The sequence below is a fragment of the Cavia porcellus genome, unplaced genomic scaffold, assembly GCF_034190915.1.
Source record: "Cavia porcellus strain 051 isolate PalLab524CR breed Dunkin Hartley unplaced genomic scaffold, mCavPor4.1 scaffold_2, whole genome shotgun sequence".
Lineage (NCBI taxonomy): Eukaryota > Metazoa > Chordata > Mammalia > Rodentia > Caviidae > Cavia > Cavia porcellus.
The window spans coordinates 62,914,642-63,032,798 of record NW_026947485.1 but is presented as its reverse complement, the minus strand read 5'-3'; the positions used below and the strand labels follow the sequence as shown (position 1 = coordinate 63,032,798).

The window sequence follows — 118,157 nt, the reverse complement described above, 5'->3', positions numbered from 1 at the left end:
AACAAGAGCCTTTTTCAAATGAGTTGAAACTATAAAACAAATTAGAAATAATTTACTACATTTTATTCTTATTTACAACCTAGTTTTAAAAATACCATTCTGGAAAACAAAAATAAGATAGATTAACATTTTGAAAGGAAATTTATGATTTCTTAGAAGTTTTGTATCACCTGTAGATAAAAATCTTCATGCTTAAAGATAATTATTTTTATTTCAATTATTTATATGCACTTATACATCGCTGATAACTGGTAATATTTAGTACATGTTTCAAGGAGCTTTCTAATAGTGAAAATTGTTGAAAAATCTATTTTCACATAAATACAAGTTCTTTAAAAAAATTTCACAACTATCAAAAATAGATTGTATCAGTCATTGCTTACTAGAGAAGCAGATTTAATGCAAGGTATACGGATATGTAAGAATGTACAAGATTGGCTTACAGTGGCTGCCCACAGAGGTGTGGAAGAGTGCAGAAGGACCCTCTGCGCACTGAGATGCAGGCGAAGGCCTGGCGCTCAGTGCAGTGTCCCATGTGAGTCCCTGTCAGGACGCTGGAAGTCAGATGAGGGCCAAGATGAAAGCGAAGACCGGAGCTCCCCTGATGAAACAGAAGCAGACCTTTTCTTTGTTTCCCTTTTACATCATTCTGGCCACAGCCCTCCCTAGTGTGGGCCCTCCATAGCCAGAACCATGCTGAGCCAATCTAGTTGAGCATTTCTTGCTCAAATTGACACAATCAATCTCCCATCACATGGATTATTTAACTATTTTAATCTCTTGACAAAAAAAAAATCTTAACTGATGGTCAAAAGCTCTTTACATTATCAGTCTCTTCTTAATGAATTCCACTTCACCACATACTATGTTATTCTTTCCTCTGATTCCTTTGTTCTTTTCTTTCTTAACTGCCTAAATCTAACGTTTTTATTGCTATTTTTATTAGTACATGTCAGCAGTGCATAATGATTGCATTCATTATGGGGAGTTAGCACAGGGACAGAACACATCTTTATTTTTTATTTTCATCACTTATTCTTCTCCCTCCTGCTCCTTTCAATTCTTGGTCCCCTTCACATTTGCAAAATTGATTTTCATTGTTTTCTTCAGTTTTTCCCATCTCTTCATCTCCATCTCTTGTTCACCCATCCATCTGATCAAAGCTCTCTGCTTCCTTTTTATCTTTCTTTATCTTCTTTTTAGCTTTTTGTATAAGAGAAACCATTCAATATTTAAGCTTGTGTGTCTTATTTCACTTAATATTATGATGTAAAGGTACATCCATTTACCTATATATGCCTCAAGCTTGTCTTTATGGTAGAATAATGCTCCATTGTGTGTAAATATGTTTTCTTCAATCATTAGTTGAACATATAGGCCAGTTCCAAGATTTAGTTATTATAAATCATGGTTCTCTGAATATGAATGTGCTCTAAACATGAATGCTCCATTGGTCAGTGTGCCAGTCCCAGCAGTTTTGGTTATAATACCTTTGCAGTATGTCTTCGCATCAGGTGCTCTGTTGCCTATACATTTTTACTTTTTGCTCAAGATTATCTTGGCTTTTTAGAATCATGTTGCTGTCATAAAAATCTTAGGATTATTTTTGTAGTCCTATGAAGAAAGTCATAGGTGTTTTTACAGGAATTGTAGTGAGTCTGTAGATCACTGTTTAAATTTTGAAATTCTAATAATATTCTTCCTCTAGAACATGTGGAGGGTATCTTTCCATTCATGTGTTCATCCTCTTCAATTTCTGTCATCAAAGTATTTACATTTTTCTTGTAGTTAGAGATTGTTCATTTCCTCTTTTAAATTTATTCTTAGGAGTTTGTTATTTTATCTTCCTGTTGGCATTGCGTTTGAGACTTCTTTCTCAGCAAGTTAATTATTGGTGTATGAAAAATGCTACTGGGGCTGGGGATTTAGCTCAGTGGCATAAACGCCTGCCTGCAAGTACAAGGTCATGAGTTCAATCCCCAGTACCACAAAAAAAGAAGAAAAAGAAAAGAAAGAAAGAAAGAAAGATGCTACTGATTTTTACATCTTGATTGTCTATCCTGCAACTTTTCTGAATTTGTTCATCGGTTCTTTTGGTGGAGTCCTTAAATTCTTCTAAATACAGGAGTGTCTGATGTGGAAACAGATGATTTGCTTTCCTTCTTTTCACTCACACGTATTTTATTACTTTCTGTTGTTTAACTCCTTTAGTTAATATTTCTGGAGTCATACTGAAATCAGAGCGGTGAGAGTAGCTATTTTTTGCCCGGTACCAGTTCTTAAAGAAAATATTTTCAGCTTTTTCCATTTACAATATTGGTTTGTGGTTTTTCATAAATATGCTTCAACCAATAACGTTGAGTTAACGTTCCTTGAATACCTAATTTGTTCCAAGTTTTTGCCATGAAAGGAACTTTAACATTATCAGGGGTTTTTTTGCAACTGTTGGGGTGATATGCTTTTATCCACCATTCTGTTAATGTTATAAATTGATTTGTGTATAATAAACCATCTTTCATCCTTGGGATAAACCCCACTTGATCATAGTAAATGATCTTTTTGTTGTTATTGGATTTGTTTAGCTATTTGTTGAGCATTTTTGTGTCTATGTTTACCCAAGATCCTGGTGTATAATTTTCCTTTTTTGTTTTGTATCACAGTAATGCTGATCTTGTAGAATAAGTTTGGAAGAGGTCTCTCCCTTTCAGCTTTTGAAACTATTTAAGAAGAACTGGCATTCTTTAAATGTTTGGCAAAATTTCACAGTGAAGCCATCCAGTCCGGGGCTTGTTGTTGTTGTTGTTGGGAGACTTTTTGATACTGATTTAGTTTGAGTTCATTCAACTTTGTTCATTCTTGTGTGTTATTATCTGTTGAGGTTTTTTATTTCTTAGTTGTTCAGCTGTGGTGCTCTTGTGTCACGAAATTTACCCGTTTCTTCCAGGTTTTCCAATTCATGAGCATATCGTTGTTCATAAAAGATCCTAGTGATTCTTTGTAGAACTGTGGTATCAGTTTTAATACCTCCTTTTTCACCTTTGATTTTATTTATTTAGGTCTTTTTTTTTTTCTTATTCCAGCTAAAGTTTTATCAATCCTTGGTTGTTTCCAAAACACAAATCTTAATTTCATTTTCCATATATGTCTATTACATATGTGCCTCTGTTGCCTCTGTTTCTGTTCTGACCTTTGCTGTTTCCTTTCTCTACTTACTTGGAGGTTGGATTATTCATGACTTCACCATTTGGCTATCTAAGTACTTGTTTTCTTTATGAAAGCGCTTACTGCTATGAACACCCTTCTTACTATTGCCTTGCTGTATTCCAAAGATGTTGGCATGTTGTGTTTCTATCCTCATTTGTTGTAAGAAATTTTCTAATTTTCCTTCATAGTTTCCTGATGATCCACTGATTACTGTAGAAAGCATGTCTACCTTGTTGCCTGACTTTTATTGTCCTCCTTGTGATACATAATAGCTATATTTGTTTGGGAAGTTGTGTATATTTGTATATGTATATTCTTATATTTACACATATATATGTACATTCTTTATCAGTTTTGATTCTTTTACCTCTTTCTTCTCCCTCTCTCTTCTCCCTCTCTCCCTCTCCAAGCATGTGTCTTCCTATTTTCTATCATCTCTCCTTTATTTTACTCTAAATTCATTGATAATTTAGATGTCTCATATAAGAGAAATCATGTGATGTTTAACTTTCTATGTCCATGTTATTTCACTTAACATTATGTTCTCTAGCTCCATTCATTTTCCTGCAAATGGCATGATCTCTTTCTTCTTTATGGTTGAATAACATTGTTATGTATATTACCACATTTTATTTACCTATTTGTCTATTGATGGAGATTTATTTCCAGAATTAGCTATGAGTTGAGCTGCTCTAAGTATACGTATACAAATATCCCTATGATATAATGTCCTTCATTCTTTTAGGAATATTCCTGAGAGAGATATAGCTGAGTCAAGTGAAACTTCTGTTTCTGGTTTTTTAAGGAATCTGCACATTGATTTCCACAGTAGCTGTGGTAGAATACATTCACATCAGTAACATAGAACTGTCCCTTAGTTACCAGATCCCTGTGAACATTTGCTGGTTTTTGTCTTCTTGATAATAGTTATCAGATTGGGCTAAGATGGAATCTCAGGAATGTTTTGATTTACATTTCCCACATGGCTAAATTGACCATTTGTATTTCTTCTCTTGAGAAATATCCATTCAGTTCATTTGTCTATTTTTTGATTTGTTCATTTGTTTTTTAGTGGTGAATTTTTTGAGTTTTTTAATTTAGACATTAGACTTTTACTATTAGTGTGCTAATTTGATATTTGTTTCTTTTGCAAAAATACTTATTGCTATGAATGAACTTCTGTTTTAGTACTGCCTTTGCTGTGTTCCATAGGTTTTTGCGTGTTGTATGTCTACCCTAAATTGCTGTAAAAAGTTTAGCTGGCAAAAATTTTATTGCATTCGGTGTATTACCTATGTGTATTTGTTGATTGTTTGCTGTGCTGTACAGAAGCTTTTTTAATTTGATGTAATCCATCTGTTGATTCTCGACCTTATTTCTTGTGCTACAAGAAACTGTTCAGGAAGTCCTTGCTTATGCTTATGGCTGCAAGGGTTTCCTCTATGCCATCCCTTGTTTTCTTGAGTGAAGCACAATTGTCTTTGGCCATATATGAAACATATAATTAATATGTATAAGTAACAAGGCCTCGTTTTTAATATATTTTATTATAACAATGTGTGTCTTTACTGGTGAGGTGACTTTCTAATAGATAGTTTATCACTGGGTCTTATTTTTCTAATCCACACACTCAGACTGTATATTTTAGCTGAAGAACATTTACATTCAAGGTTCTTTTGTAATTTTCTTCTTGTTGTTTTAAATGTCCTTTGTTATTTTTTCTTATTCATCTTTGTAGTTGGTGGTTTACTATATGTTAAGAGTTTGATTTTCCTTTGTGTGTCTCTTTTAATGGATTTATATTTTTGTGTGTTCATGATGGTAGCTATCTTTCTTTGACTTCTAAATGTAGGTTTGTGTTAAATATCTTATAAAGTTTTTTTCTGGTGGTAATAAGGTCACTCAGTTTTGCTTGTTTTGGAAAATATTTCTCTTTATCTCTATGATATTCTGCACTGAGAGTCACTTCTGCATAAGTCTACTTCAGATTTCTGAAAATGAACCACTGTCTTTCCCATAATTGGGAAAGTTTCCAGATATTATATTGTTGAAGGTTTTTTATGCCTTTTCTTATTATCTTTGGGAACTCCCAAAATCCAAACGTTTGGTGTTTTAATGGTATCTTTGTAATTTTCAGAGGTTACTTTTCTCTGGTTGCTGGGACAAAATGCTCTACCCTCAAAATCAGGGAAGTTTGCAGTTTACAGAGGTCTCAATTCATGCTCAGCGTGCTCCAAGGCTGGGTGGTGTGGATAAGAGGCAACAGTCCGTGGCTGCCAGAAGCGCTAAAACCGAAAAGGGCCAAAGGGGAAAAGCGTGCCTTCTTCCTTCCCTTACACTGTAAGCCGACTGCACCCCCTCCCATAGGAGCAGCACTTGCACTGCCAATCCCAGTGCTAGAGGATGAACCAATCACAAATACTAGACTCAGCTGCCGTAGAAAGACCCACTTCCCATGACTCCCTGAGGCTTTGGAGGGATATTTAAACCACAACAGGTTGTCTCCATTCTTATTTTTTCTTTTATTTATGTTTTTTTTTGTTTGTTTGGGGTTTTTTTTTTTTTTCTGACTAGAAATTCCCAGAGACCTCTGTTTTCAAATTCTGATATTCTTTGTTCTACTTTAATTAGTTTACTGTGGAGGCTTTCAACTGTACTTTTTTATTTGACTTACTGAGTCCTTCACTTCCAAGATCTGGTTGGTTCTTTTTCTATTTATTGTACTAAATTTCTTATTTGTATTATGGTTTTCTAAATTTCATTGAACTGTCTGTATTCTCTTGTGTCTCACTGAGAATCCTTATAATCATTCTTTTCAATTTCTAGTCAAGCAATTTCGTTAGTACCCTCTCTTTGGGGTCTGTTGCTAAAGATGTATTGTGTTCCTTGGAAGGAGTCATGTTATCCTGATATTTCGTACTTCTTGTGTCCCCATGTCAATTCTGTGCACTGGATGGATTTGTTGCCTCTATTACTTTTAAGGAATGGCTTGTGGAGTGAAAGGCTTTTTCCTGAGCTGTATTTTGAGTGGTGTTTGGCAGGCCACTTTTGGTTCCAGGTGGACATTGTAATGTAATCTCCCTGTAGTTTTTGGTGCTGTTGTTGATGATGGTGTGACAGGGATGCGGAGTGCATGTTCTCTGTACTGGTGTTGATGTGTACAGGTCAGCAGCAGCTTAGGGCAGGGAATAAAGGCAGTGACCCGCCAGCTGGCATTGGCACATAAGCCAGTGGAAGGGGTGTGGTGGATCTTTTTTTTCAATAATCTTTGTGTAATTATGATAATCCCCAGTAGGTACTTGATACTCTACTTATTTTTTATTTTTATTTTTTGGAATTAAGCCAGTATTTGCTTTGTTTTATTATAGGATCAAAGAAAGAATATACCTTCCTTTGTGAGACTATAGGATCTGATTAGAGTAGCAGTGGTTGGTTTGTTTACTGGGTAAGGGTAATTTACATGCAATTAGTGAGCCATTATGGATACAGAGGACAACTATAAAGTAGCACTAAGACATATGACGTTTTTTTTTTGCCTCCTTCCATCTCATCCCTACCTCAGGGCACTTTGTTTTGGAGACAAAAAGTTACGGAAAACATTTTGTTGAAGTTTAAAAGGTCCTGCACTTCCAAAACATATCCATATACAAAATAAGTCACTGGGAACCTACCATAGTGATGCACACCTGTAAGCACTTGAGAGGCCAGACAGGAGAATCACCACAAGTTTGAGGCTAGCCTGGACTACACAGTGAGCACAAGGCCAGCCTGGACTCCTTAAAGAGACCCTGTATCAGACAAACAAACAAATGAAGCACAAATGTTTTCTCAGAAATTATAAAATTTAAAGTGGAATTATAAAGAGTTAATATTTAGGCAAAAATATTAAGGACAAATATTAAAGAAAGCAAGGGAGTGGTGGGATTTACACAATTGGATATTTAGATGCATTATTAAGTTACAGTTATATCAGCATGGAATGGATACAAGAATATATAGGTTGGGGGCTGGGGATTTAGCTCAGTGGCATAAGCACCTACCTTGCAAGCAGGCGGTCATGAGTTCGATCCCTGGTACCGATAAAAATGAAAAAGACAAAAAAAAATAGAATTAAAAAAAGAATATATAGGTTAACCAAACAGAAAGCATGGAAACATTTAAAAAGATTAGAATAAAGTAACAGTTTCATTTTACATTATTGAGGAAAAATAAAAATATTCTTTAAATAGTACTAGGATAATTATTTAACTAGGGAATGGGAAAGCCTAAATTCCCATTCTTATTGTCTGTACCAAAAAAAAATGTAAAATGATGAATGGGTTTGGAGAAATGCAAAATAAATAGTAGGAAATGTTAAGTACATAATTCATCTCTACATAAGAAATAAACCATGAAGTATAAATCTAAAGGTAAAGCATGGATTGCTACATTCTATTACATGGAAATTACAGAATTACGTACAATGTGCCAAAAAATTCAAAAAATACAACCTGGGAAGTTTTAAAATATGAGTACTTGGCAGAATATGTACTAAGTATACAAGAGGTTCTTATAGTCTAAAAATACCAAGGTGCTTTCTAAATTTCAATTGGCTCATAATTCTATGCAGGCAGTCACTTCCTTTAGATACCTGACTGACCGTACATTACACAGATAATTTGTTTTTGAAGAACAGCAGGAAACCAGGGCTTCAAAGCTGGGCTTTCTACGGTTGCTTTTTGGGAATTGAGGGGAGGGGACAAATTTTCCCAATGGCTACTATCTTCAGTTATGCTTCTTTAAACATTTTCCAGACAAATTAATTAAAACTATTATATTGAGCAGAACTTTGGACACCAAGTAGTCCATCTGTCTGTGTGAAGGCACAGATTCAATTTTAGTTTGCCAAAAAAAAAAAAATTCTTGGCCAAACTAGACTATGATTCTTAAGTTTCCCCAAAAGATGTCGCTCCTACACCGGCTCATGGCCCATTAAAATCTCTTTTTTTTCCTAGAACCTCAAAATAGCTGAAGTTTTAGCTATCAGTACTGATCCCTAGCTAGCTAATATATTACTTGAGGGTGTGGTGGAGGCAAATACATCATAATGCAATAGTAGTGATTTGCTTTTTATCGCTTCTCAGATCTTTGAAATCTCTACCTGAGCTAAAACTGGATAAAAAGTTTGTGTCTTACCCCTAAAATTTCTTTTGATTTTGAAGCCATTGACCTGCACTGCAAGACATTTTAAAAGCCATGCTAGTGGAGAGCCCACGCAGTCTGCAAAGCCCCCTGGTCCAGGAAGACTGTTACAGCTGTTTCACAAGTGTTTAAAAGTTGAAGGGTTTTTTCTTTCTTCTAAATAAACATTATGTGGCATTCTTTGGGAGAGGGACAGGGATTTAAAACTGAAAATAATTTTCGTACTAACATCAAAGATGATTTAAAAAATTGCTTTAAAATTTTGTTAGACAAACCAAATGGCAGCTGTTGAAAATCTCAAAACAAGACTAAAGTACAAAAAAGAAAAGTTCTATAAAGTTCATCATCATGTCGACAGTTAGAATGTTGTTGATGACTTGCATAATCAGCTCTTCTGTGGGCTTTCAGTCACTTCATTCTGGTCATAAGGCAGTTATGTTTGTTCTAAACAGTCCATTTGCTTCTATCTTATCGACACTATAACTTGGCTATTTATTTTTGGTGATAAAAACTGGAGATAAAATTTGTGCTCTGGTTCCCAAAACAGGACACATTGGTATTTGTTATTTATATTAGCCTCATTCTTGGCAGCCTTTTGCTTTTCATCTACTTTGGATGGTATGATCTGGCTACATTTGCCTTGCCCTTTAAGCTGCCTTGCATCCTTCTTCGAAATGAAGCAATGTAGAGGTTGTGTCCTTTCAGCCACATGAGCCAGGGTGGTCAGCTAGTTATATGAATGGTGCCGATTTTACCCTAGTGCCCATGGTGAGACCTTCAGTCACTTACCTCCTCTTTTCCTTTTCCTGTGTGGCTCATAATCTGTCTTTATATAAAATGCTCACAATTCTCTGTGATTCTTTTAATAAAAATATGGATGGAAATTTTCCTGAACCTGTTCATGTCACCTGCCCCTTCTCAGCAATATTATTTTCCCCATTTTTTAAAGATTACAATAAAATAAGAATAGTATCTCTGCCTATGTCTTCGCAAACTACTACTAGTTTTATTTCCCCTTTACGAGGTTGCTGCTCTGGGACCAGGCACCAGACTATGGCCTCAAGAAAGTGGTACACACTTGCTCTCAGGAGAGACAGTCACTTCTGTTGCCTTTTCCTAGCTAGGGGTCCTCCAAAGCCGGCTGCCCTCTTTGTCACTTGCTCAGTGACCAGCGCGGTAGTCTTAGATGTGCAATTGTTGCATACAGAACTCTTAAGAAGCTACGAGTCCCTAACAGTTTCCTTTTTTTTTTTTTGCCGTAGATCATAAATCTTCACCAATGAATTTTTTAGTTTGAAGGACATATTTGGGCACATTTCTGACTGTGGACTTCAAAAGATTTTACTCAATAAGTAGGTCAATTAATTTTTTAAAGGTTTGTTTCCTGCACCCTGGAGAGTGTGTGTCTTACAAAGCTTCCAGCACGCTAGCCACTTCTTACTGATGTACTCAGCACAGTAGAAGAGTGTGATATCTGTGGGATGTCTGGATACTCCACAGCTCTTCAGAGTACGGTAAACAGTCCAACAGTTACTGTAGCCCAGATGCAAGGGACTATTCTTTTCTTTGTGTTTACAAACTGTTTCTGGTTGGAATGAAAAGAATGTATTCACTAAACCAGAGGACAGGTACCTGAGGCCTTCACAGTCTGCTCTTGCACTGAAACCATGGCTAGTTCTGCAGAAGTGATCCAGGCTACCATGTGGTAGAGCTTGCTGCTGTATACTGTAACTCCTGCTTACCCATCTGGGTCCTACAAGGCCAGACTGGTGCACTGGAGAGATCTGATCCTGATCAACAGGAACTTTAGTGATTGCATTCATATCTGTCATCATCCCTGAGGCAGGAAGCTGTTCTAAATTAATCATCACATCCGCTGGAGGGGATAGTTTCAATTCTTCAGTTTCAGCCTTATCCTCTATAACGCTCACTCTGCAGGCAAAGGACTCAGCGCTATATGCAGCTTCTGATTTTTAAATCCAGTTACACACTCAGAAACAAGTGTAGATCCAGTTACACACTCAGAAGAAACAAGCACAGGGTAGACCCATGGGCCCAGTGAATGCATTCTTGCCAGAGTCCCTCTTAGTATTTAACCCCAGACTGCCTCCTGCACACACACAGGGCCATGATGGTACTTTAGGTCTCTGAGTATCAATATCAGAGTCAGATGTGCAAGATATTTCCCAGGGGAAATACTTGAGAAAGTGAAAAAAGAAAAGTACCAGGGTCATGAGAAGAAGCTATTAAGTCACAATGCACAACGGACATTATGTCCAGATGACCTCAACACAATAGATAGGTGTGACATTCTGTGGGCTGTCCTGAAAGAGAGTCATGTAAGGCCCTTCCTCACTACAGTCTAGCATCAAGACAGTCTTCACTACTGCCTGGGGAGACCCAGGATGAAGATGACTCACTGGCTCTGTGGAGAGTCAAGCAGGACTGGCTCTAGTACCTTCCCCTGCTCATCATGATTGCAATCAGCAGCCCAGGCAGAACCAGAACTTCTGGTTTCAAAGTGTGAGATTACCCACTACCTTCCTCCCACTGGACACTTTTTAGAAGGAGATCTGAGCACTATATTTCTGTAGCAAACACAAAGAAAATGAGAATATTTGTAGACATTTACAGTGAAATTTATGTTACTTCAAAGAATCAGAAGAAAGCTGAAGCAGGAGGATCATTGCAAGTAAGAGACCAGCTTGGGCTACAAAGTGAGCTCATGGCCAGCCTGAACTTCATAGCAAGACCCTGTCTCACAAATGCAAAACGAAAAACAAAAAAGAATCAGAAAAAAACTGGTCTTCTCTATGAATATTCATAATAAAGTGAACACAGAATTTTTAATAAGCAAGAAAAAGGAAAATAAGATAATTTAATTTTATCCAATCTCTGCTATAGAAAAACTAGTTGAACTATATATACCAAAGAAAGCAAAATGCATAAAATTATAATACTTGTGAAACAGAAATATTTCTCTTAGAAAATGCCATCCATAAAATTGAAAGGCAAATTGGAAGAAATATTTTTGAAAACTAATAAATATTGTTAATATCCTCACATAAAAGCATTTTACAATTTTCTTTTAAATGAGGTTTCCTCCGACTTATGGCTGGGTTATAGTTTGCGATTCTGGATAGTAGGTCACTTCGTTGCATTATTTTGGCCTCCATGACATAAATAATTTAACTTGGAGGCCACATCAGAAGGCTCCAAGCTAGCCATTCTGTGGAAGTTCTACTAAATTTTCTCTCTCTTTTTTTTAACATGTTACAGTGGGCTTTTGTTTACACGTCTCTAAAACATTTTACATGATAAAACAGTCGTGCTACAGGGAGCACAACTGTGCGCCCTCAGGGCCCCATCTGCCTCTAACCAAGAGAGCTCAGAGTTCCTCCGGAAGAGGCTGCTGGCCAGCTCTCAGCGGTCCCCTTGTGCATCGTGCTCTGGCAGCGCCAGGGCGCTGCTGAGGAGGCTGGCAGCGAGTGGAAGGGGTCTGCCTACTCTCACAGTTAGTGTCTAACTGCACGCTCAGCCAGTCAATGAGAAGAGCTGTGTGCCAGATATTTGCCCAAGTGTTCCCTACTGTCAATTTCAATCTGGCAACCGTGAATCTTACTACCTCCATCTATCTTTCTGCATTTTTGTTTAATACTGTGACTTGTCTCTTTTCTAATAAGTCATAAAGGTCTAGTTTTTCTTTCTCTTCAATGGATTTTAGCCTTCCCTGCTTCTACCATACCAACAATTATTTTTAATTGTCTCCTCCTATTTTTTGGTACAGAGGATCTTAACTCACAACATTACACTTGCCAGGCAAGCGCTTGTGCCCCTGAGCTAAACACCTAGTGTCTTCCTCCTCCTATTAACTGAGTAGGGCCATACTTAAGGAACAGACATATTATGGGAGCCAAAATTGAAACTGCGGTGAGCCCATCATTTCCCAAATGAAGCATGTAGACATTTCATTTCTGATAAAGAGTTAGCTTTGAAAATCCCAGTGGAATAATAAGTGGAGATCAGAGCGGAGACAGCAGAGACTTGGTAAGCCATCTGTAAATACCAAGAGAGGTATGTGGAGATAGCGGAATAGGAATGTGTACTGGCCCTAGACCCTGACTGTTAGCTCTTTCAAGAACAAAGTCCCTTGGTATTTCTTTTTTATGTATTTATTTTTGAACAAGGAATATATATATATATATATATATATATATATATATATATGATTCAAAAGCAAAAATATTAGGGGAAGACTAGGAAAAGTTTTACTTGTGGGGTGTTCTAATAATGTTTATTTCTAATGTGCAAGGAAGGTTGTGCCCAGTCTGTGCTTTTTGCCCAGCAGTATCCCTCGCGATCCTTTCCCATTCCTTGTTACTACTGTGTAATGCTGCAAGTTCCTGTGCTACATCGTCAGCCCACCGTTCCCTTATTCAGGGTGATAGTTCCAACTAAATGCTATTAAAAATAATATTGCACTGACTGGTCTCGTTTATACAACATTTTCCACCAATATGAGTGTATGTGCAAGACAAGTTACCGGGTTATGAGGCATGTGCATTTTTAATTTTAATGTATACTGCTAAGATGCCTTCCTGGAGGACCTCAGGAGTTTATATTCTCAACAGCAGTGTATCAGTGCTGTCTCTCCCAACAAAACAGTGTCCCTCAACACGGTATGGTATCTGCTCAGATTTTGTCATATATTTAAAAGCCGTTAACATTTCTCCTTTTATGGACAGTTGTCTATTCTGCTTACTTTCTATCTTAGGCTGTTTGGGGCTCTGTAACCAAGTACTACAGACTAGGTGGTTTTTAAGCAACAGAAATTTATTTTTTTATTTCTGTAAGCTGAGAAGTCCAAGATCAAAGTGCCAGCAGATCTGGTATCTGATGAAGTTCTTATCTCTCTTTCAGAGAAAACCATGGTCTCACTGTGCTCCTGTGGTAGAAGGGGAAAGGCTGCTTTTGGGGCTTCTGATGTAAGAAAGCTAATCCCACTTATGGGAGCAGAACAGACCACTTTCCAGAGGCCTCTCCTAATACCATTCCACTGAGTTTCAGTGTATGAATGTTGGGATGGACACACACAGGTTCGGACCACCGTCCAACTTATCTATTATTGATCTTATCAACTCCTAAGAATTCTTTACATATTTGGGAGATGATGTGTTTATTGGCCACTTGTATATCTTGTTTAAAGAAATGTCAAGTCTCTTGCACATTTTTGCATTGCATTGTTTGCTTCCCCCCCCCTCCCGTGTTCTTGTCTAGTTGTAGAGTTTCTTTTCATATTCTGGGGATAAATCTATTACCCTATATACAATTTTCAAATATTTTATCTCATTTTGTGGGTTGTCTGTTTGGTTTTTTGATGGTGAGGAACAAGTAAGGAATAATGCGCAGAGGCAATTTTTTTTATTTTTCCAAAAGTTTCCTACTTTAAAGTCTCAAATGCAGGTCTTTGACCCATTTTGAATTAATTTTAATATGGTGGCATATAGGAATCTAAACTCACTCTTTTGCATGTGCATATCCAATTTTCCTAGCAGCATTCACTGAGATCTGTCATTTTCACCACTAAACTCTTGTCAAATAATCAGTTGATTACTTTCAACCTCTTTGTGTGACCAGCTCTGAGAAGTTTCTTATAGATAGCACACATTTTGATCATTTTAAAAATCCATTCTGCCTATCTGTGACTTTTCACTGGGAAGAGTAATCTGATTACTTTTAAAGAACTGTTGATAAGATAGGACTTCCTTCTGCCATTTTGTCAATTATTTTGTTGTAGTCCTATAATATTTTTGTTCTTCCTTTCCTCCATTATTGGTTTTTTTTTGTGTGTGTGTTCAGTTGATTTTTTTTGTAATGAAAGGTTTGAGTCTTTTAGCATTTCCTTTTATGAACATTCTACACACATTTTCCTTCTGAGTACCATAGGGCTTACATTCAGCATTCTAAAGTTGAGTTGCTAGCAGTGTAATTTCAGCAGCATACAAAAAATTCTATACATCTCTCTCCATTTTATGTAACTGATGTCACAAATTACCTGTTTGTATATTATGTACCTGATAATAATTTATCTTTAAAATCATGTAGGAAATAAAAAGTGGCAATATAAACCAAAATTATGGAAGTACTGTGCGTGTATTTACCTTCCTGGAAGATGTTTATTTCTTTACATGATTTTAAGTTACTATTAAATGTCAATTTGCTTCATCTACAGGGTTTTTGCTTTAGCATATCTAGAACAAACTTCCTCAGCTTTTGCTGAGAATATCTCAACTTCTTTCCATTTTTTGAAAGACAGTTTTGCCAGACATAGAATTCTCAATCAATTGGGGTCCCTTCCGCAGGTTTGCATAATTGTGAGAAGTATGATAGAGAATGCCTAAATTTCCTTGAGCTGATTTTTAACAGAAATACAGATTTTTAAGAGTGCTGCTAACGAGGGTTAAAAAACAAGGGATAAAAAACTATTTGAAACTGTAGAAAGGGAGGTTACTATACTGCTCTGACTGGATGTCCTCTCTTTCTAAATAAGAGGACTTGTAGTCTAAATCATGTTCCTATATCTCCATTCTATTTTGAGTTGTGAGAGTAGGCAGATTATTAATAGTTTAGCATGTATCTCCACACCAAAAGGAGCTACAACCAAGGAGACCCATCTGAACTGGATACGGATTGTACTTCAGGTCAGCTGCCATGTTTGGGTGAGAAGTTGGGGTTTTTGACAGACAGGCATTTAGTGTGTTTTGCATGTGGGAAGAATGAAACAATTAGGGCTAATTACTGACTGCATTAAATCACTTGTATTAATGACCCCATTAATAGCACACCTATACTCACAGTCTGCTTTTTACCCTCCCTGATTTAGGGTTTCACCAATTTACTTGTTTGGGTTAAAGAAATATCAGCAAATGTGTCCCAGAGAGTTACTTGAAGGATGAATATTTTCTGCGTAACACTGTGTGGCTGTTTTCTCTCACAGGCTCTGCCACGTTATCGGAACATGTCTTATGCCAGACTACTTCAGATAAACTTGTAAGAAACTAAGTATTTCTGTTATCCCTGCTGATTCCCTCCTAGATCAGGCAATAAATGGCGATCAAAGAGAAGCTTAAGATAGAGAGGAAATCCAGCTAAGATTCATGGAAACTTCTAATTAAACCAGGACTAAATACTTGAGCTAAATAGTTGAAGCCACTGGGTTTTGGGGTGGTTTGTTATGCATCAAAATTTTAACAGTAGATAACAAACATCAAAAAAGAAGATACACAGCATGGTCTGCGTACAGGATGTATCCTCAGCCCATGTTTTGATCTTTACTTGGAATTTCTCGGAAAATGGACATTACAGCTTGTGAGTTGTTTTGATGGAAAGTTCGTGGCTTTGATTTATTGTAGGAATTACTTGTTTGCATAGTCCGTGACAGTCATCTATGAAGATGTAAGCCATGTACATAGTTACACTTCACTAGGAACTGCATGTACAATCAATAAAACAACTTTCTACCTTACTGACTTTACTTGGTTTGGCCTTAGGGTATATAGTCTCAAAATTCAGATATCTACACAAAAAAGGAAGCAATTTTACTTATTCATTTCAATTTTCCAATAATTTTCAGAAATGAGAGATGAACAGAGAGCAGCTAGGTTCCAAGTCTATTTTCTTTGGAAATGTTACTTGTTCCTTTCAGCTTTGTCTAAAATAGTTCTATGTTACAAATTCACATGAAACAAGACCCCTAGACTTCATTATCTTTATGGATGGCAGAATTGAATATTTTGAATACTTTAGGCTTTTCTAGACTTTAAAATTACTGGTATCCACAGCTGATAGATTATTTACAATCTGTTGTAGCTCATAAAATTTTTCACAGAGGATTATTACTACAAAGTTATGTCCACAAACATTTGCCAGATGGCATTGAAGACTCCTAAAATGCCACATTTACACTGATCTTTTTCCTAGTATTTGGACTTTATATCTAGAAAATGCTCAAGACTAAACTTGGTTTGATTGTTGATAGCTAAACTTCCTTAACTTTTAAAACTCCATAAACTATTTAAAAAATAGATGCAGAAATTAAGGCCAGACCTCTAGGAAATTGTCTTGATTCCTCCTTTCCCTACATTTCTTTTATCCAGCCCAATTTGCAAATTTTATCAATTCTATTCTCAAATTTTTCTGAAAGACAAACATATCTAGGGAACACTATTAGAGAAGAGGCAGATAACAAAGGGAGGAGGAAAGAAATGCAAAGGAAGTAAGGAGAGATGATCAAAATAATGTTAACTTTGCACATTTGGATAAAATAGTGTTTTTAAGTTTCTTTGTAATACACTTACTGGGCCTCCTTTTGTAGTTGCTATGGGTCGCATGAATCTACCCGTATGTTAGTTGAAGTAGGACCTCAAAACCTGTTCGCATACCTGTGTTCACTGTGAATTATTCACAATAGTCAAGGGGTAGAAGGAACCAAAATGTCCAGAGACGATGAATTATTGAGGGAAGTGTGGGCGATGCATACAGTGGAGGGTTGTGCAATCTTGGACTCCTGCCACATGTTCTCACATGGATGAACCTGGAAGACATTATGCTAGGTGAGAGGACAAACAGGAAGAATCTAAGGTGGTACAGCAGTATGGCCACCACTAAGGGTGAGCAGAAGGAAGGGCTAGTTAGCACTTAATGGGATGGAATTTCAGTTTCTCAAGGTGGAAAAGTTCTAGAGATCTGTTCCACAACAATGCAAATATATTAAACACTGCTGATGTGTAACTTTAGAATGGTGAAGACAGTAAATGGAATGTTAGGTGCTTTTGCCATCATAAAAAAGATGATCAGGATACTATTTCAAAAACTGTTCATCCTAAGTGCTAACCAAAGGATGTTGATTGGAACCAGCAGTGAAATTTTTAAAATTCATTTCTGCCCACCCATCTATGCACAGATTAGAGTGCAAAATGGTGTTATCTTCTTAAAAGCATTTGACAGTAAATATATTAAATATAGAAAAACTATGAAGCCCTAATAACCAGTACATTAGAATATGTCCTTATTTGGAGATAGAATTGAAAATGAGGTCACTCTGGAGGAAGGAGAGTTCCAACTTGGCTGACATTGCGATAGGAAGCAAAGCGAACAGAGATGCAGACAAGGGGAGAATGCCTTGTGGTAACAAGGACAGAGAATAAAGTGCTGCATCTGCAAGCCAAAGATCACTGGAAAACCACTCCATGCTAGGAGGAACTTCTGCTGATGGCTTAACTTCAGACTTCCAGCCTTCAGAACTGTCAGAGAATACATTTCTGTTGCTTAAGCTGCCCAGTTTGTGGTACTTTGGAACAGAAGCCCTGGAAAATCAATGGGAGATATTTTTGAGACTATGGGACTAACCTTTTTCCATATAGATAACTTTTCCATAAATGTATGTACGTCTATGCATGTGTGGATTTTTTAGTTTTGTATACTGGAAAGTTTAGGAGCAATTATGCCCCCTCACAGTAGCTAACACCCTAATCTTGCTTTTTAGAATCTAGGACTTTTGAAAAAGATGGCAAATTTCAGGGCTGGCGTAAGGACAATATTAGATGAGCCTAAAACATCTACTGTGGCAGAAAAGATAATGCCAAAAAATAGCAAAGATTTAGCAAAAGAACTCTGTAGCCAGCTAGAAGGATAAATATGGCATAATTTGATTAATGAAGTAAATATAATAATGTGTTATAAACTATGAGGCCCAGCAACTATATAGACATATTATGTATGCGAGCACACATGCATACACATACAATCTTCCATCAGTTTATTAAAAACTATGAGTTTCCAATACCTCCAAATCCAACCCAACATTAGCATTCATTTCAACATTTCCCCTTTCTATACTTTTTTTTTTTTTTTTTTTTTTTTTGGTCTTTTTCGTTTTTATCGGTACCAGGGATCGAACTCATGACTGCCTGCTTGCAAGGCAGGCGCTTATGCCGTTGAGCTAAATCTCCAGCCCCGCCCCCCTTTCTACACTTGTAACTCTCTTCATCAAAGGTTAGAACCTTTGGCTAGTCACACGATCCTTTCTTCTTTGCATAGTCCTGAAACATTTTTCAGAAATTAAAATTCATACCACCAAAAACACAAGTCTAGCAGAGTATTTTTACTTTTATTTTTTGCCTTAAAACAGTTGAAACACTGTACTACACAGTTATATAAATTAGTTCTAATCCCACCACTTGAGTGTGGTTATTACATTATCTTTTTAAGTATTGTCTTAGTTACTTTTTACTTGTTTCTGGGACAAAATACACCACACACCAAATGAAGGAAGGAAAGGTTTATTTCTTATAGTTCTTCCACACTGGGTTGGCTCCATGGCAGCATGGCATGGTGGGGCAGGCATTCATGGCCACCACAAACAGCAAGGCACAAACTGGAAAGAGAGAGACACACTTTCTTCCTGCCCTTACATCATATCCTAGCTCCTAGGAAGGTATAGCACTCACACCAATCCAAGTGTTAGCCAATGAACCAATTCCAAACAGATAATCCCATGAGGTCTGGCAGCCACTGAAATAAACCATGACATTCCACCCCTGCCCCCCAGGACTCATGCCCATCCTTTATACAAAAGACATTTATTTCCATTTCCAAGAATTGCCAAAGTCCTAACAGTTTCAACACTGCTGAAAAGTCCAAGTCCCAAGTCTCCTCCATATCTATGGCAAACTCTTAACTGTAACCCGCTGTACAAATGAAACAAGGTTAAACATTTCCAAAATGCAAAGGTACAAGACAAACATTACCATTCCAAAAGTTACAAACAGGGGAACATAAAGCATTGGAAACAAGCAAGTCCAAAATCCAGCAGGACAAACAGTAAATCCTAGAGTTCCATGCTGAACATTTGAAGCAGTCTGCTTGTGAGCTCCAAAAGGCGTGGGTGATTCCACCCCCGCAGCATTTTCAGGGATTTCAGCTCCTGCAGCTTCTCTGTTAAGTCCCCTCTGCTTGGTTTTTGCAGCTTTCTTTAGACGATCCATGTTCCTGGCTTTTTCAAACTTCTGGGGTCACCACTGCATCTTTGGCTTCACCCTTCCATCTTTATATATGGCCCTCTCAGGGGCACACTGCTTGGCCTCCCAGGCCATTTGCAGTCAGAGTGGAAGCTGTCTTATTCTCAGAATTTGTGTATTTTCCTTGCCCCTAAAATCAGTACCATGTGAATGCCGCCAAGGTTTGCTTCCAGCTATAGCAGTAGCCAGGCTTTTTTCTCTCTTGGCTGTAGGAGACAAGTGCCTGGATTACTGGGCTTTGTGAATCTGATTGTGAGGAAAAGCTTCTCTAAGTCACCACCATTTTGGAACCTGGTCAGGCTGCCCCCATTCTGGAACCTCACGTGTTGCCATTCTGAGTATGGTGCTCTGCAGCTTTCCCCTCTGAGCAAATTCTTTCACTTTTGCAGTTTTGAGGCTGCAAAGGATTGAGTCCCACTGCTTCCTGGGAGGCCGCAGGGCCATCTTTCTTATTTCCTTATTCCTTCTCAGCAAAGTCTCAGCTCTATCTTTACGTTCCGTGGCTTTATTGGAGTTTTTCTTCTGGCCAAACTCACAGCGTTTTAAATTATCCTGCTGGGCTCTTTGCTCTTGATTTGCAACATCTGGCTAAAAGACCCAACAATAGCCATGCCACTGACTTTATATTCGACTGTCTTGAAATTTCCTTTGCCAGTTTAATCAGTCTTCTGCCCTTAATCTCAGTCTCAGGCAAAGTGTCTAAACACAAGCAAAATGCAGACAAACTTTCTGCCAAGCTGTAACACACATGGTCTGGAGTCCAGCAACCAATGCAGTCATTCTTTCCAGCAGAAACTTCCTGAACCCTGGCCTTCACCAGTAGACTTTTTATCAGCCTTCTGGTCTGAGCTCTGACAAGAATCTCTCCTACAAAACAGCCTGCGATGTTACAGTGCCATTTTTTCAGGAGATATCTCCAAACCTTTCCAAACTCTTCCTACAAGCTATTTCCAAAGGCTATTGAACCACATGGTCAGATATAGTCACAGCAACCACCCTACTCCTCCGGTACCAAATTCTGTCTTAGTTACTTTTTACTGGTCCCTGAGACAAAATACCTGATGCCCAAAGTTAGGGAAGGAAAGGTTTATTTCTTACAGTTCTTGGAGGTTTCAGTCCATATGCAGTTGGCTCCAAGGCAGCATGGCATGGCAGGGCCGCAGCTCATGGCCACCACAAAGGGCAAGGCACAAACCGGAAAGAGAGACACACACCTTCTTCCTGCCCTTACATCATATCCTGGCTCCACCCCTAGGCAGGTGTAGCACTCACACCACCAATCCAAGTGCTAGACAATGAACCAATCACAAACAGATAATTGCATGAGGCTTGGGGGCCACTGACATAAACCATTTATTTTTTATTGTGTATACTCAAATCCTTGTGATATTTGTTTTTTCACTTATTCTGAGTATATGAGACATTACTATGGCAATAGGTATTCAAAAGAATCAAAGAAGAGTCGCTCTTTACCTCCTCTCCTTTCTATACCATTCCCATCCACTACTCTCAAGCTGCCAATCTTCTTGTCTTCTATCTGTCCTGTGTCTTTTTTGTGCAAATAAGCAGAATCATAATTTTTTTTTCATTTTTCCACTTTTCCCCTCTTCTCTGAGATATAAAATACCATGGGAACATTTTCTGCCTTTCACTTAATAATAAGTCTTAGATCATAGTTTATTCAACCACTTTCCTATGCCGGGGCCTTTAGGTTGTTTCCAGTGTTTTGAAAAAACAATTGCTGCGACAAACACCTTTCTGCAAAGTTACCTTTGTACTGATAGGACATACGCTATGAAGTGTTTTACTGCAAGTGAAATGCTGGGGAAAGATATATATATATTTACATATTTTATATATAATTTTCTCAGATATTACCAAATTTTCCTCCAAAGCAGTTGTATTAGTTTTCTACTACTATAATCTGAACATAGGGGTTTTTTTCCCCCCTCATAACCTCAAAGGCTATAATAGAAAATATTATTGTACTTTTAATTTTTTGCTTATCTGAAAAATGGGAAATAGAAGCTGAGTCAAATTTTAACTTGTATTTTCGTAAATATGAGTGAATATGAATGTCTTTTCATATGTTTGACCATTCATATAACTTTTGATAATTGTTCATGACTTCTTCCATTTTTTGTAACAAACTGTAGACATAACTTCTCAGTATTACGGTTCCTTCTACTGAATCATTAAAACTGGCAATGGTGGTAGGGACCTTCCAGCAAAATTTTCATTTTAAGTTACATTCTTGTTTACTTCATAATTTCTACTTGCGTCTTATAATTTCTCTTTCTTTACAAATGTTCTTTATTTTGGCAAGATAATGTTGTTTAGATACATTTAAAGCAACCAAATTAAAGTTTTTGTCTCATAGGTCCAACTTCCATGCTTTCTGGACAGTTTCTAAAGTTGTGTTTAGGTTGTATTTTATTTCCTTACATCTCTCTCTCTCTCTCTCTCTCTCTCTCTCTCTTTCTCTTTGTCTCTCTTACTCTGTCTGTCTCTGTGTGTGTGTGCCTGCATGCTTGCATGTGTGCAAATTGAGTTTAGGTAATATGACAATCCAGGAAATCAGATTTACCTCACAAGGCAGGGGTTTTGTTGCTTCTCAGTACTTATTCAAGTTAATTCTATAGTGTTCTTTGTCTTGTGTAGCCACTGAAATCTTCACAGCTATTTTAGTGGCCAGACAGTGAATGAACAGAGGTTTTCTGAAGTACTTTCACCAAGGGGTTTCATGTTCATGTTGGGGAATCCTTTAAAGACTCCACAAGACCATGGATAGTATCTGATAGCAGCACCTAAAGCTTCATGAATGGGTGAGAGTTCAGAGCCTCCTTGCATCTTTCCTGAATGTCCATGCAGCCCTACAAGTCTATCAATATGTTAAAACTTTTCAAAGCCCTTATGGATATCTCTTTCCAATCTTTTTCCTTTAAGTTCTTTGGCGATTCTTTTATTTTCCCCAGATCATCGCCACCACTTTTGGCAGCCAGATAACAGAAAGTTTTTCATATTGGGAGAGGTTTCAGTTGGTTCGAACAAAGACAGTCCTGCAAGTGGGTCATCCAGGAAGCCACCGCATAGGTAAAATAATGACCAATCTCCAACAGAGGCTTTAAAGGACTCCAAGCTCATTTTATTCTTTTGTGGCTCCAGCCTGCTAGTTTCCCCCATCAATGCAAGCTGTTTGCAGAGCAGTGGTGGAGCTGGCAAGGGGCACAGGAAACCAGGGAAGACTAAAGTGCCATGGAGGTTGCCGTTTTTACCAAGATTCACTTGCTTTTCTCAAATAATCACTCCCCAGATTTCTGCAAGTCTTTGGTTAACTTCCAGAATTTTTAGGAAAATTAATTGTTTTTCCAGTTTTCTCATTTATTGAGGAGAGGATTTTCATCAGTCTTTACTTCACCATCTTTGTGAACTCAGGGAAAGTTTCAAATATGAATTACATGATGTTACTTTTGTACTTCAAATGCTCTTAGAATAAAACCTAAGCTCTTTGATCAACCTGCAAGACTAACGGGACTCTGCTCACTTTTCCAGGATCACCCTTGTAACACGCTCCACTTCCAGTCAATATGCTCCAACTCCCCACAGCTCATTTATAAGATTGAAGTGTCGTGTACCACAACTGCCTACAGAACATAAGAAGCCCTTCTCAGTAATGCTGAACAAAGGCACACAGACTCTCCTCTACAGAGGTCTACGTTTTGTTCAGCGGCCCAGTGCTATAACTAACCAGACCTGTCCTCTGAGCTGGATCTCAGACCAATTTATATACAAGCCCCCAGATTGAAAGTGCAGCAGGGAAAGTGAGCCACAAATTTGGCTCCAAATGGCCTAGAATTTGTACAAGGAGGAAGATACAATCAGTTGGATATTTAGTGTTTTTAGTGTAAAAACCAAACAGCACTTTAGGAAAAGCACAACTAGATTCAGAGAAAGTTTTGTGCATCCTAAATTGAACATTGAACTGTAATGACAAACAACTTTTTTTTTTTTTTTTTGTCTTTTTTGAGACGAGGTCTCGCTATGCAGTTCAGGCTGGCCTTGAGCTCACTTTGTAGCCCAGGCTGGTCTCGAACTCGCAACGATGCAATGATCCTCCCACCTCAGCCTCCCGAATGTTGGGATTACACGCGTGAGCCACCACACCCCGACAAACAACTTTTTAAAGGTAACAAGTTTCACACATTCATAGGGATTGCCAAGGGGCAATCAAGAAAAAATAGCTCAGTGGCATGAAAGTCCTGAGGTTGATTTGTGGTACCAAAAAAAGAAAAGAAATAAAAAATTAATTCTGCAAAGACCAATAAAATGTCAGCTATGGAAAGGGAACATTTGGCTTAATCTAAAGACAGAATAATAAACATAGACAAAATACTTTTCAGATTCTCTGGTCTGGAAAAAGAGACTCGGGTTATTGATACAGGTAAAGGAACTCCCAACCTCTACTAGATGTCCAATATGAGTTCATGTTTTCTAAAATCGAAGAATGAATTTTAGAACAATGGAGGTTAAGAGCACAATGTTTATTTATTGAGAAAAAAAAAAAAAAGCTTCTGTGTAAGAGATGAGGGGTCCTGAGTGGATTGCTAAGGACCATACCTTTTCTAGGGGTTTTATAGAGGAAAATTCCAAGGTGAGGAAAAATGGGAAATTCCAAGGTGGGCATGAAGTGGGACAGAACTACGGTCAGTCAGTAAGAGTATGAGCATACTGGGTGAATGATACGGGGATGACAATGCGTGGTGTGTGTGCCATTGTTGCCCCAGATTAACATGTTTTGAAATTGTTAATTTTTCCTTTGAAATAAAATGGACTTGACAAAAAAAAAAGCAGGGAATGGTTGCCAAGAGAAAGGCAAGCCCCGCTGTGACAATAAGGGCTAATCAGAAACTGCTACCACCTCTTTGTTATATTGCTCCAGGGTTGTGCTCTTGCTTCTCCTTTGGGAAGGCTGCAAGGTGTGACTGTGACACACCTCTAGACCTTCAGGTCTCTAGACCTTATCTTAAATGTTGCCCCTTAAGATGGACCTCTTCTGATCATTTCAGTGGCTCTCTTCCTCTGTGATTTATTACAATACTCTTCTTTAACTTTCATAAGCTTTAGATGGGACATTAATTCCCTCAACAGTACTGATTTGGCACCAACTAGGCCAGACAATGTACTACACAGATAATGTACAACAAACCTCATTTATTGTGTTTCATAATATACTTGTCTGTTTTATTCACCATGACACAAAATGCTTACAACATAAAAGATTCTAAGTGAAACTCTGTGAGTGAAATGGTCTTTATCCTCAATCCAATAAGATACTTTGAGTTGCTTAAACTGAAAAGGGGGGTTCTATCAATCTGATACACTGGTTTATTTCATTTTTTTCTTCATTTTATCATTTAAGCAATATAAAAACACGATAAACTAAGATGAACTTCTCCCTGTTCACTGAATGTAAAGTGAGACTATCTGACCACAAAAATCATGGTAGTGTAACCACAAAAATACACTGTGCACTGTTTGGACAATGTTTAAAAATGTAAGATTTATAAGGAAAGTAATTTAATTTCTAAGCAAATCTTCAGCAATATTTCACTTCAATTTTGTGAAATGTTAATTTATCCCTGTAGTGGTTGGTTGATTATGTCAACTTGAGATATTTAGAAGCTTTAAATGGGTTTAGCAACTCTACACCCTAAGGTGTAGAAAACCCACCCTAGGGTGGCTTATCACCTGGAGGTATAAAAGGGAAGGAACATTCCATCTTTTGGAGAAGCTGCAGTCATCACCTTTGGTTGGGATGTCACCTCCTGACTTCCAGTGTAGACGCTTCAGCTTTCCGGCACAGACTCCTCAGCCTTCCATCGCAGAGCCTTCAGCCTTCTGTGGCAGACCCATCAGCCTGCTGGTATGGACTTGCACGAAATACTAGGCTGGGCTCTTAGATTGAATCCTTTGGCCTCCAGCATGGCCTCTAACACACTTTGGCTGTCCAGGGAGGGTTCAGGTGACACAGTGACAGCCCATTTTCTCTTCAGCTGCTGTACCAACTTACACCCACACGACTCACCAATCACAGCACCAGTCACAGCCTCACACTGATGCCATCCCCTTGCCTTCTTCCTTTGGTTTTCTCAAAACCACCTTGCATAAAACTGTACTCGTGTCATTCTCCTCCGTCTTGATTCTCATTCAAGATTGTCATGATAGGTAGTACCACTATCGGACCAAGAAAAATCCATATAAATGAATTATTCCTTTTAGTTCCTTAACATACTATTTCCATAGTAGCAATGTACCAATGATTGATGTCCGTTTTACTTTCTATGTGGCTACCGAATCCCCTCCCCTGTCCTAGTCGAAGTTATCATTTCTCCAGTTGTATCTATAATGAATTTCTAACTGGTCTACCCACAGCCATTCTATCTGTTCTGTATTCTGTTGTTAGGTGACTTGCATAAAAATGCAAAATGTGATCACAACACCATCTTTCATTCTTCAAGTCCTTCGAACGCCATTTTTCTGCCTTAAATTCATGCATTGGTTGGTCATAGGTACCTCTTAGGCCTCATCTTCCCCCACATTTTGCCAGCGTTCTCACCTCAGCTCTGTACTCTGGCAACACTAGGCCCTGATAGAGCCCTATACTCATTGCCATCCCTTGTAGTTAAAGGACTTAGGTACACTCTCCTCTGAAACTTATGAATTACCCCTTAGGCTTTTTATTTTAGTATGAATTTCTTTAAGGAAGCTTCTCTAGCCTTGGTGGCTAGGCCAGGTCACCTGTGATAACTTCCATTGCACCAATAACTTTTCCTCATAGTAGTTATTACAATTCCAGCTTGACATTATTTGTATGATATTTGATCAGCATCTGTCTTTTATATTAGAATGTAAACTCCATGTGGGCAGAGTCTGCTTCTTATGTGGGACACTGCTATACCCTTAGGACATCGCCTGACATACTAACACATCGGAGATTCAAAACATGAACAATGGGTAGGACTGTCCTATGGAAAATTCTGAATGCAATATATCTTAGTACATATATTTTTGACTACTTTACCTAAACCATTCAATTGATTATAGTCAAGATATGAAAAATGATAGCTCAAATCTTGCAGTATTCATCTCAAAGTTCACATATTTCACCTACTTGCTGTTATCTGTGCTTGCAGGTACTGGCCTTGATGTTACTTTCTAATTACTTGTCTTCTAACCATTCATTTAGCCTCAAATTTACCCTAATATTTTAACTACCACTATCTTCTATCAAGACAGTAAGAATTCCATGGAGAAAATAAACATTAAGTGTAGGCTTAGAAGTACAAATTTTTTTGATGAGTATTCTAATTTAAATAAATGTTTAAGCAACTTTCTATTCCATTACTAGAGATGGTATCTGCAATCACAGGTCAGCAATTCCTTATTGCTCAATGCCCAATTATACTATTTATTTAGCCTCCAATGTACAAGGCCAGAGGTGAAGGGAGAAAAAAATAAACACACCAGTTTGATGGGTAAAGGCCTTAACCATGTCAGTGTTTTCAGGACTCAAGTCTAAGGAAATGTTTTATACAACTGAGACCCATGGAATGGTAAGAAGTCTTACAGCTTCAAGTAAATGAGGTGGAGACTGAACCTAGATCCTTCTTTAAAAAACTGGTAGTCATTGCTATGGGTGACTATACTATGGGGGAGAGAAAGGCCACAAACTTTTAGGGGATATCTGAAATCTAAAAGGCAGAAAATCCTATCTTTTTTAGGACAATGGTTCATAGGTGCCAGCTGAGAAAGGCAGGGTTTTTTTTTTTTTTTAATGTATTTGTTTGTTTTATAGTACTAGGTTTTGAACCTAGTATCTTTTCTCTAACCTATTTTCCCATTCTTTTTCAAATTTTTACATTGAGGTGGGTTTTACTAAATTACTAAGTTGAGCTCAAACTTGTGATCCTCCTGTCTCAACCTCCTAGATGGCTCGGGTTACAGGGATACAACACCATGCTCTCTTGAAAAGGTGTTTTAAATTCACTTTTGGGACACAAAACTTACTATGCAGTCATTTTCCCACTGTGACTATGTATAACTGGGATAGAAACTCTCAAGTGGCAGAATTCTTTTTTTTTAACCTATAAAGGAATGATCAGTTATTAGTATAGTGCCCATTAAGGAGAAAGTATTTGGACTCTCCTTCCCATCAAAATATTAAGACAGAAGCAAGATCATTTTTTTTCTGAAGGATTTATATAGATTAAAGCTATTATTAATGATTTGTGAGATGCTGGAGAATGATTTCATCCCCTTAAATTCTTCAATATGATCAGTGCAAAGACCAATGCTAAAACCAAGTGTATTTTCCAGTCCTTTCCACGGCTCCTTATGAGGACAGACAAGTAAAGTTCTTGCATCCTGAGCAGCAGCCCCTGTACACAACAGTGCACCACCTTGTTCTTACTCATTTAGGTGATGGAAAAGTTCAACTGCACTCAGCAGAGGCTATGGTTTGTGAACTCTGTATTTGTGCTATGATTTAGTTCTCTGGACCTAAATGACCTTTACTTTCTCATGGACACAGTACATTTACAATCTCAAACTGAGCTCTCCTGGAGAACAGCAAGTGGCAATGCCTTAGCTGTCTTGGAAAAGCGTAAGAGTGTGAGATAGATCTTCAACAAATAAAAGACTGATTTCATCTGTTACATTCCAGCAAGAAGTGGGAGGAGGGGTTCCATAGCCAATGACATAATAAGAGTATCCTCCCTGAATGGAAGGCAAGTTGATACACACATAAAAAATGATCCCTTTCAGATTTTGGAATCTGGTAGCATTTATGTGACCTCTGACACAATTAACATGTACCACAGAAATTTAATTGGATCTCTAACCATCTAAAAAGCAGTACAGCGATTTGCCTGGAGCAGAGCAGGTGAAAGTTTTCCAGCTGGCCCGGGTTGCAATAAAAGCTGCCCTGCCAGCTGACCTGATGGACATCTGCTGTAAGTATCTACAATTTATGAAACAGGTGAGCATTGTATGAGGAGCCTCTGCTACACGCATAGCAGAGAAGTTACCACCATGGAGAACTCCACGAAGCTGACTAATCTCTCCATGCGACAGCTCTCAACATGCTGCTAAGGCAAACATCCATGATGTCAAGTGAGTGAGCAGTCCAAGCTGCCCCTACAACCTGGATGTTATTGGCTCCACAATTCCTAACACTAAGTTTATTCTAAAACACTCCCAAAAAGTGTGATAAAAACAACAGGCTTTCAAGATGGCAGAGATTACAGCATTATTTAAATGTACTTCTTATTCGAACACAGAAGCAAAGACACTTTATATATTCAGTGGAAACACTTAATAAAATCTTGTTGAATGAAGATGAACGCGGGACCCTGATGCTAGCAACTAAAATATTCTTACTAAATCGGAGGCAATCACATGCTTTCTTTTCTGAAGTAAATTTTACCAGACATTAGGCTTCATTAATATTTATTTTAAAGATCACCTTTTATTGTAACAAATATAAAGTCATCAGTGTCTTACAAATTGTCAAAAATGCTTTAAGTACAAAAGAAACACATTAGTAAAATGAAAGTTATGCTGTATTATTTGGTACATACTTAATACTGTCAACATGCACACCAGATACCAAAAGAATGCATGCATTTTTGGAAAACAAAAAGAAACACACGTTGTGTACTACTGTCTGGTTATAGATTCATTGCAGTGGTCAGTTTCCTTTCTTCAGGGATACCATTTACCTGCAAGATGGAGGGAAAATATGAACATGAGTTAGGGAGGCTGCAAATGCTTTCAGGTGTCACACAAAACGAATTGTGGCATCTCCTTAAAATAACTTAAAATAATTCCATGGTGTTCTTTTTCTGTATTTTTTTTTTTAAGAAACAGAACAATTCCTAAATTAGTCCTTCCCTTCTTGGATCAATGCTGCAATATTTTATATTTCTCAAAAGGTATGGCCTGAAAATTCCCCCCACAATAAACAATTAGAATGAGGTTGACTGCAGGCTCTATGACTGTACCTTTTAATCATGAATTTTAAAAAAAGTACTATATGGGTTGGAAGGGTACATAGAAAAAACGAGAAAATCTAAAGGATATCAAACCTTAGGCTTAGACCTCATCCAAGAGGTCGGGTTACTGTCAGCTTTTAACTGCTCGATTATCCCAGCTAGTTTCCAAGTCCAGAAATACAACACTAATAGCTCATGCACTTCTTAAAATTTATTTAAGAATTTCTTAAACACTATGCGAAATGAACTTTAAAGTCTATTCTCATTTGATAACTTCCCCATAGGCTGCCACAAGTAAAATCACTTGTCATCTGAGACACAAGCTGTGGCTAAATTACCTCCATGAAAAAAAGTGTGACACTAACAGAGTGGCTGGGGGGATGTGAAAAAAGCCAGTATTGTTTCATGATAATCATGCACAAATGGAGCTGCCTCATTATGGCGCTGGAATAACCAGGGGAAAGAATGGAATGCTAGCTCAACTGTACTCATGAAAATACATAAACAGCACTGAATCTGAATGGACAGAAAAGAATAATTTAGAAACTAAGAAACAAACTTCATTTTTCCATTTAAATGAATAAAGTGAGAATGAAGAATGCAACCGCCCATTTAGCACCGTCTCTGGGAGGCCGGAATGTGTGAGATGCAGAAATACAACAATCTTTTATAATGACACAAAATTCTAGGGTGGTCTCTCTTCCTTCAACGCTCAAGATAGTGGAGATTCACCAATAAAACAACAGTAAGAACAAAACAGCCAAAGGAGACAGTGTACTGTTGGTCAACAACATGATCTAAACTGCAGAAAAGCCAAAAACCAACAATCAAAGAAAAAAACAAAAAGGGAAAGTAACAGGCTATCATGTCAACTAAAAAACAGATCAAAGCTTTCCTGACTCAAGCAAAATACCGGCTTTGCAAAACCTGTTTTAGAAAAATAATTTAGAAAACCAAGTGGAATAGCCTAAAATTCCACCAGGAATTTGTTTGGCTTTCATTTGTTCAAGGCGTAAATTACCTTTGTATTTCTAAAAGCTCCCAGTTACCAACATACAGCATGAAAGAGTTTACTTACTAAAAACTTGTGTAATTGTCAAATAAATATCATGCTTTAATATCATTCTTAATATCATCTACTCAGATTTTCTATTTCTCTCATGTGTAAATATGTAAAATCTGGGTTTTTCTAAATACTCAAACAAAAGTATTTTTCTAGAGATTGTCTCCTTGCCACTCACATAAATCCCAAAACAATGAAGAATCAGGAGATAGACACCTCAGGAGAGATAGAAATCCATGAGATTATTGAGGAAGACGTTAATCTCTGTTGTAAGAATATTTCTTCAAATTGTTTTCTCTTTAAAACAAGAGTAGCCATGAAATTGGTGGTGAAGATTCATTTTTATCTCTTTTGGTGATATATATTTTAACAAAGTTTGTTTCTCCATCAATCTCCTGACAGCTTACAAAGTACCACCACCATGTCAATATATTGAACAGTCTTGCTAAATCATATTGGCATTTAATTAACATAGGTAATAAAAATTTTGGAGGAAAATTTGGACAAGCATTACCTCATAAATAAAATCTGATGAGAAACTTTATACTTGCCTCAAATCTTTGAAAAGTTGTCAAACGAAATTCTCCTTAAATTCCCGAAAGCAGTAATAGAGAAGATAATTTCTGAATGAAAACATCCAATACATTTCTGTATGTGCCTAAAGTTTTTAAAGAGACTTCCCTAAGAGCTTCTCTGCCCCACAATGGCACTATTCATACTTAGAATTCTGCACCCAACTTACGTTTTTTAAAACTTCTCTTGTTTTCCAAAAGAGCTACAAAGGCATTACTGGTTGCCTGGCAATTAGAACTAGGAATCAACCACTAATTAGAAGACAATCATGAATAAGTTATCTACCCAGTACTGAAATGAATGAAATAATTGGCCGTGGAAAATTTTTAGGGACACTTGAAGTAAACTTAAAGAAAGCAAGTCTTAGGGAAATAGAATAGTCCAGGGCGAATTGTCCACCATCTTGTTGTCGCTGGTCATGTTATAACAGCTTTTTAAAGCGGCTTTAAAACCAGGCCAGCCATTTCTCATTTATCCCTCTAAAGGCCCAGTGATTAGTCACAATGGCTTCCTTTTGTAAGAGTCAGTTTCAAGCTGCTCACTTACTGAGACAAATCCTCACTTACTGAGACGCATCCAAGCTAAAAATCTTTCAAACCAAGGGGAAGAATAGGGAACTCTGCTGAAGGACAGGGGTTTTATTCACTCTTCCTTAATTAGACAAGACCTACGTGGGTGCTTTTGCTCTAAGATCATTTGCTCTGTGTTTATCATTCTGATGCCAATCTATGCAATAATCTAAGCTATTATTCTGAGGTTTTTAAGTCTGATTAAGGAATGATACAACTGTTGTGCCTTACTTGAAGCTAAGCCTTCTTCATAAATTAAACAGGACTATAGTTATCTTTTACTCTGTTAGCATCATCCATAAACACCAAGCAGAAACATCACATTAGTATTTTTAGTACTCACCTGTACTCTGTTGTTGAGGAATCTGGGTTTGATGTGGCAAGTTCCTAGAAATGATTAACATGGTTGAGTAAAACTTCGTGTTTATGTAAATGTAAATAGAAAGCAGACATGTTAGTATGAAAATCTGTGCAGGGACACAGGACCTTAGGTTATAAGTCCAACACAACTCCTCACCTCTTTACAAGTTTATACATGAAGAGACTGAGGTCTGAGGAAGATAAGGACAATATTTGCTAATATTTATGAAATTCTCACTACATGCTACAGTCTGTACTACTTCATAACAAGCCAAGGAGGTAGGTATTACTATTTTTCCAATTTTACAAATGAGGAATAGCCGCAGAGGCTCAAGGCCACATAGCTAGGAAGCATATGATAAAGACGTGAACACAGTGATTCCTTGGGAATTTAGACCATTTCTCTTCAATCCCAATTGAACCTTCTTTCTTCCCTGTTTCCATTGCCGGCTTGGTTGAAGTTATCCTCATTTCTCACCTGCATCCTTACAACAGTCTGATTTATTTCCTCATTTACTTATAATCTACTCAGAATGATCTTCGAAGACACAAATCTGATTATGTCATTCAAGTAATGCATTTCAACACTTTCTTGCAGCTATCTGTAAAGTAAGTTTCAGGTTCTTAACGTGGACCAGGCAGCTGTCACTCTGTCTGGTCCTTACATGGAGTTCACTTAAAGAACTACCACCGGGGCTGGAGATTTAGCTCAGCGGCATAAGTGCCTGCCTTGCAAGCAGGCAATCGTGAGTTTGATCCCTGGTACCGATAAAAAGGAAAAAGACAAAAAACAAAACAAAACAAAACAAAAACCTACCACCAACCTCCACTGCTACTACCATGGCCTGCATCCAGTCAGTACAGCTCTGCCCATGCAAACTCAACTGATGATTTGTGACAGCAGACATAGAATTCTCTTATGAGTGAAAAATTCCCATAAAGAATATTACTAAAATTTTATTACCTCTCATTAAAAAATAACATCTCAAAAATCACCTCTTCTAAACATTCTCAGTCATTACCGCTAGCATGCATTCATTCTGTACAAGCTGATTGTTATTATAGTTCTCTGCACATACTAGTTAGCCCAAAGTGACTTATTTGTATGAACTATTCTATTTCTTTCACTATCTCTACCAGGAATCATATAATATTCTTTAATGAACGTGCACAAAAGCGAAGGTACTTAGAAAGACTCACAAAATACAGGTTATTCTTTAACATGCAAAAATATCCACTTAGTGTATCAAATTCCAATCTTAATGTTACTTTATGAAAATAGACGCGTTAGGTCCAGTGTGGAAGAAACTCTGGGAGTTAGTCCTTTGCTACAGGGATTTCAAAGGTTTGGTTTTTTCTTTAGAAGTGAAATTCCTTTTAATTGGAATCCTCAGCCTAACTCTGATCTACGAAAGAGAGAAACATGTGGGTTCTCTGGGTTGAAACAAGGAACCACGGAATCCGGTCTGCTTTGTCTCCTATGTCCCACAAGTTGGCCCCTGAGGCAGGCTGAAGAAGCTTCTGAGAAGTAAGGGTTGCACTCTTCTTTGAATCATGACCACCAGGCAAAGGTTAGGCTCCAGATTCAATGATCTAAAGCAAAAAATAGTGCAAACTACACAAATATTATTTATACTCAATCTCTAGTTAATGTGTCTGAATCATTTTTTATTTTAAAAATCAGATTTTAAATATATTTCAAAGGAAACAACTCATTTGAGATACTGAAATATATAAAATATATTAATATAATACATATATGACTGATACACAGGAAGTAGGGAGAAGTTCATATACTTTATACCATGTTACCTATTCTGCTGTTTTGGAAATACTTGGGTGTCTATGCTAATTTGTTTTATTTGTGCTACTAGTTTCACTTAGTTCACTGAAAAGACAGTCTTATGCTTATCAGTTTCTTCTTTGTAAGAATCTTTTTTTGTCTATGTCTTGTACTCTGACAAACTACTTTGAAAATAATAACAGTCTGTTTTGTATATTAACTATTGTTGTTCTTACTATTTTGTTAAGAAATTGTTTTACTTTTTATAAAAATTGATTCTAATTCAACTTAAGGAAATTAATAATTTATCCCAATGATCACATTCATTTTTGCTATTATGTATTAATCACATATTTTCATGTGGTCTAAGGGAGTACTGTATTTCTTTGAGTTTGTTCTTTGAGTACTTCATACACTGTATTTATATTGGTTTTGATCACAATAGTAAAAAGGTAAATTTTTAAACACACAGAGAAAATAAGCTCTAAATTTAAAAATGGAAAAACAAACATCTTCACTACAAAAATCAAAATACAATTACATGAGCATTTTGGGGTGGATAGAAGATGTGCTTTATTTTAATTACTCAGGTATAACTGATCCAGTCCATTCTGTATTCTAACCAAATACAGCACTCATTCTACATACCCACACAAAACCACATCCTCATTCTCTATCACCTTGAGCTCTACTGAGCCTGTTAAGAGATTAAATCATTTTTGACCAAAAAACAAAACAAAAAAAAGCATAACATGAAAACACACAGCCTCAGTGTTCTCACATAGGCAGTAGTTGCTAAAACAAAGGCACGTGTTTCTCAGAAGCCCTAGGTCAAGACTACCTCACGTTTAAGATCAGCATTTGGGCGAGACAGTTGAAATTCCCTCTCTTCTTGATCCAGCACATCCTTCTGTGGAATACTGGTTGAAACCACTGATCCACTCATAGTCCTGTCACTGGTTCTCTAGCCTCTATTTTTCCTCTTCCACTACATTACTAGACTTTCAAAATCACATTGAGTTTGGCTAGTTGATGAGATGGTTGCTTGAGAAAGTGGTGTACGTATAGACCAGTAAGAAATCTAGAAAAGGTGGACAAGAAAGTAATCATGTGTATTACACTGATTTGGTGACTTAAGAGTACCTACAGTACATATATAGTTGGCTACATTTGAACAAAACACATATGTTTCCTTTGATTTCACCTGAAACTTTAGAAGAGTAATAACAGGCTTATGTATACAAAAAAATGCTCAACCAGCAAAAAAATAAACGTTGAGATTCCACTTCCCTCAAGTTTTCAAGGTGTGTACACAAAGCTCTACCTTTGTGGCTGCCCAAACTTGTGACTACCTGTGAGCCAGTGAACATTAGAATATAATGTATCCAGGATGGACATAGATGAACTTATAAATTTTACTCAAGCGTTAAAGGATGCTACTTCTTAGGAGCACTTTTACCTAAACATTAGAAAGGTGACTATAATGAGCTCTAGTAGAGCTAAGATGCAGAAAATTCAGAAGTAGGGGGTTGGCTTCAAATGAAAACTATAATTCTCCAAAGAAAGAAGCATAATCAAGTCATGAGAGTACTTAAAATGAGAGTACTTAAAGTAATTAAGTTATTAATGGACTAACAAAGGTTATAATGTATAAACTGTGGCATTACATAGAAAGTTAAGAAAACTGTAATCCCCTGAATTACTAGCAATAATTATTTTTCTGATTTTATTGCTATTCATTACAAGCATTTAAATAGAACGTTGTATAAATTAGTCACTACTCCAACCTCATTCTTTGAGAAAGCAAAGGTAATAACTCACAAATTAAGAAAGAAGTGATTTGGGGGGAGTGTACAATTATTTGTTACTTGTAAAATTCTTCCAAGGTAATTTGATGTTCTTCGATACCCTGAAGAGTAATTCTATGGGTAAGGTGGATGATTACCTCCTGATTACAGTGTTACTTGTTTGAAGCTTTGAAAGCAAACTGATTTGCATAAGGCCACAAAATCTATGCCAGAGTTGAAGGAAAATGATATTAGTTATGTGGAATACAAAAAAACTCTTTGAACATAGGATGGAGACATTTAACAATAAGAAATATATAATTTGGGAATTTTCTGTTTTTACAGCAAAACTGATATTGCCACAATTTTTCTCTAAAAACGATTTGATCTAATCATATGAGTATTAACCATTCTTTTCCAAGAACTTATAGAATTAGTAGTATAGTCATCTTTGTTATCTTAAGTATATATATATATGTGTATATATACACATATATATATATAAATTTATGTCTGTTTTTGCATGTCTGTATCTGTTATTCTAAGCAAGCCTTTTGAAAGTAACAATATGCAACTTTACAACAATTGTTAAGTTCCTATCACCTTGTTTTGAAAACCTATACTGTTACTGTTTTGGGTTTTTGTTGTTTGTTTCTTTTGCTTTTTGTTTTGCTTTTCTGTATCTTTTTTCTCTTAAATAAGATAAATGATGACTTGGACATTTAATTATTTTGGTTTTGAACCCAAGGACTCATATATCCTAGGCAAGAACTCTCCCACTAAGCTACATTCCCTCCCTTTGAAAATTTTACTTTGATAGAGGGCTTCTTTATCCATGCCCAGGTTGGCTCTGAACCTGTCATCTTCCTGCCTCAGTCTCCAAGTAGCTGGGATTATAGGTTTACACTAACATGCTCAGCTCTGGCCTACAAGCACTTTTGCTGAGAAATCTGGCCATTATCTGCTGGAAGGAAAGGAAGACAGACAGAAAAAGGTCACAAAAAATTGGAAGCATCTTAATTTCAAATCTTGAAACCTGAATTTTAACTATAATCAATGTAGTATTCTACATGCTGCAAAAAGAGACTTTCTTTTTTTACCTCAGATTGTATAAAGCCAAGGTAAATCTATCACAGTTTTAAATCAATGCAGTTAAACTTATAGAAACAAAATCCATAAATATTGTAATATTGCAATATTGTACACATCACTTGCAGTATACACTCATTGGATTAAAAAAGAATATTAAAAATCTCTGGCTCTTGACAGCTCTTGTCAACAGGGAGCCACTATCTTGGTCCCCCAAAACAGTCTTTTCAGACTGACACTTTTATTAAACGTTAATTTCTTATTTATGGAATTTTACCTTCCAGTTGGTGTTCATTATTACCAAAGGGAAGATAAAAGGAAAAATACTTAAATAAAAGTTAAAATGATTAGTTATTATCTTTAATTAGAATACTTAATTCTACTTTTGTACTTGTTAAATTTCAAAAGATTAAGTACAACCTACCTCCTGTTATAGGGACACCCAATTATCCCGGATTAGGTATTATGTTTAATGTAACGAATAAGCAAAAATTTTGAATAGCCAATTAAAATCTTCATGAAAAATATGTGGGTTACTTTCCTGCATTATTCATTCATTACCTTTTATAGGTCTTCTATAAAGATCCTTTCTACTCACAAAAAAAATCAACCCATGTCCCTGTCACTATAAGAAAACAATAATGAGGCAGAATTTCTTCCTAAAAGGCAACGTAATTCCTCACAAATTTAATAATTCATTTATTTTTTTAGAAAATTGAATATTTGGGATCTTCTTGTCAACATCATTTCCCAAAGCATAAAATTACAAACTGATTACACTTTCCAAGTGATTTTTCACTTTCTAACGTTTAGCATTGAGGCATTACCTTCTGATTAGCACTAATTTCTTCTCTACAACATTTTCTTTAGGAAATTTAAAGAGGTGTGGAAAAGTGTACTCCCCATCAGAAATACTGGATTTTCTAGATACCCCATCTTAAAATGTTAAATCCTTTAAATCAGGGATTCTCAACTGTTTTGTTGTTGTTGTTGTTGCTATTGTTGTTCTCCTAAAACATATTCTACCATGCTCCAAATCTCCACGTTCAGCTCCTTAGGATATGCTCTGGGTAGTGATATGGAATGCAGTTTGGGAATAACTAGATTATTGGGGCTGGGGATTTAGCTCAGTGGCATAAGTACCTGCCTTGCAAGCAGGCAGTCGTGAGTTCGATCCCTAGTACCGATAAAAACGAAAAAGACCAAAAAGAAAAGAGAAAAAAGGGAATAACTAGATTATCAACTACGACTTAAAATTCTATGACTTAAATATTTTTCATTTAAATAATTAGAAAGGTTTATCTTTCAGGTATACCTACCAATCTGTGATGGGCTTTTGATGTTTTGGGCCACAAATATAAACCTCAATCACAACAATGATTCTTTGGGAAAAGGCCGTTTACATTTAAGAATACACTAAAATATGATTTATGGAAATAAACTGCAATAAAGGAATTGCCCGTAGAGAAGAAAAATATTCTTCCTACTACCAAGTTAATATTTAGTCACTGAGCTACAAAGGCAGAACTAAGTGCAGAGGAGAAAGACTGACCAGGGAAGGCAATGGGTGGCAGTCTACGGAACACCTGTATACAGCTTCTTAATGCTACCCAGGTCATGGGACGCAAGGAAGGTGTAAGAAACGGTTCAGGACAGAAGAAAATAAGGACATATGATGATGATTTTATCCTAGACAGAATTTTGCAACAGAAAAATAACATTGATATGTATGAAAACTAGTGAAATCTGAGTGAAGCTAATGGTAATGATCAACCCTGGGTGATGCTGTATGCACTATGATACTACAAGGTGTTGATGTAAAGAACCGGTCAACAGTATCTGAGAACTCCCATATAATTTTTGAAAATTTCCTGTACCTCTCTCTAAAATTATCCCACAATTTAGAAATATATGTTAAAGAATACATTAGCAAAGATTGAATTTTACCAAGCTTACGTTTCTAGACTATGATAATTTAATAGCCTATTTATTTACATTGTCCATGATGTGAAAAGCAAAATGAACCCTGTACAAAAGGAAGCCACTCCTTTTGGAGTAAGCGTTCTGCCTCCCAGTTCTACTCTGACTTTTCTTTCTTCTAGCTCTGTATTTACTTTGTGCATATAGTCGATCAGAGATGCATCGATAGTCAATGATCACCCTATCAGTCCCTTAGAAGGTATCAGTATAGGTAAATAATCCTATCGCAGTGCTGATGTAATTTAGTTTTGTCTCTTATCAGGTCTCAAATTTATTATCTATAAAAGATTAAACTTTTTTTTAAGCTGGATAATTTATGTTGCCAGTCTGGAGATCTGTGAAATATTCTACCATAAGAAAATAGTGTAACTGAAAACGGCGGTGGTCCCTCATTACACAGTGGTTGAAACTCCTCTACACCTTTGAGGGGGATCAAGTGTTTAAAAGACCAAACTAAAGTCTATGTAGCTCTGAACCAAAGTTTTAAACCTTTATGAGTCTTCTTTAGAAGCCCACATAAATGTTCAACCATGTTCTTATGCTCAAATGTTTCTGGTGCTAAGTCTGAAGAATAAACATGAAGTCCATAGCTGGGGAATTATTTATGAATGTACACGTAGTGTTACTATGTGAAGGTGAAATGCACACCCCTTAGGGAGGGTTAACTAGTAGGTACAAAGCAGCATTACCCAAGCATATACCTGATGATAATAAAGTACTATAATGCCTTATCAAATATAATATCACACTTTAAACTTGAAAGTTCAGCTCTATCCAAAAGACCAAAATATTTATATGTGTCTATTTAGAGCTGAAATAAAACTTTAAAAAACTATGTTTTTTAAATTGTAAAAGTTGAATTTGCATAAAGGACAGCTATGATGAACCTGGTACAATAAATTTCTTATTATGTGGCATGGTTGGAAAATGAGGTTAATCACATATTCTGGCTTATTGGGAGTTACCATAGAGACTGTGCACATATTATCCATTTCCAAGAATAAAAGAAAGATAAAGGGGATACACTCAACACTGAAACGACACCAAATGTAATTTAATTTTCCTCTGATGAGTCAGGCGCACTTGATGATCCTGTAGCGCCTCTGAATAATCACTGTGAACATCATCAATTATCTATGTACCCTATTTATATAGAACTACCAGTTAATGGAGCTTCTCCATTAGCAGGAATTGAAATAATAGGAAGGTTTTCTGGGCTTAAAAACACACATAAGTTGAAATTGTTCCAAGTTCACCATAATAACTGCAAATAGGTCTGATCAACATAATGACAGTTTTGATGGGGTTATGGAAGGACCAGAAAGTTGCACTTGGTTGTAAACTAGACAGGAAATTTTATTTTGTTTGTATATTAGGAGCAACACTGCAGAATGCTAACCACAGGAAATCAAAACAATTTTTCAGAAGCTGGTTTTAAAAGAATTATTTTAAACAATGACACAGCCTTTTTTCCTCCCTAATCTTCACCAGCAAGTTTTACTGAAAAATGCTTTCACATCCTCTAACTCATTACAACAGCTTTGTATTCTAATGTTATAGCATTGTTATCTTGTCAGTAGAAGCATTTTCCAAATTGTTCTCTGAAAAGTTAGTTATTCTGACCTTTTCCCAGAGAGTCACAAAATACATCAACACACAAGATGTTCCAAAGAACTTTTGTAACTTAAGAAACACACAAACAAAACCTGGTTTCCAAGTATATTTGACTACTTCATTTTTGAAACATACCTGTAAACATTTCAGTGGTACACTGAACAATACAAGCTAGTCTTAAAGTAAAAATTCTTTTCATTTTGAAGGTGAATGTAGGGGTCACTCACAATTTTCATCTCAAAAAGGTAGGAAAGATTGCTAAATTGTGTATTGTAATATTCCCAAAATTTTACTGATGTATCTCATCAGTGTTTACTTCTAAGTGAATGGAGTATCATGATAACTTGCAACAGTTGAGCCACTGACCAGTAGAGAGTACAGAAATCCAAGTTTTTCATTCACTACAACTAACTGTAAAATTTATCTCTAGTGTAATATTATTTCCAAATCCGAACTTTTATATATATAATTTCCCTTTACCACTGAAAGATTCTGAATGAATTACACACAAACACACACACACACACACACACACTCACACACACTCACACACACACACATCCCTGGCCTACACAACCCTGAGAAACTGATGTTAGAGCATATTAAGAGAATATTTATATTTTTGGATTCCTAGGTATTTTTATGAGCAAGTTTTTCTAAGATGATTGCTTATATTACTCATTTTAGTTATTATTTAATTTTTACATTATCACATATATCTTACCTAAGGAAAAAATAAGACTCTCAGTGGGAATAGGTTTGTATGCAGCATGTTTCTCAGTTCTGTTTCCTGTAGTTTTGAAACATACCTGTAAACATTTCAGTGGTACACTGAACACTGGCGACTGAACACTGGGCCTTGCGTATTTAGGTGTTCTACCAAGAAGCTATACTCACAGCCCCTCCAGATAAAAATTCTAAACAGCATTTACTTTTATATCACATTCTAAGGTGTGTACATGTGGAGAAGGAGAGAGAGAGAGAGAGAGAGAGAGAGAGAGAAACTTTCCTGTATAGCTTTTTCATTTACTTTGAAAATAAGGACCTCAAAAGTAACTTTGTGATATCCAGTGCTTAAGAGTAAAAAAAAAAAAGAGCCATCTTCTTAAAAGTAAATGACAGTTTTATCCACTATTTCATGTATCACAATTTCGCTTCTGGGCACATAAGCTCCTCAACCTCCTGTCCTATCCCTAACCCTTACAGAGTCCTCTTCTAGGCCTTCTGACAATGGTCTTTCAGCAATATAGAAGGTTGCACCAAAAAAATACATGTTTGTAGCCCAAATTGAAACTGCTCATTTTGATATACAAGCAAGATCATATAAAAACTAAAATCCCTCTATCCTGAAAAAGTTTTATTACATAGATTTGTGATAACTAAAAAAGATTAACAAAACCAAGTAATTCTAACATCTCCAAAAAGTTATTTTTGTCATGCTCTAGTTTCTCTTTTTACAATTAACTCATCCTTAAGGAAGCATATAGGATGGTTTATTATTACTTTCTTAGATACTAAGAAAAATGGGGTCTTGTTTGGATTAGTGAACAAAAACAAAACAAAACAAAAAGAATTTCCTAACAGTAATTCTACTGTATTTGTTTCAGGCCAGTGGGGTAAGGCGTTAACTTAGCAATTACCTAATGGTATTTTCTCTTCTAGTTATAAACATACAAACAAAAGTAACAACAACCAAAAGCTTGGTCTTTATAGACATAAATAAAATTATGCATGCACACTGCTAATCATGGCTACAAGTGGATACTTACTGCTGTGTTTGCATCAGTGGCATGCTAGTACCATCGTAGGAGTCTGCGTGGAGAGGGGGAATGATTTCCCCAGTCACTGGGTGGAACACAGGAAGTGTTGATAGGGGCCATGCTATCTCTCTATTCTTGGACATATCTCGGAGCTCCTTGGTAGACTTCTGAATAGCACTGTGATGGACTAGTTGAATACTACACCAAAAGAAAAAAATAAACAACATATACTTAAAATCATGGATTAGCCCGATGGGTCATCAATTTGAAAAAAATGTAAAATTATTTTTTCTTTTAAAATCACAAGACATTATTGCATTATGGGCGTTCTACAAGCTATTTCAGGAAGATATCCATCTCCCATACTTTGAATATAGCAAAATTGAAATTCAAAATTGGTTTTTAAGTACACAAATCTCAAATTAAACTAAGCTACAAAGCATTGTGTTAATATTACAGCCCTGCGGAACAAATTAGTTTTCTATTTATTTTCTATGATTAAGATAAAACTACCATAGTTTTGTACTGTTGCTTTTGATGGGGCATATTTATAAATACTCACAGAAGTTTCATTTAATGGTAGGTTATTACTGAAGATTCAGGAAAACTGGTATGAAAGTTCTTTTCATCTGTTCTCTGGTTTATAGAAATGCAGATTGGGAAATCACATAATACAAATGGCAAGTTAATATTCTGAACCTGAAATATTTTAGGTTTAATTTTTATCTAGGTATACTTGATTTTCAAACCCTTTTTAGTTTTAGTTTCTATCCCTCCTATATGTCTCTATTTAGTAAGCAGCTTTCACATTTATGAAATAAACTATGAAAGATGATGAATGAATAAAAGCATGACAAACATGTAAGGAGCGTGATGGGCAACTGAGAAGTGGAAAAATGATAAATAACAGGAAAGAAGACACTTACTCTGGTGTTTGCATGTTTCTCTTTTCCCTAGAAACAAAACAAAATTTATGAATTAAATAATAGCATTGATATTTGGAACATTAAGACTATATGCTCATGGGACATTGCATGATGTGGAAATGCTGATGCTGTTACTTTTAAACACAACCAGGCAGCATCTGCCACCAGGTTGATGATATTACTTGGATGAGTACACATACAGCAATGGAATACTGATGAGAATGCACAAAAAATGGAAAAAATGGAGATTAAGAATCAAGCTCTTGATTAAAATAAATTTCATGACATAATGAAATCAGGCTACATGTAAAAATGGAAGAATTTGTTACTTGCTGCTTTATTAATTTTTTAGCCTTTGCTTTGTTACCCTGACTTCCAGATAATCTCAGGAGATTATCTTAATTGACATAGATGTCCTGAAAGTACTAACTATTCATGAAGTGAAGACTCATTACTCAAATTATACCTTATTTTCATTAATTTACTCTTTAGTTATTTTTTAAAATATATTTCAAGCATTTAGATTGTGACACCCTGTTTGACAGCAGAATGACTTCAGGAAGAATTCTGACCATCACTTCTGATAAAACTGACTAGAACAATTTATTTATTTAAAGTGCAATTACCATGTCAATAGATTCCACAGTCTCTGCTCACACAAGATTGCTTGTGCAACCAAAGTATCTAGCCTCAATTATTCCTGGGACTGTTTTTCCAGCATGAATTTACATCTAGCCTTAATAATATTTGAATAAAGTAATTATGGCTCCTAATTTGATTTACTAGATTCAAAACTATTTTAATTCACTTTAAAGGAATAAAGTTCTACAGTTGGACTTGAACACAATTTCAATTCATTTATTGAGTGTTTTATGAACTAAATGAAACTCTGCTTTTAATGGAATCCTCTGTGTTGTTGTCTCAGCAGGCTCTCTAATGCTTTATTAGTGTTTGAAAGTACTCACACTCCTTCCCGTCGGCAGCACATGATATAAGCAAGTATTAGAAAGAGGACCAGTGCTACTGCCGAGGGCACAGCCAGTGTAATTAGGAAATCCGTGTAATAGTCTCTGCTTTTCAAAGAATCAGAAGGGGGTTTGTACTCTCCACCATCAGGTAAAATTCCCTCTCCGCGGATCACTTCCTGATAGGTGGACACTTGCTTTGTTTTGTCAACCTGATACGAAAGAAGACAATTACACAGTAAATTCATAGCTGCAAACATTATGTGACTTTAAGTTCTGGATACAACAAAGCATTCTTTGACAAATTCTCTTAGAAGTCCATCTTTTCAGACTGATTTATCACTTTAAATCTGCAGTTATTTATTGGAGCTAGGAAAAGGCAATGAATGAATGTAAAAGGCTAATTCTATCTTTGGCAATTTTTCCTGTCCTCCCTACACTATAGCTAATTTACACATGTGTGTATATATACATAATATAAATACATATGTAGTGGTTTTGTGTTCTTCTCCCCAAAACAGAAGTCTTTCATATTGCTATGTAAATTTCTTGGCTCTTTAGTGATAAACTTCCAGTGTGATGTTAATAAGCCACAGAAGGCCTGATAAAAGGGTATGCAGATACGGTTCTCAAAATTAGTGAAAGTGGAGAACAAAACAAAAAGGGGACAATTTCAAAATGTACTATTCCTCATTCTGCCTGCCATTCAACAGGGAGACGTGATATTCAGAGAAGACAGCTGAAGGAACATGGAACCCATTCAATGCTATACTTCTGCTGAATTTGATCATATGATAAAAAATGCACACTTGTACTATGTCAATTTACTTCCAAGTTAACTGAACTGCTTTTATTGCATAGTAGTGCATGGCTCTAACCTCAGCATTTGAGAGGCTAAGGCTGGGGACTGCCACGAGTTCCAGGTCAGCCAGGGCTACACAGTGAGTTTGAGTTCACCCTAAAATGCACAGTGAGACCCTGTCTCCAAAAACAATTTCAATTTTTGAACTGCTTTCACAAGTTGCATTTAACTACTAAGGTTTTTATTAAAGGACACTAAAAATGTCATCATGTGAAATTTGTTACATTTGTGGTCATAGATTTGTCACATGTGTTGCCATGTGAAATTTGTTATATTTGCCACCAAAAGTATGCCAGGAAGCATTACGTGTGGCATTACTCAGTATCATCTCCCAGAAAAGTCCACTCGGATTCTGTTATTCAATGCCAGTAAAATCTTGACTTTTCTGCCAAGAAATTGATAGTCTGTGTTTTTTAGAACTGAATAACTGATGAAATTTCTTGTTTCGTTCTGGACATTTGAAGTTTAATGATCTTACATCTCCTTTTTTAGTAGTATATAGGTCCCAATTTTTCCACATTTAATATTTTACTTATATTTATTATTCCATTCGAACTTAAGTCCCCTGCATTTTTTGTGGTACGCTGTAGCATATAAATCAGTACATGTAAAACTGAAAAAAATGAAAATTCCCAGCCTTTCCATTTATAAAGCCTCAACAACAGAAACTAAAATCTTAATTTTTCAACTTCTAGAAATTAGATAGTATTCATTTTTAAACTTCTAGAAATTAAATAATATTCTCAAACATAAAGGCTACAGGACAAATCTAAGTGAAGCATTGTAGGCCAGGTCTGTCACTTCCTGAGGCATCTAAATAGAGGAGTCTGTTTAAGCTATAATCATGGCTGCTTTTCACGCCCTTATATGATTAGCACCACAACAGGAATTATGAGCTTTATATATCCAACTCTAGTGCACATGCAGCCCAACAAAATAATTTTGCTTGATTTCAAAAGATAAAGATGGGGCACTAGTTTTTAAAGATGCAAAGGAAAGGAGAGGAGTCCCGGGCACAAAGCCACTGAGTTGTGAAGTGTCCTGGATCCTGGAAAGCTGCCTGCAGTTGGCTTAGAGATGTGATGGTTGTGTTTCAGTGTCAATCACTTTGTTCAAATGTCAGCCTTAGACTTGGATCTCATTTACTCACCACCAATCACAGAAAACAGACTGAAGTGTAAATTAAAGGTCACTACAGAATTAAAACAACTTTCCTATTTTTCAGATATTGGTATCAAAATATATACATGGATATATACTTAAAATATTAAATGTAAATATCTAAAAATGTTATACACATCTTACATATAAATGTTGCTTACATTTTATTCTATCTTGTAGCATACAAATTAAAAAGTGGTATAGAAAAAACATAATCCTTATAAATTTATTCTTAAGACTATAAGACCCTTAACTGGGAATTAGTTCTTGTCCCTTAATCTTTTTCTACAAGTTAAGTTTGTAGGACACTAAATCACAGAATAGTTAGTGGTGGTTTATATTGAGACGTACTGTTGCTCTCTGTTCTCATCTACTAAAGTGAGGGACAGGCTGCCCACTTGCAAGAGGCTTTCCGCACAGACCACACGAATTCCTCATTTGTGCTGATTTAACAGCACCTATGTGTCCAACAGGCTCATCTGGACCACCTACCATGCTAAGCCAGCCCTGGCCACTAATCCAGGGTAGAGGGAGTACAAAGGTGGAGATACCTTCTCCTAAATGAATTCACTATCAATGAAGTAACCAAATCTGTAAAGTCAAGGAAGCTCACTGCAGTTAAAGCAAATTGGGGCTTTTTCAGTCGCATGTTATCTTCAGGTTTCAGTCCCATGTTATCTTCCACTATGCCATTCCAAAGGACATTTGCAAAACCAAAATTAAATGGAAACTCACCAGTGAAATTTTGCACCAGTCAATGTAAAACTGAGTGCGAAACTTTTTATCGCAGGTTATTACAGGCTCCATTTCTTGGCTGCATCTCAATTGATTCTGTGGATTTTCAACTTCTCGTAAACAAGAAGAAAATGGGACATCGGCACCAACCATGACATAAACACTGTAAAAATGTGAAACTCTCAAGTTATCCTTTAAGAGATTGAAAACACTGAAAAACAATCTAACCTGAAAGCAGGGTTTATCCTTTTGAATTGAGGAATTAACTAGAATCATCTGTAAGGCAGGGGCCTGGCTTAAAAAGCAATGATTCATATAGGTGTTTTCTTCCCCCATCTCCCATTCAACCCATATTTACTTAGTGCCTTGGTGCCTCCATGCATTCTCCAATCTAAATTAACGTCTGGAAATTTAATTTTGTTCTTTTTACTGCAGTAAAAAAAAGTCATGTGTCATATTCTGATTGCTCTATTTGGTAGACTACTGACATTTAAAAACAATCCTAAAGTAAGCTATTTAGAAAATAATTCTGTTGCTAAAAGAATAATAATCATGTCAGATATTTTCAGTCAATTTGATTATAATAAGATTCTAAGATTACATCCTTGGAGATACACAGCTCTTGGTAAACTCTACTATTCTACCCAAGAGTTCTAGGGGTTAGTTTTTCTTTTTTAATTTTTAAAAAATGTATTTGATTATTTATTGGCACAAGGGATCAAACTTATGACCCTTGCAGCTTGCCAGGCAGGCGCTTGTGCTGCTGAGCTAAATCCCCAGCCTAGGGGTTAGTTTTTCTAGTCCACAAACTATCAAATACTTGTTCTGACATTAGGAAACATCTCAAGACCCTTAACTTCCAAGGAAAATTATTGTTTGTAATCACAAATAAGAAAAAAAAATTTCTATTCTTGGTGCATAAAGACAGTATGAGGAAAGAACACTCTTTAATTCACTGGAAGATTTCATAATAAAACAAAAAGTAATGATGGCAGCATTCAAATGATCTTGGAGCAGCTTGAGAAGATGAAAATTTTATTTGCTTTCAAAAGAAAAAACAAAAAAAGAAAATAATACTATTTTTTTAATGGTATAGCTACTTATAAAGTGAAACAAAATCATTGGAATATCAGCAGCTTTCTTTGCATAAATTGAACTAAAATTCATATGAAAATTGAAACCTGGAATGGCCAAAACAGAAAAAAATTGAAGAAAAATAAATTTAGAAGATTCTCAATTTCTCGTTTGAAATTTTAGGGAAAACTGTAATAACCAAGATGATGTAACACTGGCACAGACATAGATCAGTCAATAGACAGACAATAGAACTGAGAGTCTAGGAATAACTCGAATAATTAGGAAACTGATTACTGTCAGAGATATCAAGGAAACTTTAAAATACATCAGAATATTCTGTCCTTAAAAGATCTGCCCTCAAGAGAAATTAACCAAAGCCCAACAAGAAAGGATCACACCAGAGGTTAACTGAAAGAGGGATGGAAGTACCCAAGTTTAGTCAGCTTTATCCTTCCGAGTACTGGAAGGAAATAATTCCAGGCCAGTTTAACTATCCTGTCCCACATACAGGATGCTCACGTGAAAAGCACGCCTGACGTTCAGGGCTCAGGCCCTGAACAGGCCCACTAAAAGACAGATAACTAATCACACGACTGGAGAACGCATGCCCTACCCTATACGTCACCGCTACATTACTGTGAGCAATCCTACTACAGCAGTTCCTTGTACACAGTATTCAGCTATCAAGAAAAAAATTACAAGATATAGCAACAGATTTTTAAAAATGGTGTGAAGAGACTGAATAAGCACCTGATTCAGAAATATCAGGATGCTGAAATAAGCACATAAGAAATTTTAAATAACTATGATATAACTAATATATGAAAGAGGCCCTAACGAATATGATAGATTTATCTAAAAACATTCTTTAGAGGACCAGAAAATAATATAGGTCAGAAACAGATCTTCAGAAAGAAAAGTGGACTATGGGAGTAGAAATAAGGAAATGTAAAATGAAAATTTTAATTTTTCTTATTCTTAATTGAGCTAATAAATAACAATTTGTTCAAAATAATAACAGCAATAATATATGCACTTAGGAATACTTTTTTTTTTGTACCAGGGATCCAACTTACAACACGCTTGCCAGGCAGGTGCTTATGCTGCTGAGCTAAATCCACAGCCCTAGGAATACTTACATATAGTCAAAATGAACATCAGCAATGATACAAGGGATGGGATAGGAAATGGATTATTTTACACTTATAAAGTACACCAACTGTAAAGGGCTATCTTGTTGCTTGAAAGTGGATTTTGATTCATTTTATGTTTGTATGCAAATTCTAAGGCAAAATTAAAATAGGAAGAAAAAGAAGTACAATTAATATGTTGGGAGGAAAGAAAATAAAATCACATAAATGCTCAATTAAAATCACAAAAGGTAAAAAAAAGGAAAGTGAAAAAAAGTAACAAAGAATAACAACTAGAAAACAGCAAACATCATAGACAGCAATTCAGTTAAATTAATTCTCACCTTAAACAGCAATGTCTAAACAAACCATTAAAAGGCAAATACTGTCAGATTAAAAAACTAAACCATTTTCTGCAGTAAATCTACTTATGCTGTGCCAACACTATCAGAAAGTGGGAACAGGGCTGGGGATATAGCTCAGTGGTGGAGCACATGCTTGGTGAGTGGGTCATCCTGGGTTCAGTCTCTAGCATTAAAAGCAAAACAAAACCAAAATCAAAGAGCAGAGATAGCTGTATTAATTTGAGGTACAGCATACCTCACAGCATATAAAGCTGTCAGGGATAATGAAGGGTATTAAAAATGATAAAAGGATCCATTCCTCAAGAATATAAAACAATGCAACATTCATGAGCATAACAACAAGAATATCAAATACTTGCGATAACAACTGATAAAATTCCAAGGAGAAATGGAGGAATTCCCTATTACATCTGGAGATTTCAGTGTCTTTCTATCAAAAATGGACATATTCAACAAGTGGAAAGCCAGTAAGGACAGCTGAACTCAACAATTTCATCAATTAGTTTAAAGACATCCAGGCCACTTCATCCAAGAATATCAGTAAACATTATTCTCAAGATCACAGACTGTTCACCAACTTTCTGGGCCATAAAACACCTTAGCAGGTTTAAGAGAATAGAAGTCATGCAATGTCTGTTCTCAGACCACGATAGAATTTATTAGAAATCAATATCAAAACATAACAAAAGCCAAAAACACTTGGACATTAAGCAATATGCTTCTACATAACACACAGGTCAGAGAACTCTCAAGAAAAATTTAAAATATTTTAAACTAAGTAAGAATAAAATTATAATATCAAAATTTGTGGAATGCAACAATGTATTATGTAAAGGAAAATTTATGGTATCGAATGCATATACTGGAGAAGAAGAAAGACTTAATTATCTAAGATTAACCTTAAAAAAAAAAAACAGAAAAAGTTACTGTAAATCCAAAGTACATGGAAGTAAACCAACAATAAAAAGTAGAGGAGAAACCGATGAAACACACTAATTAAAAAAAGAGAATAAAATCAGAAGGCACCAGGCCTAGATAGATTCACCCCTGAATTCTTCTACATATTTAAAAATGATGCCAATTATGCACAGTGTCTCTCAGAAAACAGAAGCCAAGAGAGTATTTTCTCTACCATTCTATGAAGCTTGGAACTTAATACTAAAATGATACAAAGATATGACAGAAAAGAAGAACAATATTTTTAATGAAAGCAGATGCAAAAACTCTCAACAAAATATTAGCAAATCACATTTAACAGTAAAAGAAAAAAACAAATGAAAACCAAGTCAGACTTACCCCAGTTATGCTGAGTTAATTCAAGATCTGAAAATGAATTAAAGTAATTCATCATATCAATGAGATAAAGCAGAAACTCATAAGTTCTTAATACGTGATGCAGAAAGGAACTTGACAAAATCCAACACTCATGTATGATACAAGCTCAGTAAAATAAGATTACAGAAAAACTCCTTCATTGTAGCACAGATCATCTACAAAGCTCTAGAGCTAACATTGTACTAAATGGTGGGAAACTTTCCCACAATTACCAGGAACAAGTCAAGAATGTCACCCCTCACTACTACTTTCCAATATCATACAGGAAGTCCTACCTAAGGCGGTAAGAGAAATAAAGTACAGAAGAGGTACACAGAGTTGGAAGGAAGATATAAAACTACTTGTTCAACCGATGCTATGGCACAAAAGAATGGCCAAAAAAATCTCTTAGAAATGGTAAGCCATTATAGTAAACCTACAGGATAGAAAGTTAATATGTATATTTTAACTTGTTTTCCTGTATACCTGCATTAAAACCTAGAATTGGATACCGAAAATACCATATCATTTACATTTGTATCTGCAGAAGGGGAATATTTAAATATAAATCTAACAAAATATGTACAAGATATACATGAGAAAAACTGTAAAACTGCGATGAAAGAAATGACAGGATTAAATAATTCAGAGAAATTCTGTGTTCATGGATAAGAAGACTCACTTTTGTCAAGATATCAGTTCTTTCCAGATCAAGCAATGCAGTCAATGTAACCCCAATTGAAATCCCAGGAAGTTTTATGAATACTGACAAATGGATTCTTAAGCTTATATGGAGAAAAGAAGAGCTCAGATAGTAAACATAATATCGAAACAGAAGAGCAAAGTTAGAAGACTATTACCCCATCTCTAGATTTACTTTAAAGCTACAGTGATCAAAAGACACCTGTTCAAGGGTGGGGGATTTAGCTCAGCAGCATAAGCGCCTGCCTTGCAAGCGTGTGGTCATGAGTTTGATCCCTGGTACCAAAAAAAAAAAAAAAAAAAAGACATCTGTTCACAAAATTAATGCCAGAAAACTTCTCAAATATAGGGGGAGAAATAAACATACAGGTAAGTGAGGCATATAAAACAACACTAAATAGCCATGACAGAAAAAAACCTCTCCACACCACATTGTACCAAAATTCCATCATAGGAACAAAATCTTAAAAGTTGTTAGAGAAAGGCAGCAAATCGCATACAAAGGCAAAACCCAACAGAATCACAGAAGACTTTTCACACCAATCTTAAAGCCCAGAAAGGCTTGGAGTGAAATGTTTTAAGCCCTAAAAGATAACAACTTTCAACCCCAATTTATGTATCTTGCAAAACTTCCTTTAAAACTAATGGAGACATAAGGTATTTCCATGATAAGGAGACCCACAAGAAATTCATGACCACTAAACTAGTATTACAAAAATCTCTCAAGGAACAATAAAGCTAACAATGGCAGTAAGTCAAAAGAATGAATATACCTGGTGGGATGGGCTGCTGAACAACACGGAGAAATATAAAGAAATCCGTAACAGTAAAATTATGCAGGAATACATCAATACTGCTCAGTAATAATTCTCAATGTGAATGGCCTCAATTCTCCAATCAAAAGATACAAATTGGCAGACAAAGAAAGAAAGCCCAACAGAATGCAGGATGCAAGAAACACATTTATTTCCAAAAGATATTCAAGGATTAAACATCAATGGATGGTAAACAATATTCTATGCAATGGGAACCCAGAAAAAAAAGCAGGAGTTATTCTCCTAATTTCAGACAAAGTGAGTGTCAAACTAAGACTGATCGGAAGAAACAAAGGAAGTTACCACATGTCAGTTAGGGACATAATTTAACAGAAAAAGTTAAAAATTATAAATATATATGTACCAAATACTGACTCACCCAATTTCACAACAGTAATGAACATGAAAATACAGTAATAAGGGACCTAAATACCTCACTGTCACAAATAGAAGATTAACTTGACAAAAAAAAAAAAAATCAACAGAGATAGATTATTGAAACCAAACAGAAAACCCAGAAAGAGTCTCACATAAATCTAATTAACTGACTTTTGACGTAGGAGCAAAAGCAAAACACTGGAAATCAGTCTTTTCAACACGTGATGTTAGAATAATATGATATGTGTAGGAAAAAGAGTCTCAGTAAACCTCGAAACAAACCTTAGGGCGACATAATTCATAATAGCTAAATTCTGGAAGCAGCCCACATGTCCAACAACGGATGACTAGATAAAGAAAATGTAGTATCTATGATAACAAAATATGGCTATAAAAAGGATGAATTTCAGACATTTGTATGAAAATGGATATACTTGGAAAATATAATGTTAAGGGAAATAATCAAGCATAAATACATACTGCATGGTATTTCTCATCTGAGTAAGGCAAGGCACAAATAAAGAGCAAAACAAAGGAGTGATAGAAGGAAATCAGGGATAGATCTTTTGCACAAGGGCAGGGGTCTAGGACACCTAGGGCAAAGAGAGAGGAGAGAAAGAAACAAACATCAAGAAAGCGAGGGTGATTACAGAATGGGACAGAATATTTGTAAATTCTGTATCGGATAAAGGACTTGTATCTGCATATACAAAGACTCTTACAACCTAAAAAAACTGGACAATCCAACTTAAAAATGGCAAAGGATCTGAACAGATGCATCTCCAAAGAAGATACACAAATGTCCAACACATATATGAAAAGATGTTCTACATTAGCCATCAGCAAAACAGAAATCAAAACCAGAATGAGGTACCACTTTACTCCCACTAGGAGTAAATTTTATATATATATATATATATACATAAAAGACAGTTAGCAGCTAGTGGTATTGGGGATGTGAAGGAATTTGAACCCTCCAACTTTGCTAGTGAGGGTGTAAAGTGGTATAACTGTTTGGAAAAACAGTCTGGCAGATCCAAAAAGGTAATATACAGAATTACCTTATCACCCAAAAACTCCATTCCTAGGGATGTAACTGAGAGAAATAAAAATACATATGTAGGTAAAAGCTTGCACATGAATATCCCTGGCAATATCATTCATAATGTCAAAAAGTGAAGACAATCCAAATGCTTTTATGAATGAACAGAAGAGGGTTCCTTTTCATGCAAAACAGAAAGAAATGAAATACTGACATTCTACAACATGACTGAAACTTGAAATGTTATACTAAATGAAAGAAGCCAGTCACAATGAGCACATATTGCATGACTCCATTTACATGAAATGTGTAGAACAGGGAATCTTTACAGAGGCAGCACACAAATTAGTGGTTGTTAGTGGTTGGGGTATGTGGTAGGTGACTGCTCATGAGTAAAGAGATAAGGGTGGAGAGTTTTGAGATGATAAAAATGTTCTAAAACTGATTAGCTAATGGCAGTACAACTTTGCAAATTTCCTAAAATCCAAAATATTATACAGTTCAAGTAAGTACACAAATTATACCCTAATAAAGCTGTTACTTTAAAAAATAAAATAAGTGTAGCACAAAAATTCAAGCTATGCCAAATAAGTATGAGGTCACAGCCAAGTCCAAAATGGCAACTGTGCTTCATAATAGTTACATAAATTCATTGGCCTTTTTATATGAAATTTATACTAGGACATATGCTTCATCTGAAAGAACATAGTTTTAAAATGATGACAAAAATTTTTAAAAATGGGAGTAAAAAAGTACATGTAAAAAACCATTGACAAAGTATTTCAGCAAGCAGTGAATACAAACATAATCCATTTTAAGTAAGTTATTACTTTTAAGTTTCAAATCAAGCCAGTTCTACCCTTCTGTTAATTGCCTGGCTAACACTATTTTTTTCTTGATTATGAAGTATATTGTAAATAGAGATAAAAGAATGTTTCTTAAAACTGTTAATAGCACTCTTGCTTTTAAATATGTCAGTAATTTGCATTGGTAAGTATTAACATTTTAAATTAATTAATTTAGAAATAATATAAATGGGCCTAAGGGTGTTTTGAAATTTTCTTCTCTTAAATTATAAAAGCAATATAAAAACATTACAGAAAACTTGGGACATAAAAACAGAACTCATTTATATTACCTAGATAACCATTTTCATTTTCCCACGTACCTTGCAGAATATTTTTCAAATGCACATATTTTAACCTAATTGCAATCATCTCTAAAATATAATTTTATATCCAGCTTTTTCGCTTAATGCATCATAAGCATTTCCATACTGTAGTCTTTGTAATTATAGTTTTATGGCAATATAATTTTTTAAGTGCAAATGATTTATTCAGCAATTATTTCAGAGTTGGATGCAAAGTTGCTTCCCATTTTTTGATGTTATAAATAATACTGCAGAGACTACTTCTGTGGCTATTCTTTAGTATTAGAAGAGATGCCTAGAAGTGGAAACAATGGTTGACACATTCTACCATGTTACTTTTATCTCTACTTGGACGACCCAGAAACTTCTCAAAGGAATTACATTTTCAATGCTGCTCATCACTGCCCCACCTCCACCTGCTGTGCCTCCTTCTCCCTTAGTGATGCTCAAGTCACACAATCAAGTACCACCATCTGTGACTCCCCTCTTTCTCTTCACATTGCAATCCATCATCCGCCTCGAACATTTGTCCTGAAGTAAGTCTCATACACACATGTGCACTTCGCTCCGACTCCCTGCCAAAGCTCACTTTCCCTCACCATTACCTTGCATGGGGTGTGAAGCAGCAGCCCCTCACTACTCTTGAACCCAGTCTTTGCTTTGTCCTCAGGAAGAAGGAATGAATGGAAGTGAACAGCACTATACCAGTTAAAAGCAAAGGACACATGCTATGCTCAGGAGTAGTAGATACTGTTTTTCCCTTAGAGGTTAAAAAGAAGGGCATTATTATTTTGGAGAATTAGTAAGTTTAAGTATGGTGGCTTTTTAAAATATGTAATTTTGTATGAAACCATAAGCAACAATAACTATATCCTACACATGCTGAAAGTATGTATTTCATAATCTGTTTTTCTTTTAGCCATGAGAGGCACAATTTATACACGAATGAATTTAAATTTTTTAGGAGCATTGCCTTTACCTTTTTGATCTTAGCATGTTTTCAAAATTTTATGTATGTAAACAGATGAGACAGGTGAAAAGTGCAAGGCTCTCAATGAATGTTAATAAAAATGTTAGAAACTACTGTTCACTGGATAGAACTCTTTATGAAGAATATTTTTCCTTCCAATTTGAATAATTCTATTTCCCTTCTTTGAGGCAGTATGTCTTTATGGAGGTCTTTAAACATAAAATATAAGGACCAAGTGACTGGCAAATAACTCAAAACTGATTTTTGTCAGCAACAGCAAAATAAACAAATTCAGTGACTATGTTTTCCCTACATGTGACTCATGAATATAGTTTAGTCTTTCTTTTTCACATGTAAGAGATATAAGACAGTCTGAGAAGAATATATGCATGTATGTTACATGTTGCTTGATGCTATAAATAACACTTGAACTGTCAAAAAACACCACCACACTTCCTGCCTGTTTTGCAAATTCCCCTTCGTTTTTCCCCCATAGGTATCTCAGAGATTATGATAAAAGATCTATGATCAAACTAACAAATGACAAAGTAACAACAACAAAACAAACAAACAAAAAACCCAGGAAAAATTGAAGAATTAATAATTCTGTTGTATCCAAATCAAAATAGAAAGATGAGTAAAACTGTAAAAATGCAATCCTGTTCTCACTGCTGAAGCAAAGATTAGGACTGTTTCCACAGATCTAAAAGTTTTAGTAGCTTTTAGTTTTGCACTTGATCTGAGCCAAAAGGTGAGAAGCAATAGCTTTTAGTTCCTTAAGAATTTGCTCATCCATTCACATTCTTCTCACCCCTATGCCCCTGACGGGGAATGTGGATTCAGTCAGGTCCCCCCAAATTCCACTACCCACATCCATGCAGCACCTATTTGAGTCAGCCTTTGTCTTATTCTACAAGTGTGGCCTCTCTAGAATAACACCAACTTTTTCCTGCAAAGGTCTCTAATGCTTCAGGATAAGAGCCACACCATTTTGCCTGGTAGAATGGTCTCCGTGTCCTTGCTATCAGTAGTGGAACCCTTTCCTCCTGTTCTATGCTAAGTCCTTTTTAAATCCACCACGTTCCACACCTGAGGGCCCTGCCAAGCCTGACCTCTCCCTAGAGCTCAGCTCTTCTTTTTTATCTTCTCATCAGGCTTATGTGAACTCCCTTGTTTTCAGCTCAGATCAGGATCTACCTCCTCTGTAAATCCTGTGGGGCCATGGGCGTGAAGGAAGGGAGGAGTCCTCTTTGCGAATTTTTTTAACTGTAGTACTCACAACATTGTCTGATTATCTAGTTACTTGCCTAGATTTTTTTTTTTTTTCTTTTTCCTTTTTATCGGTACTGGGGATCGAACTCACGACTGCCTGCTTCCAAAGCAGGCGCTTATGCCGCTGAGCTAAACCTCCAGCCCCACTTGCCTAGATTATAAGCCTAAATTTTATTTTTGAAAGTGCAGCACCCTAGAAATTAACACAATCTTTTCCTCTAAAGAGTACTTACTGTTAAATGACAACTTAGAATAGGTATCAAACACAGATGTGCATGTATTTATTTGTATGTACATATAAAAATGAATTTTTATGTTAAAGGTATTTTCAAAAATTTCCATCCCCTGTCACCACTATTTTATAAAAGAAGGAACAGTTGGGGGCTGGGGATTTAGCTCAGCGGCTTAAGCGCCTGCCTTGCAAGTGTGCAGTCGTGAGTTCAATCCCTGGTACCGATAAAAATGAAAAAGAAGAAAAAAAAAAAAAAAGAAGGAAAACAGTTGTGCCAAAATATAACAGTGACATTATTTAAGAATAAAGGGTAATCCCATAAATTATCAAGGAGAGGACAGTTTCAGGACTGTTCCAGGAGAATGACTTACAATAAGGCCAATATTTGCAGGAAAGGGCTGACATTCTCAAGCATTTTTTTCACTGAGATCTTCAATACAGGGCAAAGAATCAGATGATGAACGGGAGGGACTATTTTGTGAAATGGTCTAGATTGGGGATTCTCTATTGTGGGTTGAGGCTAGATCCACATGCTTTGGTAACTAGAGGAAACAGTGGTAGCTTTGACAATCTCTTATGAAAAGTGAGCATATTCTTTAATCCTCACACCCCATCATTCCCTTCATAGCCACCATTTACACCACATCATTCAGCTGTGGTTGGCAGCTATGACATGCCTTCAGTGAAATATGAACCTACTCTCCTTTCCACCAGCTTTATCCCAGGCTAAATACACCCACGAGGCCTTTGCCTCTGGCGCAGTGTCAGGGGCAAAAGCAACATAAGGACCATGTTCGCAGGCAGCACAGTGGCACTGCGGTTACAGATCGAGCAAGTGAAAATGAATCTTTTTGGAGGGCTCAGCCATCCTTTGCAGAAGCTTATTCACTCTAAGTAAATCTGCATAATTGTTTTCTGTTTGGTGTAGGAGAAGTTTGAATCAGTTCTGCTGAGATGAGAAAACGCGCATCAAGAAGGATGAGAAGCTGGGACACTACAGGGCAGGTCCTTTTGGACTGACACTGAATTGTGCGTTAGGCCACAGAGGGGACAGTTTTACTCCCTGGTCTACTACTGAGAGCTCTTCTTAGCCAGCTGCCATTCATTTGACCACACACACTAAACACAAACAATTTGCAGCTAATAGATTTCCTGCCTCTAGGAAAAGAGAGAATTTCAGGGAGAGCTTTTTTTGCTTTGAATCTAGGACCAAGACTTGTGGTAAGTATTAAGCAGAACACAATGATTATATGCTTAGTACTTTTGAAGTATGCAAGTATGTCTTTAAATAAAGTTTTAGAAAAGCAAGGAATGCAATTCCTTGATTATCTTTGACTCTTTCTCTTGGCCTTTTCAACACTTCATTTTAAAAAGGATTTAGTGCCTGTGATATTTGCAAAAAAAAAAAAAAAAATACAGAGGCAAAAAGTGCATTAAGTGAATTAAAATGATAGTATGCATCCTGAGAGGGAAAAGAAAGTAACAAAGGCGATGGAAGCATGGGGTTTATTTTGAAATTTAAGGCAATAGGACTATCATAATTGTTTGTGTTATCATGACCTTATAGAAGGCAAAAGAAAACATGCAAAATTATGTTCAGGGATAATCTTTTCTTCAGGAATTATAAGTCAAGTAGGATCTTCTTTCGCTGGGGCTTGCACAGGGCCTCTGGAGTAACAGAGTTGGCATGGGTACAATTTATAGAAATGCTATTTTAAATGCCTTTTCATAAGAATACTTCGTAAAGGTTAAGGCTTAACATTAAATTAAAACTCACGGAAAGCATTTCAAGTTGGGTAGGGATCTGAGACAAGAGTCTAAATAAATGCCACGGGACTGACTCTTGCAAATAGCTAATAGCATATGCCGCCCTCTAGCAGGTGTTGGGGGTCAGTCAGTTAATGATTGAATTCTCAACAAGTACATGGAGGGCAAAAATTCTGTTCTTAATTTAGAGTCACATGCTCAGGCCCAGCCTTTGGCTCAAAGAATACGAATCTCTAATGAGTATCAGCAGCCAGTGACCCGTCCATGGATTTTTAATGCTGTTCTGGTAGTTCTCAGGATGCACGCACAATGATACCTTGATTATCGAACAGCTCCAAACTTGCACTTTCCACTATTCAGATGGAAAAATTAAAAAAAAAAATTGCTCAGTATTCATAACTTTGCTTGGCAATTGAATTGAAAATCCAACCTGAAAAAAACTTGTTGAGTTCTAGAATTATATTTTCACACAGAAAGTCAACTAGCACATAGACAAGAGATAAGCTGACTTCCTCAGAGCCCTTCTAGGTATGCTTGACTGACTTCAAAATCCACTGATATCATGCAGATGATAAAACTTAATTCTGAAATTTGTAAATTGGACTTTATAGATCACTGCTTTTCCATACCTCCCTTCTCAGACTTCACTTATATATACTTGTGATCTTTTCTGTTATTTTCAACAAAGTTTAAACCTTAAAGTTGCCCTAATTCTTAGTAATCAGGATGCCATAGTTAATTTCGGGTATCTCCTGTACAAAAGTGTTACCAAGTGAACTGTGGAACACAAAGGAGGAGTCAGAATGGAGACAGGTTTGCAAAATGTGATTTCTTCCTCATACTGTATGCTATCGGATGGGAGAAAAAGCAATTCCGCACCAATCTACAAATGAGAAATTAGAGGTGAAAGTTTGACTTGATATTAGCATTGATGCTTTCAATGTACCCAGACAAGAGTGCTTCTCAACTTCGGAGGACACAAGCCGCACTTTGTTTTTGCACTGCGTGAGAACTGACACATTTTTTTCAAAGGCATTTAATTCTTAGAACAGCCCTGAGAGAGGGGGTTACCCCCAGTGGAACAGAAAAGGAAATTGAGGCACAGAGAGAGGTCCTGCATTTGCCAGTGTCACCGAGCTTATGAGTGACAAGGCCAGGCTTTAGGCTCTCGTGTCACAGGAATGGGTTTCAAATTCACTCCAGCCATCAGTCACCGACACATGGTGGAAAGAATGTTAAAGGCGAAGAAATAGTTTCCTAGAATAAGATTACAGCAGTCGGTGTATCCTTCTACAGCTGATAACTTGGGCATCAATTTCCACTGAAATTCACGGCCTTAAATAATCAGCTTTATGGAAGGTACAGAAGACTTGGTGCTATAATTTAGGACGCTCATCCTGGTCTACAATTAGATATTACGGAACCTAGGACCTGAGAGTTAAAAACCATTAACACAATCTCTTTGTCAATACAGAAAATTGCTAGTATGTCTATATCTTTATAATACCCATTTTTCATTAGAAAGAAAAATGCAATAGGCTATTTTCTATGTGCGATGTTTGATAATTTCACCATATTAACAAAAAGCCATACTTAAGGCAATGAGATAGAGGTCTGCTTACCCCTCCTTCATGTCATTAATGGGAAGCGGGACCCTGCCGCCCCTGTCTAGGGCTGATGTGATGTTGATGGCATTCAGGCGTTCAGGCTGCCACACATTTTTCACTGCCCCCAGAAAGTCTCCGAGAACCTCGCTGGCCAACATTTCTTCCACATTCATATTTTTAATGAAGAATTCTGCTTGATATGGCAACGGGAAGTCTGATTTTGGTAAAACAAAAGAGGGCGTGTGTATTTTTAATAAAGAAGTTTTTAAAAATAACAACAACAACAACAAAAGAAGAGTTTGAGATTTGTCTAGCCCTGTCACTGTCCTAGCAGTAGGGAGCAACAGGATGACAACTTGTTCTCTATAGCCACACACTGCACAACCCCAGATGACACTGATTGTGGAACCAAAATGTTTTTATTTTTAAATCGTGTCTGTACTGAATATATACAGATTTTTCTTGTCATGATTCCCTAAACAACACAATATAATCATTATTTACATCGTATTTACATTGGATGAGACAGAAGTCACCTGGAGAGGATGTAAACAGGAAGATGTGCACAGGTTATGGACAGATCTAGGCCATTATCTATAAGGGACCCCAGCAACCTCGAGGACTGTGGGTCCAGGACTCAACGTCTGTGAATACGGAGGAAGGACTGCACTAACTTTAAAGTCTTTCTATATAACAGACAATGGACCTAAAAAGACAATATATGTAAGACACAGAATGCTACCAACAGTATAATAAAATCCAGTAGGCTCTTCATGATTATTGGCAATAGCAAAGGAACCCCTCAAGTCTGCATTTTAAACTTATAATATTATTAATACTGTTTGGAGAAAGCTAAAGCATTTTTCTACAATAAATATCAATTGTGTATAAGAATTCTAAAGGTCAGAACAATTTTATTTTGATGGTTCTACAGCTAAATATCCTAGAAAATTATACTTTCCATTCTGTATCTCACATTCTTGTAAATTTAGTTACAAAGTTAGTTAGTTTTCTGCTCAAGTCTCTTCAAAATTCTTCTTTGAACATTTCTAAGTTAATGTTTTAAATCAACCCCCAAATTTACTCTCAATGTAAGAGACTTAGTAAATATAAAAGTACTCATTTCTCAAGTGTTGCTCTTGAATTACTAACCATATTTGGTAAAGTGATTGCTCCATTAAGATAAAAAAAAACTTTCTCTTTATTTAATACTACTTTTGTAATAATAAAGATTAAACTTTAAGAAATATTTGTAATGAAGCATCTGAGTTATAAGACAGAGGTGAATTATAGCAATTAATTCTCACAAGAGGCAAGTGAGCAGGTCCTTGTATTTTCCTACAGTTGAACATGGGAAGCTTATCTTTAGCGAGGTCCAGGAACTAACCTCACACAATTTTTCTCTGTGTTAAAGGAGACTGTCTAACAAATTCTCAGCAATGTTATAAAACCTAGTAAGAATTTATACAATATTAACATTTTATCTCATTATATTAGTATGAGATGATCTGATGATCTGAATTCATTAAAAGGACAAGAAAACATTTCTAGACTGCACACAGATTTCAAGTCCCCCATAGTGAATTGTGCCATGCATATCCTCTGATTTATTTCAACCAAATTCTCATGGATCCTCGGTAAGTCTTTTACTCCCAATAAGCAAATAAAAATAAAAAAAATACAAGATAAACATTGAAAATATGACCTGACTTCTTTTGAAGCCCCTCTGCTATTAAAGGACATGAGGTGCCAGAGCTTCAGCCAGGAAGAAACTCTGGCTTCAGGGCAAAAGCCTGGTCAGCACCTGGTACCTCTCCTCCTCAGACCAGTCTCAGTGTTGCAGGAGTACAGAGGGCCTCTTCTCAGGTATCATTATCGATGTAAGGGAACCCATGACCAAGAAGGTGCTAGACAATGTAGTTGCCAAGAGTTGGTGTTAGGGACTGTTTGTCTGAATCAGAGGTTTGGAACTGCTGCTGAGGGACGGGCAGTGAGTTTTTATAGTAGTCTAGAATGCATCAACTCTGAAGATTTAGCTCTTCAACCTCTAGTTCTGCAAAGCTCTCTACTTCTCTCTCTCCTACACTGTCATCTGATCTGCTTATGCTTTTGTTAGATCTGCTCAATGCATAGCCCATCTGCAATATTCTCCAATAGGATCCACTGATTCTCACATGCAGGGAAGGTTCCTGTTTATGTAGATACATTCCTTCTTTTATCCAGATAAACAGTAGCTTAATCATGGAACATTTTCCCCATACCTAGAAACAGTCATGCAGAAATTCATTATGAACAAGTTTCCTGGCAATAAATTATGTAATATTTATAATTAATATGAAGTATAGTTTTTGAATATGTCCGGAGTCTAATCATTCATTTCATTCAATGACTTTACATCTAGTTCTCCAAAAGAGCATGTACAGCTTTTTAAAATTTACTAGATCGAGTTTTTAGAAAACTGTTCTTTGCCTTTTCTTGATCTATGTGACACTGCCACGCAGCTCCCTTTCTGAGACAGGGCATAAAGCCTGTCACTGCACCCGGCCCCTCAAAAACTCTGGGCCACGCAGCTGCCTGCTTGTTCTTTGGCCAGAAGCTGCTGCCAGGCTGCCCAAAGATGAGTCACGGTAGCTTTCTAACGCTGGGGAAATCCCATGCTCGCTATATTTGGAAGTCACGGAGGCCAAGAGAACAGTAGGCCAACAGACCGGTGGCGAGCCTGTGAGGCGCTAACCCACACAGAATCTCTTCACGGACTCTCTTTGAGTGCCACACTGGGTGAGTCCACATGACCAATTTCCCATTCTGTCTCTCAGAACAGGAGACAGTTGGACAGAGAACTGGACTGGGCATAATTACCCTGATTTACAACTTTGTTATTTCTTTTTCTAAACCTCATCTAAGACAAACAGCATGAGTACAGGCCACTCTCAAAGATGTTCATCCCAGTATTTACATACATTCTGTCTAGACCAGCAAGGACACACGTACTACCTTTAAGTGCACCACATAAAGGACAGTGGAGGAGCTCTGACTATCATGGAGGGAATGGTTTCCAAAACTCACTTACTGCCCATCCCTCAGCAGCAGTTTCAAACCTCTGATTCAGACAAACAGTCCCTAACACCAACTCCTGGCCACCGCGTTGTCTAGCAGTCATTCATTAGCATCTTTTGGTTATGAGTTCCCTTATGTCGATGGTGATACCTATGAAGAGGCCCTCTGTACTCCTACCACACCGAGACCAGTTTGGAGGAGGAGAGATGCAAAGTGCTGACCAGGCTATGATGATTTTCATATGTGACAAAGCGATCTGAGAGAGCAAGAGTCAGATCCACTGTACACAACTGTATAACTCAGGATTAATAGCAAAGGAGGGTATACAGTCAGCTAGGCTTGGATACAAGTATCCAATCACAACTGTAACTAAGACCAAGTCTCCCTGACCCAAAAATGAATACCCACTGACAGTCCTAGAAGGAGAAGAATCGATAGAGAGTTCTCTATCCAGGCGCACAGACTTGGCCCTGGGACCTGTTTTTACTTTTGATTTTTTTAAACAAAAACGATATAAATGATACAGAATTTTTTTAACATTTTATTTTAGAGATTAAGACAAAAGAGGACATAACAAAGTAGCTCAGATCAGAACAATGCAAGTAACATAGCATTTTACCACAAAACAACCCATAATTAACAGTAACTACCATAATGATATAAAATTTTTTAAAATAGTAGGAAATTAAAACTAGTTAATATATTATATATTATTATCTTAGAAGTAGTTGCTCAGGTTACAAGATCTAGGCACAAAAAAATGGTCAAACATCAAACAATGAAAGCACAGTGTTCTTTTTGATAAACGGAGATTAGTAGTATAGTTATCTATCTTATACATATATATATATATATACACACATATACACACACACTTATATATATACACCTAATACGTGTAATCTTTTCCCTTCTTTCTTTTCTCCTTTCCCCCATCTCAGTTGTTCTTTCCTTTTGAGCACTTTCTTCTCCTTTCATTGTCACAATATCTATTGTATGTTTTAGATATTATTAGATATTATTACTCTTTTCAGGTTTTTTTTTTATACCAGGGATAAAAAAGAGGTGATATTTTCATACAATGGATATTACTCAGCTATAAAAAAGGATAAGCTTGAGGCTTTTATAGGTAAATAAAGGCAACTTGAGACCCTACTTGTGAGTAAATCAAACCCATTATGTGTAAACACTGTATTGTCTCCCTAGTGTAAAAAAAAAAAACAACCTGCTTTTAATATGTGAAGATCACCTTAAACTTTTAATTTGCGCATCTGCTGTCTGCAGTTGATATTGCCCCTGGGAAGAATTTACTTAAGGGAGACTCCTAGCAGTCTCTCCATGTGTGAATAATCAAACTTCACTGAATTGTCATAAATCCCAAATTAGTAGATTCTGATTGAAGTGCTGTGTTTTGCTTGTTTTTAATTTTACCGGCAAATGAAACCAAAATATTCCCTTTTGTGATTATTTTACCATCTCCAGAGGGAATAAATTCTGCACCACTTCTTCCCTTGTCATTTCACAAATAACATCAGAGTATAGAGAGGGTTCTCCTGCAATCTGCCCATTTTAACCGGCTTTTAGTATTATGTATTTTTCCCAGTCAATTGTCAAAATATTTGAGAATGTAACACTTGAAATATTTCATTTGTCCCTAACCCTCAAAATTCATAGGAAATCATTTAGAATTCGAGCATGTGAGACCCTGAATTGTTCATGGAATCTAACAAGTGGGCCTAGGTAGGTAAATTAGCAAGGAAACTGTCCCAAATTACAGTTTATCCTCATGTAACTAGAATCTATGGTAAATGAAAAGACAACATAAAAGTAGGTGGTTACTACTGATTATGGACTCTTTGATCTTTGTTAAGCGCAGCTCAAAACTTCACTCACAGAATCCCTACTCTAGACTCATGGCAGAAAGATTAATATTAGTACCATTTTACTAATAAGATGATGAAACCAAGGATTCGAGAATTCAGTGGTCCATCTGTTCACCCCAACCTTAGTTCTTCACCATGACACACCATGATATTTTATAACAAATTAGATTTACTGCATTTTACTATTTCATCAGTTTTACTGGGGATGTGAGGCTTTAAAAGAGTTGCCAATTATAACTACAGTTATAAAATATAGTTGTAAATATAAGAAATGAAATATTTCTTATGCAATATTATGAAATCAACGTTTCTCCATACCTACCTTCTGCTGACATTATATTAATTATCAAATTATGCCTTGCAGTCTCAAAGGTGCGTCTGTTGTAGGCAGTTATCTATTAGAAAAGGGAAATCGTATTAAAGAAGCAAAATGTTACTTTTAAAATGAAATTCATTAACAGAAAAAGTGAAAACAAATTGTTCTTTCCATTTTCATTATTTGTTGATATACTTAAAAATATTTCTTTTCTGAGCAATAAAACCTCAGGGTTTTTAGCAATATTACATGAAAAGAAATAATTAGTGAGGTCTATTTAACATGCTAAAGCAAAAAGTTAAATGCAAGAAGACTGCTTCATAGAAGGCTATTAAGTACGAGTAGCAATGCAGATGCATCATTAGTAAGTGTATTAACCATTATGAATTACTTGCCCGTGCCATTCTAAGATTCTGAAAAAAAAAATCTACAACAATTTATTTTTGTACTTTTAAATGGAATTTAAATGTTACAGGGGAAAACATACTTTTTGTATTGATTTACCATATGTAATTTTTATTAGTACATTTAAAGAATGTGATGACTACATTCCTTGTGTAGTGCATGGACAGGATTTCTTTTTTCACCCTTTTCCCTTCCTTTCTTCTCCCTCCATCTCTTAATCCCCTTCCTATTTGAAAAAGATCTCCTTACTACCTGTTATCTACTTTTACCTTTCTCTTTATATTTATAGCTTAGGTTTCTCATATAAGAGAAAATATACAATATTTAAGCTTGTGTGTCTGATTTATTTCACATAATATTAGGGTGTCAAGGTACATTTATTTTCCTACAAATGATTCAAGTTTATCTTCATTATGCCAGAGTAGTACTCCACTATGCATAAATATCATATTTTCTTTTTCTTTTCATCTGGTAATGGACATATAGGCCACTTTTAAGACATAACAATTATGAATTGTGCTGCTATAAGTATGCATATACATGTATCACTATAATGTGATGTTTTGAACCCTTAAGAACTCAAAAAATTAGACCACCCAAAATAAAAGACCCAAAAATGGGCAAGTGAAATGAACAGACACTTATCAGAAGAAGTACAAACAGCCAATGAGCACATGAATAAATGCTCAACACTGCTGGCCATTAGAGAAATGCAAATTAAAGCAACACTGAGATTTTACCTTACCCCCAAAAGAATGGCCATTATCAAGAAATCAAAGAATAAATACTGGCAAAACTACAGGAAAAAATAAAGGAACCCTTCCACATTTTTGGTGGAAGTCACCTTCCATAGTGGCTGCAACCACTATGGAAACAAGTACAAGATTCCTCAAAAAAATTAAAACTAAAAATTCCATCTGACCCAGCTATTCTCCTTCTAGCTATCTTCCCAGAAAATAAACTTTAAAACAAGCAAATCTTCATGTTCCTTGCATTTTAGTACAACATTTTAGTACACATCAATCAGTCAAAACATAAATATCATAAATAATGCTTTGGAAATCCTACCTCATGATGGGAGCAGAACAGTAAGGACCATAATCTATCAAGCTTATGACACATGCTCAAAAGCATAAATCACTCCCTTCATAAAACCAGGTATTAGTAAACATTGGCAGAGCCAAGGAACTTATGCCATGGTCAACTCAGCAACAGCCACTGCAAACAGCAAAAAAAGCCAAGGCCAACAACAAGATATGGCTTCAAAAATCAAGAAACAATTAACTTTATGGCAGATATGAAATCATTCAGACATATCTGTAGTACCTCAAAAAAACCCAAATGATTATGTCAAAGTCTTAGAATCCCAACACTAGCCTCTGGCAGTGATTGGAGCTGCAGCTGACACGGAGACAAAAGAGTAGGATAAAATGGCTCAGATTGAAAAGAAATATCAAATGAATATCAAAGCTTGTATATATAATACGTGAACTTCAAAAGAAATAAACTGTAATCATCAGTAATATTGAGAGAACAAGAAGAATTCTGGACTGAGTTTTTCAAAATTTCAAACAACATTTAAAAGATATATATTCTACAAGGGACATTATTCCATAAAGTGAAGCGAACTTTACTCTCCATAATTGGTCAAATTCCTACTGAATTTAATCACTTTCTTGCTGCTGTTGGGATGCATACTCAGATTCACACTGAACACTAAAATTAAGACCAGTCACTAAAGTAAAGTAGGAAGCATCATTTGAATGAAGCAAATGAAAAAAATGTAGAATGAGTTTTAATTGGGACTATTCATGACTTAAAAAGTTTATTCTGCAAAAAAGTCAATCAACCTTCTCCACATCTTGAAATTTCAAGTCAGAAAATATAGGTATTTTCATATTGACTGTTGTGTATTTATAACAAATTTAATTACTATTCATTCCACAAACTCTTAATAAATTCTTTTTAAACCACAGGCCACTAAAGGGAGCAAAGAATTTTCCATATTAGGAAGAATTTTATTTGAACTTATGCCTAATGTTTATTTTTAACAGTTGTAATGGAATATATTCCTTTTATCACCTCTAGGTAAGATACTTAAGTATTGTAATGCCCTCAGTCAAATTTTACTTACAAAATATGAAGATCTTCAAGCAGGAATTAGGAGTGTATGATTTATTTTTGATCCTCTATTTCAAAGACAATATCTGATATATTTTAGATGGTTAAAAATCTAACTAGTGGAGATAAATATGTATTGAATGAGTTAATTAGATTTACATGTCTAAACAGTTTTCAAGATATGAAATGTTTTACCAAATTAGTAGAATGGCATTTTAATATTAAGTATAAAATATCTGGCTGCAAATTGAAGGTATTTACAGGTCCAATACTATTTGTGGTCTATGAAAGATGTGCTAAAATCTTACCATACTCTTTGTAGTATATTATGTGATCTATACCATTCATGACACCATATGTCCTTAGGTGTAAGAACATAATGAACTTCTTTGAACTCATCTTGACAGATGAGTCACAAACCTGGCCTTCACCCATACAGAAGTAGTCACTATGAATTTGGTGCTTAACATCTCATTCACATATGCTTAAAATACACTGTTTAGTTTGCTTGGTTTTGAGCTCCACTAACATGGCAGTTTGTATGTGAAGTTTTCGGGTACTTTCTAGCAGTCCTTTGTTTTTCTTCTCAGCATGGTGTTTAAAGCATTTATCCATGATGTGGGGCGCTGTAAAATTTTATTGATAAATTCACCATTGCTCTTGACACTGACTACATAAATACATTATGATGTACTAATCTATTGTCTTCATGATAGAGTTTTGGATCTCTTATGATTTGGTGAATTTCTGGTGTTTTGCTATAAGCTGTTCAATATGTACAACTGTATATGCCTCCAAATGGGCATTTGCAAGTGTTTTCTTTGGGTATATACCTAGAAACTGGCTGTCATAGAGTACAGTCATATTCAATTATGTGATACAGTACTGTTTCTTAAAGTGGTTATGCTAATTCCTACATTTACCTGCAATAAATATTACCAAATGCTAATCATGATGTGTATTTCTCATTACTGATAAAAATAAGCATCTTTACAAGTTTACTGGCACCTGAATACCTTCTATAGTGAAATGTTTTTTTCTTGACTGAACTGTAGGGTTTCTTTTCATATTTCACATATTCACCATTGGCTACATGTATGAAAATATCTCTTTTAGTCTATGGGTTGATTCTTCAATTATTCATTTTGATGAACAGAAGTTCCCATATAATACAGTAAAATATATTCTTTTTTCTTAAATAAAAATATTTAATTTTATTTTAAAACGTCCCTAACCTAAAGTCAGAAAGAGATTTTTCTATATTTTAATATAATGGTTTAAAAATTTGCTTTTCATATTTAATCTTATGTAGATTTGAGCTCTGTGCTAGGTAGAAAGTATCTAATTGTATGCTTTGTCATTTGGCTAACCAGTTACCTGAGCATCATTCAAGAAACTAACATTCTTTTTCTCAATGACCCGTGGCATTGACTCTACAGAAAGTTCTTGCTATTCTTCACACAGATCTGTTCCTAGGTTCTCCATTCTGTCCTTCAGTTAATTTCTCCATGCCAGTATCCAGTATCAGTGTGACCTTATGATAATTACAGTCTAGATTTATAATAAAGGTCAACATCCACAAGAAAAGAAACCTTTCACCTTCTTTCTTTTTCATTATGACTCTCTTGGTTATTCCTGGCCTACCATCTTCTCCATATATTTTAGAATTAGCTTGCTATTTCATAAAAAAAAAACATACTGCCATTTTTATTAGAATTGCATTGAACGTATCTAAGTATCAGTTGAGGGAAAGTGGTCCCTTGGTGACACTGATCCTTCTGATTCTCAAGTATCTTTTAATTTATCCATAAAGTTTTACAATTTTCCTGCATACCTTCTGTTATATTTATCCATATTATCATGTATTTCTTGCTTTTATTAAAATATATATATATATTTTACAGTACTGGGCATCAAGGCAATACACATTTGTAAAAAGTACATGTTTTCTCAATACCTGTTATTCTTATATAGAAATGTAACAATTTTATATTGACCCTACAGCTCACTGCTAGTCTTTCTTAAACTTATTATTCATCTACAGACTGCTTACACCACTGACTGTTCAATTTTTTGCCTTTCAAGTTTTCAGAGACTTAATTTCTCATTCATTCTTTACTGCTCTGGTTATAACTTCCGATATAACCTCTGTAACAGACAAAGTGGAGGAGGTCATTCTTGTTTTGTTCCTAAATTCAACTGAAATTTATCTAATTTTTTTATTAAGAATGACATCTGCTAGTATTTTTGGTAAACTAGCAGATGTCTGCGGAAGTTTATTGGTCCAGGTGTGTAGTACTTAAAGTTCTTTGTGTGGAGTTGGTATACCTCTTCTCATTCCCTTCCCTTCTGTCCCTCCCCCTTCCAACCATCTCTTGATCTCCATCCTTATTTTTACTCTTCACTAATTTAAACTATCATTTTTATTTCAGTAATTGGAACAAAAAATTTATAAATGAATAGGAATGTTACATTTTTAAAATGTTAATGAGCATGTTTTTGTACACAAAATATTAACAACCACTGCCATATAACTTTAACAATTAAAACTCTAATTAAAAATTTATACTTATATATGTATATATTGTATATAAATTATACCTTATATAAAATTTATACTTATATATATTATATGTGTATATATGTATAATTTTACTGTTTTAAAGTAAGTTACCTCAATGATCGTTGGTTTCCCCACATTTTCAGCAGTTGGAGATCCATACAGGACTCCATCACTATATGGTGTCCTTTGGATATAGCGAAGCCATCCTGGTCGGTCTGGGTAACCCATTAAGTTTGTATTGAATGTTATGGGATCATTACTAATTTCACCTAAATCAGAAACAGACAGAATTAAGACATATGACAGTTATTTTCACACATGTTGCTTTGGCAGTTTCAATCATAACATTCTGTATAAAAAATTTTTTTTTACACTTATGGCAAACTAAATGTATAAACAAAAAAACTCCATCTGGGAGTTTTAGATTAGGACCTCATGTAATGAAAAATTCTTTGGGTTGTTTGTCAAGAAAGATGATCTATAAAAGAAAGCAGATTCCTACAATTTTTTTAAGAACTTTTTTGGGAGGAGCACTTCAGACCAGTTCTACCAGTGAGACAACTATCTTTCAGAAACTTTTCCAAATCTCCACTAATCATATTGATGAAACCATTTTTTTGAAAAGCATTCCTTTTATGAAACTCTAGATACAATCAAACTAATATGAAGTGGTATGTAAAAAGTTATAAAAAATCATCAAAACTATAATTTTAAAACATTAAAGAACAGAATAAAAAGATGTTATAAATTCAAACAATTGCCATAATGTCATTTAACGATAATAAGCATTAATAACAGTATGCCTGATTAGCATGTGCCTGGACATGTGTTAAGTCCTTTATGAGCATTATGTCTTCTCATTTCAAATACACCTATGACAATGGCACTCTTATTAGCTCTAATTTTATTGGTGAAAAATAGTAATTTTCCATATTGAGTAACTTCTCCATGGTCATAAAAAAAGTGAAACTAGAATTTAATTCTGGCTAAGTCTGGAAACTATGTTCTTAACTAAATGTTTTCCTCTCAAGCTTTACAGCTGTTGCTCAAAAGGTTTAGCCATATAATTTTACAAACATGGAATGTCTTAGTATAAAACAATTTCAAAGTAATTAAAATACTTTTTTGTCTTGCTATTGATTAACAGTATGTCTAGCTTTATTGTATGAATATATTCTGATATGTTATTTATCACATAATCCACAAAAAGAGTATGTAGCTTAATTCTAATGTTAAAATATGATCTTACAAAACATAATTTTCAGAAAAGTCATTTTTGTTACTTTAGAGTAATAACACAATATGTTTGCTCCTGCTATTCTTTCTGTATCTTCATTAATGTGTTGGCACTTGTGATAATTCAAAATACAAAATTCAAGCCAAAAATGAGTTAAATAAGTCTATGTAATTTCTATTAGTGTGAAGGAAAAAATTAATCTCCATTATATTATTATGAAATTTTATAAATTATCTCATATTATAAAAGCTTTAAGCTGCTTACTTAATGCTATATTTCATGTTTTTCAACAATATATGTATCAGTTTCCAAAAAATCAATGTACTACTTAAGAATCTGTCTGTATATGGAAAATCATAATTGCACAGCTGTATTTATGTAAATGTAGGTCAATCATTTGTCAGAGTCACAAAACTTAAGACGAGAATCCAGAAATATGGCCTCTTTTAAAAATTCAAAAATCAGTTCCTTCTGTTATTAAATTCCTAAGCTTAAAATGAAAAATATACTATAATTACCAACATATCAGATATCTTGACCATTTCAAATATTGTTAACATTTGATTATATACCATTCCCACTATGCACAATGAACAAGAAGAAACAGTAAACTAACCACCTTTTTCTCCACAAAGAACATACCAGGTTTTGGGTAAGGTGGGAATTCCCCCTTAAAATATTCTCTTTCCAAAACGTGGACGAAGAGGACACCCGCAGAGGGGTACACGTTCCAGTCGGAGTGCACCTTTGAGAAAATTGTGTACACTGAAAACAAAGGGGTAGATAAGAGACAGACAAGTGATGAATTATGTCCTCACAATGCAGCTTAAACCGTAAAGAAGTGTTTCATTATTTAGAAATTCCCAAGAAAACGAAAGCCACATATAAAAGAGCTGTTAGTAATGGTTTAAAAGGGAGTGATTTTAGTTTTTTTGTTTTGATTCTTGGTACTGGGAATCGAACTCATGACTTCATGCTTGCCAGATGAGCACTGCACCGCTGAGCTGCATCTCTGGCCCTAAAGAGTGATTTTGGGACAAAACATGGGGAAACTCTTGTGTTTAGAAACTTTTCAAATACTATATAAGTAAAATGACACATATTTAATATTTTTAATTTCTATTAAATAATTAAGACATCCATTATATCATTTTTAGAAATTTTTTTTTATTCGAAATTAGTGTAACCAACAAAATATATCCTGGAATTTGCCAACTATACAATTTTGGATTTCTTTTTCTTAAAGTAAGTACATAGAGTAATTTTCAAACAGAGAGAATGTAGACTGTACTAATTGTCTTCTAGGTAAAACAAGCAAGATTATATAATACCATCAAAATATGAAGAAACTCTTATATACACTTTTAAAAAACCCTGTGGACACTTTTTGAGTATTTATTCTTCATATCTCTCCTAGAAATAATTAATTTATTCTATCTCCTATGATCTTGACATTTAACAATTCAAACAGTATAATCAATTATATTAGATTACCTCCTGAATAAGCATTAAAAATTACCTAATACCACTCAGTACAAATGATTTCTTAACGTGAACCAGGGCCAATTCAATGATTTATAATTCTTTACAAATAAGACATGAGTACATTAAAATAGCCAAATTGGCCTGATTAGTTTGCACCTATTGTTTTTCTGATATCACCATCTCTGCCAACACATTACTGCTATTAATAACCCTAGTCGCCTCTGCAGTCTATTGGGGATTTCTATCTTTCAGATGGGGTAGTAGCTGTAATTTTTAGACAGATAAACCCTACCAGGACCCTTCTTGCTTTTAGTCACTGATGGATTTGTAAACGTGGCAATTAACCTCGGGACCCCAGGTAGATCATGCTAAGCTTGCGACTCACTAAAAACCCTGGATAGCAATATCATCAACTGTAGTAAATTTTTCAGGATTGAAAATAGAAACTCCCACAAAATGTTGCTTTATCTGTGAAAATTTGTCCTTGCAGTTCTGTGGATGGCTGCCAAAAAGGGTGAACTGAATTAAAATATTTGGCTTGTAGCTTCACGTATCCACAACTTGACTACTAAAAACACCACTTCAAAGGCCATGTGACAGAAAAAGAGCAGGCGGCAAGTTAGGTTTCACTAGGGGTGCAGAGAGACTCTTGCCTAATTTGTTTTATACTCATCAGAAGTTTCCCACAGCACTTACAGTGACCAACTTCCACTCAAGGACCATGCGCTCACCTGTGGGAATGCTTTTATTTCAAATAACAATGAATGAATGGTTAGAAAAATCATAAGGATGAGAATTCAAGTTTTTTGTTTATGTTTTTGTTTTTGAGACAGGGTCTCACTATGTAGTTCAGACTGGCCTTGAACTCACTTTGTAGCTCAGGCTGGTCTGGAACTCACAGTGATCCTCCTGCTTCAATTCCTTAAGTGAGATCACAAAATTCAACTTTTCAAACCGGTCCAGTACTCCAACGTATCCTAAATGCTAAATGCAGTGGGAAAAGTGATGGCAAGAGATCATGTCCCTGCTTTCCAGGACTTCACCATCTAGTGCAGGGCAACATTTACCTAACATGGCATTGTTCCAGAGGCAGAAACTGCACCGGAAATACTTGTAGGAATGGCAGGAGCAGTGGAGGTTGGAAAGATCTAGAAAAAAATTTACAGAAGGAGTAGAACTCAATATGGCTTTTAAAATATTAGTAGGCTTCTATAACTCAGAGATGGGAAATTCAGGCCTTCATCAGACTGTGAGATCCTTCCAAGGAAGTGAAGGAAACCAGGCTGCCACATCCTGGGTTTGTTTTCAGAGGCAAGCAGAACTAAGAAGAAAAGCAGGTTCAATTATGGAGAGGTTCAAACTTCTGTTGAGAAGTTATTTCTCTCTATCTTAAAGGTGCTTAAATTCCCAATCATAATCATACATCCAAGTACAGGAATATTTCAAATGATCTACATGGATCTCTTCTAAATGTTTCTTTCTGGATATTTAAAACACCTAGTGGTGCAGTTTGAGTTTTATTTATGTCATTTTCTATGCATCTAGCAAAGTATCAAATATATCTGAATAATTTCACCAACACCTTATGGAATGGATGGAAATATTCTACTAGAAAGCACTGTAGAAATAAACATAAGTCTCATGCTAGTAGATAAAATATATGTAATATTTAAGGTCTACGTAGTATTTTATATCAACTTCCATTTATGTCAAACACTATTAACAATGCCCTGAGTTTTTGCTATGAGATAGTAAAAGCTAGCCTATGAAGAAAGTTTGTATTTAATACTGAAATATTAATACTGATTTAAATTTAATACTGATTTCATTTTCTTGCAGCCCTCCATAGGCCCTGAGTGAGAACTTAGAAGGCTTCTGCCTCTTCCTATCACCTCACTTCCCCACAGAAGGTCTCAGATTCTGCCTTCATTAAAAAATAAACAAACAAACAAAAAACAAAAACATTTCTGCAATCTACAAAGTCAAGCCACAATTTATTAAGGCCCTCCTGGGTTTCTAGATGGCACGGACATTTTCTTATTGGTATATATTCAATTGCCTTTCTACAAACCACTGAACTGCATTCTTGCTGGTCAGTTACCTTGGCAACTCCACAATAAAGCCTGCTTCACTTTAAGTATAGTATGCCATTCACTTTTAGAAAAACATGATACAGATGTATGACATACTCATCATCCAGAAATGGAAAATGACTAAGCCACTATGTTTTGTTTGTGAAAATTCTGCAGCATCAGTTTGAAATACGGGCTCTCACAAAACATTTTAGAGAAGGGCTCTTTCCCTTTTCCTATTTCTTCCAGCAAAACAAATAGCTCTGCATAGGAGCTCTTTGGGGAGTCTACACCTATGCTTACTTCCAAAACCAACAAACAACACAGATTTGAAGCTCTAGCCTCTTGCTCTAAACATAAGGTATATCAATAATGCTGACAGTATCTATACCATTACTCACAGAGCCTGGTACTAACAGGTAACACATGCCACACTCACATATGCCTAGGTGGTATTCATAAGTGATGAGCTTGAAACATATTGTTTTCCTTAAGAATGGGTCTTGAAAATCAAATTTAAACACTCTAAAAATCCACACCACTTAAATCCAATAATCTCTGAAATACACATGTGTACAGCTGAGGTCACAAGGTCTGGCATTTCTGTGTGTCGCATGGTTCTGCAATCTTCTACAGCTGCAAATTTATTACCTTTGCAAGCACATGCCACTGGATAGAAATGAAACCAGAAGCTAATGTGTGTCTAAATCAGTGCAAATCTGTCATGTTAATGAGAAAAACAATTAAACTACAAGTCTGCTCCACGGGGATTCAAAAGCATAATCTTCAAACAGTAAGGGAAGCTAGATCTGCAAAAACTTCTGAAGACAAACTGTCATAGAAGAGGTGTTCCTTTAAGGAAAAACACACGGCTGAGTAGAAAAGAGCCGAAGGGTATGTCAGCACCAAGCCAGGGTCAGTATTTCACCTTAAGTTCCGATGCCTCTCATCACTGCGCTATTGAAACCTTACCCACATGACTATGTTTCAGTCACAGAGTATAGAAACTACAGACCACTTCAGCAACTGTGTTATTATGTGACAAGACAGAACCAAGAATCAAATGGCAGATCGTGACTGCCGCAGCAATGAAGTGGACTTTGTGCTAGCTGAACCGTGTCCTCTCTTCCATTACTGCGAGTCTGCTGGAAATTTCCTCTCCATGATGAAAACATAAGGATTGTGTCTGTGCACTTACTTACAATCACTTTAAAACAAAGCAAATGTGGATGCATTTAGTAAACATTAAAACTTGCAAGTGTTATGGCAGTGCATTGCTAATGAACCTCCGATACGTAACTTCACACTTGCCACAATTACTCTTCATGGCATATGCACAACACACATGCACGCGCACCCCCCAAACACACACACACAGAGTACCTGCTACTTAAAAAATCCAGTAACACTCTACCATGTCTTCTTCTGTAGAATTAAATAAGAACAAGCATGCAACCATAAAGGCAAAACAGTGCAAAACTTTTTTAAACTTTAAATCTCTTAACATCTTTTAGAATAAAGTTATAAGCTATTATCAAAATTCAAGTCTGGGTGGCAAGTCTTAGGTAACAATTATGTATATGTCTCTTTTATGTATGTTTCATCAACAAATTAATCATTTTAAAAGAGACTTATTTGTATCATCTTTTTTCTAATTTACAAGGATATGTCTTAATATCAGTTTATCAGGAAGCTCACGCAACAAATCATTCGAAAGGGCTGACAAAATACCCTGTGGTCGATCTTTTTTCATGATGGTATAAGATCATCACTGCACATTAATTATAGCACTCTGCTGTATTATATAGACGTTCCCTACAAACTATTTGGCTCTCTTGTCATTTACTGATCACACGAGAAGGTGCCAGTCTGCAAATGCCTTTTAAGGCTGTATGTGTTATAGATTTTCTGCTTTCTCCTCGGTAGATGTGCTGTCAGCTGTCATTTCTCACTGCTATCCGTGTGTTTGCTATGGCCGCTTCTCCAGCCCTTCTAATTTGCTGTTATTAATCTGCTACAGCTGAAGAAACCAGACTATCAAATAAGGTGTGGTTGTACACTGAAGTAGAGAGCAAATTTGTGCAGTTTTAATGCACATAGTACCTGGCTAGATGTGCAACACAGGAGCCTGTGTTTGCTGCACCTATGCTGGCTGCCCAGAGATTCAAGTTCTCTGTGGACGCAGTACATTTCTGAGTAGGTGATCTGTCAATAATTATGAGAGGGCATTATTTGAAGCGACAGCAGTAAAACTCCACATATTAAATACTTTCAGAAATAAACCAAGGTACAATTCATATTCTTCATCTACCCCACATGCAGTATTATGTAAATGTGAATGTGAAATCGAAGTGGATATAATGTATTATATGAAATAATTTCTTACATACTTGAAATGTGAGAAATATACTGCATAACTTTAAGAGATCTAAGGATTAAATAATTTATTACACTTAGCAATAGCTAAAAGATCCTAAGAATATTGCAGCACATTATAATAAGTAACTCACAAATAAGAAATTAAAGTCTATTTTAAAAATCATTACAATGTTGTCAATTTACTTCTCATGTGCAGAGACTTTTAAGATTTAAGGTATTTATTGGGAATTATTACAAAGGTGCTCTGAGTCCAAATTAAGAATATATTATTTCCCAACTCTTCACAGTATTGCCTTTATGGTAAGTATTATCAGAAAAACATTTTAAACAAGCAAGATGAATATTTTAAAATATATCTGGGAGACACAGGACTGAACAGCCATCTATCTAATACAGCTTTTAAGATAAAAAAACTAAGCAACAAGCAACATGATCTGACAATTAAAAATTTTGAAGTACTGATAGGAAAAATAGGCTCTTTGACTCTTACCATAGACTTTTAACAGGCGAAAGGGCTACAAGGAGAGCCCAAGCCCCTGGATACACAGCACATTAAGAAGTAAATTGAACTGACCACCAGAGATGAATGCCTTTGGCTATCTCTGCATCAAGAAAGTTCATTTCAGAATTTCAGAGCCTGTATATTTATGGATTCCTTCCTAACTTATTTTTAAATATGTTGTCACTACAGTCACATTGAAGTTTAATTATTAAAGCAGATAATTGCTAAAGACAAACATTTTTAGAGATAGCAATATCCAGCAAGGCACACATATGTTCAGTTTTTGTTTTAGTTTTTCTCACTAAGACTGACCTTGTGTTGTGCTAACTCAACTTTGTAAATCTTGGATCTGACTCAAGAGCTTTGCTCAGTAGCCTGCCCTTCACCTCTGGGTTTACTCAGCATCAAAGTACGGTAAGCTGTTCGTTTGAGGATGGGTCGCTGTTGTTTTTCTGTCGGTGAGATCATTCACACCTGGGTTACAGACTTCACAAGGACAGATGAGCTTGCCTTGGTAAACCTTCCCTTCCTTTCGCAAGAGGTAGAAAACAAATTATTGCTTGAATCATTTTCTATAAAAAAAATCAAAAGAGTTTCTTCACAAGACTACCTTTTCCTACTAACACTTAATTTCTCCAAAGTGGAATTAAATAAAGTGGGATTAAATATCTTGATCATAATTATCATGTGCATGCTTTTTTTTTTGTTTGCTTATATGTCAATGGGAAAAAAGATTTGCAAACTACTATTAATTGGTGATCAATGAAACATTGGTCTTATAGAATGCTGGAAAAGCATCACCCTGCCTAGACAGGCCAAATACCTTTGTTAAGAAAGAGATAAGCGCACCATTCCTTACTGGAGTATGGCCTCAGCCTCCTATTCAATCCAGGATTTCTGACAGTTAATACCCACCAGCAATGCCACGCATTGGCTATCCTGAAGGAATCAGTCACTGTAGATTTCACTGTACTAATGACAAAATTGTACTCAGAGGGACTGAGAGACTGGTTCAAGCCTCAAGGACTAGGAAAAGGAAAAGCACCAGCCTTGAACTAAGGAAGAAGTGCAGTTTATTCATTTGAAAACAAAAGCCAGTATAGGTGATGGTAATACATTCTATTGTAACATCCTGCCACAGTAACCTTTTAAGTATCCCTCTTTAGTTTATGAAGGACCAGACAATTCAGTTTCTGTTAACATACTTAACATATTTAAAAATAAGTTAGGAAGGAATCCATAAATATACAGTTTCATAAAGTCATCTGAGTTACTCTGCAAACTGGAAAAAGTGAGTGGACAATAGAAACCTCAAACAAACTCATGCTGAAAAACAAGAAACACAGGAAGGTGAAGGTCGGAGAGGAAACATTCTACCCTTCCGAACTAAGATTTAGGAGGGGAACCTTATCTCTTGTAAATGATTCTTTAAATTCCTGGAACTTTATGATCTTTCCTCTGCCTCTGCCACCTTTTAGAAACAAAGAAACACGTAGAACATGAGGGGCAATTCCTCTCCATCCCGGGAAGTAAAGGAGTCATCCGGAGAGACCCATATCTTGAAGCCACGCAGACCTATCAGTAAGCTAGCAGAGGCTTCTTTCAAGATAGCAGAAGAAAATTCTATCAAGTTACCGAAAGTACATAGTATTTTATTCCCATGAACATCCAGGTGAATTTAATTATTTAACCTGGAAATAATTAGAAGACCTGAATACCATCATTTGACTTTATCTTATTTTCTTAAGAATAACATCATGAAGTCCCTCAGTGAACCTAAGGCTGGTCTACTTTACAATGTGAATTTTAAAGAAGTTGAAGATATTTTTCTAAGTGAAGTACATAAAACATGAAAGCTTATTTCTACTTAAATTATTCCAATAATAAATTTAAAACTTTTAAAATTCCCTAACCTCATCTCAGGGAAAAAAAAAGAGAAGCCATATTTAGAATTCTCTTCATGACTTCTGTAACCCCTATATTGAGGTAGACTGTTGTCATATGTGTTGATATGAGGCAATCAAATTGCTCGGAATCCTATTTACGAAAGAGATGCTATTGTTCGAACAACTAAATGCAGATGTCTTGTGTTCTGTGTAAATGACTTGGGAGTGACAGTGTGCAATGTATCCATTGTTGTCCCCTGGGGGGGAAGGGGGGGATGCTATCCCACTGTTTTAGCCAAGACTTAGAATATCATTTAAAATATAAGTTACACAGAAAATGTATTTTACTGTAATTTACCCTTTTAATTGGTTGTGTTCCTTGGAATATGCCAAAAAGACTGACCAAGATTCTTGGTCAAGAACAGTACAAAGAACGCTTGACAAGTGAGAAAGCCTTTTAGGTGGTCTTTCTATGCAAGCTACAAGTATTTGTCATTAAAATTTTAAAAACTGAAGCAATTTTCTTCACACAGTTGATGTAGGATGATATCAGGGAAAACTGAGGAAAAAAGACACAACCTGAACTAGTTACGTTGGTAGCTTCAACACTGACTGTCCACTTCAACTGTGAGACTACAGTTATCTGTCAAGTCCCACAGAGGAAATGAGTCTGTAACCTAATGGGAACCTGTAGTTCAAAATAAACAGGCGAGTAGTAGTTGTTGGAGATTGTACAGGATACAATGCATTTCACCAAGAACGGCACTGAAATAGATGACTCCACTGGACTTAACAGCTGGCTAGACAATACTCTTCCATCATATCAAACATCATATCAAAACAGCATGGAAATGGGGTGGGGGCAAAAATTCTAGGGCTCAGAGTTAAAGAGAAGAGACAGAAGAAATAGAAAAGATGACAGTAATTCACTGCAAAATGATGCGAAGTCCAATGAAAGAGACTTCAGGGATATTCTGTAGGGCCCTTAGAGCCAGGGTGGGTCCCAACACCTTTGGAAATGAGCAAGTAGGTATACAGAATAGATCACAGCAGTGACTCTAACCTGAGACACAACCTTTAAAAAAGGACCTCAGGAGCTGGGGATTTAGCTTAGCAGCATAAGTGCCTGCCTTGCAAGCAGGCAGTCGTCAGTTCAATTCCCAGTACTGATAAAAAGGAAAAAGATTAAAAAAAAAAAAAAAGATCTCAGCTTAAAAAAAAAATTAGTAAACAGAAAGAGATAGGAAAACAAAACAAACAAATAAACAAAAAAAGCGGTAGGCCTTCGCTTGGAAAGGAATCAGCTAGATAAAGGAAATCAGCAGTGATTTCTTTGAAGGAACTAGGGAAAACCCAGGAAAACGTCTGAGGCTTAGGTTCTGGAATAAGCACATCTAGTGCTTTCTGAAACAAATGCTTGTGATCTTCTCATGGAAAGTGATCATTGTAAAGCTCTACGCCTTCCTCTAGATATAAACTTTCTTTAAAATCACACAGAAGTTTGGAGCCAGGCATGGTGGCACGCGCCTGTAACAGCAGTACTAAGCAAGCTGAAGCAGGAGGATCACGCTGAGTTCTAGGCCTGCCTCCTCTACAAAATGAGTTCAAGGCCAGCCTGAACTGCATAGCAAAACCCCGTCTCAAAAGGCAAAAAAAAAATCACACAGACATTTGCGAGTCTGTTTCAAAAACAGAAGGAAAGAAGAGATATGAGGAATTTTTGTTCCATGATAAAACATATCTTAGGTAGAAGATTCTAGCTGAACAAATAATTTGCTACCAGCTATAAAAAAAAAAGGTAGTAACCCTCAACTTCAGCAAAGCATGAAGACAATGAGGTAAGTCAGAATCATGTCCACAAGTATTCAGCAGGCTTTATCTTACAGTGAAGCTATGTTAGCACCTAAAATTGTTTTTCTTTTAAAAGTATTTTTATATTATCATTATCTTTATAGATACTTTATTATTAAAGTATAAAAGCCAGGCTAGTACATAGCTGATGTTCATGACCAAAAATACTCAACACTGGGAGAAAGGACTATAAATTTAGCCATGTAATTAAGAAGAAATACTAAATGAAAGCTCATAATAATAATTAATATTTGGAAAAAAAAATTTTTTTTTTTTTGTCTTTTTCATTTTTATCAGTACCAGGGATCGAACTCACAGCTGCCTGCTTGCAAGGCAGGCGCTTATGCCGCTGAGCTAAATCCCCAGCCCCTGTATTTTTATTATTGAGATTTTTTTCTTTAATAAAATGCATTATTTCAAAGATCATGGCATCATACTAATAAATATATTTATAAATTGAAAGAAAAATTTAGAAGGATCACCTTATCATTCATGGGTCAAGTCATATTTTCAACAGAAAACAAGTGTCAATCAACTACTGAATAGCAAAACATCGATTTGATTTCACAACAAAAATCATCCAAAATTGACAAGATATAGTCATTTTTCTAAGTTAAAATTAGCACTTCAAAACATACACATTAATTTTACTTAATATTTTCCAATGTTACAAACAAATCATTACAGTAAACACACAAAGTCAATTTTTAGAAGTGGTAATCTAGTCGCTGGATAAGGGCAACATAGATTAAAAACCAGAATAATTTTTCATTATAAAGTTACAGCAAAGGAAAATCATGGATTAAGAGCGCAGAGAATCAGAAGTTTTAGAAGATTAGAAAAACAAAACTTCATTTTTCAGACTTTAAAAAAAAAAAAATCACACACAACCAAAAAAGCAAAAGGCATACTGGAAGCAGACATTTAACTGACTCCCAAAAGAAGTATACACTTACAACCTAAACTCACCATCCTTCTTCCCAGCAGCCATTGTTCTGCTGATAACAAAACTGTTGGCCTGTTTGGTCTTCCAGTTAACTGTTCCATTTATGCCATCGATACAGTTTAATAAAAAAGCTTTTCAGAATAAAACAAATGCACAAAAAAATGAAATTAATGTCAAATTAAAATGACTATCACAGATCATCTACTATCAACTGGGATCAGATTCCTTCTAGCCAAGCTGGCTGCTAACTCCAGTCAGCAAATATTTACTACATGCCAATACAATGAATATATGAGGATAACAGGAAATACAACACAGCCCCCCACCTCCCAAGGACCGTACAGTCTCTGAGGATTGGTTATTTATGAGTATTATATAATAAAGTAATACACATAAGCCGAAGTCCACGAGAACACTGACAGGGGAGAAAGTAACTCTGGCTAGCAATGTCACATTAAATAAATTCACAGTGGAGTTGAAAACATATCAGCATCAAGAAGTAGGATTAGAGTTAGGGATACTAACTAGGCAGCTATCATAAAAGTGTGGGGTAGTCAAGTTGAGTCAAAAGAAAATAAAATGTAGTACCAGTTATAAGACACACAGAGATAAGGCTGACAGTAGTTTTTCAAGTGGTTGGGTGAAGGGGTAAAGGAGAATCAAGATGGTTTTGAATTTTTATCTAAGAAGATACATAACAAGGATAATCAGTATGTCCAGAAGAGAGGTCAGTTTCAGGAGATAGTTGGTGACTTTAACGTAAGACATGTTAAATTTAGAGTACCAGCAGGTTATCATTATAAAACAAGTTACGAAGATGGAAACAGAGCTTCATTCATAAGAAAATATGATGGAGTATTTGATGCAGATTTGATGTTATTCTTCAGAAAATGAGTATGAAAGCCAAAGTCCCAATGGAATTTCTTAAAGATAATATACCCCAGGTAACATATACTAGACCCTCACGTACAAAGTGCAGCATACATACACACTTTCCTGTTGGTGACTGATTCATCTATCCTGTTCCTCTTCATCCAGACTGCCAGCCTTTTTGCTTGCTCTCCAATTTTCCATCCTTACTTTTCAGATTTGAAGTATTTGGCTGCTATTTTTCTTACAGCAACATTAACTCTCCATTGCATTACTTTAGGTCAGTTTCATCTGAGTTCAGCACAGCCCAAAACTCCACTAGGGAGCCCACCCTATAGAAATGCCCTAGCTCCTAATAAAAGCAGGCACAAAGAATAGGAGAGACAATAACACAGAAGACTACGTTAATCATTCCACTTGTATATCCAAAGCATGGAACATCTTAGCAAAGAAAGAATAAAGAGATGGTCAGAGAAGTTGGACAATATTCATGTCAAGTGCCACATATGTCAGTGTAAGGGGGATGTCAGAGATGTCAAAAAGGACAGTGTATACCCTCATTTACTTCAAAAAAGGTCAAAGAGGATGAAGGTTTAGAAAAGACTCTGAGGTTTGAAAAGTGAGAAGTTACTGGTGACTCTTTGAAAGTGAAGTTCCAATAAAGTGGTGAGAGCAGAAGCCAAATTGCAAAAGGTCAAGATGTAGATGTTGAAAATAAGGTTCATCTTTTTAAGAGTGCTGGGCAGGAAAGGAAAGCAAAGAGGTCAAATAATACACTGAGGAGGAGAAAAGGGGTGGTTATTTCAGTAGGGGGAGATTTTTATACTGTATATCAACCAAAGAAAAGGTGGAAAGGAAGGAAAAAGACTAACGTTAAAGAAAAGGCCATTATTGATGGGGTGCAGTCCAAACAACAATAACAAAATGGAATGAACAGTCAATTATGTGTAGTATAAATGAAGAAAATGTATCATGGATGAGAAAGGACAGACAGAAACGTTTACTGGGATACGGCAAAGTTAACGTCAAAGGAGCTGCCTATCTTCATAAATAAGAGATGAAATGCATATTTCCATTTCAAACTAAGTTTCTGGATTTTGAACCTAAACTTCTGAGAAATAGCTATTCTCTCTCTAAAATGAAAAAGTAATACAATTAAAAACCCAGGTTATTAAAAAACATCTTATGTCTTTAATATAAACAAAGAAAACCTCAGGTGATCATCTCTGTGATAATGTGGAGGGCAAATCAAAGGTTTCACCACCCCAACAAATAAGATACTAAGTTGCTATTCAATTTTCTAAACTACATAAACTTAAGCATATTAACGATATTTACTGAACAACCAGTCTCATGAACAACTTAACTTTGATTTAATAACTGAAATTATGTATTTTTAAATCTAGATGAAAAATACAACAGGTAGTTCCTAAAAATTTAAGTTAAAACATGAGCAATGTTAATAGTGTTTCCTGGCATAATGTTTTTTCTCCAGGAGTCTCTTTACCATGAGGTTGCCAAGATAACATGCTGGGTATTTAAGAATCACATGGATAATCCCTGAAAAATACATATTAGCCTGTACTCCATAAAGATACATAATAAATGTTCACCCATTCATAACTCCACCCAGGAGGGTGAATTACACATTATCATTAAGTGATTCTCACACATGACTATGAGCTCTAGGAGACTGAGGAAAGACCTGCAGAACCCAAAGTAATATGAGACATTTGTCTGACTTATGTACAGTAAACAGGGCTGACCTTTGACCTCAAAGCCTACCCTCCCTCCTTCCAACTGGTTTGCAAATACAGCTGACTGCTTGAAAGTGGGAAAACCCAACCTAGAAAGGCAGTAAACAGGTGGTTAAGTTCTTCTCAGTGACTTTCCAAGGAGCAATGTACGTATGGATCTGGCGATCAACATTTAGACATAACTGCTTTGCACCACTAGATCTGGCCAAGGCACTCTGCATGTGCCTAATTTAATCTTGATGAAACCAGTGAATCTATCAATGTGTCTGGAGGTTATAAGGGCTTAATTTTAAGGCCAAGTGGAATAAGCACTGAAAACAAGCAGATATTCTCTTGAATGGCCCACTTCTCTGTGGACTGAGTTGTTATCACAAAGAAAGAATGCACTCAGTGCCAAACAGATCCTCTTTTGTTCTTTCTCTTGTTCTAGCATAGTAGCTCTCCAACTATGTGGTACATAAGAATTACAGATCAGAGCCATTTATATCAAACTACACCTATTCACATATTGTATGTTATGGGTAACTTAGCGGAATTACTAGAATAACTTTAAATCTATGGAATTTTTGCCTTACACTCTTACTTTTAGAACTTGACTAATGCCCGTAAGATTAAATGTCATTTCATGTCTTTGGCTGGTGAACTAATATGAATTGCTCATATTTTCCAGGTCCCATATAAGAACAGCCTGGTTGGCTTTTATAGGATCTCAAAAGCAAATCTGATTGGTGGCTCAATTGTTTAAAAAAATTCTGAGTAAAATAATTTTAACACATTTCCATAGATTTAGCTCTCTTTTCAGTGTTGCTTTGAGTGTATCCCTTTCTTACTGGTCTACATTGGTCCATCTAAATTCTGGTTCTGACCACAGAAAACTGGAGCCCTATAAATTTAAATAAAAGAATCACCTTTTTTGCCTCTACTCTCCAAGCAATATTGCTGAAGGCAAGACATAATGCCACAGATAGTGCAGCTGCTTAACCATTTAAGTCCTATATTTTGGAAGAGAAATCTCAGGAACATGAAAATAACTATTTATTTTTAATTGGGTGTCCAAGATAATGGGTGTACTCCACTAACTTGCTGAACAGAAAATGAGTGGAATCTATACACTAACAAATAGAGAGGACTCACTGGAAAAGGTATTTTGTTGATTTATTTTCATTCAAGAAAGACCAATGCATGTTTCTCTGTGAAAACAAATTTCACTAAGATGGGAAGATGTGACTCAATTTTTAAAATATTTGTCCTATCCACAATAGTTCATAATTAAATCTAATGTGTGATAAAATGTCAGTTTGTAGAAACTGGCTCTTGGGTTAACAAAGATAATTGTGCTCAGAAATCTTAAAAGGAAGAAAGACAATTCCCCTGTGTTCACTAGGTTTGTGATCATCTTTGTCATAGTTATTCCTAGGTTTAAGTTTTGCTCTAATTCACAAATACAAAAGCAATGAATATCGTATGGCCTGCATTTACATAGCCCAAAGTAAGAAAATATTCATACACCCAGCTGGGATATCACTGTATGCAATATAAGCAACAGTTCAATGCTTCCCCTCCAAAATAATCAAAGTCTGAATTAATCCAAAGGTGGTTGCATGCCCTCAAGTTCCCCAGATACCACATGGTGCTGAAAGTTTTACTCTTAATATCCTGTGATTCATTTTGAGTCTCGCAGCGGCATGATTCCATTCCATCTGGCCCGGAGGAAACACTCTCTGAAAGATGTTACCTCTTCCCAAGACTGAGTAATTTGCAGACTGGGGGAAGATAGGGTTGCTAGTTAATAAAGGCAGTTGAAGAGCTGTGAGTAGAAACTGATTGCTGATGAGCTAATCAGATTGTCAAGGGGTAGAAATAATAAATCGTAACTTCCCCAGATATCACTGTCCAAGTATACAGCAGGACATGCCAAATAAAATTTAATCTGATTAACACAGTTACCTGAGAACCAAACTGACAAGCCCTCCTTAGCCCACTGATGCCTCTTTTCATATTCTAGTCTCAGGGGAATCAAAAACTTTCTCGCCAGGAGTTGAGTATACGGTTTTCATCCCCCATGTCTCCTTCCCTCTCTTACCCTCCACCTCAAAAAATACCTCTGTTGCTTGTTTTTTTCTTCCTTTCCTTTATGCAACTCTTCTTAACATTTTTAAAATTGCTTCTTATATTAAAAATTCTTTTCATATACATCTTTCCAAAAAATTGAGCTGACCATTATGCATATCATTAGCTACCATGTTTTGAGTGCTAAGTCTTAAATAACTATAGCAAGGCGATTTTACATACACTAATTTCATCCTTAACATAAACTATATGAAATATCAGTATTAGTTCCATTTTACAATGAAAAGCCTTAGAAAATCATGTAACATCATCAGATGTATGTTAATTGACAGAGTTGGATTTTCAACCCATTTTGTGGCTGACTGCATAGTCTATGTCATACATACAACAATTTACATCCAAATAGTTTAATAAGAAAGCAATTTGTAAACCATATATTTTTATGTAATTTTAGATATTATTATTGTAAGCAGATGTCACCTTCAACTTACATTTCTCCCTCGAAATGATAAATTGCTCTTACTTGTCAAATAGAAATAGCTGGCAACAAGGCAAAACCTCTGCTATGCAGGAGAAAATCCCATGTCCTGTGTACTAAAGTAAAAATAAACAATTCCCTGAAAGAAGCAAATGAAAATTTTAGTGAGATCTTATGGGAGAAAAAGGCTTTGCTAAGAATTCTCCACCACAATCTCTGCAAGATAACCTTCGGAGAAGTGTAATCGCAAGATTCCAAACCAAGACTGCCAGAAGATGCAGCCTCCAAGCAAGTTTTTTTCACCAGAAAAGCCTGGCCGGGCAGAACACAAACACTTAGTTCATACGATTGAAAATGATTTGAATTTAACAATTTTTAGTATAAGCTAAAAGGTACGATGTAAAATAAAATAAAACCGAAGTATGAAGTGGCAGTGTTTAATATGTGAATCTATGGAGACGAAGTGTCTGGATTCAGACCCCCGTTTCTGTCTGTCGGGCAAGTTCTTGTGTGTCTCTGTCCTTGAATTTCCTTCTCTGATAGGAGTACAGCAGGACCCACATTGCAGAGGCATTGTGAGTACTACATGAGCTGCTACCCTAAAAACCTTTAGAAGAGTGTTTAGCATGTAACAGATCCTCAACACAGAACTATTTTTGTATTTACTTTTCAACTAATATGAAGAAAAATTTTGACCTCTCTCAATGTGATTTTTAAAAAATAAATCTTCAAATGAAAAAATTATAATTCAGCTGGGATTACATGGCATTTTTTCCATGATTGTGGCACATTAAAAATGACATTTCCGTGGCAGAGCAGGAGGCTACCCAGGCATGGCCAACAGCCCTGCAGCACCAGTCATACCAGATGCTACTCTGTGACCATCCCAAGAACTTAGAAGACAGTATCCTAAAGAGTCATCCTTCTCAGCATTGAGTCAAGGCAGACCAGCTAAGAGCTATACTCTAACCCTTCTGAAGAAAGTCAGCTGTAAAAGAAATGTATTTGGTATGCGTTCTCATAATTATAAAATCTTTCATATTTATTGTAAGGAGGTAATAAAACAAAGGCAAAAAAATGCCATGCACATAGTATTCAACTTTGCACTAAACAAAACTGGGTGGAAAATTAAATATCCAATATAAGAAATATTGGTTTGATAGAACAATTAATAAAGCTAAGAGTTACTAGGGAAATTCACATTTCTCAGGTAGTTTTTGCTAGTTTGTTCAAAAGGCCTGTGAATAAAAGTTTCAGTGTCCCCTCCGAGAGAGAGACAGTACTATCACAGAAATGCTGGATAACAAAGTAGTTACAGAAGCCCTTTAACAAAGGGGTATATAACATGCGTGGTAGCTCTACACATCATTAAAATTTAATATCCTCATAGGTGAAATGCAGGACCATTCTAAAATTAATTGAATTAGTGAAAGGCAGAACACAAAATTGCAAGCACTCTGCGAAATCTAGTGTAATAGTGCAATCTAGTGGAAAAGGATCAAAAGGCAATATGTACATACAAGCTATTGGGATGGGGAGGTAAAGCCTCAGGAAAAAATTTTGCTCAAAGTAAACACATAACAATGCTTACATGAAGTTTCCAATTAAGAAACTTCTAAAAGAGAAACCTTTTCATATTGGGTATTTACTTTAACTTACTTTACAGAAGCCACACATTCGGACCGTAATAACACTAACAGCACAACATGAAAGGCAGGAACTATAAAAGTGCTCTTGCGTCTCTGCTGCTATTGTACCAATGCCACTGCCTAGGGCATTCATGCCCGGTAGTCTTTCCTCCTTCTGTACTCAATATATGTACTTATGTACATATATTTGTACATACAAACATATCGTGTGCCATGCTCTTCCTCACACAATGGGATACGCAGTTTTTTCACTTAGAACGTAACTTAAATCTGTTTACATAATACCACACGTTAAGCTTGCATAGCTCTGTTTTGTGCCTCAATCACAATTTATTTACTATCACCTTGAACTCAGCTTCATCTTCCCCTTACAATCTAACCCTCTTCCAACATTGTTTGATGCTGAACAGAGTTCTATCTACAGTTAGCAGATAACACAAATCTTAACATCTCATTCTGACTAACTCCCCTCGAAATTCAATCCTGTAGTTTGTCAATTTTACCCTCTCAAAATATCGCCCCTATTTTCACTGTTCTGTCTGCACCATGGTCCATGAGGTCACGGGGTATATCCTGCAGCCTTCAGAGGGTCAGCTGCAAACTATTCACACCCCGCAATCTTATTACAAAGCAGCTAAAGAACACTTTTTGAAATGCAAATTTGATATTGTCCTGCTTAAACTCCTCCAAGATTGCCTGTTGGTCTTGGTCTAAGGATGAAAGTCAAGCTGGTCTGCCAGGTCCCTCACCTGTTTCTAGCTGCGTTTCATACATTTGTCCTTCTCTTTCTGCCCGGAGTCTCCTCGGACTTCTCTCAGCACTTTCCCTTCTATAGGTACTAGCGGCTCCGGGAGCTCCACAGAGCTCTTCTTTTTGTCTCAAATACACCTTCCCCTTTCAGGTCACCAACATTTATTCATCCTTTGCTACTGACTACTTCCTTGGAAAAGCTTCCCAAAGCCAGCCAAATCGCCTATTTAGACATTCTAATAATATTTGTAGGTCTTAGTATAACAGTGCTAACATGTATATGATCATTTGATTAATCTTCATAAAATTAATCTTGAATAAATTATTTGATTAATCTCCATCCGTCCCACTAATACAAAAACTTTTATCCTGGCCATGACCACGTATGTGCTCCCACCATCTAACACAGCGTCTCAAAATCACTCAACACTCCAGAGCCCAGTTAACGCAACATTCCACCAAATAAATAGATAAAACACTTATTAATTTATAAAGTTGACCAAGTTTTTTCTAGTTTTTCATTATCATCAATATTAAAATAAACATCCTTTTTTTAAAGCACTTTCACTAGGATAAGCTCAACTTTTAGAAGGAAAACCGTTAGACAAATATATATTAGTTGTTCAGAGTCTGATAACATGTAGCAACCAGCTGTTTCCACTTCTACTGTGCTAATCTTTGATTAGAATGAACTGGGAAACTACCAGAAAATGAACAGTGTTAAACGTGTTACATGATTAACTATTGCATAGGAGAGAAAAGCTTGGATCATTTTGCCTTACACTGAGAAATGCTAATCTGCTGCCAAGGAAAAAACCAAAAACCTCAAGGCTAAATTCTCCTATTCTTTTCTATACAGAGGTAAAAAGCAACTATAAGTTCAGGACTGCTGCTGAAGAAATAGGGAACTAAAATATTTCACCTTAACTTCTATAGGAAAATTAACTGTGATCTCTTTTTTCAAATTCGCAGTGAACCCCGATCTCCATAATAATCAAAGCCGTGGCCCGATGAATAAGTGAAAAGATAAAGAATTGGAAAGAATTACACGGAAGTTGCCTAACTCCTAAACATTTTTTAAATGCCCTGCGGCTTCGTTTATCAGAAAAGGAAGTTAGTCCTCCTGTGTCACAACAGATGCTGCGGTGAATCCCGTGGTAGAGGCTGCCAAAGATCCATTCTAAAAATCTGATTAGTGTCCAGTAATTAGACAGAAAATGAAATGTGCTAAAGATAAGTGATTTATAAATATCACAATTTAACCCTCTATTACATGAAAAATGTTAGATGCAAAATTCTACCAGAGTGACCAAAGAAGACAGCACTTTTACCTTATATCAACATAGTCATGTTTCTAGGAATATAAGGATAATTAAGCCAGCAATGAATGTTTTGATGCTACCAACTTGTTTCCCGAGATAATGTCTACAAATTTTAAGACTCAAGCATAGGGAGTTACTACTTTCCCAGCCGAGGAGCAAGCACAGCATCGGAGGAATTGCTAGTAGCCTCCCACATACCGGATGAACTGAACGGCTGTGAAGCCAGAACCTCACCTGTGAGCAGTTCGCTCTTGAAATATGAGCACAGCTCAAGAACGCTTGTGGCATCTCTAGCAACTGGAAAGTAAGCCATTCTTAGTTGTTCTGTGCAGTATTACAATCACACAGAATGTGTGTGGCACTTTTACAAGAAACAGAATAAAATGTTGCTCAACATTTAAAAATACACTTTCTCTGGTCAAAGCCACAATGACTCTATTTCTGACATAATCACTGGAGTAGAGAGAGTTTTGGGTGTGCAGGAGTGAAAATAGCATGCCAAAGTTGGTTAGAAAAGATGAGAGAAGAATTGTCTCTCCTCTCTTCACTTTTCTCCTGAAGTCCCCCATCCTATGTAATGTCCAGGGACGAAAAAAAAAAAAAAAAAAAGTTTGTAAGGAGATAGAATTGATGCTCTGAAGAGGCATCCAGAAGGGTAGCCCTGTATCCTCCACAAATTCATTTTGAGCAGTTGCACTTTTCGAAAGAACTGCTCAAGACTGAGAATGTGCCCATGAGGGAGGTCAGAAAGCAGCCTAACTTGACATGGAGTGAACATAAAGCGTAGGTACAGAAACCAACTAAGACAGGAAGGTTTCATTTTGCCATTGAAAACCAAAAATTGTAATTGCAAATGTTGCAAAGAGAGATAGGATATTGCAAGGGGATTGGGGCAGTTACTGAAGGGACAACTGCCCCATAATTTCCCCTCGGGAAGAGGCAGCTGAGGACTGAGCTGTTCTGGGCTGGCTGCCAGCTTCTTGCCTACTCCCTGGTAGCCCTGGACACCCCCAGCATCCATGACCACTCTGATGAACAGCCAGCTCCACAGGACAATAAGAAACACCAGAGAAAGAGTAACTCGTGGAAGCAAGCTAAAGCCACACCACCGTGCAAGGAGGAGAAAAAAATCTTGTATATTCTTCTTGGATTTTCATGTTGGACATAGAATGAGAGACAGAAGAAATTGTTAAATTACCCTATTGCAGCTATTTTCAAGAGATTAACTCACAATACATAGGACCATTCTTTTTAGCCAGTTTATCAGGGAAAAAAATAAGAATATATCTATCACAAGTACCTGTATCTATGACACTAAAATGTTACCACAGCCTTCAAATTAAATGCTGCAAGAAAGGTGACTGTTTTGCTATTTTTAAAAGACTGGGACAAATAAAGTTGATTCTTGTGTTCGGCTGCACTAATTGTTAGAAAGATCTGGTGTTGAAATTTATGTGTACCCTTCACCCACTGATGCTGGTTCTGCTTCCCCAAACAGAAAGGAGTTCCTGTCTACTTTGACTCTGCTGAAAGCTAAACACTTCCAGATCTTTGAAAATGCCTCCTAGGACAGAACTGCCAGACCTCTCAGCACCATCTCCAGGCTGTCCTGGAAGCTGTCTAATTTGTCAGCATCTGTCTTCAAATGTGCTGGATGGAAATGGACACAATCCTACAGGGGTGGTTGATTACAGCAAGGAACTATTAATTTTTGCGATGCACGGACACTATACTCTTAGTAGAACCTAACTCAATTTTTTTTTTAGCCACAATATGCCACTGGTTTGTATTAACATTTTTCTTAAAGAACTCACCACACAGCATCCCTCCTTCCTTTCACACCGATGAATTATGATGTATTTACTGTGTAAAGTATCTTTTTCCTTTGGCATAGCACTGTACCCTATTTAAACAATGTTGAGCTCTACATTCTGTTCTCTGTTTGTAACAGTTATCTTTTGTTCAGTTATCCAAGAATTTTAAAGTAAGCCTCCTAGACCTGCAAAATCACTCATGCACATGTTAAAGAAGAGAATACCCAGGGCAAAGGTTTGTGACCCTGCTAGGGTTATTCCCTAACTCAAACCCAGTAACCCACACTGGGGGTCTGGTTCCAGCCTGCTCTGGCTCACAATGTTGCTGATTGCGCTACAAGCCATCTCACACCAAAGAGCATCCTGCAGCCTTGAAAACTGTGCACTGAAAGCAATATTCACTTATCTTTCAAAACAAAGGGTAAAAGAGCTACACATATTAAAATCACAATAATACTAAAATATGTATGTGCACGTAGCAAAGTCCAGAAGAGCAAGAGAATCACTGTTAATGTTTGTTCTAGTGTCAGGATATGGAGAGCTGGGGGGAAAGGTGTTGTTTGGTTTTTGTTTTAATTCAATATTGTCTTTACTACAGTTACAATGTTCAAAAAATAAAACACTGAGAATTCCACAGAGAGAATTTACCTTAAAAGCAGTCTGTGCTAAACAGCTTTAAAAGCACTGAGATTATCTGTTGCTACCAACTTGCAAACTCTTAAACAGAAAAACAGTCATCTGAAATGACTTGTTGATACCTAGAAACTCTGGGCTCTGTTTTTCTTTAAATTATGCACTGCTGGTTTAGACTTAATATTTCTGGAAATGGGGAGACAGCAGATTGGAGAACTAGATCCTAAAGTTTAGACAGTGTCTGGATTGTGTGTGTATTTGTCTGTCTCTGTTGCAAAGGTTAGAATGGTATGGAAAGAGAAAGTCATCCTGTCAATATATCTATGAAGGTCTGGAGCAAAGTATAAAGTCTCTCCTTCCAGCCCAAGAATCTCTAACAGACATAAGCCCATACCATACCTACCGTCATTTTCACACTAAGCATAGGAAGTAAAATGAGTGACAAAAATATACATTTAGGTTTTGAGAACAGAAATATGGGAAGGTAAGTATTTTTTTTCTAAAGGAGAGGTAGCGTAAGTATTGGCAACTAGTAGAAAAGCAAAGAAAGTGGCTGGTTATTTTAAAGAAAATATGATCTGTAAATTCCACACTTATCAAAATCATAAACAATCTGAATACTTGACCTGAGAATTTTTTATGCCAGGATTTCTTCAGTGCTTCAGTATTTTCTTTAAAGGGTAATTTTCATCAATGGAAAACTAGTGTTAGAAACTAGACATATTTATTTTTACTTCTGTATGTTTGCCTCTAGTTTTTATGGTGTTGTTCCTTGCTGCTTTCCATGTCTTTGAGACAGGTGAAAATTCCACATTGCTTAGAAATATAATTTCCCCACCATATTAGACATTATGCTAAATACATGAGGTATAACAACGGCTGTTAGCTTTGTGGGAAAATGTCATAAAAATGTGTGAAACAAGCTATATAAAGTCCAATTATTATTTGACAACTGAAAATGCTACTTTGTTTAGAAATAAATTCGCGTACTACACTAGAAATTAAGTCAAATACAGGTAGTAAATTAGCAGGCTCCTAGATCTATAGCATGCAGTCATCTAAAAATGCATAAAATATCCAAAGAAAAAGTCTAGCTATTATGACATATGAAAATTCTAGTTTGTTTTCATATATAATTTTTCCACTACCCTATAACTTGATCTAAACACATGAGATAAATCAATTTCATACATATGTGGCAAACTGTCATAAAACAGGTAAAATGTCCAAATAGAAAATCTAGTTATTATTTGATAACTCCATTTCATTTTGAAATATAATTTTTTCACCATAGTAGCAGTTAAAAATATAAGTGATAAAGCAACAGTTTGATAGATCCAAAGCAAACTGTTATAAAAATGGATAAAACAACCAAATACAAAGCTTCAGTTATTATTTAGTAAAGTCAATAATGTATACTAACATTTCTTTTACTTGGCATCTAACCTGGTGTAAAATAGATTGAAACAGTCAACATCGGGGAGGAAAACTGTAGAAAATTCAAAATTCACTTAGTAAATATCAAAACAGTATTTAAAGCTCTTATATGCTGATATACATATTGGGGGTTTTTATTGGCTTTTAAAGGATTGTTTTTGTTAAAGTATTAATGTTTTCTGTTATTTTTAATATTGTTTTGTTGTTTTAGATAGCAATAAAGTTTTAGCTAAATTACCTATTGATGCTGCTTTTTCCCTTCAAAAATTATATTCTAAGCAAAATTTCTACATGTAGAAGAATATTTTATAACACAATGAAATACACCAAAATAATAACTATGTGTACATTACAATAGTGAGATCAGAGAAAATTCTGTTCTGATTACTGAATTTAGATATACATGTACTAAGGTTGTTCACTTGAAATTTTTATTAGACAAATCAAATTTATGGCATATCCTTTACAGAGCACTCTGCAAATGTAACATTTTATATTTAAAATTTAGGAAACACTTGAAGAAAATTAATTTCATGCTGTTTTTAATTTTTAGAAATGATACCTGGGACCCTACAAAAAATATAGATATATATATTCTTTAGATACTATGTAAGAATAAAGTCTGCAAAAGCACATTTTCTAATATTTACCGGCATAATTGCAAGGTTAAGAAGTTACAGGTGTCCTGGATTTTCTTAACCTTTTTCTCCCTCTGTATTTTGGACAATGATAAGGAATTGCTTTAACAGTGATAAAAATACTAATAATGCCTTCTTTATTTCTTAATCTCAAAAAATCCTGGGTAACATTTTGAAATGAAAAAAAGGTCAAACTGATTCAAAACTTCTAAAGTCTTGGATACATTTTAAAATTTGAATTTTCCTTACTTTTTATCTATACTAGTTTTTCACCTCACTGATTGTAGGAAAAAAGCTCTGTCTATGACAACTCGGAAAAGCAACTGCTAAGTATCTAACAGCCAGACAGTCACTATAATTATACTCTACCAAATACCTGAAATCCTGGAATTATTACACCTGCAAGGAAGGGGTAAACATTCATAGATTACATTAAGAAACACTTTAATAAAAGAATATTATGTTCACCCAACTTTCTAGAAAAATGTTTCATTGTTGGAAATACATACTACACATTTTTGATGGTCAAGAGTTTATTTCTAATAAAATGTAAGGTCTCAGCAAATAAACTGATTTGCTGATTCCTAGAAAGGCTTGCTTTTTGAGCTGGGTCTCTTCCACTTAGTCCTGTACAATGGCCAAATTCTTATTCATTCTCTAAGCATAAAATAAACCGTAGCAAGGTGAGTGAAATATACTCGATTTTAATCTTTAAAGATGAATATGTTTCATCTGTTTCAGAAATGTAACTCAGTTGTAGTCAATTTGATTTTTTCCTTTTAACTTAAACTTCTTTCACTATCATTAGCAATAGATTTTCAGTTTTCTTAGCACCTAACACTTTGAGGGGATTACAGGGAAATCCGTGTTAGGGTTTTATTTAGAATCCCCCTTTATGACTATTTTAAGGCTTTATAACTAACTGCAATTTTTCCTAACATAAAAAAATGTGTTTATGTGTATAAATTCTCGCAAAAGTTTGGGGGCAAAACTTCGCCCACCTGCCTCAAAGGATTTGTGCATTTGCCGCTACTGAAATGCACTTATCCATCCTGCAAGATTTAGCAAAATGTAATATTGCAGGGAGCGCGAGGTCTCTGTGTAAACCCTGCAATCACCACCAAAAACCCATCGCAGGGAGCCTTTAGAGCCCGCCAAGTACGCTGGAAGCATCCCCAGCTGTTTTCCATTGGTTTTGCTTTCTCAAAATAACAGCCTTGGAGGGGCCGTCGGTGTTGTTCGCAGCGCCTGGCTGGGGTTGACCGTGACCTGAACGCCTTGCTTGGCTCCCAGCACTTCAGAACTCAGCTTGCCTGGATCGGTAAAATCTAAGGAAAACAGCATTTCCGCCACAGAAAAATGCGCTTAAGAAAAGGGAAGAATTGGGTCTTTTTAATGTCACATTTTTGTATCTTGTATTGATCAGATTCAAGAAAAGGAGATAAAATGTATTTGTGTAGACTAGGGCGCTGATTGACACCCGTTTCCCTGGACGAGCATCTAGGCCCAGGAGCCTCGAGCAGGCTGTAATTCTTTTGCTCGGGGAGAAAAGCCGCACCCCGCGCAAAAGAATGGGGACCGACCCCCAGGTTGTGGCTGCCTGGTTCGAGAGAAATCCACCATGGGGGCTGGGCGTGGGGAAGAGGTGCCGAGAGAAGCAGCCAGAGATCGAATTTTTGCGCCCGCTAAACAGGGAGGGGCCCGCGGGGGCGCAGAGAAAAAGAACAGACCAGGGGTCACGCCAGGGGAGGGCTCAATAGAGCTGGGAAGTGGGGTGCGGGGTGTCCTGCAGGAAGGGTGCCATGGAGCACCAAAAGGAGCTAGCGCTCAAAAGGCGCGCCGCCGGGGTACCCGAACCTGGGAGGGGGAGGGGAGGCGGCCTGGTGGCCCCGGGACCTCCACATCGCGCGCAGGCCACTAACCTGTCAGTAAGAATGTGCCAGTGGTCGCGGGGCTCATCCTTCGTGTCCCCCGACCCTGCCTCGTCCAAGCACAGGGGTCTCCCAGCTCCCACCACCGGGGCAATTGCATTCTCGGCCTGCTTAGGCCGGCTGTCCTCGATTCTCCCCTCCCCTTCTTTTCTTCTTTCCTCCCAGCTTGGCCAGTTCAACATCAGCATCCAGCAACACCCCCCTTCTTGATCCCTTGCTCCCTCTAGCGGCGGGCCAGTGCAGCGTGGCCGCCCCCCCACATCCCCTCCCCCCCCATCCCGCCCCCGCACACCCCTCCGCCCCCTAGCCCCGCGAAGCACGCTGGGATTTGGCGCCCCCCTCCTCGGTTCAGCCTATATAAGGCTCGCAGTTTGCGCTCGGGGTACACGCGCTTCAACTTCGGTTAGTGTGTGTCGAAGAAACCTGACAACGTCCAGCGGAGTCCAGCGGAGAGGTCCACCGAGCCTCGCGGAAGGTCCACTGAGCGGCTCGCGCCCGCTCGCCCTGGGCGGCGGGGCCCCCAGTGGATCCCACGCCTGGCCAGGTGTGGGACCCCGTCCTTCCTGTCTTCGCAGAGGAGTCCTCGTGTGGTGAGTATGCGGTGAGGATGTTTTTTATTTTTAAGATCACATTCATTTACCCGTTTTTCTTGGAAGCTGCGGGAGATGGACTAGCGCCCCTGGATGTCTCCACGCAAACCTTGTCACGCCTTCACTGGCTGAACCCCAAAACTGGGAAACCAAGCCTTCAGGGCTTTGGTGTCCAGGACTGAGGTACAGAGATAGGCTGTGGTAGGACATGAGCTGCGGACAGTCATGAGCTGCAGACGCACATGAGCTATAGACCAGTTTGCTCTTCAAGAGCTCTATTAAGTGACATGCGCTAGAAACTAATTGATGCGTCCATGCGCTACAAACTGATAAGCGCTTCAGTTGCGCTACAAACTGATGCTCTGTGCGCTATAAACGTTTGGATGCGCGCTTCAAGCGCTGTGAACTGATGGGCGCTTCACGCACTGTACATTGACGCGCGCTTCATGCGCTACGAATGGATGGGCGCTTCCTTGGGATAGAGTCTGGTGCTTCATGCACTGCAAACCTGTACGAACTGCAGCAACGGATGAGCTGCACACCAAAGACAGACTTGCGCCTTAAACATGCCATAAATTCCGGGCTGCAGATGATCACTACAAAGGTGCTACAAATGTGGTGGGATTCGCCTTGTAACAGCACTTCATGCGCTGTACAGCACATGCACTGCAGAGGTACATGAGCTGCAGAACAATTTATACCTCAGACGCACTATGGGATGGGAATTGCTGCAGAGGTAGATGAGCTGCGAAGTGTTTTGTGCTACAAATGACCAGCTAGCGAGGGACGGGAGGTCCCCTGATTCTTAGAGGGGAACCTTTCACCTTTTCACCTTTTGGAATTGCTCCCATTCTGTCGGTGGGATCTCTGCATGATGGTGCTGTTAAACAAAATGGAGCCCCGGGCAAAAATTAGTGTTTAACATTCTGCCCACACCATTCCTGCTACAGCAGTGGCGTGGAGGGGTGCTGACTTTTGGCGATGGCAGGCAGATCAGGCTGCCTGCCTAGTTGTGCTTGGTTGAAGTGGCGGTGTAGTTGTCTTGGTGGCGCGAATTGGCGGCCAGCAACAGTTTGTGGAAACGGTGGTTTGCGGAGTGTGTGTGTGGGGGGGTGATGTCGGGGTTATTGCTCTTGCTGCATGAAATGAATCTGGATGTTGGAGGCTGGTGGGAGGGGTTTGGGGAGGGGGGTCCCTGGGAGAGGCGTGCAGACTCTGCAGCCCTGTAGCAGCCAGTCTCAGACCTGCCCCGCCCATCCGAGCCAGCGCGCCTGCTCTGCAGTAACTCAGAGAGCGCCTAGCGCCTCCTTGCTATGGCTTCCCTCCTTTGCGCTCAGCGCCGACTCAGAGCGCGCCTCCCTGGCAGCGCGCCTCCTCCGCAGCGCGCCTCCTCGGCAGCGCGCCTCCAAGAGCGCGCCTCCAAGAGCGCGCCTCTCCTTAGTCCTGCCCCAAAGCCAGCCTCCTCCCAGGAGGCTAGCCCACACCCCCGTCTCTCTCGGAGCCTGCCTCCTCTGACGTAGCCTGCCCAGGCCCTGCCTTTCCAAAGTTTGGCTCCTCCCTGAGGCTGCACCCTTGGAGTGGCATAGCACCCCCACTTTTGACTTTGCGCCTGCGCACTGTGCGCCTCTAGCCCCACCTCCAGCCTTCTGTGTCTGAGCCTGGCTGTACAGCCCCGCCCCTCTGCTGTTTCTGTGCTGCGCGGTTTTTGCTTTTTGTCCATTGGTGTCTAATTTAAGGATAATAATAAGAACAGGTAACAGAAATGGTAATAATAACTGGCATTCACAAGCACTTTTAATAAGTGCTTTGCAATATTAAATAACATGGTCCAATATTTGAAATTTCCGGCGGTAGGTGATGATGGGAACTTCTAAACTGACATGCCTTGTGCCGTAAGGCAATTTAATCGAATGCCTTTATTATAAGGGAGGAACAAATTTTATATGTGTCTTCACATTCAGTTTTTCGGGGAGACACCAGTGGACCTACTGGAATCCGATGCTTTGGTGAATCTAAAACAAGGGACTGTATTTCTAGGACTTCTAAGTGGTGGACTTGGTGCTTCTGGCTTGTTCTCTGAGCGAGAGTGAGGCGCGTACCCATGAAGCTGGGCATCTTTTCCGTGGCAACTCTAGGGATTAGCCTAGCTGGCCTGGCTACATATAATTAATTGTGCGTGGCACATGGTGGGCATTCATTAACTGTGTTAAATGACTGGAGTCCACTGGTTTATTTGTTATCTCGCTTGGTGTCTGCAGGTCTTTTCTATTTTCTTGTTCCTGTTTCCTATGGTGCTTTGATGTCCTGGATTGTGTTGCTGCCTTATCTCACTCACATCTAAAAGTTTCTGTTAAAGAAAAGTACGTATTTTTGAACTCCAATAATGTAAGCTGTAATTATAAAACCAATATTAATTTAAATTATTCCAAATAATTAGCTTTTTTCATAAAAAGCTAATTGTTTAAATATTCCAAGTAATTAGCTTTTTTCATAAAAAGCTAATTATTTGTTATTCCAAATAATTAGCTTTTTTCATAAAAAGTTAATTATTTAAGTTATTCCAAATAATTAGCTTTTTTCATAAAAAGCTAATTATTTGCTAGTACAGGTAATTAGCTTTTTTCATAAAAAGCTAATTATTTAAATTTTGGGCAAGTAGGTTATTAATGGTATATATTGGCATTTAAAATTTGTGTGATGTAATATAATGTGGTTACATTACAAAATGTAGATCGTTTTAGCTGGCATAAACATCTGTATAATTAAGATGTACCTTATAAAAGTATTACTAACTGAAGAAATTTAAAAACCTGGTTCTATGTATTAAAAACATAAGCCAGGAATTTATTATGGGGAGAAATGGGGGCTTTGGCTCTGTTAATTGTTCCACCTCCAAATTATACAATGTATGGGAAAGAATGTACTTATAATTACAGCTTTAATTAAGTCTGCTTCCTCGTTGGAAATTTATATTGCATATTAAAGAGGTTCAAAATATTGGTAAAATGCATATCAATAGTATTTGCATTTTTAATAACCCAAATATTTGGACATTTGAAAATTTCAGACAACTAATTGTTGCTTAATGGTGTTTCATTCCCTAAGGAGACATTTATATATGGTGTTTTTTGGCAACTGTTGCTTGCTCATTGGTGTGTGTAGGAGATAAAAGTTTTTAGAAGTCATTGTGAAGAGTCACTAATTAGTCAAATTACTTAATTCCTAAATAGAATAAAGCTGAAATGTTTGTCATATATAAAGATGATCTCTGCCCCAGGCAGTTTGGCTTTATGCAGTGTGACCTTTCCATTTTCAGGAATGGGACCTCTTGACCCTACCTTTCTAATAAAGCCCCTATAAGGGAGAATTTAAGGAGCCAGAGCTTTATAAATGAAATTAAGTCCAAGTGCTCTTTTGATCACTTTAACTCATGCTGCCCCTGCTGCACTGTTAACCCCCTGTCAAGTATCCAATTACTTTGAAAGTATTTCAACTACTGTACTCTGTTTTGGATTTAGAGTCCCTCCTGAATATTGCAAACTTGAGGACTTGAAGTGTGATATTGTAAAGGTCAGAGGTCATAAGCTGGTGACCTGGAAGGCTGAATGAGGCCTTGAATTTGTTCGAGCAGCCACTCACTGTCTTTAAAAAAAAAAAAAAAAAAAACCTGAACTTCTTGGGGATGGGAGGGGCATACATCCCCAAATTATATATTTCAGCCTCGCCCTATATCTTAACTTTGGCCTCTCCTCACTTTTAAATTACCTTCCTGCATAATAAAGGTATTTGTTTTCTTAAATAAAGTTATTTGAATTTTAACCCTTATTGCTCTTTTGTTTTCCCTAAATAATATACTGATTGCTTGCTGATGTCCTAATGTGATTTCGCCCCCAACTTTTTTTATAAAACCCACCCAGGGTCTCTGTTGACACGTTTCACCTTCCTGATCTAGGTCAAGCTGCACCAGGCCATACTGCCAATGCAATTCAGAATTCTTGTCTCCTTTTAAAAAAGTGTTACTGTCTAAATGACAGAAGTGGCACATTAGTCGCCTGAATTATGTGTATTAGTTCTTTAATGGGACATTGAAACTCTTCATTTAATAAATAAAATTTTCATTATGTCATAACTTTATATTGCTAGAGGTCTTAAGCTGGTGACCTGGAAGGCCATGTAAGGCCTTGAATTAAAAATACAGTATCTTTAAAGAGTTGGAGGTGGGACTGAATATCATAGGTTATGATGTGTTTATTGTCTTCTGATTGTTGTAAGCTTGAGTATTTTATCTTGAATGTTAAGTATTTATTGTTTTCATACCAGAAATGACTAAAACAATTAAGTAGCAGGGTTAAAATTATTAAAATGGCACACTAATCCCTGTCCTTCAGGGACCTTGCTTGCTGTGTGGCCACTCCTCCTAAGGACTCATCATCAGGACAGGACAGAGGGACAATTGCTGTGAGTGTTGAGCTAAGACAGTGAGGGCCTGAGGAGAAAGAGGGGTGTTATGAAAGGCTGAAGGCACAGTCATCATGTTTGATTAACACTTCTTTTTTAAATTTTTCTTTTACCCCATTGGTTTATATTAGCCATTATCCACCTAACTCTCTAATTAACAAATGTTTACTGCTTTGGCTTTAGGTAATTTACTGAGTACCCTTTTTTGCCTTTACAGGTCAGAGAGAAGCAAGGTGTATTGTATTTTAAGCTTGTGTTTATTTAAAGGTTTTAAATTAAACTTTTTAATTACCCAAATATATTTTAAACTTTTTAAACATTGATATACTATGTCTTTAAACTTGTGTTGAACTTTGTAAATTAGAAAGGTTAACACTTTTAAGTTCAGAACTCCCAAAAAGTTTTAAAAACCTTTGAAAAGTGTTAAACATTTAAAAGTTTTAAAAAAGTTTTATACTTTTGAAAAGTGTCAAACTCTTAAATTAGGAAGTTTAAAACTTCCTTTCACTGTAGTATAATTATGTTTTTAAATTCCTGTGTATTTAAATTTTCCAGATTTGTGATTTGAGTTCATTAAAAATTTTTAAATGATTACATCACTCTAAATGCATTTAACCCTACTTTCAAAAAGAACCCAGACGGATATTTTATTCTGATTTATTGTCATCCCTCATAATTAGAGCATTGACTCTCCACCCCACCCTATCTCCACACCTATCTGGGGTACAGCCCTATTCCACCTACCACTGTAAACTTTTAGGTGGGACTCTGCTGACAAATCTTGATTAAAGACAAGGGATTGTCAACTGGTGACTTACAGCACAAATAAAGCCCTGGATTTCTTTGACTAACACGATTTTTTTAAAAAATATATTTTAAAATATTTTTAGACAGGAAGTGGATGCTCTGGTTGCTATAGTTGCAGCCCCACCCTATTTATACAGAAAGTTATTTTTCTGTTTTCTAATTGCTGACTTTCTTAATATCAGTTAACAGGTATTGAACATTTACTGTGCAATTTATATGCATTAATTAAATCAGAATAAATTTGAGGTATCCTATCACTGGGCATGTTTAGGGGAAGAGTCCTGTTTTATGGCTCAGCTCTCCCTTTGAGGCTTCACTATTTGTTCAAGGGTCTGCATAATGAGGGTGAGACTGACAGATACATGATGTTGTTCAGTGTTGTTCATTTCTATACCATAGAGAATTGTCTTCTGAAAGTTAAATTATGATCAGAAAAGTAATTAGTAATTTCAGTAATTACTAAAAAGTAATTAGTAATTAGTCTTGCGATTTTTGTGGTGCTGGTGTTGTTGGATTAGGTGATTAGTTACTTTTTTGTAGAGGTAGGCTTGAGTTGTGACAGGTGGCCACAGTGCATTCCCTTTTACAGGACTGATGAATGTAGGGATTGTGCTTTTAATAGCCCCCTTTTTGTGGCACATTATTGGTCGGAATATTGACTATTTTTTTGCCTAACTTCTCTAAGAGTAAAAGTTATCATTTTGATGAATTTTGCCTAATTTGTTTGGTATCTATCTTTATGCTGGAAGTTTTTTTGCTGTTCCCTTGATACAAAACTTGTTTGCCATGTCTCAGCATTATTTTATGGTCTGTAAAGCTAAACATGCTGGTGACAAAGTTAATGTATTGTTGAATTATAATGAACAGGTGACTTTTGAGGAGGATAGATAACTTGGATATCTAAAACTGATGAGTTTATTGTCTACTGTCCTGATTGATAACTTTATTCTCGTTTGTTTTGAGGGAATATTTTCTTTGGTCACTAATTATTAATATGAACCAGTAGAGAAAGAGTATATTTTAAGTATCACCTGTTCTTTGCACTGTGCTGCTTTGAATGCCTATGTTGAATGTGTACTCTTATGTTCATTTACAGACACAAGCGGGTTTTGAAAACAAAGAGGAGGAGGGGTGGAAGAGGGGGCCCGGATCCAGGCCTCCAACCCCAGAGGAGCCAAGCCACGCCAACTCCTGGGAGGTCACCTCCCACCCCAACAGTTCCCATGGGCCTCGCCGGCTGTCCCCCACCTCCCCCTCCCCCTCCCCCCAACAACAACAACAACAACAACTCCAAACCCAGTGGCCACAAGAGCCCCTGCGTGCCCAACATGACCGAACGCAGGCGGAATGAGCTCTCCGAAGAGATCAACAACTTAAGAGAGAAGGTCATGCGGCAGTCCGCGGAGAACAGCAACCTGCAGAACCAGGTGCAGAAACTCTCGGAGGAGAACAGCACTCTCCGCGAGCAGGTGGAACCCATCTCTGAGGATGAGGAGGATGACATCGAGCTGCAGGGTGCCGCAGCAGCCACTGTCCCAGCCTTCCCAATTGAGGAGGAGGAGGAGGAGGAGGAAGAGGAGGAAGAGGAGGAGGAACAGGAGCAGGAGCAGGAGCAGGAACAGGAGCAGGAGCAGGAGCAGGAGCAGGAGCAGGAGCAGGAGCAGGAGGATTGCCTGGAAGAGCTTCCAGAGAAGTTCGATGGCAACCCAGACATGCTGGCTGCGTTTATGGCCCAGTGCCAGATCTTCATGGAGAAGAGCACCAGAGATTTCTCAGTGGACCGCGTCCGTGTCTGCTTCGTGACAAGCATGATGACCGGCCGTGCTGCCCGCTGGGCCTCTGCGAAGCTGGAGCGATCCCATTACCTGATGCACAATTACCCAGCCTTCATGATGGAAGTGAAGCATGTCTTCGAAGACCCCCAGAGGCGTGAGGCTGCCAAACGCAAGATCAGACGTCTTCGCCAGGGCTTGGGGTCCGTCATTGACTATTCCAATGCTTTCCAGATGATTGCCCAGGACCTGGATTGGAACGAGCCTGCGCTGATTGACCAGTACCACGAGGGCCTCAGTCGCCACATCCAGGAGGAGCTGTGCCACGTCGAAGTTGCCAAGTCGCTGTCTGCCCTGATCGGCCAGTGCATTCACATCGAGAGGAGGCTGATCAGAGCTGCTGCTGCACGCAAGCCGCGCTCCCCTTCCAGGGCACTGGTGCAGGCTCAACACCACCAGGCGGATCCCACCGAGCCCGTGGGAGGTGCCCGCATGCGCCTCACCCAAGAGGAGAAGGAAAGACGCCGCAAGCTGAACCTCTGCCTCTACTGTGGGAACGGAGGACACTACGCCGACAACTGTCCTGCCAAGGCCTCCAAGTCTTCACCGGCGGGAAACTCCCCGGCCCCGCTGTAGAGGGACCATCAGCGACCGGGCCGGAAATCATAAGGTCCCAAGAAGATTTTTTGTCACCGCATTTGCAAGTGATGCTCCAGATCCATCTCCCGGGCAGACAGACCCTGTTCGTCCGAGCCATGATCGATTCAGGTGCTTCTGGCAACTTTATCGATCACGAATATGTTGCCCAAAACAGAATTCCTCTGAGAATCAAGGACTGGCCAATCCTGGTGGAAGCGATTGATGGGCGCCCCATAGCATCGGGCCCTATCGTCCACGAAACACACGAGCTGATTGTTGACCTGGGAGATCACCGCGAGGTGCTGTCCTTCGATGTCACTCAGTCTCCGTTCTTCCCCATTGTCCTGGGGGTTCGCTGGCTGACCACCCATGACCCCAACATCACCTGGAGCACCCGCTCCATCGTCTTCGACTCCGACTACTGCCGATACCACTGCCGGATGTATTCTCCAGTACTTCAGTGTCTGCCACCAGCACCGCACCCGGCACTTTATTACCCTGTCGGCGGTTACAGAGTTTACCAACCTTACCAACCAGTGAGATATTACTTTGTGCATAATGTGTACACTCCAGTAGATGGGCACGTCTACCCGGATCATCGGCTGATCGACCCACACATTGAGATGATCCCTGGAGCACACAGCATTCCCAGCGGACACCTGTATCCACTGTCCGAACACGAGATGGCTGCTCTCCGCGAATTTGTGGCCAGAAACGTGAAGGATGGGCTGATCACCCCAACCATCGCACCAAACGGAGCTCAGGTTCTCCAGGTGAAGAGGGGGTGGAAGCTACAGGTGTCTTATGCTTGCCGAGGCCCAAACAATTTGACCATCCAGCATCAGTATCCTTGCCTGACTATTCCAAATTTAGATGACCAAGCACACCTGGCAACCTACATGGAATTCGTTCCTGAAGTTCCTGGATACCCCTCCTTCCCTGTCCATGCCACCTACCCCACCCACCACACCTACCCCACCCACCCCACCCACCCCACGCACCCCACCTATCCCATCTATCCCACCTACCCAATGGGATTTGCATGGTACCCGGTGGGACGAGATGGTCAAGGAAGAGTTCTCTTTGTACCTGTTGTGATCACTTGGAATCCACACTGGTACCGCCAGCCTCCAGTACCCCAGTATCCACCCCCACAACCACCACCGCCACCCCCACCCCCTCCTCCACCGCCCTCCTGCAGTACCTTGTAAATACCTGTCATGTCCTTCAGGGTCTCCACCCTTGAAGTTTATTCCTGTGCAGCTTCTCAATCAGTGACTGTGGGCTAAACTGAGCTCCTGTATCTTCAGGCCACCTGATGCACATCTCTGAAAGGCCACTGAAGGTCAGGGCCACCCTGAACTGGCACACATTGTAAAACAGAAGACCCTCAGCAATTCTGGAAACAACAGAATGCCCACAGACTCTCTCAGTGTTCAGCCTTGACTGCCAATAAATACGTTTACCGTTGCCTGGGTTTTACCTGGGGAACCCACCATCTAAATTATAGGCTGCCAGATTTTTTTTACAGAGAAGCTGATGCACACACAGGAAATGCTGATTTCTATATGGAGGGGGAGACAAGCAGAAGGAGGACATGACCTTTGTTGCAGTTTCGGTCCTCTGCATTATTAGAGACCGACGCCTTATAAAGGAAGCCACAATTAACTGGTGCAGTATGGAAAGGCTTCCGTGATCTCCTTGCTGCACCCACAGGAACTTCACCATCTTCAGACTCCACTTTCATGGTTCTTTAATTCTCAAAGAGCAGCAACTGGACTGGTTCTCCTAGGAGCAGGCAACCCCTCTCCCCCCAACATGGAACATCTCAGGCCTGAGAAGGAAGTGCAGACGGACTTGCATGGTAAAGAGTGTGCCTTCACATCCTGGTGCAAATCACAGGTACCCAAGAACTTCGGCTTTGACACAACATCTTACCATCACCATGCCAGTAATGGCTCCCATTCAGTGTTAACCTGGCAACCAGAGAATGCTGGTAGCTCCAGGCATGTTAGGTCTTTGTCAGATACTGTGACAACCTCTGGATCATGTCTGAGGGCTAAGGATAGCAAATCAAAAGGACTGCTGAATCTTGTACCCAATTCTTAACAGGTTCTGGTTCTTCAGAAAGAATTTTCATGAGTGCTGTCAATTGAAGTTTTAAAGCATCTGTCCACATCACTTTTCCACCATATGCATCTGGGCATTCCATCCCCTCATCAGGTGAAGCATTAGGATGCATAGAGAGGGGAGAGAATTATCATCCAAACCTGTGCATAGGAGGAATCAGAGCACTGAGTACTGTCTTGAGAATGTACACATCTAAGTGATCAGAGACTGACCTGAAACTGGATGAAAGGCCTCTGAAACCAACTCCAATGACTCAGTCCAGTGACACCTCTGGTGTCCTCTGGATGCTTTGTGCTAACCTGGGACTGCCTGACTTCTCTTAGCCTGGTCCCTTGCTACTACCTTGAGCCATTTGTCTAACCTCTCTTTCTGTTTGATTCTTTACTACTGCCATTAACCCTGCTGCAGGATCAGTGTCACCTTCTTGCCTGGTTGCTGAGACTCTATGTTGCTGCCATGCACGGAGAGGAAAGAAGTGGGCTTGCGGAAGCACGTGTTTCTACACAATTGCCAAATCAGTGTGAGCAGTAGGAAACCACATGATTTACATTTCTAATTGCCTTTCATGAAGAGGAGTCTTTACGGTGAAGTTTCTTTTTCCATCAGCCTCATCTCTTACACCCTCATTACTACCCCTCTTTACCTTGCATGTTTAAATACTTCCAAGTTTTAGCTGTAGTAGCATCTTTTACCAGTGTTTTAAAGTGGTGACTATGCTTTCAGACATTTCCATTGAATTATGAAGTACTATCCAGTTCTCTTTGAAACTAAGTAGAGATAACGTAGATTATTTCCCTACTGTGAGCGTCTTACACACTGTGAATGACAGGCTTGTCAGAACTGGAGTGTTTGTGAAATAGTTTGTCTCGTTCATCCTCAGTCTTACATTTTAATATTCTAAAATATCAGTGCTATCAATTGGGCCTTTAAAAATGACACAAAATGATAGACAAGTTCTAAGATGAATCCTAATTGGTTATTAAGTTTAAAACAACTTTTCCTTCCTTTCTTCAGTGGAATCAGAAAGCTTGTCAATCACTTGTGTGTTTTTTAGAGTAATTACTGTGGAAATGGTGCATTTTTGCTTCTGAACTGTCATGAAGTGTGAAGCAGTCACTTCAGTTTACCTCAAATCTTACTCCATCCTCCATCTATTTGAATTCAAGTGGTTCTGTGTCAAACTTTATAGTCATCCATTGATCTCTGAGCTGCAGAGGGCCCCCCCGTGGGCAGCTACCTGCAGCCCTGGCCTGTGCACACGGACATTTGCCACCGCTGCAAGCAGAAGTTTGGAGAAGTTGGCCATCACCAGGACCATCGGGGAGAGCATGCTGATGTGGGCTCTGAGCTCACTGAGTCCCTGCCACACATCAGACTGTTTCCTAAAGCTTGTGGTTACCTTTTGGCAGTGTGTGCTGTGCCTTCTTGTCTGTACTATCTATAACCTGTAGATGTTAAGGATAAGTAATCTTAAGTCTATAGTACTGAAATTTGGATAAGTTTCCTTTCTTTCAGCTGATTAGTTTTTTTGGGTCAGATTTATGTTTGGATAAGTTTCCTTTCTCTCAAATGATTTATTTTGGATGATCCAATTTATGTTAATTGGCTCTTTTAAGAATATCTTTTAGCATTTACAACAAAATTACCTTTTTTCATAAAAACAGGAAAGGATGTTAGAAAGGGAGCAAAATAAAGCAGAAAGGAGATAGATAAATCAAAACGATTAAATCAAGTAGGAAAAAAGATCGTAGTTGCTACTTGAGCCTGAAGAGAGAAGTAGGTAAGGATGTTAGAACAGGAAGTTGATAATCACTTTTGAAGGGCCAATTTAGTTTGAGCCAGGAGGTATTTGTCTTGATTATTAGTTTGATTAAATCACGTCAAGAAATACAGTGAGCTTGCATAACATATGAGGAGCACATCTATATGGTGTAGTCTGGAATTCTGTTCAAGTTTGCAGGTATCTCCTGGGCTCCTGAAATGGTCTGGCTGTCATCGACCACAGACACCTATATCAGATTAGTTCCAAGACTGGCAACAGAGAACCTTCTGGAAAGAGCTGAGCAATCATGGAAGACCACCTGAGAAAAGAAGAGCCCAGTGGGAACTACGTTACTTTTGATGGGACTGGAAGTTCTTTGTTGTTTCAGATTGTAGAACACTGTCGTATATGTCTGTGGAACACTACATTGTTTTAATTTCTCTTATGTTATCACTTTAAGTAATTGGGGGTATATAATCATAAGTATTTTAGGACGGGAGGGACTATTAAGTAATCTTAAATGGGTGGGGTTATTTAGATAGGATAGTATTATGTATTAGTTATCTCTTTTAAGTGAACACATATTTACCTGTAACCCTTTATCCTTGAATTGTTACCTTTAAGATTTCAAATACATTCAGAAGGAGCTGAAGGGTGTTCAGCCTATTGGGAGCAAATTGGACATGAATAAAAACCTATGGAAACTTCAAAGATAATTAGATGAATAATTGAGTAAAGGCCCTAGGTATTAACTCTAGGGAGCAAATTGTGAAAAAACCTTAAAAGTTGCAGGATGTTTAGGTATCCTTTGCGAAATTGTTGCTAGAACGAATTTGATTATGGTGGATGATATTCATGGAAGTTATAGCAGAGTGATGAATCAGGAGTCTTACTTCTGCCCCTGTCAGTATCCCTCCTACCCCCTCCCTTTTTCCCTATCCCCGCACTCCCTTCCCCACAATCCCTACCCCTTCACACTATATTGCTGTATTCTCTTTACTCTATGTATCTGTATTTACTCATGTTGTATCAATGTTATAACAATTCAATAAAGATTTAGTGGTTAGTGAAAATTGGTTCTGGTCATTTCAGCGTCCACCAGCATCAAGGGCATGGGGTGGGGTGAGGAGGGTGAAGGAGGGGTGGAGTGATGAGGGTGGGAGATGAGAAGAGTGGATGAGCATGAGATAGGAGTAAGGGATGGGAGGGGATGGGAGAGGATGGGAGGGGAAGAGGAAAGTGGGGAAGGGCAGGGTGGGATGATTTGGGGATGGGGTGATGTATAAACAACACGTGAGTCACACAACTCATATATAAAGAACACCTTTAGGAAATCAATCTACGTATTTCAGTTGCAACACATTAGCATATAATATTAAAGCAACCAATTAATAGTGACTTTGAGGACAGATTTTAATATAAATATTACTTGGATTATTGGAGATTTATTCAAAGGAGTATGGAAGGTCGGACAGTTGGGGAAGTTGACATGGGAAGTAAAAAGGGAATTGGGGAGTGAAGTTTGGGAAGCAGGAGTGGGGAGATGAGAGTGGGAGTAGGTTTGGGATGGGTGGTATATAAGTAGCACATCAGTCACAACTCATCAACACAGAACGTTAACGTGAAAGAAATCAAAGGTGACACAACAAATGTAATATAAATACAACTTGGCAGGCTACTGGAAATTTATTAATAAAAGTGGGGGAGGTGGGATAGTGGGGGAGTAAGAAGGAGATTGTGGAGGGTGAAGAGGGGAAGAGTGTGGAAGGGTGGGATTGGGGTGGAGGTGATGTGTTATGAATACAGTACATCAATCACAGAACCCATTATCAATGTTACACCCAGAATACCCCAGGAAAGCAACCAGTTCATTCCAGCTGCAAGACATTCACACATGTAAGAAAGCAACCACTTACTAGTGACTACGGTGGCATAAAAAATCTTTTAATATCAGCATTACTGGGAATATACAGTATTAATAGGCCTGTGGAAGGGGGCCATTGGGTAGAGTGGGGGAAGGTAGGTGGTAGAAAGGGGAATTGGGTAAAGTGGAGGGAGTTTGGAATGGAGTGGTATCTAAAGCACACATCAGTTACACCACAGTTCAATGATACACCCAGGATACCCAGGAAATCAACCAGTTTATTCTACCTGCAAAAATAACATGAAATAAAGCCACAATTAACAGTGATTTAACCAATCTCAGTATGACTTGGAATACTTAAGATTTATTAAGAAGAAGGGGCAGGGAGAGGGAGGGAAGAGTGAAGAGAAAGATGTGGGTAGGGAAAAGAGAGGAAGGGTTAGGAAGGAGTGGGGAAGGTGGGAGAGGGGTGACTGGGATGAGGGACACTATGCTGTATAAGAAATACTTCCCATTGTGACATCAGATCATATATTTAACTGCAGAACCCCAAGGATGGGCTAATATATTCCACTGGCAAAACATTAACATGCATAACCAAACAACCAATTAATAGTGGATTGAATGCACAGTAAGCTTGATTTCTAATATTAATATCACTTAGAATTAACTAAGGCCTATTAATTGGAGTGGGGGAGGAGGGACTGTGGGAAAAGTAGGGGGTGATTGGAGGAATGGGGTGAATGTGAAAGAAATGTGGGGGATGGCAGCAGTCAGAATGGGATAAGTTTAGGATGAGGATGGCATACAAAGATCACATCAGTTACACAACCCAATATCAATTACATGCCCAGAATACCCCAGCAAATCAACTAATTCACTTCAGCTGCAGAATTTTAAGCATAGATAGATAGATAGATAGATAGATAGATATAGACATAATAAAACCAATTAATGGTGACACTGCTGACCTGACAAGCTTTATTTCTAGTATCAGTATTACTTAGAACACTTGAGATCTATTAATTGGAGTGGAAGGAGACTGGGAGGCTGGGATTGGTATTGGTATATGATCACACTGCATTATCAGTGATATATCCAGTATACCCCAGGAAATGAACCAATACATTCCAGCTTAAAAGCATTACTATATATATAATAATTAAAAATCAATTAATAGTGACTCTACGGACATAACAACATATATATATATATGTATATATATATATATATTAGAATAGTAGATATGTATAAATAGCAGTGAGGAGGGAGAGTGGGCTGAGCAAAAGAAGGGATAGAGTGGAGGTTAGGAGGAAAGGATAGAGAGGGTAGAGGTGGGTGCTGTGTAAAGAACACATCTATCACAGCCCAGTATCAAGAATACACGCAGAAATCCACTGCCTTATTCCAGTTGCCAAACAGCGTACATAATAATAATAATAGTGCCTATTAATAGTCACTTGGTGATGTAATAAATTTTACTTTTAATATCAATTTTACTTTGAATACTTGAGCTTTGTTAGGCGTGGGGGGGGCAGCGTATAGGAACAAAGGAGATGGAGCGTGAGTGGAGTGTGTAATACAGGCGAGTTTGGGATGGGACTGATATGTGAGGAACACATCAAGCACACAACATCAGTTATATACACAGAATACAATAAATCAACCAAGACAGTCCAGCTGCAAGACATTAACCTGTATAATAATGAAGCCATCACTTAATATTGACATGCCAGTGACATAATATAACAGACTTTATTTTTAATATCAATATTATTTAAAATTCTTTGAGATTTGTAATTGGAGAGGGGAGGAGGTAACAGTAGGGAGGGAGGGGTGGGGGACGAAAGTGAAGGTGGGTTAATGGGCGGAGATGTTGGGGAGGGTGGTTGAGGGGGTGACTATGATTGTGGGCTGCCATATAAAGAACACATGAATCACATAATCCAGCAGCAACGATGCACTGATTCCAGGAAGTTAGCTAACATATCCCAGATGTGGAACATTTATCTATAAAAAGCCACTAATCAATAGCAACTGGAAACATATTATAGCCAACTATATTTTTGTATCGCTTGTACTTGGCATATTTAAGATTTATTAATTTTTGTGGTAAGGAAGGGTAGGAAGATCAATGGAAGAGTAGAAAGTGAAGGAGTGGGGAGGGCAGGGGATGGGAGGAGAGGATGGGTGGGGTTGAATTTGGTTGACATGGAAGTGACATATAGAGATCACATGATCACACAAGCTAGTATCAACTGCTCAGAATACCCAAGAAGCAATCTAAACAGTTCCACCTACAAAACATTAACATATATAATAAAGCCATGAATTAGTACTGATTCCAGTGATGTAGTGAACTTTATTTTAATATTACTGGAATAGTTGAGATTTATTAATTAGAATGGGGAGAATGGAACCATGGACAGAGTAGGGGAAATGAGACTGTAAGAGGTGATAGGGGCAAGGGAGATGGAGGAGAGGGTAGGGGTGGTGGAAATCTCATAAATTTGAGAAGAGGGGTGGCTTATGAAGAACCATCACACTGCTTGGAACCAATGATATACTGAGGTAATGCCAGAAAATTAATTAATACAATCCAGCTGCAAAACGATAAAATAAAGTCACCAACTGATGAAAACTCCAGGAATGTAACCTCTATTTTTACATCAGTATTACTTGGAATACTTGAAAATTATTAACTAGAGTGTAAAAGGAGGGAGTTGGGGAGGGGTCTAGAAATAATGAGTGGGGATGGGAAGAGAGTATAGGAATAGGGGTGATTTGGGGTGGAGGATGGTGTGGAAAGAGCACATCAGTCACAAAAGCCAATATCACCTATACACCCAGAATAGCCCTAGAAATTAAATAACACATTCTAGCTGTGAAATGGTAACACATAAAATAAGATTACTTGCTAATAGACAAAATAAAATGAGCCTTTATATACCAGTTTTGCTTGGTATACTGGAGATTCATTGATAGGTCTGCGGAGGATGGGACAGCGTGGGGAATTGAAGGGGGAAATCGGGGTTGGGAGGGAGGGGAAAGTGGGAAAGGTAGGCAGGCAATGGACAGAGAAAGTGGGGGGCCAGGCAATGGGGGTGACCGAGAGGGAGTCAGTGTGTGAAGATTATCTCAAACACAAACTAGTATCTGCAATATACTTTGACTACCACAGAAACCAGCTAATTCATTACACCTGCAAAACTATCATAGGAAATGAGCTAGCAGGGAAGACTCTGGTGGTATAAACAAACTTCACTTTTACTATTGGTTTTATTTCCAGTACTCGAGATTTATGATCAAAACTAGGAGGAGTGGGAAGTAGCGAGAAAGAGGTGGAGGATGGGGCGGTAGAAAGAGGTGCGAACCAGATGGGACAGGTTGGGAGAGGCAAAGCAATGCTATAGAGAATGCATCCATCATGCAGTCCAGCAGCAACATGTCCAGGGCACCCAGAGCGCCCATTCTATGAAACTTTAAAAGTAATCACCAATTAATAGCTATTCTAGTGATACAATGAACTTTATTTTTAATATCAGTTTTACTTGGAACATAGTTACTGTAGAAAAATGAAGAACACTAAAGATAACAAAAAGGAAGAATATTAGATACATCAGAGACATGTGGGAAGCTAACATCAAGATTATTTTCGTATCAATTAACACTAAAATAAATTAGCATGATAGTGATAGGACCTAAATAAAATATGGCCAGTGGAGTTATGAGATATTCATTCTATGAGATTTTAATTGCAGTGACATCTGAGTTATCGAGTAACAAGTTGCACACTGAAAATCTGAAGAACTTAGATTCTCAGTTTCAGAGACTTGGCTTAAGTCCATGAGACAGGGTCACGTAAGAGGGTATTAATTAAAAGGAAATGCATGGGACTCATGATGGAACTGTACAACTAAGAGCTCTGTCCCCTCTGAAGCAGGAAACCTGAAGAACTGCATTGGCCCAGCACTCTGCAGACTTCCACAGTGTGCGGGGTGGAGGTGGTGGGTGAGGCTGGTGATGTCAGCAATGCAACTGCTTGGCCGGGAGCCTCTTAGCTATCAAATCCCCACTTGTAGGTTTATTTATAATTTATAATTTAAATAATATGGTGCAATAGTCATTAGCCACATCACCTGAGAAGGATGTTGAAATATCATTCTCATTCTTGTTTTGTTGCACCTAGACTGCTTCTTATTTTGACTCATGATTTTTTTAGGGTTCTTTTATTAAATTTTATTGGTACACTTTTTCAGGACACATAGCACATCTTAATCCTTTTACTTGCCTTTTCCTCCCTGTTTTTTCCTTCCATCTCTTGATCCCTTTCATAATCCACATGACTTTTTAAAATTAATTTTATTGGCATGCTTTTGACATACATAATGATCACATTCATCAAAGGAAGTTTGTACGTGCTCATAATGTATCTTAATTCTTTTTTCTCCCACTCCTTTCCATTCTTATCAATATTCTCTCCCTTTATAAAAACTTAGTTTCTATTGCTTTGTTCCCATTCTTTTTTTTTTAAATTTCTATTTCCTACTTTCCATTCTTTCCTCTTCCTGCTCCCTTGTTCTCATCCCCATTTGAGCATTTTCTTCCTACTTAATATCTATCACTTAGGTCCTTATTTACTCTTCAGTTTTCTCACACAAGAGAAACAGTGTAATATTTAAACATCTGTGTCCTTTTTATTAGTATGCTCTCAAAGTGCATCCATTTACCTAGAAAGATCTCAAGTTTAACCTTCCTTACAACAGACATAAACACCACATTTTCTTCATTCATTCCTCCATTGCTGGGTTGTTTCCAAGATTTAGCTATTACACGTTGTCCTGCTAGAAACATGACCATGCATATATTGCTGAGGTATGGTGCCTTTAACTCTTTCAAGAAGATATGTAGAAGGGGAACAACTAGGTCCAATGGAGCCTCTCTTCAGTTTTTGCAGAATCTCCACACTGATTTCCATATTGGCTGTAGCAATTTATACTCTCATCAATAGTAGAAAAGGATTCCTTTTTCCCCACAGCCCTGCCAGCATTTGTTATTGGTTGATTTTTTTTTTTTTTTTTTTTTTTTTTTTTTTTGGTACTGGGACTCAAACTTAGGACCTCACACTTGCCAGGTAGGCACTTATGCACTGAGCTGTATCCACGGCTCTAATTTCTTGATAATAGCCATTCTTTCTCCAATGAAATGGAATCTTAGCATTGTTTCAAGTTGCATAATACAAATGACCAGTGATGTTAAACATTTCTTCATATACTTACTTGCTGTTTCTGCTTCTTCATCTGAGAAGTATCTATTCATTTCAAATGCCCATTTTTTGGACTGAGTCTTTAAATTTGAAGGCGTGGATTTTTTGAGTTCTTCATATGTTGCAGATATTAGTCCTTTGCTGAGGAATAGCTGGTGAAATTTTTTTTCATGTTCTGTAAGTTGTCTCCTCACTGTGTTGGTGGTTTATTTTGCTTTGCAAAAGCTTTATAATATGATGTAATCCAGTTTTAG

At 37.3% G+C, this 118,157-nt stretch overlaps 2 protein-coding genes across 8 annotated transcripts; one reads left to right on the top strand and one right to left on the bottom strand.

The window, feature by feature from the left end:
* Positions 1-28,953: 28,953 nt before the first annotated feature.
* Positions 28,954-98,808, bottom strand: Sgce (sarcoglycan epsilon). Of its 6 annotated transcripts, XM_063242617.1 has the most exons (13): positions 98,607-98,799; positions 83,290-83,397; positions 72,788-72,910; positions 71,020-71,177; positions 65,826-65,898; positions 60,579-60,777; positions 46,743-46,905; positions 43,985-44,196; positions 43,020-43,046; positions 42,103-42,291; positions 32,064-32,107; positions 31,130-31,164; positions 28,954-29,242 (listed from the first exon to the last, which is right to left on the bottom strand). In XM_063242617.1, the coding sequence occupies exons 1-13, from the start codon at positions 98,713-98,715 to the stop codon at positions 29,192-29,194; spliced, it is 1,491 nt and encodes a 496-aa protein (XP_063098687.1). In that variant the 5' UTR covers positions 98,716-98,799; the 3' UTR covers positions 28,954-29,191. The 6 variants fall into 6 exon arrangements, with proteins under 6 accessions (XP_063098687.1, XP_063098698.1, XP_063098692.1 ...); XM_063242628.1 differs by lacking the exon at positions 83,290-83,397 and having other exon boundaries at positions 98,607-98,808; XM_063242622.1 differs by lacking the exon at positions 43,020-43,046 and having other exon boundaries at positions 98,607-98,800.
* A 146-nt stretch (positions 98,809-98,954) lies between these two features.
* Peg10 (paternally expressed 10) lies at positions 98,955-111,839 on the top strand. 2 transcript variants are annotated; one of them, NM_001291007.1, is given in 2 exon segments: positions 98,955-99,205; positions 105,567-111,839. In NM_001291007.1, coding segments are annotated over 1 exon segment (2,400 nt in total). In that variant the 5' UTR covers positions 98,955-99,205; positions 105,567-105,693; the 3' UTR covers positions 108,093-111,839.
* Positions 111,840-118,157: the final 6,318 nt, after the last annotated feature.

Excerpts from the sequence above, each read along its gene's own strand:
- Sgce (XM_063242617.1), bottom strand. The coding sequence starts at position 98,715 with ATGCAATTGCCCCGGTGGTGGGAGCTGGGAGACCCCTGTGCTTGGACG. Across the intron at positions 44,197-46,742 it reads ACTGGTGCAAAATTTCACTG|GTTGACAAAACAAAGCAAGT; the intron begins GTGAGTTTCCAT and ends CTTTCGTATCAG. Across the intron at positions 42,292-43,019 it reads AGAAACATGCAAACACCAGA|TATTCAACTAGTCCATCACA; the intron begins GTAAGTGTCTTC and ends CTTTTGGTGTAG.